Source organism: Bufo gargarizans, chromosome 5, assembly GCF_014858855.1.
Source record: "Bufo gargarizans isolate SCDJY-AF-19 chromosome 5, ASM1485885v1, whole genome shotgun sequence".
Classification (NCBI taxonomy): Eukaryota; Metazoa; Chordata; class Amphibia; order Anura; family Bufonidae; genus Bufo; species Bufo gargarizans.
Genome location: NC_058084.1, coordinates 131,471,089 through 131,615,267, shown reverse-complemented (window position 1 = coordinate 131,615,267; position 144,179 = coordinate 131,471,089). Strand labels below are relative to the sequence as shown.

At 43.5% G+C, this 144,179-nt stretch overlaps 1 protein-coding gene across 3 annotated transcripts; it reads right to left on the bottom strand.

Annotated features, from left to right (window-relative positions):
• Nucleotides 1-78,563: 78,563 nt before the first annotated feature.
• SS18 (SS18 subunit of BAF chromatin remodeling complex) lies at nucleotides 78,564-131,318 on the bottom strand. Of its 3 annotated transcripts, XM_044293059.1 has the most exons (11): nucleotides 130,952-131,318; nucleotides 128,065-128,141; nucleotides 125,812-125,896; nucleotides 121,596-121,749; nucleotides 118,427-118,648; nucleotides 111,374-111,541; nucleotides 104,964-105,068; nucleotides 87,280-87,372; nucleotides 86,441-86,563; nucleotides 81,655-81,788; nucleotides 78,564-79,065 (listed from the first exon to the last, which is right to left on the bottom strand). In XM_044293059.1, the coding sequence occupies exons 1-11, from the start codon at nucleotides 131,018-131,020 to the stop codon at nucleotides 79,039-79,041; spliced, it is 1,257 nt and encodes a 418-aa protein (XP_044148994.1). In that variant the 5' UTR covers nucleotides 131,021-131,318; the 3' UTR covers nucleotides 78,564-79,038. The 3 variants fall into 3 exon arrangements, with proteins under 3 accessions (XP_044148994.1, XP_044148995.1, XP_044148996.1); XM_044293060.1 differs by lacking the exon at nucleotides 87,280-87,372 and having other exon boundaries at nucleotides 130,952-131,315; XM_044293061.1 differs by lacking the exons at nucleotides 87,280-87,372; nucleotides 104,964-105,068 and having other exon boundaries at nucleotides 130,952-131,317.
• Between the last annotated feature and the right edge of the window lie 12,861 nt (nucleotides 131,319-144,179).

The window sequence follows — 144,179 nt, the reverse complement described above, 5'->3', positions numbered from 1 at the left end:
CTAGGCTGTAACAAAGTCCAGTCCCTTTGGGGGATTGTGGCCCAGAAGTCCGCCTGTCTCTAGCCTTGCGACAGTCACTTCCCAGACCTCGCGGAGTCCCCCAACGTTCCGGCTAACATCTAGCCCCGTGGACCCTCAGCCAGCCCGGCTGAGACCACTCTCCCAGAGACACCAGCAGACCTCTGTTGCACAATAATTCTCTGATAATACACACTCTCCTGGCTGACACACTGGGAGGTGCTTTATCGCAGCCTGATTAGAGCAGGCCTCACCTGCGATCACCTCAGGTGAAAGGGAATACCCGTTCCGGAAGAGTGTGAACTGGCAGCTCCCTCTACCAAGCCTAACTGCCAGTCCAAGTAAATCCAGCCCAGAAAATGTATACAGAACTGTCTCAGCAAACTATGCTTTTGCTGAGACCACTGCCAATCTCTGGATTTTATCTGTCTCACCCATCTGAGGTACCCGAGTGGGAGAACACGCCTGCCAGCACTGTACAGCTTACCACAATATGTATAGCTTGAGAAAGGTCCTGTGAGAAGACTGAAATGTTGCATGGACATGGGCTAATGAACCCTTTTTTTTGCACGTTAAACCTTAAAGGAGTGGTGCAGATTTTTTTCGGATCGATAAGTGATCCATCCCCTGTAAATTAGTTTGGGATGGTGCTGCAGCTGTTTGCTTCACACACCCGGTTGAACTTCCTATCCCATATTCATTTGCCTACCTTTGTTGTGCTATGAACTACTCTGAGCTTGTGTAGTTCCAAAAAAGATCAGTCAAGTGTTTGATTAGAACCTATAACTCACTTTTTTTATCTTCAATTAATCAAAAACTTTCAAATGTTGGAACGAAACATAAAAAAATACATGATTACTTTTTTGTTCAATCCAGCATTGTGTCTCTTTTACTTCAAAAGGAAATCTCACTGCAAAACATATCCCAGGCCCCGAGAGATCACATTGTATACTACAGTCATTTAATGTGATGCCAGGAGACCTATTCCTTGTGCTTGTTCCTGTCACCTTACCAACCACAGGGAGATTCAGTACTTGGCAAAGTCATATTTCCAAATAACAACAAATGTTCTGCTGGGATTCTTATTTTCATTCGGTTTTACGAAATAGAAGGTTTTTACAGCTTTTTTTTTTTTTCAGAATGATGTTTATCACCAGTTAAAGAATGTCCCACATTAAAACAGATAGTGAGACATTAGAAAGAAAACAGTTTTGGATAGATCTAAATGGACATTCACAGTTCCACTGGTTATGAGGCTAAGGGCTAATTCACACATCTCTCCTGAACTAAGGCCTCTTTCACACGAGCGTGACGGATTGGCTCCGGATGCGTTCAGGGAGCGTTCAGTGAAACTCGCACCATTTTACAGGCAAGCACAGTCAGTTTTGTCTGCAATTGCGTTCAGTTGTTCAGTTTTTTTCCGTGTTTTGATGCGTTTTTCACACGCGTGATAAAAAAAACTGAAGGTTTACAAACAATATCTCTTAGCAACCATCAGTGAAAAACGCATTGCATCCGCACTTGCTTGCAGACGCAATGCGTTTTTCACTGAAGCCCCATTCACTTCTATGAGGCCAGAGCTGCGTGAAAAATGCAGAATATAGAACATGCAGCGTTTTTTACGCAATGCAGAACTGATGCGTGAAAAAAGCGCTCATCTACACAGACACATTAAAATGAAAGAGTCAAGATTCCGTGCGGGTGCTATGTGTTCACGTCACGCATTGCCCCCGCGTTGAAAACTCGCTGGTGTGAAAGGGGCCTAAGGCTACTTGCACATCTGCGCCTTTGCTGTCTGGTTTTGAGATCCAGTATGTGATCTCAAAACCACTGCAAAACACTTCAGTTATTATAATACAACCAGCTGCATCTATCAGAATGGCTCTGGTTCTACAACACTGACCAAATATATAAATGCAACACTTTCGGTTTTTCTCCCATTTTGCATGAGCTGAACTCAAAGATCTGAAACATTTTCTACATACACAAAAGACCCATTACTCTCAAATATTGTTCACAAATCTGTCTAAGGCCTCATGCACATGACCATTGTTTTGGTCCGCATCCGAGCCACAGTTTTTGCGGCTTAGATGCAGACCCATTCACTTCAATGTGGCCGCAAAAGATGCAGACAGCACTCCGTGTGCTGTCCGCATCCGTTGCTCTGTTCCGTGGTCCGCAAAAAAAATATGACCTGTCCTTTTCTTGTCCATTTTGCGGACAACAATAGGCAGTTATATCAATGGCGGACTGAAAAAAAAACACAACGGTCATGTGCATAAGGCCTAAATCTGTGTTAGTGAGCACTTCTCCTTTGCCAAGATAATCCATCCCACCTCACAGGTGTGGCATATAAAGGTGCTGATTAGACAGCATGAATATTGCACAGGTGTGCCTTAGACTGCCCACAATAAAAGACCACTCTGAAATGTGCAGTTTGATCACACAGCACAATGCCACAGATGTCGCAACGTTTGAGGGAGCGTGCAACTGGCATGGAATGTCTACCAGAGCTGTTGCCCGTGCAATGAATGTTCATTTCTCTACCATAAGCCGTCTCCAAAGGCGTTTCAGAGAATTTGGCAGTACATCCAACCGGCCTCACAACCGCAGACCATATGTAACCACACCAGCTCCACATTTAGCATGTTCACCTCCATTATCGTCTGAGACCAGCCACCCGGACAGCTGCAGCAACAATCGGTTTGCATAACCAAATAATTTCTGCACAAACTGTCAGAAACCATCTCAGGGAAGCTCATCTGCATGCTCGTCATCCTCTTCGGGGTCTGGATCTGACTGCAGTTCATCGCCGTAACCAACTTGAGTTGGCAAATGTTCACATTCGATGGCATCTGGCACGGTGGAGAGGCGTTCTGTTCACGGATGAGTCCGAGTTGTCACTGTTCAGGGCAGATGGCAGACAGCGTGTGGCGTTGTGTGGGTGAGCGGTTTGCTGACGTCAAAGTTGTGGATCGAGTGGCCCATGGTGGCGGTGGGGTTATGGTATGGGCAGGCATATGTTATGGACAACGAACACAGGTACATTTTATTGATGGCAGTTTGAATGCACAGAGATACCGTGACGATATCCTGAGGCCCATTGTTGTGCCATTCATCCACGACCATCACCTCGTCTTGCAGCATGATAATGCACGGCCCCATATTGCAAGGATCTGTACACAATTCTTGGAAGCTGAAAACATCCCAGTTCTTGCATGACCAGCATACTCACCGGACATGTCACCCATTGAGCATGTTTGGGATGCTCTGGATCTGCGTATACGACAGCATGTTCCAGTTCCTGCCAATATTCTGCAACTTCACACAGCTATTGAAGAGGAGTGGACCAACATTCCACAGGCCACAATCAACAACCTGATCAACTCTATGCGACGGAGATGTGTTGCACTGCGTGAGGCAAATGGTGGCCACATCAGATACTGACTGGTTTTCTGTCCCCCCTCCCCCTCCAATAAGGCAAAACTGTGTACATTTCAGAGTGGACTTTTATTGTGGGCAGTCTAAGGCGCACCTGTGCAATATTCATGCTGTCTAATCAGCACCTTGATATGCCACACCTGTGAGGTGGGATGGATTATCTCGGCAAAGGAGAAGTGCTCACTAACACAGATTTAGACAGATTTGTGAACAATATTTGAGAGTAATGGGTCTTTTGTGTATGTAAAAAATGTTTTAGATCTTTGAGTTCAGCTCATGCAAAATGGAAGCAAAACTGAAAGTGTTGCGTTTATATTTTTGGTCAGCGTATATCGAAAATGAAGAAATCCGGTTTTATCCGGTACCATTGACTTAAATGGTTTTTGGTGCCGGATCCGGCTTCTTCAGATTCCCATGCTGCACACAAAAACGCTGTTTGCATTCTGGTGCACTCCATTCCGGTTTGTTCAGTTTTGTCCCCATTGACAATGAAGCTTTGTGCTGCAGTTTTGAGAGCCTGTATCGGATCTTAAAACCGGACAGCACAACACAGATGTAAAAGTAGACTAACTACATCATATGGCCTGTTTTATTATAGACTGGCGTTTTACGTGGGTTTATGATAACCCTGTGCACCCCCAGATGCTGAACTCAATTTATAAAGAGGAGTATGTAACACCCCAGAGTTGTGTTACCACATGCCTCTACCCCGCTACTATCTCCAAAGAGCCTTTATACTGTCATCTGATATAATTTACATTATGTCCTCCACAAATGTGCATACAAAACCATCTTAAAAGTAATGGTTCATGTAATTAGTCTGGATACAAGCAGGTGGCAGAAACTCATTGGCAGGTACAAGTTACAGTTTAGTGTATCTGAGCTGGAATGGTCTATTCCAGCTTTGCTCCCCCTCTGTGGAGAAGTGGGCTGGACCCACATCCTGCAGCATGGGTGGAGAAGGAAGTTAGAGGCAGAGTGCCAGCCACCCCTGCTAGGGGAATGCTGTGTGATAGTGTTCAGGAGAACCCCTTCTTAGGGAAGACAGCAAGGACATTGTCTTGGCTGAGGCATGTCCACATATATATACCCAGTCTGAGTACCTTCAGCTCTGCTGGATGAAGAGAGCAGAAACTACAGCCAAACTCCAGAGTTCCAGGAAGAAAGCATCCCCTGAGAATCCATCTGTGAGATAAGTCCAGAGTCCTAGGAGAAGCCTATTCCTCCTCAGCTAGTTTGTCCCCACACAGCAGAAGCTATAGATGGAAGTGTGTATAGATGGATTGCATCATATTGTTGGACTTGCTGTATACTGTTTGGGTGCAAGTTACGTGGCTGTGGGGTGCATTCCAAAAGCCGGAAGTAAGAACATGAGGAACGCACTGTCAAGGCGGGAGTGCGTTCCAAAGACTGGAAGTAGGGCACAGAGATGATTAAGTAGGGCTTATTCATCTCTGTGCCCTACTTCCATTCTTTGGAACGCACTGGCTCCTTGACAGTGCGTTCCACAAGCAATCAACTTTCGCAAATTCTCTTGCTGTGATTTGTACTACATACGGTATACTTGCAGTGGCCAGGTACGGGTGGATAATATTCTGTATTTGTCGAGACGGCAATTGCAGCGTGCGCAGGGTACTATCCCAGGGCCCTTCCAAGGTGTTATAACGCACGTCCCAGATTAGTAATGCCAGAGTGGTGTAATGGCCTATAATGTCTATAGTTTTGTGGTAGTCGTGTCACAGTGTCTCCTTCCTGGGTACGGTTGGGCTCCTGGCTCACTTGCAATACATTTTAGTGTAGTGATAGTAGGAGTAATAGAGGAACTTTGCAGAATAAATGATGTCCAGACCTTTAGATGAAGTTCAAATGTTGCTTTGAAAGTAGGGCTTAATCATCTCTGTGCCCTACTTCCGGTCTTTGGAACGCACTGCCGCCTTGACAGTGTGTGTTCCACATGTTCTTCCTTCCGGCTTTTGGAACACACGCCACAGCGTGAGCTCCACTCACTCAACGCTGCATGCTGGCCCCGCAATCTTTTTTTAAAGGGCGGGAACGCGGCAGCTGTCTCACACCATCTACTCCAGGCGGCCTTTATGCCCCCTCCTCCCACAACTGGTGCACTCCTTCTGAACTTCTACCCTCCAGCAGCACAGGTAAGTTAGAGATACCAACCATAGCATATCATTTTTGGATTATTGAAAATAGGGGTTCCCTTAAAACAGTTTGAAGGTTATATGAGAACTACTGTAACACCTCTTGGAATGTAATTAATGGCATTATTATATCCTTATATATCAAGCAATAACATCTTATCACAAGGGGCATTTGGTTACTGAGGATATCTCATGCATTTTATTACCTTAATAACTGCACACAGATGACATGTCCAGGTCCTCCATCTAGCCCGCCCCGCTCCTCTTGAGTGACGTCTGAGTTCGCAGCATCGCTGACAGAATCCCGTGCCTGCGCCTTCCACTTCTGTATTTCGACGCAGACGCAGTGAGTGAAGGACGTGCTCCTGGTGCCGGCTTCCCCACTGCGCCTGCGCCGACTACGTCACAGTGAGGAAGCCGGCACCAGGAGCGTTTCATTCAATCACTGCGCCCAGGGCCGTCTTTAATATTGATTGGACCCTGGGCAAAAATTTACTTGGGCCCTCTGGATCCTGCCTTCCCACACCCTAGCAGGCAATCACGCCCTCCACCACAACACACACACAAAAAATCCACACACCTGGTAGAGTACAGTGAATGACTGTAAATACTTCCAGTTCTGAAGACTCCAGAGGCTAAGGATCAGTGCTCTGGGCTCAGGCTGGAAGTGGGCACCGCTCTGCAGGAAGGAGACCAGGGCTCGGCTCACCCTAGTGTTACAGTGCACCCCAGCACCCCACAGTATGCGGTATAGCACCCTATAGTATACAGCAACCCACAGTATGCAGTATAGCACCCCACACTATACAGTACCCCACAGTATATAGTAGAGCAGTATAGCAGCCCACAGTATACAGCACCCCACAGTATAGCACCTCACCGTATACAGCACCCCAAACTATACACGATACAGCCCCCCACACTATACAGTACAGCAGTATAGCACCCCACACTATACAGCACCCACAGTATACAGTATACAGACCCCCACAGTTTACAGTACAGCAGTATAGCACTCCACAATATACAGCCCTCCACACTATACAGTCCCCCCACACTATACAGGCCCCCCACAGTATACAGGCCCCCCACAGTATACAGACCCCCACAATATACAGTCCCCCACGGTATACAGCCCCCCACAGTATACAGACCCCCACACAGTATACAGCCCCACACACAGTATACAGCCCCCCAAACTATACAGCCCCCCCACAGTATACAGCCCCCCACACAGTATACAGCCCCCCACAGTATACAGGCCCCCCCACAGTATACAGCCCCCCACACAGTATACAGCCCCCCCCCCACAGTATACAGGCTCCTCACAGTATACAGGCTCTCACAGTATACAGTCCCACACAGTATACATCCCCCCACAGTATACAGCCCCCCACAGTATACAGGCCCCCACACAGTATACAGCACCCCACTATACAGCAGTTTACAGTATATTAACATAACAGCCACCTTTTTCTGATGTAATCTTCACACAAAAAAGCTCCACAGTTAACTTCTGCAACACTCATGCTAGGACCTATGATGACCTCATAGCCATGTGACCAGTAATATTGCTAGGTTACTGGTTACATGGTGATGATGTCATCTAAGGTCCTAGATCACATTTACAGCTCTAACACAGTACAATGCCTGGACTCAGTGCCGGCAGGCATGGCAACACCCCCTGTGTAGCTGACAGCCTGACACCCGGGGCAGTGGCTAGCAGGGCTCAAGAGGCAGCTGCCTTGGGCCCCCCAGGAGCAACTGGGCCCGGTGCAGCTGCCCCTTTTGCCCCTTGGTAAAGACGGCCCTGACTGCACCTGCGCCGAACACAGAAGTGGACGGCGCAGGCGCGGAATTTCGGCACCGATGCTGCGAACTGAGACGTCACTCAAGAGGAGCGGGGAGGGCTAGACGGAGGACCTGGGCGGGATAAATGGTTAGTAGACCGAGCCTCTAGGTGCTGAATCAACACCCTCATAGCACCTAAAGGCTCAATAGCATATTGTAAAAGTGTGTTTTTTAGGAGAACGGAGGCAGGGTCAACAGTATAAAGTATACTGTTATATAGTGCTGACATTAGCACATCGCTAATGTCAGTCAGCTACATAACAGAAATTCTGATGGTAGAAACCCTTTAAGATTTCACTTTTGTTCATTCACTTTGCATTTTGTTACTTGAAAAAATAAATAAACTATTAACACCTCTGAAAGCATTCTTAGGCCTATTGCACACGACCGTATGGCTTTTTCAGTGTTTTGCGGTCCGTTTTTCATGGATCCGTTGTTCCGTTTTTTGTTTCCGTTGTGTTTCCGTTTCTGTTCCGTTTTTCCGTTCCGTTTTTCCGTATGGCATATACAGTATACAGTAATTACATAGATAAAATTGGGCTGGGCATAACATTTTCAATAGATGGTTCAGGAAAAAACGGAACGGAAACGGAAGACATACGGATGCATTTCCGTATGTGTTCCGGTTTTTTTGCGGATCCATTGACTTGAATGGAGCCACGGACTGTGATTTGCGGGCAATAATAGGACATGTTCTATGTTAAAACGGAACGGAAAAACGGAAATACGGAAACGGAATGCATACGGAGTACATTCCGTTTTTTTTGCGGAACCATTGAAATGAATGGTTCCGTATACGGACCGTATACGGAACGCAAAGAACGGCCAGTAAACGGGAAAAAAAAACGGCCGTGTGCAATAGGCCTTACTTTGCAGCATTTTTCCACACCTGAACCTAAAACTTTTGCACAATACTGTATATATATATATATATATATATATATATACACACACACACCGTATATATATATATATATATATATATATATATATTTTTTTTTTTTTTTTTTTTTTTTTTTCCTTGTTTCTTCTACCATGACCTAAAATTTGATTAAAAATTGTTCTCAAGCACTTGATCCCTAGGGAGAAACAAGGACATTTCAATAGTTGTATTAAAATATATTTCTTTGCCTACAAATCTTACTGTGGAGTTGCTTTCATGTTGCTCTGCCTGTGACCTGTTTTTCATTTGCAATCCTCCTGATTCTGCTCATCTACCTGAATAATAACCACTACCATTCTTTTGTTGGTTTAATATATGATCTTGACTTACCTTCATTCTTTCATGGGTAATACTGTACACCTCCAAATAATAATACCAGTTCTGCATAATTGCGATTCATACTATATATCAAAAAATGTACTTGTGTGTATGCAGTTTAACCCTCCCAGCTAAATGACTACCAAGTTCACCAAGAGTACATTAACAGTTCACAGATTTTTTGCAGAAACATCTTGAGTCTGAAAATCTGTTCCATACATGTGAATGGGGTAGAATGCACATGCACATTTCAGGAGATTATTATTTAAAGAGGTATTCCCATCTGAGACAATGTGGTCATCATGCTAGGATATGCCCCCATTGTCTGATAGGTCCCACCTCTGGGACCCGCATCAACAACGAGTTATGCTGAATCGTTTCTCATAATACTATCAATCTGCTTAGCTCCTCCTGCTCTATGACATGCTGCCTCCAGATTTCATGGTAATGTTTTCCTTTTAAGTTCTGGTGAGCTATGATGATGGAGGCCAATGACAAGACAAGCAAGGAACAGCTGGAAACCAGTGCTCCAGGGTCCATTTACAGAGGTATCTCCTCCATGTGTCATCTTAGATGAGGTTTCTGAGCCAAAAAAAGATTAGCATTGGATCATTTAGTGAACCTCCAGTAGTCATGGGATTTTTGGAATCAGATTGTGCTCTCTGCAGGGAGCCATCCTATTGCATCATAACTTGAAGGCCCAAAAAAGTAGCAGAGGACCTCCAGCCACTTTTCAGCACCAGCCTTCAGGTTTGGACAGTGCATAGCCTTCTTTGATCATCAATGAAGCAGTCTTGTGATGTAGCCTATTGTGAATAGAGGCAGTTTTATGACATAAAAAAAAAAAAATAGGTCAGTTAACAGAAGCAGGTAGAGAACACATGTTAGAAGATGTATTTTGTAGTGTTTCAAGAGCAGTGACATCAATAATCTTCAGAATCAAAGGGTCCGTAGAAGAGCACTGTGACCCCACAGTGATGATATCAATATCTTAATGATGTATCAGCACCATTATCGCCAATAAATATTATCACCATGTCATTTTTTTATTTATTTTTTAACATTTCTTTATATTTCAATTTATATAAAAAACATATACAGAATAAAAAAACGCAGAAAATCCACATTACATGAAACAAGAATACAACAACGTTTTACCCCCCATGCCCACCCTTTGGAGAGAAAAAAAAACAACAACACATATCCTGGAGCCAAATGGCTACTGGTAGGCGCTATAAAAGCTGGTTTTAAAGTCAGTATAAAACTGAGTCTGCTTTTACAGCGCCTACCAGTAGCCATTTGGCTCCAGGAGAAGTATATAGTGGGCTCAGCATGCATGTTGGTACTTGCATCCCTGGATCCGATGGAAGCTGTTATGGCACCGGACGGGGTTAATAGCAGAGTGTGCTTGGCGTGCATGGTGTACCTGCGCTCCCTGGACTTTGTGTGGCTGTCATGGCCCATAACAGGTAGGAACTAGTGTTAGGGACCACTCATAGAGGCGACCTTGACGTGGTGAGTGGCTTATTACGCTTTGGCCAAAATGTACACTAATGCCTCATTCAACATCCAGCATAAAGGCAGGGCAGAGTGCTGGTTGCAGTGTGCGATTGCATTTGTGTTTTTGCGTTTGTATGTGTATTTCGCCATAACAATGTGCACCTGCATACAGGGTTGTGCGGGCTGAACCCCCCCACATTATTTTCAATGTATAAGATCCGCCTTCTCTCCCCTACATTTTGGGCACCTATCAGAAGTTCTCACACCCATTCTTTTTAACACACAAGGAGATCGATGCAGCCTATGAACTATAAAAAACTGAGATATTTTATGTGAACCCCTTTCCGACACCGTAGTATAATTTCTAAGAGCATCATTCTATTTTTCTTCCGTAAAAAGCGGAAGCTCTTTTTCCCATTTTTCTCTAGCAAGTATTGTAATCCGTTTTTTTTTTTCCTTCCATCAAAATCCCATATCTTTTTGCCATTGTTGCTCTTTTTTCTCCTCCATTGGTAAATTTATGTATTCTATCTGATTGTTCCTTTCTATATTTATCTAAGTTTACCGATGCCCTCATAACACTTTTAAGCTGAAAATATTTATAAATATCTTTTTGGGGGATCCCAAACTCCCTTATCAAGGTGTCAAAATCCTTCAGTTTATCTTCCTCAAGTACTTGACCTAAATATTTCATCCCCTTTTTTTCCCAGTCTATATAGGACCTAATCTTTTGCAATTCCTTGAAGTTAGTATTTTCCCAAATAGGAGTGTAATACAAATAACCTTTAACCCCTTAGTGACCACCCATACATGGTCACTAAGGGGCCTTAGGCTGGGCCGCCGCGTTTTTACGGCGGCCCAGTCTAAGCGCTGCACGACTCCCCCGTGCAGCGGGGACCTGGCTCTCACATGAGAGCCGGGGCCCTGCTCTAACAGCCCTGACCGGCAGAAGTGCCGATCCGGGCTGTTTAACCCTTTACATGTGGGCGCAATGGCGCCCGCTGCATGTAAAGTGGTGACAGAGGGAGCGGACTCCCTCTGTCTCCCATCAGCACCCCGAAAATGTGATTGCGGGATGCTGATGTGTTGTGAAGCTTACCTCGCTTCAGATCAGGGCCCCGAGCCTGTCTTCCGTTATCTCCAGCAGGCTGTGCCTCTCTGGTGCAGCCTGCTGGTCAATCTTTGAATAGCATTGCTATTGAAATGTAATGCATTATAGAGATAATGCATTACATTTTAAAAGCAATCAAAATACTGTATATTATAGTCCCCTTGTGGGACTTTTAAGTAGCAAAAAAAATAGAAAAAAAAACGTAATAACAAGTAATCAAAAAGCGGCATTTACTCCAAAATGATACCAATGAAAAATACAAGTTGTCCCTCAAAAATCAAGCCCTCACACAACTCCATAGAAAAAGAAAAAAAATACTAAAGTATTTAGTATCACTGTAATCATACTGACCCAGAGAATAAAGATATTATGTTATTTGTACTGAAAAATTAACGCCGTAAAATTTATAATGTAAAAACGCAGTGGCAGTATTGCTATTTTTCCCCATCTCCCTCCCAGAAAGAGTTAATAAAAGTTAATCAGAAAGTTATGTGTACCCCAAAATGGTGCCATTAAAAACTACAACTTGTCCCATAAAAAACAATCCCTCATAAAGCTATATAGACGAAAAAATAAAAAAGTTATAGCTCTTGGAACGAGACCATGAAAAAAGGAAGAAAAACGCTTGGTCATAAAGGCCCAAACGCTTGGTCACTAAGGGGTTAATATCTAATATATATTTTTTAACTTCTACCCATATATATTCCATTAAATTCAGTATATGATTTTCTGTGGTATTTTTCCCCAGTGTTCCTGACTCCAAAACCTCTAAGTGATTTGTTTCCCCTCTCCAACCTATATAATTCTTCCCTACCCACTAAACCATTTAAACTTCCCTTTATCTGACTATATTGTGTTATTAAATAATAAAAAAAAAAAAAATTAGGAACTGCTAATCCACCTTCTCTTACTGGGAGCTGAAGCACTTCTCTCTTTATCCCCTTTATCCCCTTAGCACCTTTCCAAATAAAATCCCCCATTAATTTAATAGCCTAAAAGTTTTTTTCGGCAAGATCATTGGGGCATTCTGTAAAACATACAGTATTTTTGGGGAAAAAAATCATTTTTATTAAATTCACCATGTCATTTTAAAGACTAACATTTTACAAAATGCCAAATTCCGTGGATTAGTAAAATAATACATTTCCTACTGCCTGCCATTGCCACTAGGGGGAGCTTAAAAGGGTTATAAAATTTCAGTAAATGGCATTTATCATGTAGACAAAGTTAATACAAGGAACTTACTAATGTATTGGGATTGTCCATGTTGCCTCCTTTGCTGGCTTGATTCATTTTACCATCGGATTATACACTGCTCATTTTCAGGGATTAAGGCAGGGACGGACTGGGAACTTCAAGTGGCCCTGGAAAAAATACTAAAAGTAGCCCCATTTTGTATCCGGGTCCAAATTGATGGAAGGCGGAACCAACACAAGTAGGCAGGGCCAGCAATACAATATTGTGGCACATTATACCACCCCAACAGAGCCAAATACCACAGTCCATCACAAAATACTGCCGCCAGCAGCACAAAATACCTCCCCAAAAACTTCCACTGGACGGCCCACTGGGCATCGGCCTACCGGGAAATTTCCATGTAAGGTCTATGGCCAATATGGTCAATCTCAATACATTGCTAAGTGCCTCGTATTAACTTTCTCTACATGATAAATGCCATTTGCTGAAGTGAGACAACTCTGGGTCTTTAAAGATTTTTTATACAGCAGACACCCATGGCTAATGTCCGTGACCGGCGGTAATGTCGGTCGCAGACATTTTACATTTAAAAAATAAATAATGCTTTAAAAAATAAAATAAAAAAAACATAAAAATTCAAATTACCCTCCTTTCCTCAAAAAAAGAACAAAAAAAGAAATAAAAAATACAGATCATGGGTATTGCCAAATGTGAAATTGAGCATAGTATAAAAATATAAAAATATCTTCCCCATACGGCAAACGGCGAAATGTATAAAAGCGTCAAAATGACTGATTTGTCGTTTTTAATCGCTTCATTTTCTACAAATTTAAAAAAAAAAGTCAATCACACTTCAGAATGGTATCTATGAACAGTACAGATCGCCCTGTAAAATGAGCCCCCTCACAGCTCTGTACGCGTAATTACAAAAAAGTTATAGGGATCAAAATATGGCGACGAAAAAATAAAATCGATAATACTATCAAAATGCAAGAAAAACTATACTATAAGATATTTCCGGATTTGTACTGACCTGTAGAATCAAAGTAACTAGACAGTTTTATTGCACATCGAATGTCGTATATAAAATAAATAAAAAAAACGTAAAACTGTGGCGGAATAGCTTTTTTTTCCAATTTAACCCCATTTATTTCCTGCTTCTCACTACATCATATTCATTATTAAATGGTAGCGTTGGAAAGTACAACTCGTCCCACAAAAACAAGCCCTCATACGACTATGTGAACGGAAAAATAAAAAAGTTATGGTTCTGGGAAGGCAAGGAGCGCAAAACGAAAATGGGGTAGAAGGAGTTAAAAGCTTACTTTATTATGTAACTCTATGCAGGGGATCTGGAATGCACTATGAAAAAAATAGATATTTTTTATAAGTGCGTATTACTGCTGCATGATGCATTAAAAGTAACTCATTAGGTGAATACGTTTTGCATTAAATGGTTAGTGAAATATATTTCCTGTGAATAACTGTTGCAGACGTTTAATAATACCGTGTATAGCACAGAAAGCAACATAAAAGAGTTAAATCACCTGAAAAGAAAAAATGAAATACTCGTACACAACTTACACAGCAACATGCTATTTTCCGGTGTTTGGGCTTCAAGCTTCACATATTTGTGGGAGGACAATGGTGATGACCATTAATTTGCTGTGTCCGAGAATCTATACTCGAGAAAATGACAAAATAGAAAACAATTTTTATATTGCGAGACATAACCATAGAAAAAAAATCAGTGACAGCTACAGGGTGTAAGTTAACAACGGGTTTGAAATGCTATTAACATACCAGAAGGAAAAATAGATGAAATGAACTGTGGAATGAAGCAAAAGATATCATCCTGAAAACAGCATGATGCATCTGGGACTGGGAAATGGCACAAAAAGCAGGAATTATGACAAATAAGCTGTTGGACTTTATGAAAAAGGGTTGGGAAGCTGTACAACTGCTGCTGCAATACAATAACCTTGATTGAGGTGCATAACAGTTGGTGAGATAAGACAAACCATTATGCAGATTTTCAGTTTTATGGACAAGAACGGAATGAAAAATACAAGTTTTAGTTATGTATGCTAATGCCTTGATTTTTTTTCAAATAACAGGACTTTAACTTCATTCCATATATGCAAAGCATTTCCATGCACTGCGGTTTTATCATAGACGACCCGAACGTCTCCGCTACTTTTGCAGCGGCTTATTTACATTTTAGATCCACTGAGTAGCTGGTGCCTCTATAATGTTTCCCATCCAAGCAAGACCAAAGCACCAGCAATACGCAAAGTGCCTGTGTTGTAATTAAAAGGAATCTGTCTCACCTAGGGGTGGACTGGTCATAGACCCTACATGGAAATTTCCCGGTGGACCGATGCCTATAGGGCCGTCTGAGCCATCCTCATGGCCAGAGGCCAGATATATAACGATCTGATGCTCTCATCATGAATTAATTGAATACTAGAGCCAGGTGCCCTCCTAAATTCAACTGTATCACTGTCTTCTGTATGGTCATAGGGCAGAATTTTATGGTGCACTGTGGTATTTGCTTTTTGCCTGGGTGGTATTTTGTGCAGCACTATGGTATTGCTGGCCTCGCCTACTTCTGTTGTCCCTGCCTACTTGTGGCTTGTGTTGGCCCCACCTACTTCTGTTGTCCCTGCCTACTTGTGGCTTCTGTTGGCCCCGCCTACTTCTGTTGTCCCTGCCTACTTGTGGCTTCTGTTGGCCCCGTCTACTTCTGTTGTCCCTGCCTACTTGTGGCTTGTGTTGGCCCCGCCTACTTCTGTTGTCCCTGCCTACTTGTGGCTTCTGTTGGCCCCGCCTACTTCTGTTGTCCCTGTCTACTTGTGGCTTCTGTTGGCCCGCCTACTTCTGTTGTCCCTGCCTACTTGTGGCTTGTGTTGTCCCTGCCTACTTGTGGCTTCTGTTGGCCCCGCCTACTTCTGTTGTCCCTGCCTACTTGTGGCTTGTGTTGGCCCTGGCTACTTGTGTTTCCCAGCCTTCTGTCAGTTTGGACTCACCTACAACATGGGGCCACGTTTAGGTTTTTTTCCGGGCTACCTTAATTTTCCAGTCTGCCCCTGGTCGCGTCCAACAAGTTGTCTGATCTGCAGACAAAATGTTATAGAGCAGGAGGAGCTGAGCAGATTGATAAATAGTTTTATGAGAAAAGATTCAGTAAAACTTGTTATTTATTCATTAAAATCCCTGATCTTACTTTGCTTAGGAGTCCATGTATGACTGTGCATAGATACATATCAATCACTGATAAAAATCTAAAGAGTGGGGATTTTAATGACTAACAAGTTCTACTGAATATTTCCCACAAACTCTAAATCACACTGCTCAACTTGTTGAGGGGAACAATAAGTTGAGGGGAAATAGCATTGTGTCTGTCGTACTTTTATTCTGGCCGCCTCTCGGCATGTTTGCCGTGCTGCTGCCAGAACTCCGGCCCGCCCCTATTATAGTCAATGGGGCCGGAGCGGTAGTCCGGGGGCACGCGTGCACTAGCGGCAGCAAGGATCTGACAGGCTATTCACCCGCCGGAACAGCCTGCCGGAGTTCCTTGCCGCTAGTGTGAAAATATCCCTTATAAAGCAAATACTAGTGAGTGTTTCCATTATGGATGTGCTCACTAGTATGCAGGAGTTGCAGGCAGTGGGGAGTGAAGTGCTTCTAGTGCTGCCTATACTAACCTCTCCCTGATCTTCTCCGGGCGCCATGCTGCACTGTCCTGCCTACTGATATGGGGGTCTGATCTGAGGTCTGACATGGGGTGGCTGATTTGATATAGGGGTCTGATCTGAGGTCTGACATGGTGGTCTGGCATGACATGGGGGGTCTAATCTGATATAGGGGTCTGATCTGAGGTCTGACATGGGGTGTCTGATTTGATATAGGGGTCTGATCTGAGGTCTGACATGGTGGTATGGTATGACATGGGGGTCTAATCTGATATAGGGGTCTGAACTGAGGTCTGACATGGGGAGTTGGATCTGATACAGGGGTCTGATCTGAGGTCTGACATGAGGGGTCTAATCTGAGGTCTGACAAGGGAGTCTGATCAGATATAGGGGTCTGATCTGAGTTCTGACATGGGGGTCTGATCTGAGGTATAATGAAGATTGAGGATCTAGTTTGGAGGCCTGATGTAGATTGGGGACCTGTTCTGAGGTTTGATGAAAAATACATTTTTTTCTTATTTTCCTCCTCTAAAGCCTAGGTTCGTCTTATCATCATGTGCGTCTTATAAAGCGAAAAATACAGTATACTGAATCTTTTCCCATAAAACTATATATCAATCTGCTCAGCGTCTCCTGCTCTATAACATGTTGTCTTCAGCTCAGACACCATGTTCAACCTGACAGGTTCCCTTTAATAAATATAACAAAAGTTCAAAAGTTATATTAAATATTTGTCAAAGGTACATCATTTTTTTATTTTATTTTTTATACAAACAGACAGAAACCATACATTGTAATGAATTGGTAATCTGGAAGGGGGTAACTATTACTATACTATTACTTTGATACATTTTTGTAATTTCTCCATCATAGGCTGTATAGAAGACATGTGCTTATAATAAAAATCACAAAAGCTATGGGTTAAAATGTAACGAAATTAGCTCTACATGGAAGCCATCATAATTCTGTTGGTGTTACCTGATAAAGTACAGTGTGTTCCCACATCCGTTTAAGATTGTGTCAATAATGCAATGATTCTGAATCTCAATGGTGTCAGGATTCTTCAGCTTAATTAGCAGGTAATTTATCTTCATCATTAAGACGGAATATCTGCACAATTATAAACATTAAGTATATCAGTCATTTTCATTTCTCCCTAAACAAACTGATAACAACCTGACCTAATGTTATTTTATTAAATGCTGGGAAGATTCTGGTTTATAGCCAAGTATATACAGCAATTACCATTCATCTTGTAAAGCCATTGTAGCCAAGAATGTGAAAAAAGCAGCACAGTATATATAATTGTTGGTGCACACCTCTGGGAGACCTGAACCGATGTCCCAAATTCAAACTAATTCAAATTAAAAATGTCAAATTACAAAAAAGTTATTTTAGAAGAACTAATATACAGTATATAAGGGTGTAAAATACAGTGTTTAAAATATTTAAAAAGGATACACCTGTATTACAGGGTGAAGATGAAAAGTTATCCCCAGTCCACATGGCAAGCATCTGATCAATGGGGGTCTGACTCCTGGGATCCCTAGAAGGGTGGGGGAGTCCCGATTCCTCCAAATAAACCACCACTCTATTCATTCTCTATGGGAATGCCAGAAATAACAGAGGTCACACTAAATTTTTTCCAGCAATTATACTCCTTGTAGCATTTTTGAGGAGTATTTTCAGCCAATGAGATGAAATGTGGGTGGCTGTTTTTATTCTGGCTGCAAATTGTATTTTTTTGCAGTGCAAATTGTATTTTTTAGTGACACATAAAGAACACTAATTTTTATTACCTATATTCGTGGTGGTAATAGGAAAAAAAACAGTTCAGACATTGTTTTTTGCACTTTATTTACGAGTTTCACTGTGCTTTTACAGCTATAACAAATACACTTGAAAAAGTATTCATACCCCTAGATTTTTTTGACAATTTTTCACATTACACCTACAAACCTAAATGCATTTTATTTGGATTTTATGTGATAGAACACAGCAAAGTAGCAAACATGCATGAAAGGAAAGTGATATGTATTTTTTAAAATTGTCAATAAACAAAAATCTGAAAAGGGTCGCGTGCATTTGTATTCAGCCCCCTGTACTCTGATACCGCTAAATAAAATCCAGTGGGAATAATTGTCTTTAGATATCACCTAATTAGTAAATAGAGTCCACCTGTGTGTAATTTATTCTCAGTATAACTACAGCTCTTCTGTGAAGGCCTCAGAGGTTTGTTAGTGAACATTAGTGAGAAAACAGCATCATGAAAACCAGGGAACACACCAGACGGGTCAGGAATAAAGTTGTGGAGAAGTGTAACACAGGGTTAGGTTATAATAAATATCCCAAGCGCTGAATATCTCACTGTTCAATTCATCATCCGAAAATGGAAGGAGTATGGCACAACTGCAAACCTAGCAAGACATGGTCATCCACCTAAACTGACAGCCCAGGCAAGGAGAGCAAGAGGTCCATAGTCACTCTATAGGAGCTGCAGAGACCCACAGCACAGGTGGGAGAATCTGTCGACATGACAACTATTAGTTGGGTTCTTCACAAATCTGGCCTTTATGGAAGAGTTGCAAGAAGAAGGCCATTTTTGAAAGCAAGCCATAAGAGGTGCCATTTGCAGTTTGTCACAAGCCATGTAGGGGACACAACAAATATGTAGAAGAAGCTGCTCTGGTCAGATGAGACCAAAGTTGAGCTTTTTGGCCCAAACGCAAAACGCTGTGTGGGACGGAAAACGAACACTGCACATCAATTTGAACACACCATGCCCAGTATGAAACATGGTGGTGGCAGCTTCATGCTGTGGGGACGCTTTTCTTTAAGCAGAAGCAAGGAAGCTGGTTAGAGTTAATGGGAAGATGGATGGAGATAAATACAGGGCAATCCTGAAGAAAAACCTAGTAGAGGCTCCAAAAGATTTGAGATTGGGGTGGAGGTTCACCTTCCAGGAGGACAACGACCCTTAACATGCAGCCAGAGCTACAATGGAATGATTTAGATCAAAGCATATTCGTGTGTTAGAATGGCCCAGCCAAAGTCCAGACCTAAATCCCATTGAGAATCTGTAAGAAGACTTGAAAATTGCTGTTCACAGATGCTCGCCATCCAATCTGATTGAGCTTGAACTATTTTGCAAAGAAGAATGTGCAAAAATGTCAGCCTCTAGATGTGCAAAGCTGGTAGAGATATACTGCCAAAGACTTACAGCTGTAATTGCAGCCAAAGATGATCCTTCTTCAGTAGGAGCTGAATACAAATGCAAGCCCACTTTCCAGATTTTTATTTATTAAAAATGTTTAAAACCATGTATTATTTTCTTTTCACTTCACACATGCTTGCTATTTTGTGTGGGTCTATCCCATTTTGGAAAGAAGACACCCCAAGGTATTCCGTGAGGGGCATGGCTAGTTCCTAAAGTTTTTTTTTTTTGTCGCAAGTTAGTGGAATATGAGACTTTGTAAGGAAAAAAGGAAAAAAAAGAAAAATCATCATTTTCCTGCTAACTTGTGACAAAAAATAAAAAATTCTAGGAACTCGCCATGCCCCTCACGGAATACCTTGGGGTGTCTTCTTTCCAAAATGGGGTCACTTGTGGCATAGTTATACTGCCCTGGCAATTTAGGGGCCCAAATGTGTGAGAAGTACCTTGCAATCAAAATGTGTAAAAAATGGCCTGCGAAATCCGAAAGGTGCACTTTGGAATGTGTGCCCCTTTGCCCACCTTGGCTGCAAAAAAGTGTCACACATCTGGTATCGCCGTACTCAGGAGAAGTTGGGGAATGTGTTTTGGGGTGTCATTTTACATATACCCATGCTGGGTGAGAGAAATATCTTGGCAAATGACAACTTTTCCCATTTTTTTATACAAAGTTGGCATTTGACCAAGATATTTTTCTCACCCAGCATGGGTATATGTAAAATGACACCCCAAAACACATTCCCCAACTTCTCCTGAGTACGGCGATACCAGATGTGTGACACTTTTTTGCAGCCTAGATGCGCAAAGGTGCCCAAATTCCTTTTAGGAGGGCATTTTTAGACATTTGGATCCCAGACTTCTTCTCACACTTTCGGGCCCCTAAAAAGCCAGGGCAGTATAAATACCCCACATGTGACCCCACTTTGGAAAGAAGACACCCCAAGGTATTCAATGAGGGGCCTGGCGAGTTCATAGAATTATTTTTTTTTTTGCATAAGTTAGCGGAAATTGATTTTTTTGTTGTTTTTTTCTCACAAAGTCTCACTTTCCGCTAACTTAGGACAAAAATTTCAATCTTTCATGGACTCAATATGCCCCTCACGGAATACCTTGGGGTGTCTTCTTTCCGAAATGGGGTCACATGTGGGGTATTTATACTGCCCTGGCTTTTTAGGGGCCCTAAAGCGTGAGAAGAAGTCTGGAATATAAATGTCTAAAAATGTTTACGCATTTGGATTCCGTGAGGGGTATGGTGAGTTCATGTGAGATTTTATTTTTTGACACAAGTTAGTGGAATATGAGACTTTGTAAGAAAAAACAAACAAAAAAAATATATATTTCCGCTAACTTGGGCCAAAAAAATGTCTGAATGGAGCCTTACAGGGGGGGTGATCAATGACAGGGGGGTGATCACCCATATAGACTCCCTGATCACCTCCATCATTGATCACCCCCCTGTAAGGCTCCATTCAGACGTTCGCATGTGTTTTGCGGATCCGATCCATGTATCCATGGATCCGTAAAAATCATACGGACGTCTGAATGGAGCCTTACCAGGGGGGTGATCAATGACAGGGGGGTGATCACCCATATACACTCCCTGATCACCCCCCTGTCATTGATCACCCCCCTGTAAGGCTCCATTCAGACGTCTGTATGATTTTTACGGATCCATGGATCGGATCCGCTAAAAAACACATGCGGACGTCTGAATGGAGCCTTACAGGGGGGTGATCAATGACAGGGGGGGTGATCAGGGAGTGTATATGGGTGATCACCCGCCTGTCATTGATCACCCCCCTGTAAGGCTCCATTCAGACGTCTGCATGTGTTTTGCGGATCCGATCCATGTATCCGTAAAAATCATACGGACGTCTGAATGGAGCCTTACAGGGGGGTGATCAATGACAGGGGGGTGATCAATGACGGGGGGTGATCAGGGAATCTATATGGGTGATCACCCGCCTGTCATTGATCACCCCCTGTAAGGCTCCATTCAGACGTCCGCATGTGTTTTGCGGATCCGATCCATGTATCCATGGATCCGTAAAAATCATACGGACGTCTGAATGGAGCCTTACAGGGGGGTGATCAATGACAGGGGGGTGATCAAGGAATCTATATGGGTGATCACCCGCCTGTCATTGATCACCCCCCTGTAAGGCTCCATTCAGATGTCCGTATGTGTTTTGCGGATCCGATCCATGTATCTGTGGATCCGTAAAAATCATACGGACGTCTGAACGGAGACTGACAGGGGGGTGATCAATGACAGGGGGGTGATCAATGACAGGGGGGGTGATCAGGGAGTTTATATGGGGTGATCATAGGTGATCAGGGGTTTATAAGGGGTTAATAAGTGACGGGGGGGGGGTGTAGTGTAGTGTGGTGTTTGGTGCGACTTTACTGAGCTACCTGTGTCCTCTGGTGGTCGATCCAAACAAAAGGGACCACCAGAGGAGCAGGTAGCAGGTATATTAGACGCTGTTATCAAAACAGCGTCTAATATACCTTTAGGGGTTAAAAAAAAAATCACATCTCCAGCCTGCCAGCGAGCGATCGCCGCTGGCAAGCTGGAGATCCACTCGCTTACCTTCTGTTCCTGTGAGGCGCGCGTTCACAGGAAATCTCGGGTATCGCGAGATGACGCGCAGATGCGTCCAGAAGGAGTAAATCAACCACCTCCCGGACGCATCGGCGCGTTAGGCGGTCGGGAGGTGGTTAAATATGTTAACTTTAACATATGGATTCCAGCAAGCACAGTGTGATATGCATGTGTGTATGTTTTTACCACTTTTACAAAATAAAACCACGTTTTATGAAAATGTTTTTTTAATAAACAATAATCTATAACTTAAAAAATGCATCAGAACCATGCTTATATCACAGGCAGGGTTTTCAAGACTCAAATGATTCGCTTATCACTGGAATAGAGCTCTCTGATGCCTTTCTTTTCTCCGAGAACTCCACTACAAGCACTCTCAGCCAACGGGTAGCCTGAATCTCCATATTAATGTCCACACGAGTCAGAGGAGAGGTCACAAACACTCTTGTCTGGATAGCAAGTACTCTGTACACAGCTTTCCTGGAGACAGACGGATCAGTATGAATGCAGGTATTGCAAGTATTTTCTCATTTGTTGGCAGAATGCCATTACATTTACACATTTGGCCCAATCATCTGTCCGTGTAAATTGGGCCCCGATTCTGCTGGCACTGGGTCATATATGAGTTCCTAAGAAGGTTATGTGTATACCTTTCACATGGGAAAGCAGTGGCTTCTCCAGGTGCTTGTAAGCACTTGTTACCACATCAGCTGTAACTTAAAAGTTATGTCATAACTAGAAATTAGCGAATTTCTCAGAAATTCAATTCGGTCAGTTCGCAGAATTTTCCGAAAAGATTTGATTCGATCTGAATTAATTTGTGGCGATTCACGTTATAACTGCACCGCACAAGGGCTAATAAGACCCCAGAAACAAGAATGGTTTGCTGCAATTACAGACGTATCATCTATTGCAAACCTGAAATGAGCAGCAGTATAATGGCAATTTGGATCCCCAGTCAGTGCAGCAAGGTGTAATAGGATTGTTCCTGTTACCCAGGCTGTAACCTCCCCTACTGAATCGTGTTCTGCTTCAAAACTGTGGAATGATACCTCCCTATCCTTTTCCTTCACTTCCTACTGTTCCTTCCATGAACTTGTATTGAGCAAAATATAAGTTTTCAAATCATTCCTAGCACTGTCCCTAGCGCCTGCTGACGTCTCTCCCTGCACTAAGTACACTAGAAAATGGCTGAGTCCAAGATGGCTGAGGCTATTTATAGGGCTGTGACATCACAGAGGCTGGCTGGCTGCTGATTGGCTGCATGCATGGCATTGTGGGTGATCCCTCGTTACCAGAGTTCCTTGTTCCATGTCCTAACACGTGCAGCAGCCATTTTAGGAAAAAATTTGATTCGTTACCATGAAGTGTGAGGAAATTCGGATTCGGTGCGAATCGACTAATTCATGAAATTTGGATTGAATTCCACTTTGTCAGCTTCGAATCGCTCATCTCTTGTCATAACTGATGTAACAAATTAGTGTTGAGCAAATCGAGCTTCGGATCATAGATCCAAAATCGATTCAGTCAAAACTACAGTTTACTGCAGTACGGAGATCCATCTCTGTACAGCAATTAAATGTATGGTCGCCGATGAGGCAAAGTCAGTTTTTCCCAAATTCATGCAAGACTCCAGTAAATAACTTCGGTATTTGATTATTAAACTGAAAAACCATTTTAAAACAGGTATCTTAAATTGGCTTCCAAGTTTTAAAATGTTTTTTTCAGTTGAAAAATCAAATCCCAAAGTTATTCACCAAAGTCTTGCGAGACTTTGGTAATAACTCACTTTCCCTCATCAGAGGCCATACATTTTAAATCTGTTCGAAGATGGATTTACGTACAGCATTAAACTGAAGTTTTGAGCAAAGCGACTTCGGATCTAGAATCCAACGCTCTCTTCGCTCATCCCTATAACCAGGGGCGTACTGACCGGTTGGGCACTTCGGACATGCTCCGAGGGCCCGGCCGGGATGGGGGCCCGTCTCAGAATAACATAACACCGGGCCCCGCTCACTGTAATACTAATATTCATATGTGAACAACTTGAAATCCTCTGCGATCCCCTCCCTCTGAGCTCTGTGTACTCATAAACTCAGTAGCAGGCCGGGCGGCAGCGCAACTCACTGACGTCACGCGCCTGCTCCTCCCACTTCATTCATAAAGTGGGAGGAGCAGGCGCGTGACGTCAGTGAGTTGCGCTGCCGCCCGGCCTGCTACTGAGTTTGTGAGTACAGAGAGCTCAGAGGGAGAGGATCGCAGAGGATTTATTTCAAGTTGTTCACATATGAATATTAGTATTACAGTGAGCGGGGCCCGGTGTAATAGAATACAGTGACTGCACTGGGCCCCGCTGCCAATACAACACCAGATGCCGGCCCCTAGTCCCTGTATTGGGGATCATTCACTCACAGGGACACTGTTATGGGGGGATCTGTGGATGACACATATATAGCATAAGGTGCTATATATGTGTCACCCACAGATCCCCCCCCCCCACAACAGTGTCATCCACAGAGCCCCCATAACAGTGCCATCCACAGAGCCCCAATAACAGTGCCATCCACAGATCCCCCCATAACAGTGCCATCCACAGATCCCCACAACAGTGCCATCCACAGATCCCCACAACAGTGCCGCCCACAGATCCCCCCACAACAGTGTCATCTACAGATCCCCACAACAGTGTCATCCACAGAGCCCCCATAACAGTGCCATCCACAGAGCCCCCATAACACCTTTTGGTTCAAAAATATTTTTTAATTTGGCTATTCCTCACCCCTCTTGTAATTGTTCCGCTACTTGTGGGCTGCGCAGGAATGAGTTCAGTCACTTCGGTGGGCAATCCCGTCCTGCAGCTCGTGATCCCACAAGACCTGGCGCTGTAGGTCACGGGTCTCGCGGGATCACGTGCCACAGGATGGGATTGCGCACCGAAGTGACTGAACTCATGCCCATGTAGCCCGCAAGTAGCGGATCAGTGGAACAAGTACAAGGTGGGTGGGGGGATGATCTGTGGGGTTGCCCAGATGGCTAGGCCCTTCACAGTAGTTATTAACCCCTTTCAGCAGGGATTAATAACTACTGTGAAGGGCCTCCCCCCCTTTCACAGTAGGTATGCCCAGATATGTGCCCCCTTCACAGTAGTTATGCCCAGATATGTGCCCCCTTCACAGTAGTTATGGCCAGATATGTGCCCCCTTCACAGTAGTTATGCCCACACTGAGATTAGATCACCCTATGGGGAAAAATTTGACCCTGGAGGTCACCATGCAGGGTGTGAGGACGTCCAGCGTCAGATACCAGACCAAAGGTCTGTTTTACTCCAGGAAGCCCTCTGGCGGCTGCCGGCCACTAGAGGCCGACTTATTGCTGGAACGTAAACAATGCAGTTTCTCTAGAACATTGCAGCTCGATTTGCAAAAGGGACACTGTACCCAGACCACGTCAATGAGCTGAAGTGCTCTGCATGCCTTTTGTGTCACTTTAACTTTGAAATCTTATTAAAGATTGTGTAGGGTGTGGCTGGAGGCGGGGCATGGAGGCGGGACGTGGGGCTTGCAGCAGAACATGGGTGGGGCTTGTAAGGGGGTCCTTGATTTATTTTGCCTGGGGGCCCTGAGGGTTCTCAGTCCGCCCCTGCCTATAACAAATGAAAATCAGACATCATGTAGTCCATAACAATCTATTTCTAACAAACCTAGAAATGGCTTTGTACCTCAAATAGATCCAGAGTTTTCCCTATTCATTGCTCCAATTGCTCTGCTAGATTGTCTTCAGACTGGCAGCTCAGGGGGCGTGTCCTTTCTGCTGCAGCTCTCTGTCACAGCTCTGGGGGGCGAGCTCTTTGTCAGGGTGGATATCCCTCATGCTGCAGCGCTCTCCCTGTAACTATAACAGACTCTAACAGTAGATATGGCTGGAGGCAGTTCAAGGATGGATCTGAGCATGTGCGACCATGTTCATTCGGCTCAGTAGGTGAATGTGTACATTTTTTATACAGATTAAAAAAACAGGGGTATCATTATAATGATAATCACCATTGCTAGCATACTTGAATGTCATCAGGGTGAAAAGTCATTGACCAGAAAAATAACTTTTATGGATATGCAGATCTGGCTGGATTTCCTTTTTAAAGTGTCCAAACCTGCCTCTTATACCCGATTCTAGCTTCTTCCCCATCAAGCCATCTTCCCCTCTCTCTTGACACTACTGCGCAGCACTTCCAAATCACCTGCAGGTGCCCTCTCCGTGTCTTTCGGCATCTGCCCACATTCCCTTCTGTGGGCAAGTGTGAGCCATAAGAGCAAAGGCCACAGTGCATGCACAGAAGTTCAGAACATATGCTGAGGAACTAGCCCACAGAAAAGAATCTAGTGCTCAGGCGCCAGGAGACAGGGAGAGGGCACCTGCATGAGATTTGGAAGTACTGTATGGTGACGTCAAGGGAGAGCAGAGTAGCTTAAATCGGGTAGAAGAGGCGGGCTTGGGCACTTTGTGAAGGAAAGCCTGCCCAGCTGAGCACTTTGAGCCAGATTTGCATATTAAAAAAATTAATTTTCTGGGCAATGACGTCACACTCTGGTGATACAGAAGTATGTTGGCTATGGTGGCCAGGTGACCTATGGTTGTGGCGTTAATGGCCTACCGGAAGTAGCAAGAGAGCTAGGACTGCTGCCTTCTCAAACGGCTAATCGGCGGGGGGCCCAGGAATTGGACCCCACCAATCAGATGCTTATGACCTATCCCAAGGATAGATCATCACTCAGAAAAAGGCCAAAATGGCAAATAACCCTTTTATTTTTAAAAACTTGTTTTAACTACACTTGAAATAAATTGTGGAATAAAAGAAGTCCACTCAAAGCGTAAGCATTTCATTATTACAAGCAAATGCAATATATAACAGAATAACAAGGCCTACCGCAAAGCCATACGGGATATTATAGCCCATTCCAGGGTCCAAAGCACAAACATTTACATAAAACATCAATCTAACTGCAGATTTTCACCAAAGAGACGATCATGCGATTACACTTCATCTCTTAATTATCCAAATTTTAATTCTACTTGTCATCTTAATGATCAGCCCAAATTTGGCATCTACCCCCTCCAATTTATGCAATTCACCGTTCCTTGAGGTCTTCCCCACCCATGCGGGGTTAAGTTATTTTTCTAACTATTCACCACATGAATAAGGTAATTTTTTTGTCACCACCAATTAAAAACTTTTATGAATTAGAAGTGTTATAAAACAATTAAGCTTCAGAAATGCAAGTGTCTCAGGGGGGGAAATCCTAGAGGAAATTCTTCTTATTAAAACTGTAATTTTAATTTCCATTAAATGTAGAGTAAGACTTTAACAGACGATAGGTTGACAAATTATTCCTTAATGCCAGGTGAGCTTATTTGAAATGAGATAATATATCTGCATCGTTCGAGAATCAGTACATCCACATCTCTTCCCACTAATTAATCTAATTCAGTCATTGTGATTACCGCCTCATAGTATTCATTTTTCAAGCAAAAGTCTTTTCTAGCAGCCTACACTTTATGCTTATTACTGTGCAGCAAAGGCTAATTAGATGGTATATTAAACGAACAAAGAAGCAAATACAAATGACTGTTTTGTACAGTTTGTAAATTATAGATGGAAAGATGTTGGAGGAAGATGTGTCCCATTAATTTGTTCTGATGATCGTCTATTTGTTAAAATGAACTCATTATCAGTGGAGTCTGGCCATGAACGCTTCTATTTGTCCATGGACATGCTCGTTTGTTGTCTATGGTTATGCTCATTTATTCTATGTGCTAAAAATGTGCTTAAGCTAAATATTGTGAAATGACTATGAAGCCTGTGTTAGCCGTCGGTATTAAAAAAGAGGTTCAAATAATCACTCTGTATAGTTAACTTATAGTCTTAGGGTTAGCCATTCCGCTGAATATTATATCCCTGTGTATTAATATATATTAATCTGTATTTCAAATTAAACATGCATAATGCGCTGTGTTTTGTAGTCCGCAAATTGCGGATCTGCAAAACATGGATGCCACCTATGTGCGTTCTGCAATTGGCAGAAAGGAATGGGTGGTCCATCACAGAAATGCATATTCTTGTCTATATATGCTCTATATTTTTTGCGGGGCCGCGGAACGGAACAACGGATGAGGACAGCACACCGGTGTGCTGTCTGCTTGTTTTGCGGCCTGCCTCAAAAAATCTGGACTATTGACCCCTGCATTGCCTGACTACGAATCTGCCTGCCGTCTTCTGTAAGTTTGTCTGGATTTCTGACCCTGCACTGCCTGACCACGAGCTCGCCTGACTCAGTTTACCGTATTACTCAGAACTTTGTTTTGCCTTTATTTCAAGTGACTTTTGTATGCCGCCCGCCAGTAAAGATCATCTGTTCCTTTACTCTGCCTTTGTTGGACTCTGTACACAATGCTGCAGTTAGCTGCATTCTGGGTGACTGGTGCAAACACCAGGGTCCTGACTATGAGAGTCAGCAATATTGGGCTAATTCTTAGTCCTCTATCAGCTGATCCCGAGGATCCACATCTTCTGGTCGTAACACAAATTTTGAGAAAAACATGCATATGTGTCTTTTTGTATAGTGTATGTAAACTTCTGGTTTCAACTGTATATACACGTAAGGCAGTTGGGAACGGGTTTATGCTTTCTCACACATTAAAGGTGCCCTTTTAGTGCCTCCTCCCAATAGTGATGCTCCTTAGTGTTCACCATACATGAAAAACTGTGTAATTCATAATGTTAGTACTGGGTTGTATTACTAATATATTGATTTTAATCAAGGCTTACACATAGAATGTTGTGTGTACCCAATCAATACTATATTTTGGTTCAATGTTTAAAAAGATAACTAGATGGAGGGTGGGGTTTGTCCACTATGACTTACTAGAACAAAGTGGAAGAGGCTCCACGAAGCCATTTCTTATAATGGGCCAACCACGTAACCTCACTGATTGGACAATGAAAGCATTTTTCAAGCAACATGTAACCAATATATAAAGGGATGCAATCCATTTTAGGTCACTTTTACACAGGCTGGGGATCGGAACAATTATTGGGGACAACGTCACCTATAAACTCTCATCCCAGATCAGTGTCTCATGTAGAGGTGCTGCCACCATGAATATGCAAATGCTTGATTGCTCGATAGTTGGGGAATCACATCTTTTATGCAACTCCAAAAGTCATCATTTGTGGGCAATACATTTCACTAGTGTAAGCAGGGATGTCCTGTCAATATACAATAAATATGCATATGGGGATGAACAATCACAGTAGCGATCATTCTACCTCATACAGAGGGGATGATTGCTGCATGTAAATGTCCCTAAACGAGCAGGCTATAGTCGGGAACAAATGGTCTGAACCAAGTAACTGGCTGGAGTACTGAGACATATAAATGGGCCCAAACTTTTCTTGCAGCTTGTTCTCACAATGCATCTACAATATAATAAAAATAAGTGATATCCTGATAAAAGTACTGTTCCCAGGAAATGAATAAAGTTCTGTTTGGAAACTATGAAAAGATTAGGAACAGCAGTGAAAAATGAAAACCGTTGACAGCCTGATCAAATAAAATAAACGTGACAGTATTTAACATTGTTTTAGCATAGATTTGACAGCGACTGATTGGAGAGTCCTGCCTCCTGTACAATCACATGCCACATTTGGTTAAAATGTGTCTTTATGTAATTTTGGCACCATTTAGTACAGTGACTATGACAACCCATGCTGTGTGTAACATTAACATTTTCAAACAGTGTCTAAAGTCACATAAAAGAAATTCTGTGGTTATAGACAAGTATGAAAAAGCATATAACATACAGAGGATACAGGAGGAGCTTTACAAGGAACGTCGGAGTATTCCAACTTATCCCCTATGGCAGATGTCAGAGGAAGCAACGATTTGGAAACTGAATTGGTTGCTGCCAACTGGATCACACTTTACATGTTATAATCTCTGAAAATGTGTTCACTAGTTTTTATACATAATATTTTTATTATATATATAATATTATATATAGTGGTAATGTGTACAGTTTAAGTGCTTACAGGTGTGTATATCCCCCCAGATATCTCAGCTGGATGAGATAACTGAAATCCAGAAAGCTGCAGTGGGTTCAACAAAGTGTAGTTTGCTGAGACAGTTTTGTCTAGATGTTGTTCTGGGCTGGATTTCATGTGGACTGGAAGATAGGTTTGGTAGTGGGATCTGCCAGTCCACACCCTTCCACTACATGTATTGTCTTTTGCCGAAGCTGATCGCAGGTGAGGCCTGCTGCTGTAATTAAGGAGGGATAAAATAACCCTCTGTGTATGACTTGGAGGGAGAAAGGCTGAGAAAGCCTGAGAGGCTTTGTGTGGATCTCTGGCCGGTCCCCATTATAGTGAATGGGGCTGAGAGGACTTCCGGCTGCTCACATGTGCACACTGGAGTACGAATCCGGCAGGCTGTTCCCCTGCCGGAACAGCCTGCTGGAAAAAATAAACCCCAGTGTGAAACTGGCCTTAGCATAGAATAAGCCCACAATACACCAGCAATTCTAGCCTGCCCTATAAGCCTCGTTCCATACATTGTGCCTGTATCTTATGAATGTAACTATTAATTTGCTACAAGTGAATTTCCATAAAATGAATAAATACAACAGTAGTACACAGTATGGTCTAGAGCAGGAGTTACAGAGCAGAATGATATGTAGTTTTGTGGAAAAAGATTCAGTAAAATGTGTAGTTACTTCAATTATCAAGTGGGTGGTTCTACCAGTGATTGACAGTTGTCTTTGTATAAGTTTACATAGCTGTCAATCACTGATATGTCCGCCCACTGGACTCCTAAGCATTAACAATTAACAGGAAAGGGATTTAAATGAATAAACGTTTGACTGAATCTTTTCACACAAAATTATCTATCAGTCTTCTCAGCCTCTCCAGCTATGTCATGGTACCTGCAGATCAGACGCTACATGACAGGTTCCCTTTTAATGCCTTCATTTAGTAACAAAACACTATTACAGCCATTATCTGTGATGCCCCTTTCTATTTTAAATTGGGTCTTCCTGCATCTGTCAAACAAATGACATCACTTTTTGACTTATTTTTTGTGGCACCAGTGGCGTGCATAGAGAAGTAAGGGCTCGATAGCAAGGATCAAACCAGGCCCCCCACACAGGACAGAAGGATTTCTGCCTAAACCATTTTTTCACTGCTTCATTTTCTAAAAGTTGTTCCTTTATCGAGTAGAGTCCTGACTCCAGTAGAAGAGGAGATAATCCCAAGACTGGGCCCCCTCTTGCCCTGGGCCCCCTCTTGCCCTGGGCCCCATAGCAGTCACATGGTCTGCCACTATGGTAGATACACCCCTGTGTGGCACAGACATTCATTCACATGGGGATGTTCTACCCATGATGCCAGAAGTCATTATAGATGATGCCTCACAGTGCTGTGTTAAATTGGGAGAATTTGTGTTTGAAGTAGGCAACAGAAATCTGATAAGTAGGTGTCCTGTGCTTAGAGCATAGGCTTAATTTGTATCTTAATTAACCCAATTACAGCTCAAATTTTTTTAACTTTATATATGCCAAAAAAATCTCATACTCTCAGTCTACACAATGTTCCTTGTCATAGTCACATCTAGCCAATTTTTGGTGAGAGCTTGAAATGGCTCAGTAAACTCCCCAATGAGCCAGAGACAAGCAGCCGCACTAACTCAGGTGTCCTCAAGCCCTCCATGCATTACATGAATGAAAGACTACATTTCTCCTTTAGCAACTACTGCAGTGGAAATCAATAGGTAGTTGAACCATTTCCCAGCAAAACAATCTGTTTAAGGCCCCATGCACACGGCCGTGTTTCACGGCCGTGTGCGGGCCGTGGAACCGCGGCCTGGATCCCTCCTGAGAGCAGGAGCGCACGGCGTCACTGGTTGCTATGACGCCGTGCGCTCCCTGCTGCCGCCGCAATACAGTAATACACTGATATGATCTATACCAGTGTATTACTGTACTGTGCCGGCAGCAGGGAGCGCACGGCGTCATAGCAACCAGTGACGCCGTGCGCTCCTGCTCTCAGGAGGGATCCAGGCCGCGGTTCCACGGCCGTGTGCATGGGGCCTAATGAGAACCTTGTGAGGTGGACCTTCATCAATACAATTAATCCTTTGGTGGACCTCATAATAAAGGGATTCTCTGGGCTTTTCTGAAAATCCTGGAGTCTAAAGACCCTGTGGAAGAAATATCATTTCCTCTGTATTGGCCCCAAAGCCGCCATCTCTGATGCTCTCAAATGGCTGAGGGCTCTTCCAATTGGGCCCCAGCCAGATGTGTTCCTGAGTCTTCCTGTTAAGCTACATTTACTGTACTATATGTAGCTGAACAGGAGTAACACACTGTACTAACTAACTGATTTGGCTTTGGGCTAATGACTTAGGCATCATGCACACGTCTGTTGTGTGTTTTGCGGTCCGCAAATTGCGGATCCGCAAAACACAAAAGGCTTCCGTGTGCCATCCCCAATTTGTGGAACGGCACAGACAGCCATTGATATAACTGCATATTGTTGTCCGCAAAATGGACAAGAATAGGACAGGTTTTATTTTTTTTGCGGACCACAGAGTGCTGTCCGCATCTTTTCCGGCCCCATTGAAGAGAATAGGTCCGCATCCAAGCCGCAAAAACTGCGGCTCGGATGCGGACCAAAACAACGGTCGTGTGCATGAGGCCTTATTCAGACAGTCAGTGTTCGGTCAGTGATTGTGAGCCAAAACCAGGACTGGAGTCTACACAGAAATAAGGTATGATGGAAATATTTTGCCCCTGTTCTGTGCTTAGATCCATACCTGGTTTTAACTGAAAATCACTTATGGAAATTACTGACCAAACACTGACATGTAAATAAGGCATAACTCTAAAAGTGTCATCCTGGCAGCCCCCCTAGTTTTCATCCTTTAACTCCTATAGTGGGATCTGCAGTGCAGCCACCAGGCCGCTACCTCTTGAAATAGTTCTGGTGTAGGTGACAGATGACCCACGAGGGTCAGAGATACTGGTGCAGAGTGTCAAGTAGACAGGCAATATTTATAGCCAGGTGACAGGCCAAGGTCAGAGCTCAAAGGTATCCGAGAAACAAGTCCAAGCTCAGGGCAGGCGGCAATGAAGCTATAAAGGAAACAGGTTAAATTGGTTGTTAGGAAGATGTCGGTACACAGGCAGTCAGACAGAATATCACAACTTCACTGGTTAACTAGAGACTAGGAACCTAAAGATTAGACACCCCTTCTACTAGGGAAGGCGCCTTACATACTCAGGGACTGCCAGCCATAGGCTGGGGAAGACTTTGGATGTGCTCTCAGCCTCTTAAAGGGCCAGTATGCACAACTAACTTGGAAGAAGAGGGCAGGCCTTGGCCTGCACCAGAGTAAAGGGACAGCAGCAGGCACATGGACTTCCGCTACAGGAAGTAGGGTCAAGTAAGAGACGGGCTGCCACTGAAACAACAGCAAGACTGAGGAACACCCAACCTTAACCTCTTAAGGACACAGGGCGTACCTGTATGCATTGTGTATTTCCGATCAACGCCGAGCGGCGGGCGGTGATCGGAACAAGGTGCCTGCTCAAATCATTGAGCAGGCACCTTGGTACAATGCCCAGGGGGGTCCTGTGATGTCGGTACAACATTTCTGAATTTCTATTTTTGGTAGCCTTCCCTCACAAAAATGTAATATTGAACAACCAAAAATCATATGTATCCTAAAAATAGTCCCACTAAAACTGCCAACTTATCCCGTAGTTTCCAAAATGTGGTCACTTTTGTGGAGTTTCTACTCTAGTAGTGCATCAGGGGGGCTTCAAATGGGATATGGTATAAATAAACCAGTCCAGCAAAATCTGCCTTCCAAAAACCACACTGCGCTCCTTTCCCTCTACGCCCTACCGTGTGCCTGGACAGTAGTTTACGACCACATATGGGGTGTTTCTGCAAACAAAATAATCAGGGCAATAAATATGGAGTTTTGTTTGTCTGTTAACCCTTGCTTTGTTACTGGAAAAAATTGATTAAAATTGAAAATTTGCCCAAAAATTTAAATTATGAAATTTCATCTCCATTTGCCAATAACTCTTGTGGAACACCTAAAGGGTTAACAAAGTTTGTAAAAATCAGTTTTAAATACCTTGAGGGGTGTAGTTTCTAGAATGGGGTCATTTTTGGGTGGTTTCTATTATGTAAGCCTCACAAAGTGACTTCAGACCTGAACTGGTCCTTAAAAAATGGGTTTTTGAAAATTTAAGAAAAATTTCAAGATTTGCTTCAAAACTTCCAAGCCTTGTAACGTCCCCAAAAAATAAAATGTCATTCCCAAAATGATCCAAACATGAAGTAGACATATGGTGAATGTAAAGTAATAACTATTTTTGTTGTATTACTATTATTTTGGTATTACTATGTATTATAGAAGTAGAGCTATTGAAACTTGGAAATTTGCTAATTTTTCCCAATTTTTGGTAAATTTGGTATTTTTTTTAAATAAAAATGCATTTTTTGGACTCCATTTTACCAGTGTCATGAAGTACAATATGTGCCGAAACAACAATCTCAGAATGGCCTGGATAAAACAAAGCGTTTTAAAGTTATCACCACATAAAGTGACACTGGTCAGATTTGCAAAAAATGGCCTGGTCCTTAACCCCTTAAGGACACAGCCCTATTTCACCTTAAGGACCAGGCCATTTTTTGCAAATCTGACCACTGTCACTTTAAGTGCTGATAACTTTAAAACGCTTTGACTTACCCAGGCCGTTCTGAGATTGTTTTTTCGTCGCATATTGTACTTCATGACACTGCTAAAATTGGGTCAAAAAAGTTAATTTTTTTGCATAAAAAAATACCATATTTACCAAAAATTTTGAAAAATTTGCAAATTTCAAAGTTTCAGTTTCTCTACTTCTGTAATACATAGTAATACCCCCAAAAAGTGTGATGACTTTACATTCCCCATATGTCTACTTCATGTTTGTAGCATTTTGGGAATGATATTTTATTTTTTGGGGATGTTACAAGGCTTAGAAGTTTAGAAGCAAATTTTAAAATTTTCAGAAATCTTCAAAATCCCACTTTTTATGGACCAGTTCAGGTTTGAAGTCACTTTGTGAGGCTTACATAATAGAAACCACCCAAAAATGACCCCATTCTAGAAACTACACCCCTCAAGGTATTCAAAACTGTTTTTACAAACTTTGTTAACCCTTTCTGGTCTTCCACAACACTTCATGGCAAATGGACATACATTTTTAGAATTTAGATTTTTTGGAAAATTTTCCAATATAATAAATTTTTTCCAGGAAAAAAACAAGGGTTAACTGCCAAACAAAACTCAAAATGGGTTGCCCTGATTCTGTAGTTTGCAGAAACACCCCATATGTGGTCGTAAACTACTGTTTGGCCAAACGGGAGCACGTAGAAAGAGGGGAACGCCATATGGGTTTTGGAAGGCAGATTTTGCAGGACTGGTTTTGTTTATACCATGTCCCATTTGAAGCCCCCTGTTGCACCCCTAGAATAGAAATTTCAAAAAAGTGACTCCATCTAAGAAAGTACACCCCTCAAGGTATTCAAAACTGGGTTTACAAACTTTGTTAACCCTTTAGGTGTTCCACAAGAGTTATTGGCAGATGGAGAAACAATTTAGAAATTTCTATTTTTTGGAAAATTTTCCAATATAATCAATTTTTTCCAGGAGTAAAACAAGGGTTAACTGCCAAACAAAACTCAAAATGGGTTGCCCTGATTCTGTAGTTTGCAAAAACACCCCATATCTGGTCGTAAACTACTGTTTGGCCGAACGGGAGGACATAGAAGGAGGGGAACACCATATGGGTTTTGGAAGGCAGATTTGGCACGACTGGTTTTGTTTATACCATGTCCCATTTGAAGCCCCCTGTTGTACCCCTAGAATAAAAATTTCAAAAAAGTGACTCCATCTAAGAAAGTACACCCCTCAAGGTATTCAAAACTGGGTTTACAAACTTTGTTAACCCTTTAGGTGTTCCACAAGAGTTAATGGCAGATGGAGAAACAATTTAGAAATTTCTATTTTTTGGAAAATTTTCCATTTTAACCCATTTTTTCCAGCAATAAAATAAGGGTTAACAGCCAAACAAAACTCAATATGGGTTGCCCTGATTCTGTAGTTTGCAAAAACACCCCATATGTGGTCGTAAACTACTGTTTGGCCAAACGGGAGCACGTAGAAAGAGGGGAACGCCATATGGGTTTTGGAAGGCAGATTTTGCAGGACTGGTTTTGTTTATACCATGTCCCATTTGAAGCCCCCTGTTGCACCCCATGAATAGAAATTTCAAAAAAGTGACTCCATCTAAGAAAGTACACCCCTCAAGGTATTCAAAACTGGGTTTACAAACTTTGTTAGCCCTTTAGGTGTTCCACAAGAGTTATTGGCAGATGGAGAAACAATTTAGAAATTTCTATTTTTTGGAAAATTTTCCAATATAATACATTTTTTCCAGGAGTAAAACAAGGGTTAACTGCCAAACAAAACTCAAAATGGGTTGCCCTGATTCTGTAGTTTGCAAAAACACCCCATATCTGGTCGTAAACTACTGTTTGGCCGAACGGGAGGACATAGAAGGAGGGGAACACCATATGGGTTTTGGAAGGCAGATTTGGCACGACTGGTTTTGTTTATACCATGTCCCATTTGAAGCCCCCTGTTGTACCCCTAGAATAAAAATTTCAAAAAAGTGACTCCATCTAAGAAAGTACACCCCTCAAGGTATTCAAAACTGGGTTTACAAACTTTGTTAACCCTTTAGGTGTTCCACAAGAGTTAATGGCAGATGGAGAAACAATTTAGAAATTTCTATTTTTTGGAAAATTTTCCATTTTAACCCATTTTTTCCAGCAATAAAATAAGGGTTAACAGCCAAACAAAACTCAATATGGGTTGCCCTGATTCTGTAGTTTGCAAAAACACCCCATATGTGGTCGTAAACTACTGTTTGGCCAAACGGGAGCACGTAGAAAGAGGGGAACGCCATATGGGTTTTGGAAGGCAGATTTTGCAGGACTGGTTTTGTTTATACCATGTCCCATTTGAAGCCCCCTGTTGCACCCCATGAATAGAAATTTCAAAAAAGTGACTCCATCTAAGAAAGTACACCCCTCAAGGTATTCAAAACTGGGTTTACAAACTTTGTTAACCCTTTAGGTGTTCCACAAGAGTTATTGGCAGATGGAGAAACAATTTAGACATTTCTATTTTTTGGAAAATTTTCCAATATAATAAATTTTTTCCAGGAGTAAAACAAGGGTTAACAGCCAAACAAAACTCAAAATGGGTTGCCCTGATTCTGTAGTTTGCAGAAACACCCCAAATGTGGTCGTAAACTACTATTTGGCTAAACGGCAGGACATAGAAGAAGGGGAACGCCATACGGTTTTTGGAAGGCAGATTTTGCTGGACTGGTTTATTTACACCATGTACCCTTTTCAAGCCCCCTGATGCTCCCCTAGAGTAGAAACTCCATAAAAGTGACCCCATCTAGGAAACTATGGGATAAGGTGGTTGTTGTTTTGGTACTATTTTAGGGGTAAATATGATTTTTGGTTGCTCTATATTACACTTTTTTGAGTCAAGGTAACAAAAAAATAAAATTCTAAAATTTTTCTACATTTGCTATTTAGTTTTGTGGAACACCTAAAGGGTTAACAAAGTTTATAAAGTAACTTTTGAATACCTTGAGGGGTGTAGTTTCTTAGATGGGGTCACTTTTTTGGAGTTTCTAGTCTAGGCTACATCAGGGGGGGCTTCTAATGGGACATGGTGTCAAAAAAAAAAACTGTCCATCAAAATCTGCCTTCCAGAAACCATATGGAGTTCCCTTCGTTCTATGCCCTGCCGCGCGGCTATATAGCCATTTACGACCACATATGGGGTGTTTCTGCAAACTACAGAATCAGGGCCATAAATATTGAGTTTTTTTTGGCTGTTAACCCTTGCTTTATTACTGGAAAAAAAGGATTCAAATGGAAATTTTGCCCAAAAATGGGTGTTTTGGCACCGTTTTTATTTTATATTTTTAACACCGTTCATCCGAGGGGTTTGGTCAAATGTTATTTTTATAGCGACGACTTTTACGCACGCGACGATGCCCAATATGTATGGCTCTCAGACTTTGGAGACACTAAGCAGGCATCCTAAAACTGCGGCCCTCCAGATGTTGTAAAACTACAATTCCCACCATGCCCTGCTGATGGCTGTAGGTTGTCTGGGCATGCTGGGAGTTATAGTTTTACAACATCTGGAGGGCCGCAGTTTGAGGAAGCCTGCACTAAAACTAATATTTTTTTGGGGAAAAAAAATTGTTTCTGTGTCTCCAAAGTCTGAGAGACATAGTGTTTTATGTTCTCTAGGGGACTGTTGGAGATTATAAAAATTTAGTACTCCATGGAAGTGTGATACTCCCTGAAGCAATCGATAACGCAGAGGCCCGGATGATCGGGGCAAGTGTCACACTGAGTAGTGGTGTCCTTCCGTATCCCCCTCTTGTGACACACTCTGCATCTTTTTTGGGTTCGTCCCTTCTTTCCAGTATGGGGGACCACACCTGGAAAGTGTTGGCCAGGGACGATCCGGGCGCCTCCAGTTCCCGAGGTACTCCGGCCTGCTCTTTCCCGGTCCGAAAAGATCAGGTCTTTGAGGACTGCCTCATAGAATTGGAGGAATGTCCCTGTGCTGCCAGCGCTTCGGGATAGTACAAAAGAGTTGTACATGGCAACCTGCACCATGTAGACCGCAACTTTTTTGTACCATGCCCGGGTTTTGCGCATGGCATTATATGGCTTGAGGACTTGATCAGAGAGATCAACTCCTCCCATATACCGATTGTAGTCGACGATACAATCGGGCTTGAGGACCGTTGCCGTGGTACCTCGCACAGAGACTGGGGTGGTGCTGTTACCGTGGATTGTGGACAGCATAAGGACATCCCTCTTGTCCTTATACCTGACCAGCAACAGGCTTCCACTGGTAAGGGCACGGGTCTCACCCCTGGGGATAGGTACCTGGAGGGGGTGGGCAGGGAGGCCGCGTTGATTTTTCCGCACGGTCCCACAAGCGAACGTGGATCTGGCGGCAAGGGACCTGAACAAGGGAATGCTGGTATAAAAGTTGTCCACGTACAAGTGGTAACCCTTATCCAGCAGTGGGTACATAAGGTCCCACACGAGTTTCCCGGTAACACCCAGAGTGGGGGGACATTCTGGTGGTTGAATCCGGGAATCTCGCCCCTCGTACACACGAAATTTGTAAGTGTACCCTGAGGTACTCTCACAAATTTTGTATAGCTTCACGCCATACCTCGCCCGCTTTGTGGGAATGTATTGGCGGAAACTGAGTCTCCCCTTGAACGCAACGAGAGACTCATCAACCGCGACCTCCCTTCCAGGTACGTAGGCCTGCTGAAATGTGGCCCCAAAGTGATCGATGACCGGCCGTATCTTGTACAGCCGGTCATAGGCAGGATCACTTCGGGGGGGACATGCTGCATTATCGGAATAATGCAGACATTTCCGGATGGCCTCAAACCGGGAGCGTGTCATGACCATACTGTACAGTGGGGTCTGGTATAGGATGTCCCCACTCCAGTATTGCCTGACACTGGGTTTTTGCACTAGACCCATATGCAGCACGAGGCCCCAAAATGTCCTCATCTCGGCTGCACTGACCGGCGTCCAGCCACCGGGTCTAGCCAAAAATGAGCCCGGGTTTTGAGCGACGAACTGTTGGGCGTACAGATTCGTCTGCTCCACCATCAGATTCACCAGTGGGTTACTGAAAAAAAAACTAAAAAAGTCTATTTCAGTAAACCCCACTGTGGGAATCTGGATTCCAGGATTGCCAGCGAAATCCGGAATCTCAGGCTCAAAGTCCACTGGGGGACACCAGCTAAGTTCATCGGCAGGGGGCTCCGGTGAACTTATTTGGTGGGCCGGGAAACCAGTACGAACCCCAGGGCGGCTCGTACTAGGGTGGGCCACAGGATCCCTAGCATGTGTGGCCCCTGGCTCCGCCTGGCGGCGTCTCCGCTGCCTTGGTGGCTCATCGTCATCCGATGATGATGAGGAGGATGCGGATGACAAAAGGAACGTGGGGTCATCCTCATCCTCACTGGGGCTCTCAGAGTCGGAGGCAATCTGGGCATATGCCTCCTCGGCCGAGAACACCCGGTGGGCCATGGGTGTGTGTGTGTGCGTGTGTATGTGCGTGCGTGTAAACCTTTATTCTATGTGCGTGTGTGTGGGGGCACGGGTGTTCACGTACTAAAAAGTCCAGGCAAAAAAAATGGGCAAGTGTTAGAAAAAAAAAAAAAAAAAGGTTCAAACTTGCTGATCAGCGGTTCAACGCTGATCAGCGGTCGGTGGGGTGGTGGGGCGGGCGATGCGCTAACAGTGGACGGACGCTAAAAAGTGCCGGCCAGTCAGCGCACGCAGAAAAAAAAAAGTGGTGGTGGGGGAAGGGTCTGGTGGGGGGGGGGCAAGTGGCAGGGGGGGTCTGGGGTCTGGTAGCTGAAACAAAAAAGTTTGGAATAAATGTGCTTTTTTTTTTTTTTTTTTCTAACTTTTCCCTTCTATCCCTGCCTAAAGGTGCCTCTCCCTCACTGACCCTAACCTACCTGGGTGGCGATGGGTGCAGGAGGGTGATGGATGCCGATTAGGGGGACACAGGAGCTGGTGCTGGACGATGCTGCACGGTCAGGGTGCTGGACAGGAAGAGGAGGGGAGAGAGGAGCGCAGGAAGTTTGAATCTCGAGCCTCTCTCCCCTGCACCAATCAGCACCCTGGACAGCGGCATTCAGCACCAGGGCCAGCTCCGCCTCTGCAAATCCTCGGACTGCGATTGGTGGTGTAAAATTACGCCACCGATCGCAGTCTTTTTCCGGTTCATCGGGTCACAGGACACCCGAATGGACCGGAAACGCAGAAAACCGCAGGTCTGAATTGACCTGCGGTTTTCTGCGATCGTCGATGCGGGGGGGTCAAATGACCCCCCCCTGCATTGTTACAGGATGCCGGCTGAATGATTTCAGCCGGCATCCCGTTCCGATTAACCCCCGCGGCGCCGGCATCGCTATTTAAAGCCATGACGTACCGGTACGTCATGTGTCCTTAAGGACTCGGGAAACATGCCGTACCGGTACGTCATGTGTCCTTAAGGGGTTAAGTTGAAAATGAGCCCGGTCCTTAAGGGGTTAAGAACCCACAGTCAGTCTGAGTGCAGCAGAGATGGAGGCATCAGTACAGAGAAAACAGTCTTTTCTCCACAGGGTTTGAAAACGCTAGGATTTTCAGAAAAGGTTGGAGACCCCCTTTAAGGCAGTCTGCGATGAGACAACTCCTCTAAGTTCACTGTGATCTGCATGCTTATATCCATACATTAAACCTACAAACTTGAGTTCTCCCAGTTGTGTATATAACATGGTTTATTAAGTGGTCCATCCCCTTTAATTCTTTGTAATGTAGTTGGTTAGTGATGTCTGATATCTGGCAGTGTTCCTGAAGAATGAAGTAACTGTACTGACCTTTAAGTGGGGCTATGAGGGGCCAGGAGACCTAAAAACTTCTAGCTATGTAACAAAGAGCTAAGCTCCATTGAAGACATCATCAGGGTAAGGCCTCTTGCACACGACCGTATGGCTTTTTCAGTATTTTGCGGTCCGCAAAAAAGGGATCCGCAAAAAATACGGACAACCGTGTGCATTCCATTTTTGTGGAACGGAACAGCTGGCCCCTGATAGAACAGTACTATACTTGTCTATTATGCGGACAATAATAGGACATGTTCTATCTTTGAACGGAATGGAAAAACAGAAATACAGAAACGGAAGGCATATGGAGTACCTTCCATTTTTTTTGTGGATCCATTGAAATGAATACTTTTGTATACGGTCCTTATACGGAACTCAAAAAACGGAACGTAAAAAAAAAAGTTTGTATGCAAGTGGCCTTTTTACGTTTCTACTCCGTTTTTTTTTTTGCGGACCGTATGCGGAACCATTCATTTCAATGGGTCCGCAAAAAAAAAAAAACAGAAGGTACTCCGTGTGAATTCCGTTTCCGTATTTCAGTATTTCCGTTCTGCAACAGCATATCATGTTCCGTGGCTCCATTCAAGTCTATTGGTCTGCAAAAAAATACGGAATGCATACGGAACACATCCGTATTTTGTGGATCCATGCCCACTTTGCCCATATGTTTACTGTTTACAAATTTTCTGTTTCCGCGGATATACAAAATATTTTTGGTGGCGACTTTTTTTTGGGATGGGCAGTGTATGTATGTGTATATATATATATATATATATTTTTTTTAGTACACTCTTTAGTTACCTAAATTGAGTTAAGTCTGTTTTCTTCCCAAATCTCAGATCTCGCGATAATACAATATGCATTCTGTATAAATATAAATGATGTTACCTATCAAAACTCCACCATAACTCACACACAAAGTTGTACCTCATGAATCAGAAATATCTTCATTAATTACAGTGAACACTTGGCTATCTCGACCTAAAATCACAAGCATAATATTAAAATTCTACACATATTAATCGCATTATATTACAAAGTTGCACATTTAAAAAATCCCAAGTGGGAATGCTTTTTCAGAATATTAAACAAACTGAGACATGAGGAGAAGTAACAGCGAGCCACCACCAACCTGCTCAGACCTCTATATCCAGTCATGGAGGAGATTCCAAGGAGATCTTTTGACATTACATGGTCAGTTTTATGAAAAAGGAAAAAGTCTGGTACCGTATTAGGCTACTTTCACACTGGCGTTTCTGGGTCCGCTTGTGAGATCCGTTTCAGGGCTCTCACAAGCGGCCCAAAACAGATCAGTTCAGCCCCATAATGATCCGTTCAGAATGCATCAGTTTGCCTCCGTTAAGCCTCCATTCCGCGTTGGAAGGCGGACACCAAAACGCTGCTTGCAGCGTTTTGATGTCCGCCTGACAATGCGGAGCCAAACGGATCCGTCCTGACTTACAATGTAAGTCAGGACGGATCCGTTTTCACTGACACAATATGGTGCAATTGAAAACGGATCCGCCTCCCATTGACTTTCAGTGTAAGTCAAAACAGATTTGTTTGCATTATCATGGTAATGCAAACGGATCCGTTCTGAACGGATACAAGCGTTTGCATTATAGGTGCATCCGTCTGTGCAGATACCAGACGGATCCGCACCTAACGCAGGTATGAAAGTAGCCTTAGGCTAGGTCTACACGACGACATTTGTCGCGCAACAAAAAGTCGCGCGACAGATAGGGCGCAACAGTTGTCGCACGACATTTTGTTGCACCAATGTCGCGCGACAATTTTTATAATGGCAGTCTATGGTGTCGCACTGCAACATGCGACATGTTGCGACTGCGACGCGACAGTCGCAGAAAAATCCATCTTGAATGGATTTTCTACGACTGTCGCGTCGCAGCATGTTGCATGTTGCAGTGCGACACCATAGACTGCCATTATAAAAATTGTCGCGCGACATTGGTGCAACAAAATGTCGCGCGACAAATGTCGTCGTGTAGACCTAGCCTTAGCCAATAGAAAACTAGTTGAGTGCTCTCATTAAGAGAAACAAATTAAGAGTGCTGCAGGTTTGATACCTATTAATGGCTAACAAAAATAGAAGTAATGATGTTACATAGCGAGCTTTCGAGACATCACCAGTCCCTTCGTCAGGCGTACTACAAGAATATATGAAGAAACAGCAATTTATATACAATAAGAACAGAGACATTGGGGAATGAATGGACATTTGAAAAATAACAGAACAACATATCAAAGATCTTGAGAATGAGTCCTTAATTACCTTACAGATAAGGGGTGTGAAAGTTTTATGGTCTCTAAATTGATGTTATCTCAGAGACCTGGTGCCCCCGACTATGTCCATTCATTCCCCAATGCCTCTGTTCTTATTGTATATAAATTGCTGTTTCTTCATATATTCCTGTAGTACGCCTGACGAAGGGACTGGTGATGTCTCGAAAGCTCCCTATGTAACATCATTACTTCTAGTTTTGTTAGCCATTAATAGGTATCAAACCTGCAATACTCTTATTTTGTTTCTCTTAGGCTACATGCACACGACCGTATGTGTTTTGCGGTCCGCAAATTGCGGATCCGCAAAAAAAAACGGATGATGTTCCGTATGGCATCTGTTTTTTTTTATGGATCAGTTTTTTTTTGCGGATCCATTGTTATAATGCCTATCCTTGTCCGCAAACAAGAAAAAAATAGGACATGCACTATTTTTTGGGGGGAGGAACGGACATACTGATGCGGAGAGCACACGGTGTGCTGTTCGCGTTTTTTGCGGACCCATTGAAATGAATGGGACGGCATCCTATCCGCAAAAAAAAAAAAAGAACGGACACAGAAAAAAAATACGGTCGTGTGCATGAGGCCTTAATGAGAGGACTCAACAAATGGTCAGTTATAGTGTTGCTAGAGACCGGTTACCATTCTGAACACATAAACTACTTTCTCTTGGTTATCCTATAACAAAACTGGACATCATATCCTAGCACTAATGATATATAAAGTTTATACAGAATTAAAGAAAAAAAAACAATTTAATCAAAGCAAGTGGCAAATTATGTCTCATAAATCTGCACTGACTGCAGTAACCTAGAATGGCAAACAGCTGTGGAGAATCTCATCTTCTACCTGTATCAGCAGACCATCTGCACTCAACATCTCCCGTCTAATCAGCCTCTCGACCACATGCTTTATTCACATCACATCTGTTCACTTCCTCCTCTCTCTGTATAGGGCTGTCTATCTCTGTACCTTACAATTACTATCAATGTTCTGTGACTATTACTCACTGTTCTCATTTTTACAATTGTCGTATTCATAGATCGGCTTTGTTTTCACCCCAGTTCCAGTATGCCAACTGAAAAGATACGGTGCTGAGATAGTCACTCCACAACCAACCTGACCATATTAGAAAAGATGATTGCCATCCTTTACTTTAAGTTTTCCTTTGCATTTAATGGCAGGCAGCATTTCCATTATCTGTTTTGTCTATGAAATACATATGTTGCATCTACAGTATATGAGTCCTAGCTAAAAGGCCAGTATACATAATGGTGTAAAGCAAAACTGACTTAGTTTCCCATAGAAACCAATCACATTCCACCTTTCATTTTCCAAAGGAGCTCTAAAAAAAAAAAAAAAAAAAGTGGAATCTGATTGGTTGCTATGGGCAACTAAGCCATTTTTCCTTTACACCAGTTTTGATACATCTCTCCCACAGTGTTGTATCAAGTGTTTATGCTGAGGGGATTTTCAGCGTACAGCAAATCTGGAAGAGGCTTGTCATCCTCATAGTCTACGCTACACAGACACACATCCAGAGGAAATGGTCAGTAAGTGGCTGAGGCTAACAGGTCAACATTATTAACTCATCCCCTGCTCTTCAGATCTCCCTTTCATCAGTCTCCATTTGCTCAAATTCGTGTCAAAAACTATTTCTCTTGACAATGAGGTCAATGGGTCACAAAAATATAGTGAAACTGTATGCACTTTTAAAAGGATATTAAATAAGGGGTGCACGGGTGTGGGGTATCGTGCAGTTAAACATGGCAGTTAGGCAGGTCTGGAGACAGATGTCATGAGATTACACATTTTCACACTCTTCCTCAACTATGTGCCTTGTCTCTATGTCCATCTTCTCATGTGCTTTTTAACTCCACACTCACTGCCCTGTTCCTGCTCCATTACCTTCTATCTACACCAACGCTATGTCCATCACTACCCCATGTACAGCTCACATGCTTTATTCACCCTACTGAATCATCTCATCCCATCATGTCCCAAGGTGCAGCCCAATAAACTCACTCACAAATCCTACAATCATTTACTCTTTCTCTCTTTACTCTTACGTCTTATTTCAGGAGATATCTCTCCTAACCTCGGCCCACCCTCTTCTAATGTCAACCCCTGTCCCATCTCACATAGAAACCCTGCTAACCTCATTAACATTTGTTGTCAACCTTCTCTTCCCTCTTTTAATTGTGGGCTCTGGAATCCACAGTCTGTATGTAACAAGCTCCCCTACATTCATAACTTTATTCTTACTAACTCTCTTAACCTGCTGGCCCTCACTGAAACCTGAATTCAGGAATCTGATACGGTTCCCCCTGCTGCTCTTTCCTAAGGTGGCCTACGCTTCTCCCATATCCCCAGACCTGAGAACAGACAGCAGAGTTGCCATACTCCTGTTCCCACAATGCACTTTCCAGGTCAGCCCCCCCCCCCAGTTCCCTTTTTTTTTAGGTCCAACCCCTCAGGCTCTTCCATCCCCTCTCCCTCAGAGTAGTGGTTGTAAACCTCCACCCTGGCTCACCCACCCAGTACCTGGATCACTTTGCTGCCTGGCTGCCACACTTTCTGTCCTCAGAATTAGCAACCCTTACCTTGGGAGACTTCAATATCCCCATAAACAGCCTCATCTCCCCATCTGCCTCCCAGCTTATATCTCTAACCTCCTCTCTTGGCCTTTCGCAACTTTCTAACTCTCAGATACATAAAGAGCATAACACACTTCACTTGGTCTTCTTCCGGCTTTGTCCATCTCTGACCACAACATCCTCTCCTTCACTCTTACAAATCTTCACCCAGCATACTATAACTTTTTACACATTCAGAAATCTACAGGCCACTGACCCCTTATACACTTACAGACACTACATTCATCATTGCCCCCAATCTCTTCCCTCTCCTGTCCTGATCTGGGTGTAAATCACAAAAAATGACACCTTTAAAAGCAACCTGGATGAATTAGCGCCCCCTACCCTCAGAACCTCAAAACACAGACTAAAGCAGCCCTGGATTACACCGCAAACTCGCTTTCTCCAGCGTTGCTCCAGGAGTGCCGAACTCCTATGGAGAAAAACTCCCACACCAGAAAATTTCCTCCATTACATATTCATGCTAAAAACCTATAACTCTGCCCTTCATCTCGCCAAACAGACTTATTTCACCACCTTAACCTCCTTATTGTCCAACAACCCCAAAAAACTGACACTTTTCACTCCCTCCTCAGTCCTAAAGTGTAGGCACTATCAGAGACATCTGTGCTGAAGATCTGGCCTCCTACTTCACATAGAAAATAGAAAACACCCGGCACAAAAATCTTCAACCTCTCTCTCTCTCACTCTCTCTCTCTTTTGGCATCTTCCCCTTCTCTTTCAAACACTGTATCATTACTCAATAAAAAAAGATTTAAAAAAATTCCCTCGACTCATCCTGCACAACTAACTACAGACCAGTCTCCAATCTTCCCTTAATCTCTAAACTCCTGGAGAGTCTGATCTACTCTTCCCTTATCCACTATCTCTCTGCTCAATCTCTCCTTGACCCATTACAATCTGGTTTCTGCACCCAACAGATGTAGCTGAGCTAAAGTTGACTCGGAAAACACGTCACAGTGTTATCTCGTGCAATCTTTTTACAAAAGCCATTGAAATACATTGAAAGAGTTAACCTTTTTGTGTCACTTTTTATTTAACCATCAAGTTTAGCTTAGTTGCATCTGTATATTCTACAGAAACTCCCTTTACAGTGACAAATGACCTCCTGACAGCGCTCTGCTCATTCTCACTAACCTCTCTGCAGCTTTTGACACTATAGACCACCATCCCCTACTCACTATGCTCCAATCTATTGGCCTGAAGAACACTGCCCTCTCCTGGTTTTCCTCATATCTCTCTGACCGCTCTTTCAGTGTATCATTTGCTGGCTCCACTTCTCCTCTCCCTCTTGCTGTTGGGGTTCCTCAGAGTTCAGTCCTAGGCCCTCTCCTCTTCTCTCTCTACACAGCCCCAATTGGACAGACCGTCAGATTTGGTTTCTAATACCTTCTCTATGCTGACACACAACTATACACTTTATCCCTGCTGTATGACAGAACACTAGTGACCGTCTGTCTGCTGTCTCTAACATAATGTCCTCCCTCTATCTGAAACTGAATCATTAAAAAAAAACTTCTTGTGTTCTCTCCATCTACTAACCTACCTAAACCTGTTATTTCTTTCTCAGTTTGTGGCACTACCAAAAAGCCTATGCAGCACACCTGCTGTTTTGGTGTTATGTTTGACACTGATCTTTCCTTCACCCCTTATATTCAATCTCTTGCCCACATATGGCGCCTGCACCTCAAAAATATCTCTAGAATCTGCCCTTCCCACTATGGAATCAACATAAAACTCTCATTCCCTTACGTCCTACCAGCCCCCCGTGGACTGGTAGGACCGGCGGAATTTTTAATGAGCCCAAAGAATAGCCAATGAAAGAACTCCAGCTCCCCTAAAGGGAGGGGTTCGCCCCCCAGCCCATCGTGTTTTTTTCTGTCCTTTGGACAGGTGGACTGGCGAGTCTCTCCCTCTCTGGGAATTGGAGACCGTTTTTACTCTGACTTTGGTCTCTTGTTCTTTTTAGGATTAAGCGCTTATTCACGCGCATATTTTTTTTATTCCCCCTATTTAGCTGACCTTGGTTAGCGATACCTGGGGGTAATGTGTTGCTTCACTGGCTCTCCCCTCCTGGATATGTTGGCTGCGCTTTGATTCCGGCGTGGCATGGGCGCCGCCATGACCGGAAGTGACGCGCAGCCAGCTGCGGCGTCACTTCTGGTCTCTCGGCTCATGGTGTTTTTTTGTTAGATAAAACAAACTAGGTTGCCAGCTGGGGTTTTTTGTCCCACGGGGGGGGGGGGAGTGAAAGGGAAAGTGCATTTCTTTGTTGCACAGTAATGGTTTTCAAAACATAATAACTGTGGCAGTGACTTCTGGGGGAGGGCCTGTTTCTGGCTCCCTCCCCTGGGTGGAGCTTTCCCTTTTTAAGCTCCCTGTTAGCTTCAGTCTGTCTCTGGCTGCGCTGCTTTAACAAGCTAGAGTCTCCTGTCTTCAGTTGAGAGTTTTTGCTATCTTCTGAATTGCTTCTAACTTTTCAAAGTGCTTGACTTTTTTTCCTCTGTTTCGTGCCGATAAACTATTATGTTAAACTAATAGCAAAAATATATGAATCAGCGGCTCACCCTATGTACTGAATGGACAGGGTGCTCACCTCTCGGTCCACCCAGACCGCACGAAAGATAAAAAGTATATAGTAGCAAATGAGGGGCACTCCGTATAAGGGAACAGGAGACGATAATTAGCAGTACAAATTTAATATCGCATCAGATCATCATACATAAAACCATACAATAAAATATAATATCACAATAAAGGCAGGATCCTGAACAATTGATAATATTTCAAGGGTCCATGAGACACTAACCACCTTGTAATCAGTCTCAACAGATAAAAATGGCCTGAATGCCGTTCCCAGGATGTGTACTTCAAATGTATCAAAAGGAGGTGCAAAATCTCAACACTGTCCAATTTGCAACATCCAGAGTCAAGCGATACTTCTGTCAAGTCCTGAACAGAGTTGCTCTTCAGATATAATCACACAGAAGCAGCCGAAATCTCTTACCCTCTGTATCCACTCCGCTCACATGGAGACTCGAGGTAGCGGCCAAGTGTAGCTGACGCGGCGTCCCACGTGGTGTAGAGTCTGACGTGACGTCTCACGTGACTCACCAGCTAGAGTTATAGTAGCGTATTCCTATAGCGCTCACCACCTCTGTGCCCGACTGGCTGTGCAGATCACCCCGACCGACGTAATCACTTTGCGGTCACTCGTAGTACTTGGGGGAAAAAGGCTCACTGTCTCAGCTTTCCCAAACGCGTTTCGGGGTATACACCCCTTCCTCAGTGGTGGAGACAGTGAGCTCTGAACGACTTTTTGTATCCTCCCAGGAGGCCAACTCAGGTGGACCTGCTATAATTGGAACATTCGGAAAACCTGGTATAGGGACCTAGTTATATTCCATATCAAGTCCTGCAACATTCATATTATTAGTAATATAAACATTAAAATATATATGGACATGGTGGTATCCGTACGAGGATAGCAACTCACAAAGTAATATAATCCCACAGATTTTCTATATTCGACATCTTCAATATCCAGTCATGTGTCAAGTAGCATACAACAAGATATATATGGGATAATCTCTCAGACCCAACAGCTTTGCATTCTTGCATAACATATCCAATTCTAATAAAATCAATAATATATAAAAATGACAATACCAATGACACTATCATACCACTTTCAAATAAAACGCACAGAAAACGCACACGTGTCTTCAATGCGTTTCTGATGCGTTTTTTATAAAAAAACATAAATTATTATAAAATCCACCTTATATAAGGTATATGAAGCAAACTGAATCATAAATTTCCTCAAATAGAGACCTAAAGAAAATCTCTTCAAAGAGACATAATGTCCATTTCAAACGGAAGATGGAAATATCTATTTGTGTGTAGATGAGGGAGGGGAGCTGGGCAGGGAGGAAGGAACAGAGTGCTGAATGAACAGCCAAACTCTGAATCTACATCACCACCCAGCTCACCTCTCAACCCTCAGAGAAATCCGAACAGTTCCCATTCTGCATTCAGGCCCCTGTCGAATCACAGGTCAGACATTCTTTAATGTCGAACCTGAAAGAGTTTTGAGTCGAGGTGACACTTGTGGTTTTCCTTGCAAAATTCGTCATCTTGCAGTTCCCACATCGCCCGCATCTATGGAAACCACCTATTTTCAACCAATTATGCCCTTCATTTGAACCTTTTTTGCTCCTTTTCAATGTGGGTGCTATCTTTGCTGCTAATGTAATAGCTCTTGTATATGATACAGGCGTCATCATCTTGCATGGGCCAGGGAGCATCTACGCTGAATGAGGGACCAGTGGGCCTCAGTGCTGTTCACAGATGAAAGTCGATTCACGCTGAGCAGAAATGATGGCCGACAAATATGTTGGAGATGTCAAGAAGAGCGTTATGCATCAGCCACTGAGCGTTTGGTGGTGTTAGTGTGGGCAGGTGTGTCTATATAATACAGAACTGCCCTACACTTTGTGAATGGTCCCATAGTACTTGAATAACATCATTTATCCAGTCATTGCGCCTCTGCATGAACAACACAGGCCAAATTTCATCTTCATGGATGACAATGCACCAGCGCATCATTAGGAAACGGCTGCTGGAGACTGGGGTACCTCAAATGGAGTGGCTTGCACTTTCTCCAGACCTAAATCCTATTGAAAACCTATGGGATCAGCTGAGTCGCCATATAGAGGCTCGTAACTCTGTACCCCAGAACCTCAATGACCTGAGGGACGCCCTTCAAGAAGAGTAGGTTGTCATGCCTCAGCAGACAATAAGTTAACTAGCGAACAGCATGAGACGTCGTTGTCAAGCTGTAATTGATGCCCAAAGCCACATGACAAGTTATTGAGACGTTGGCTTTTGTTTCAATAAATTGTTTGAGATAAGGAAATCACCATTGCAGGCTTCTACTTAAATGCCCTACTTTCATGATATAATATCGCTGTAGTGTAAACTTTTTACGTTTTCAATAAATTTCACCCGAAAGTCAGAAATCTCTAACTTTGTGAGCAGTGCATATATTTATAGCACACTGAAGAAACAGTCATGTTCATGAGCCCTTGCCTTGTAGCTCTAGCTACAAAGCTCTATCCATTATGTAATGAACAGAGCTGGTTATTGCAGTGCTGATCCCATTCACTTCAGTGGGAGCATGAGAGGGTCGATATAGTGTTGCTCCCATTCACTTCAGTGGGAGGGCTGATTATTGTTCCCCTGCCGAAACAGCATGCCGAACAAGCCTAACGCCAGTGTGAAAGAAGCCTAAGCCACCAGAGAGAAAATGATTATCAGGTAATTGGCACACATTTACTGAGGGAGCCTGGAAGGTCCCTTTAATAATAAAATAGTACGCAGTAAGATCCATAGCTTCCCCAAGTAGTAACTGCAGGCAGCCAGAACATTCTCATCTACGGCTGTGTGAAGGGAAACAGCACTTGGACCTTTGTTTTAAAACAGAGCTTAACGTGAAGCAGTATATTTCAACTGCTTGAAAAAAAAATTCAGTGTCTATATTTGATGCACTATTGACCATTGAATTTTTCTACATATGTTTTTCAAACGCAATTTCCTACAAGATTTAATGTTATTTATTGCATACTGCAATAAATTTGAGTAAAAATGTACCCAAATATTTGTAACCAATTTTGGGAGAAGGAAGAGGGTTGTAAGGGCATAAGAGTAGTCTGGTTTTGTTTGTAAAATTGTTTTCAGTAAGGCCCCTTGTCCGGATTAGGTCCGGATGCGTTGCAGATGCTCAGTGAAAACTGTGCGATTTCGCAAACAAGGTCAGTCAGTTTTTCTCGCGATCATGTTCAGTTTTTTTTTTGCATGGGTGCAATGCGATTTAATGCGTTTAGCACACGTGTGAAAAAAAAAACAGAATGTTTACAAACAACATCTCTTAGCAACCATCCGTGAAAAACGCATTGCATCCACACTTGCTTGCGGATGCAATTTTCACGCCGCTCCATTCACTTCTATGGAGCAAGCATTGCGTGAAAATAGCAGAATATAGAACATGCTGTGCTTTTCACACAATGCAAAAGTGATGCATGAAAAACATTGCTCATGTACACAGCCCTATTTAAATGAATGGGTCCAGATTCCGTGCGGGCGCAGTGCGTTTGCATCATGCATTGCAACCGCGCAGAATACTCGCTCATGTGAAAGGGGCCCAACACTTAAAAGGTAATCTGTCAGCAGTTGTGATCATGCTAAACTGTTGACAGCACTAGGCAGGGGCTGGAAAGGGTGGCACAACCATACCTTCATTGAGCTTTTATCAACAGGAGGAGTGAGAATATGAACTTTTATTATGGCAGGTTCTGCTCCTGCAAGTGCATTGAGCTTCACTCTGCTTTCTACATTCAAATACTTTACAGCCCTTCCGCTCTGCTCTGACTGCCAGATGTAATGGTCCCCTGGTTGGATGCTTTAGCTGTCAGAGCAGAAAGAAGTGGCTGTGAAGCACTTCACAGTGAATCTCTGACTTCAGTCCACTTACAGGAGCAGAAAATCGTCAGAATAAGAGTTCATATTTACACTAATCTTGTTAATAAAAGCGTCACAAAAGTATTGCTCTCCCCAGCCCCTATCTAGTGCTGTCAGCAGTTTAGCAGGGCCGAAACTGCTGACAGACTCCTGTAATTCGTAAATATAAACAAAGCTGACTCCTATAATGAAATATTACAAAATGAATTAAAATAAAGTGTCCAAATTTTAAGCCTGCACCATTTTTATTAGAACGCCAATTTTGGACTTCAGGACCACTGGAATGTTTCTTCAGTTGACAAAGTTTTGTATCGACTTGGGCTGCATTCACATCGGCATCAGATGCTACATTACAGGCCCCAGTTACAGACTCAAACACACAAGGTGAAATAGCACAGCATGGGGCTCTATTTTTGTCCGGTACAATGCCAGTTCACATGACTAAAACCTGATTAGCTTTATTATAGCCAATAGGGTTCCTTTTAGCTTCTTTAGTGTCTGTCATGTAATGGAACTGACGCTTCCGTTATTTTCAGTGTTCTGCTACTATATCAAAGCAGGCCTAAACTGCATAAAACCTTATTTTCTACAGCACGAGTTGGACTTTCTTTAGAATATATATATATATATATATATATATATATATATATATATTATATATATATATATATATATATATATATATAGATATATAGATAGAGAGAGAGAGAGAGAGAGAGAGAGAGAGAGAGAGAGAGAGAGAGTGAACAAAAAAATAATAATAATCGGACTGCACTCCAAAGCGAATCCTTAATGAAATAGTGTGTTTTTATTCACCCATATGGTGGCAAAGAGATTCGCTTTGGAGTGCAGTCCGATTTATTTGCTCTTTTTAAGTGGGTAAGCACCTGTTACCATACTTGCCCCTGTTTTTTCCCCTATACCTTTTTAGGGTGGTGCTGCCAGTGGTTTTCTTTACTATATATATATATATATATAATACAGAAAAATCCGCGGCACTCCTTAAAGTAGAAAAATGTGCAATTTATTCACACATGTCAGCAAAGACAACGTTTCGGTTCTCTCACAGAACCTTTTTCAAGTCAAGTAATATATATATATACACACATACACATACATACATACATACATACATACACATTGTAGGATTTCTAATTTCTAATGAATTATTTGGTAAATTCCTCAGTAAGTATTTGGTCACCTACAAACAAGCAAGATCTCTGGCTCTCACAGACCTGTAACTTCTTCTTTAAGAGGCTTCTCTGTCCTCCACTCGTTACCTGTATTAATGGCACCTGTTTGAACTTGTTATCAGTATAAAAGACACCTGTCCACAACCTCAAACAGTCACACTCCAAACTCCACTATGGTCAAGACCAAAGACCTGTCAAAGGACACCTCAAACAAAGTTTTAGACCTGCACCAGGCTGGGAAGACTGAATCTGCAATAGGCAAGCAGCTTGGCATGAAGAAATAAACTGTAGGAGCAATTATTAGAAAATGGAAGACATACAAGACCACTGATAATCTCCCTCAATCTGGGGCTCCACGCAAGATCTCACCCTGTGGGGTCAAAATTATCACAAGAAAGGCGAGCAAAAATCCCAGAACCACATGGGGGGACCTAGTGAATGACCTGCAGAGACCTGGGACCAAAGTAACAAAAGCTACCATCAGACTACGCCACCAGGTACTCAAATCCTGCAGTGCCAGATGTGTCCCCCCTGCTTAACCCCTTAAGGACACGGCCATATTTCACCTTAAGGACCAGGCCATTTTTTGCAAATCTGACCAGTGTCACTTTATGTGTGAATAACTTTAAAACGCTTTTACTTATCCAGGCCATTCTGAGATAGTTTTTTCATCACATATTGTACTTCATGACACTGGTAAAATGGAGTAAAAAAAAATTCATTTTTATTTATAAAAAAAATACCAAATTTACCAAAAATTTGGAAATATTTGCAAATTTCCAAGTTTCAATTTCTCTACTTCTATAATACTTAGTAATACCTCCAAAAATAGTTATTACTTTACATTCACCATATGTCTACTTCATGTTTGGATCATTTTGGGAATGACATTTAATTTTTTGGGGACATTACAAGGCTTAGAAGTTTAGAAGCAAAACTTGAAATTTTTCAAAAACCCACTTTTTCAGGACCAGTTCAGGTCTGAAGTCACTTTGTGAGGCTTACATAATAGAAACCACCCACAAATTACCCCATTCTAGAAACTATACCCCTCAAGGTATTCAAAACTGATTTTACAAACTTTGTTAACCCTTTTAGGTGTTCCACAAGAGTTAATGGCAAATGGAGATAAAATTTCAGAATTTCGATTTTTTGCCAAATTTTCTATTTTAATCCATTTTTTCCAGAAACAAAGCAAGGGTTAACAGCCAAACAAAACTCAATATTAGTAGTATAGTGGGACATGTCTCGTCAAATTCAGTGACAGGTTCCCCGCCCCTTTTTCACACATAACCCCTCCCAGAAATGCCCTAATCCCACCCAGATCCGCCCATTTCTCTCCCCTCGCCGTCCCAAACCACGCCTAAATGCCTCCCACTTTGATATGATTTTCATATCATTTTATATGGTTTAATATAAATTTTATATCAAATAATAAGCTTTTATTAACATAACATTTAAAACCCATTTATAAAATTTTTATACGGTTTTATACCACTTTTATATCATTTTGTGATTTGATATCACTTTGATATCATTTTGATATTACTTTTTTATATTGGCATGCCCGAGCATGTCCAAAAGACGTATACTATACGGCGGACATCTTTTAATTATAATAGAAACGATAAAAAAAATCAACGATGCCAAAATTTAAATTGTTTTAAAAAGTTTTATTAATTTAATTATGATGCTAAACCGTGTAATTTAAAAGCGCGCTTATAACTGCAGCCTTTCATGTACAGCTTACAGTGTATGTATGTCTATGAAAAGTAGGTTCAATTTACCTCCATTGTGAGTGCATGAGTGTAATTTAACTCCCACCACACTGGACAACTGAGTCAACACACTGAATTTGAATTAAAAACCTGAAATGCCACATTCCTGCTATACTACTTGGTAGTTCATTTTAACTCAAGAAGTGCAGCTGTCATGAGTACATCCTGTCAACTATACAACCATTTCTCATGCACTGTACATCCTGCAGGAAGCATAACAACACCTCAATACATTTTCCAACAGGACCACAAGCGTACATTAGATTGTAACTTGAAGTGGTTCATGATCATAGCAAAGGACGACAGCTGTTACCTGAAACTCATGGTCCAAACATTCTAACATCAAACTTTTCATTTCTTACAAGACCCCACACATGAGTTTCAGGTCGCAGCTGTGACGACCTGAGATGTTTTAATTTTCTCAGGATCTGTCTATAGCAGAGTTAGCACAAAACTATTGGTATTGCTGCAGCAAACACTACGCAGAATCTATCCATATTTTTATAGAATCTCTTTTCAGGAAACAAAATGATTATGATTGGCTGTATCACCACCAACACCTATTGTATATGCTAATGGTAAGAAAAATGGCTTAATATAAATTTCATATCAAACGATAAGCTTTACATATCACTTTATAAGTCCTTATCAAATGATAAGCTTTTATTAACACTTTATATCCCATTTACAACATTTTGATATGGTTTTATACCACTTTTATATCATTTTGTGATTTGATATCACCTCAATATGACTTTTATATATTGGCATGTCCGGGTATGTCCAAAAGACTTATTCTATACGGCAGGGCGTCTTTTAATTATAATAGCAATGATAAAAAATCATGGATGACAAAATTTAAGTCATTTAAATTTTGATTTATCTACAACACGTCAACTTACATTTTTAGCAACCACTTAGGGACCGACAAGTTTGTGTGTAATTACAACAGCGTATACATAATTGTTTCATGCGCTTCACTACAAAGGAGCGCACAACACTATAATTTTTTCTAAAATCACTCGTAAGCATTTTTAATACACTTTCAAAAGGTATTCCTTTAGCTATACAATGTAAGATATACAGGGTGGGCCATTTATATGGATACACCTTAATAAAATGGGAATGGTTGGGGATATTAACTTCCTGTTTGTGGCACATTAGTATATGTAAGGGGGGAAACTTTTCAAGATGGGTAGTGACCATGGTGGCCATTTTGAAGTCGGACATTTTTAATCCAACTTTTGTTTTTTAAATAGGAATAGAGTCATGTGACATCAAACTTATTGGGAATTTCACAGGCAAAAACAATGGTGTGCTTGGTTTTAACATAACTTTATTATTTCATGAGTTATTTACAAGTTTCTGCCCACTTATCAAATGTGTTTAATGTGCTGCCCATTGTGTTGGATTGTCAATACCAAGCACACCATTGTTTTTCTTGTGAAATTCCCAATAGGTTTGATGTGTTACATGGCCCTCTTCCTATTGAAAAAACAAAAGTTGGATTCAAAATGGCCACCTTCAAAATGGCCGCCATGGTCACCACCCATCTTGAAAAGTTTCCCCCCTCAACTATACTAATGTGCCACAAACAGGAAGTTAATATCACCAACCATTCCCATTTTATTAAGGTGTATCCATATAAATGGCCCACCCTGTAGATGCAGTAATGGCCGCAGACCGAACTAGCGACATCCTGTATTTGTCTGTTTTGATACCTTATAGTCTTAGAATTTTGGTATAAAAATTTTATAAATTCAGCAGGAAATGGCTCACGCGACGGCGATAATCCATAACTATCAAAAAATATAGATACATTGTCAGGCTGTATTATATAATTTAAATCTAGTGTCGTCCCCGCTTATACGAATTACCCATATTTACAATGTAGGCCGCAGGGCGGTCGATGATTTTATTTTTTTGGTAATAAATCACACGGAAATATACCTTTAAATATGAGACGGGCGTGAAAGTCGGTTTTAATAACACGGGTAATTTTATAATTATTCATTTTTATTGAAAATCATATAAAACTTCTCTTCTATTATTTTAATAATGTTTTCATGAACTGAATACACAATCGTGTTAATAGTGTTTACAACCGGCTCAGCAAATCAAATTTCAGCTTTGAGATTTCCGCTTTTTACTAGCAAGAAATGACCGCCGGGTTCTTGATCCGGCGATAAATCAAAAGCGAACAATGTGTAGCCATTCAAAAATTCGGACCGGTCCACGGATAAAGCGTTGTCAGCCTTATGCTTTCCCGAAATATGCACGAGCAACATATATTCTCGAACCGCTGATTCGTCTTGGAAATTAGGTTGAAATAGTTTTGCGGGTATGTGTTGCCCTGTCCAAATATAAGGGTTCCTTCACACGACCGTATGTGTTTTGCGGTCTGCAAATTGCGGATCCGCAAAACACGGATACCGGCCATGTGAATGTAGCCGGCCCCATTTAGAAATGCCTATTATTGTCTGCGAGTGCAGATATGAATAGGACAGGCTCTAGCTTTTTTGCGGGGCCGCGGAACGGATCTACGGATACGGAAAGCACATTGTGTGCTGTCCGCATCTTTTTCAGCCCCATTGAATTGAATGGGTCCGCACCTGTTCCGCAAAATTGCGGAACGGATGCGGAGCCAAAAATACGGTCGTGTTAGATAATTCACATTATAGTGGTGGAAGCACAAAGGATTTCTTTGGTAATGACCTGAAAATGACTCGTTGTCCACAAACCTTAGTATTACTGTTCCCAGTATGTTCCCCAGAAAAAGATCCTCGTGGTTAGATATGCAAACAAATTTTCGTACTTCTCTGAATAAGGGCTCTATGCCACCATAAGAGCCGACAGTTTTCGGCGTGTAGTACTGTTTTCTCAATATCTCGACAATACCCATTATTTTCGGGTACTTTCACACTATCGTTTTATCCTAATGCATTCTGAATGGAGAGTCAGTCCTTCAGGATGCATCAGGATGTCTTCAGTTCAGTCTTTTTGACTGATCAGGCTTTTCAGAAAAACGTAGCATGCAGTATTTTTACCTCCGGCCAAAAAGCCTGAACACTTTGACTGAACGCCTGATCAGGCTTTTTTCCCATTGACTTGCATTAAGGGTACTTTCACACTAGCGGTTTTCTTTTCCGGCATAGAGTTCCGTCACAGGGGCTCTATACCGGAAAATAACTGATCAGGCATATCCCCATGCATTCTGAATGGAGAGTAATCCGTTCAGTTTGCATCAGGATGTCTTCAGTTCAGTCGTTTTGACTGATCAGGCAAAAGAGAAAACCGCAGCATGCTACGGTTTTCTCTCCGGCCAAAAAACTGAAGACATGCCTGAACGCCGGATCCGGCATTTTTCCCCATAGGAATGTATTAGCGCCGGATCCGGCATTCAGAATACCGGAATGCCAGATCCGTCGTTCCGGCATGCGCATGCGCAGATCAGTAAAAATGAGAAAAATGTACAAGACGGATCCGTCGGTCCGCATGACAAGCGGAGAGACGGATCCGTCCTTGCAATGCATTTGTGAGACGGATCCGCATCCGGATCCGTCTCACAAATGCTTTCAGGCAGCAGCAGATCGGCGGATCCGGCGGCCAGTTCCGACGACGGAACTGCCCGCCGGATCACACTGCCGCAAGTGTGAAAGTAGCCTAACCCCGGATCCGGCCCCGTGTGTTCAGTCAAAACGGATCCGGCTTTTGCATGTTAAACCCGAAAAATGTGAAAAAAAAAAGTTAAAGTCCATAAATGGCGGATCCGTTTTTTCCAATGCATTTTTCCATTGTGATCGAAAGCCTGATCAGGATTCAAATGTAATCCGTTTTCACACGTTTTTCCGGATCCGGCGGGCAGTTCCGGTGTCGGAATTGAACGCCGGATTAAAACAACGCTAGTGTGAAAGTAGCCTAAGCAACATTTTTAAGCAGCGTCTATCAAACAATGCAACCCAACTGTTTATGCAATTTTAACTAATCAAGATAGTGGAATTATTGTAAAAAGAAAAAAGCAGACTACATTTTATTTAAAAAAAAGTTTATGCAAAACTAATAAAAACATTACAAGACGTTGCATACAAACACATTTTATATACATTCAAAGTAAAAAAATTGATGTAAAACAAATAAAAACATTATAATGTGTTCCATACAAATACATTTTATATAATCATTTAAAACTGTAGCATCTTCAAAAGCTTCTAAAAAGAAACGTGTTTTACCGGGGTACATTTGCCGCGCCAACGTAATAATCTGTAATTTATCACGAGGGTTCTTAAAAAGGACCATGTATTTAGTGTTTAAATTTATGGTTCGGCTTTTCTTACCCTGACAAAAAATAAATTTTTGAACAAGATACATAATGCTCAAGTTTCTGTGGTGAACGTATTTGGTGAATGCGTTTTGCATTTCAAGATTTTCACAAGCCACCTCCATTAAATCATTAATGACTGCCAAATTTACCTTGTCCGGCGGGAATAGATCAGTGTCTGTAAAATTTTGCGGTATTCCCTCGATAAACCTGATATTTGTAAACAAACGGGTTAGTTCATCGTACAATTTCTGCCAACAAGCGTAAAACCAAATTACATTATCAGGTTTATGCAACATTAACAGATCCACTTGTATTAACAAACGTTTAACAAAAAAACCCTACAGAATTTGAGGGGCCTGCCAAAATACATGAAAAAGGGTGTTGAAATTGAGCCGCCATGTTTATTAGCCGAAAGGTAGCGTTGTAAATTCGTCAGTCAGACGTCTCTTTGTGTAGACGCACTTTTGCGTTTTTCATAGCGATAATAACGCCACTGGCCCCCTATTGTGATACAAAACTTTAATTGTTATGTTTAAATATTTTTCAAACTCAAACAATTTTGCTAAAAGATACCATACGCCCTTCAGGTATTTGTAAATTGCAATGCAATTGTTGGGCTTTCGCTAACAACACGGCGTCGCTCAAAGCGCCTCCCTCCAAAATAGCGTAAACACTAACGGCCAGACAAATGTTATTATCATAATTGTTAAAGTCATTGAATGCAAAAAACAACATTTATACAATACGGCTATACTCTACGCTGCCCAAACGACTTTGGGCACCACCTGACAATGACGACGACTAGGTTAAGTGAATTACCGGCTATGCACTACGCGTTGCTCTGTAAAGCGTTAGCGATATTGTTAAAAAATGTTTCGGGGCTAAATTCATCTCTAGAATATCTATTTGAAAAAACTGAGTCAAACGTCTCACCACCGTCTAAGCGCAGTTGGATATAATCATCCAGCTCAGCAGCCTGTAAAACTCTATCTAACAAAGATTGTATAGCTGCGTGTATAGCATCAAGAGCGTCGACAAATGACCTTATGGCTTTGAGGTTAGCAAATCTAAAATGTTCTGTGTACATGGTACTGTTAAAATCCACTAAGTTGCGCTGTTGATGGAATACACGTTCTAGATAAACGGCTCTAACGTTGACGTACGGACACAAACTCAACGGTAAAACTGTATTAAAGGTTAAGGGTATAACGCCCAACTTGTTAATTTTGACAGTTTAAAAGACCTTGTACTGGACTACTCATGCAACTCCGATCCCGAGACGCAGAAAACAATAGGTATCGAGCAAAACTGAATTTTTAAAAACAGAAAACATTTAACCGTAGAGACAAGACAGTTACGTGAAACACAAAAGTGCGTCTACACAAAAAGACGTCTGACTGACGACTTTACAACGCTACCTTTCGCCTATTAAACATGGCTGTTCAATTTCAACACCCTTTTTCATGTATTTTAGCAGGTCCCTCAAATTCTGTAAAGAGTTTTTTTTGTTAAACGTTTGTTAATACAAGCGGATAAGTTAATGTCATATAAACTTGATAACGTCATTTGGTTTTACGCTTGTTGGCAGAAATTGTACGATGAACTAACCCGTTTGTTTACAAATATCCGGTTTACCGAGGGAATACCGCAAAATTTTACAGACGCTGATCTATTCCCGCCGGACAAGGTAAATTTGGCAGTCATTGATGATTTAATGGAGGCCGGCTTGTGAAAATCTTAAAATGCTAAACGCATTCACCAAATACGTACACCAAAGAAACTTGAGCATTATGTATCTCATTTAAAAATTTATTTTTTGTCAGGGTAAGAAAAGCCAAACCATAAATTTAAATACTAAATACATGGTCCTTTGTAAAGGGGTTGTCCGAGTTATGAAAAAAATAATAATATAGCATTGAAAATCTGATATACTGTATAACTGAGCTAAGCAAGTTTTATGCAAAAAAAAATAATATATTTTTTTCTCATTTCCCTGGCCCTTTGTTTACATGCAATAAAAACAATCTCTGCCCCTCCCCCTGCACTGCTAAGGGAGTGAATACAAGAGCTGCCCTGAGTGACATCTCTGCCTGCTGGGGGACTCTGCAGCATGTTGTATGTGTAGGACTACAAGTCCCAGCTGTATAATGACACTGCTAAGGGAGTGGATACAAGAGCTGCCCTGAGTGCTGGGAGAATCAACAGCAACTTGTAAGTGTAGAACTACATGTCCCACCTGTATAAGGACACTGCTAATACACACAGGATCTTCCCCCTACCTTCTTGTGCAATGCTCTCTCTAGTCCTTCAGCTCCAGTGCCCAACATTGTCTCCTCACTGCCTGCAGAGCTGTGCAGCTGAAGGGGTTAAGAATCTCGGCTTTACAATCTTTCTCAACCTGAAAAAGAGGTCACGCGGAAGTATATTGCAGAGAGTTTGGCAAAAGGTCATATTAGGCCATCTAAGTCTCCGGTGGCAGTGGGTTTATTCTTTGTAAAGAAAAAGGATGGATCACTGAGACCTTGTTTGGATTTCCGGGAATTGAACCGTATTACGGTCTGTGATCCGTAACTCCTTTCTTTAATCTCCGATCTTTTTAAACAGATTGTTGGAGCCAAGGTGTTCTCTAAGTTGGATTTAAGAGGGGCCTACAATCTGATCAGAATCAAGGAAGGGGATGAGTGGAAAACGGCCTTCAACACGCACGAGGGTCATTTCGAGAATCTGGTTATGCCTTTTGGGTTAACTAACGCGCCAGCGGTATTTCAGCGATTCGTCAATGACATTTTCCATCATTTTGTGGGGAGGTTTGTGGTAGTTTACTTGGATGACATTCTAATTTACTCTCCTGACCTGAAAACCTATCAGGATCATGTGAGACAGGTTTTGACAATCCTTCGGGGGAATACATTTTATGCCAAATTGGAGAAATGTGTGTTTTCTGTGCTGGAGCTTCCGTTTCTGGGATATCTGCTTTCTGACTCTGGTTTTCATATGGATCCCGAAAAGGTCCGGGCGGTTCTGGAATGGGACCGACCGGAGAATCAGAAAGCTTTGATGCGGTTTTTGGAGTTTACTAATTATTATAGAAAATTTATCTTTAACTATTCTACCATTGGGAAACCTCTGACCGATATGACTAAGAAGGGCACCGATGTCTGTCTGGTCGGATGAGGCATTGCAGGCCTTTTCGGCTATTAAGGAATGTTTTGCATGTGCTCCCATTCTGGTGCAGCCCGATGTGTCTCAGCCATTCGTGGTTGAGGTTGATGCATCAGAGGTGGGGGTTGGAGCAGTGCTGTCGCAGGGTTCATCCCCTGGCAAATGGGTTCCATGTGTTTTTTTTTCCCCAAGAAGCTCTCGGTCGCCGAGAGGAATTATGATGTAGGAGATAGGGAATTGCTGGCCATCAAATTGGCCTTTGAGGAATGGTGTCACTGGTTGGAGGGGGCGTCTGATCCCGTTACAGCATATACGTATCATAAGAATTTGGCTTACCTGCAATCTGCCAAGCGTCTGAATCTTTACCAGGTTCAATTTTGTTGTTACAATTCGCCTGGGTGTTAAAAACTTCAAGACTGATGCGTTGTCTCACAGTTTTCCTGGGGGATGTGATTCACAGGATCCTGCTCTGATTTTGGCTGATGGGGTGGTGGTCTCCGCTCTGTATCCCAAATTGGAGATGGAGGTGTTGGCAGCCCAGGAGGGGGCTCCTGGTTCTTGTCCCCCAGGGAGGTTGTTTGTTCCTGATGGACTGCAATACAAGGTATTCAAGAAACATCACGATACTGTCCTTGCTGAACATCCTGGTGGTAAGTCCACCTTTGATCTTGTGTCCCGGAGGTTCTGGTGGCCCGGGTTACGCAAGAGTGTTGAGGATTACGTAGCAGCTTGTAAAACCTGTGCACGGTCAAAGGTTGCTTATACTCGATCTGCTGGTTCACTTCTTCCTTTATCTATTCCGTCTCGTCCTTGGACACACTTGTCTATTGACTTTATTACGGATCTGCCGGGTTCCTCCGGGAAAACAGTAATTTTGGTGGTTGTTGACCGTTTTTGTAAAATGGCTCACTTTGTATCATTAGTCAGTCTGCCCAATGCCAAGACTCTTGCTCGGATTTTTGTTGATAATATCGTGAAATTGCATGGCATTCCCTCGGATGTGGTTTCTGATAGGGGCACGCAGTTTGTCTCCAGGTTTTGGAGGGCGTTTTGCTCTCGGCTTGGCATTCAACTTTCGTTCTCTTCGGCTTTTCATCCGCAGTCGAATGGGCAGACAGAGCGTACTAATCAAAACCTGGAGACCTACTTGAGGTGCTTTGTGGCTGAGAACCAGGAGGACTGGTCCTCATTCTTGTCCCTAGCAGAGTTTGCTTTGAATAACCGTAGGCAGGAGTCCACGGGTAAGTCGCCATTTTTTTGCGCATACTGTTTTCATCCTCAGTTTGGTACCTTTTCTGGGAATAGTTCCTCTGGGATGCCGGAGGAGAGATTTTCTTCTGCCTTGTCTTCTATCTGGCGGAGGATCCAGGTGAATTTGGAGAAGATGGGTGAGAGGTATAAGTGAATGGCTGACAAGAGATGTATGACTGGTCCAGACCTGTGTGTGGGTGATCTTGTGTGGTTATCTACTAAATATTAAACTGAGAGTACCATCTTGGAAACTGGGTCCAAGATTTATTGGACCTTACAAAATATCTGCGGTGGTCAATCCAGTAGCGTTTCATCTGGATCTTCCGCAGACTTGGAGGATCAATGGATGTGTTCCACAAGTCTTTACTAAAGAAATATGTAAAACCGGTGGAACCATCGCCATTGCCTCCTCCCCCTGTTCTGGTTGATGGAAATTTAGAGTTTGAGATCTCCAGGGTTCTCGACTCAAGAGTTCCTCGGTTCCCTTTAGTATCTGGTACACTGGAGGGGATACGTCCCTGAGGAGAGGATGTGGATGTTAGTGCCAGCCGACTGGTGAGGGCTTTTCACAGATCCCACCTGGATAAAGTTAGGCCGGAGTGTCCGCAGGTCACCCGTAGAAGGGGGGGGGGGGGGTACGGTCATGCCCTGCTCAGGCTATGTGCGTCTGTTAGGTTAGCAGCACGTGTGTAGCCTTTTTGTTTTGGAATTTAGCTATATCCGCCTCCCTTCAGGTGCACTGGGTGGGGTTGTTGGTTTCAGTTTAAATTACGCCCACTCCCAGTGTCCTGTGTGGGTTATAGCTTCTGTCTGGCTCAGAGGAAGGAAGGAAAGAAGGATTTGCTGTTCCTGCTCAGTAAAGATAAGTTGGTTTTGTTTTCTTGTGGTTGTCTGTCTAGGCTGTTAGAGAGACGCCTGCCCCCTCCAGGTCCTGAGGGAGCAGGCTGCCTCTTTCCCCCTTTCACCTTCTTAGGGATTCTAGGGAATCTTCAGCCTAGGCACAAGGACACGTTTTTCCCCACCTTCAGGGTCTGAACATGAGCATAGAAGTCTAGGGAGAGCTGGTAGGGATTTGTCAGGCGGTGACCTCTATCCCCAGCTTCTTGCCTAGACACTTGTTTGTTTATATCCTGTGTATCTTGTATCCTGTCTGCCGTGACAGTTAGATATGCGAACAAATTTTGGTATTTCTCTGAATAAGGGCTAAGTCCTAGGTTGATAACTGGAGAGGTAAGAGGGAGGGGGCCCTTTATTGGCTGATCTCGCTATTATTTTCTGTCCTTGAGAAGGCAGGCCAACCTCCAGGTAGTGCTGTTGTGGAGGCTAAAGGAAAATCCAATTACCGGTAAGTGTCATTTATGTCTATGTTGGCATGCCCGGGCATGTTCAAATCGTGGTGAAGCTTCGATCTTGTGATCATGGATTATTATCAGTAGCCAGCCGTTAATAAAAATCGACCACCAGTCGGTTTGCTTACATTCGTTTCAGAGGATAATCTCCTAGGTCTCTTTCAGTATTGCATGGCCATGCTTCAAATTTCGGAGGAAGAAATAGGGATCTATTTCGAAACGCATCTGGGATCGATGGGATATTCATAAAGAGTCCGAATTTATTTTATCGTTGCTATTATAATTAAAAGACGCCCGGCCGTGTAGTATAAGTCTTTTGGACATACCCAGGAATGCCAATATATAAAAGTCATATAAAAATGATATCAAAAGTGATATCAAATCACAAAATGATATAAAACTGTATCAAAATGTTCTAAATTGGATAAAAAGTGCTAATAATAATAGGTGTTGGTGGTGATACAGCCAATCACAATCATTTTGTTTCCTGAAAAGAGATGCTATAAAATTATGGCTAGATTCTGTGTAGCGTTTGCCACAGCTGTTGCAGCGATACCAATAGTTTTGTGTTAACTCTGCTATAGACAGATCCCGAGAAAATTAACACATCTCAGGTTGTCACAGCTGCGACCTGAAACTCATGTGTGGGGTCTTGTAAGAAATGAAAAGTTTGATGTTAGAATGTTTGGACCATGAGTTTCAGGTAACAGCTGTCACCCTGTGCTATGATAATAACCCACTTCAAGTTTCAATCTAATGTACGCTTGTGGTCCTGTTGTAAAATGTATTGGTGTCGTTATGCTTCCTGCAGGATGTACAGTGCATGAGAAATGGTTGTATAGTTGACAGGATGTACTCATGACAGCTGCACTTCTTGAGTTAAAATGAACTACCAAGTAGTATAGCAGGAATGTGGCATTTCAGGTTTTTAATTCAAATTCAGTGTGTTGACTCAGTTGTCCAGTGTGGTGGGAGTTAAATTACACTCATGCACTCACAATGCAGGTAAATTGAACTTAATTTTCATAGATATACATACACTGTAAGCTGTATATGAAAGGCTGCAGTTATAAGTGCACTTTTAATTTACATGGTATAGCATTATAATTAAATTAATAAAACGTTTTAAAATGATTTAAATTTTGGCATCGTTGATTTTTTTATTGTTGCTATTATAATTAAAAGACGCCCGGCCGTGTAGTATACGTCTTTTGGACATGCCCGGGCATGCCAATATAGACATAAATGACTCTTACCAATAATTGGATTTTCCTTTAGCCTCCACAACGGCACTACCTGGAGGTTGGCCCGCCTTCTCAGGGACAGGAAATAGTAGCGAGATCAGGCCCCCCCCCCTTACCTCTCCAGTTATTAACCTAGGACTCAGAATAGGCATGAAACAAAGACATTTTAATAATAAGGTATAAACATAAAAACAGGGGTAATAAGGTTCTTCAAACTCAATAGTGTGCCGCAAAAAGAGAAACGGCTCATAATACATAACAAAAAGGTATTTGAAAGTAAATACATGTGAAATATATATATATATATATATATATATATATATATATAGCGCAAAAAGAAGGCAGCACTCCAAATGATTGTGAAAAAGTGGACGGTTTATTCCCTCATCAGCGACGTTTCAGCTCTCACTATGGAGCCTTTTTCCAGCTGGAAAAAGGCTCCATAGTGAGAGCTGAAACGTCGCTGAGGAGTGAATAAACCGTCCACTTTTTCACAATCATTTGGAGTGCTGCCTTCTTTTTGCTATATTATCCATACTTGGGACCTTGGTCACAGGTCCCGCAGGAGGATTTTTTTGCACCCACATCTTTGTGTGCTGCTTCTCTTTTTTATAATATATATATTTTTTTTTTCTCTCTATCTATCTATATATATATTAATATAATATAATATATCTCTATATATCTATATCTTTATACTCCCCTTTTTTTTTTTTTTTTTTTATTAAAGGGTGGAAATCCTGTGCCATTGTGGAGGCTAAAGGAAAATCCAATTACCGGTAAGAGTAATTTATGTCTTTTCCCCAGGCCTCCACAACGGCACTAACTGGAGGAATAACATAGGAGACATGACTAGGGTGGGACCACCGCAGATAGTACTCTGCGGCCAAAGTCTCTATTGGTAGAAACGTCCAGCTTGTAATGCTTAAAAAAAAGTACAAGGGTTGGACCATGTGGCTGCTCGACATATCTTCCAATAAGGCTGAGGCGCCCTCAGCCCAGGATGATGACAATGCTCTGGTGGAATGAGCTTTCAATGAAGGAGGCGGAGCAATCCCCTCAGTCTCATAGGCTATAGTAATGCATGTTTTTATCCATCTGGAGATGGAAGTCTTGTTGGCGGCTTTGCCTCGGTGAAGACCCAGATATTGTATTAGTAACTGGTTTGAATTTCTCATATTCTTAGTTGCTTCCAAGTACTGTAGAACGCACCTTTTCTAACATCTAGGTTATGGAACAATTTTTCCTTATCTGATGACACCTGGGAACAAAAGGAGGGAAGAGTGATTTCCTGCTGACAGTGGAACCTGGACACCACCTTGGCAAGGAATTTAGGAGCCTGTTTTAATAATTCTATCCTCTAAAACAGGCATGCTCAACCTGCGGCCCTCCAGCTGTTGCAAAACTACAACTCCCAGCATGCCCAAACAGCCTATAGCTATCAGCCTACAGCAGGGCATTGTGGGAGTTGTAGTTTTACAACAGCTGGAGGGCCGCAGGTTGAGCATGCCTGCTCTAAAACCATAAGATAGGGAGGTAAAATAGAGAAAGCCTGGATTTCTCCTATTCTTCTTGCAGTAGTGATAGCTAATAAGAATACTGTTTTGAGTGTTGATGTTCTCAAGGAGATCTCTTCAATGGGTTCAAAAGGCGGATGCATTAGCCTGGATAGGACCAGATTTAAGTCCCAAGGAGGGACAGAAGATCTAAGCCTAGGGCAAATTCTACTTGCCCCCTTAAGGAATCTCTTGATAACATTCAAATCTAAAAGCTTGCTATTCAGAAAAGTGCTTAGAGCCGCTACTTGGACTCTGAGGGTACTTACAGATAGCCCTTTATCAAGTCCTGCCTGAAGGAAGTCCAGGATTAGGGTCACCTCTGGTTTCTTAGAGGGATCCCATCTGCCGTCCCCAAAATGTAAAAAGGACTCCCAGGCTCTCAAGTAGATCTTTGATATGACCGGTTTTCTACTCTGCATTAGAGTGGAGATTATCGCCTCTGAGAATCCTCTCTCTCTCTCTCTCTCTCTCTCAAGATGCGCCTCTCAGTTTCCAAGCTGTCAAGCGAAGCTGGTTGACTCTGGGATGCATCACTGGTCTTTGGAAAAGTAGATCTGGTCGGGGTGGGAGAATCCAGAATTCTTCTCCTGCTAGGTTTTTCAGTGTTGTAAACCATGTTCTCCTGGGCCAGAAGGGAGCGATTAGGAGAATTTGGGCTTTCCTCTTCCAGGATCTTGGAAATGACCCTTGGTATTAGAGGAAATGGCGGGAATGCATAAAGAAGTGCCTGAGGCCAGTGCGATGACAGGGCGTCCACTCCTAGGGGCCGGTCTAGAGAGGATTGGGAAAAGAAGTCCGCGACTTGCCTGTTTTTCCTTGTGGCAAATAGGTCGATCTTTGAAGTGCCCCATCTGGTACAAATTTGAGCAAAGATCTGACGATTCAGGCTCCATTCTCCCGGCTTTAGCCGATCTCTGCTCAGGAAATCCGCCACTTCATTTTCTTTTCCTCTTACTTGGGCTGCTAATAGAGAGCATAGCTTTTTCTCTGCCCAATTTAGGATCTTCCTCGAGACTAAAGACAGAGAGCGGCTTCTATTTCCTCCTTGTTTGTTTAGGTAGACTACTGTGGTAGAATTGTCCAAGAGGATTTTTACATTTTTCAGATAGATGGAGGGTGAAAACATTTTTATGGCTTCCCAGAGCGCACTTAGTTCCCTCATTTGATGAAGCTTGTTGTAGCTGTATTTTCCATAAGACCTGTGTCATCTTCCCCTCCATGTGAGCTCCCCAGACCTGCTGACTGGCATCAGTTGTGATGGCCAACTGGTCCAGCTGTCTCCATTACACCCCCCAGGATAAATTTGACTGGTTTGTCCACCAGGATAGGGTCATCTCCAGATACGAGGGGATTCTTATCCTCTTGTTTAGGGATGTCTGATTTTTGACCCAGTTTTCTAGAAGAAAGGCTTGAAGCGTCCTTCAGTGGTGCTGAGCCCACTTTACACACGGAATTGTTGACTTCATGAGTCCCAAGATTATCATCATTTCCCTGAAGGAGGCGACCCTTTGTTGTTGGAAGTTACTGATACTGGAAATTAAATTTTGTTCTTTCTGCTCCGGCAGAAAAGAAGTCATACGGCATGAGTCCAGTAGAACTCCTAAAAAGATTTTTTTCCTGTGAGGGGAGAAGACAAGACTTCTGTTGGTTTATTATCCAACCCAGGTCGGCTAGGGTTAAAAGGATTGTCTGAAGGTGACACAGAAGAAGGTTTTCTGACGGGGCTGCGATTAGAAAATCGTCTAGGTACGGTACAAAGGAAATTCCTGCTAGATGAAAAATTTTTGCTACTTCCATTATGACCTTGGTGAATAATCTCGGGGCTGAGCCGAGACCGAATGGTAGAACTTGAAACTGATAGTGGCATAGAGATCCCTGGAACCAAACCGCTGTCCTTGTCTGGTCTCTCTTCTGGATTGGAATGTGATAGTAGGCATCTGCCAGGTCTAATGTTATCATATAGCAATTTTTTGATAGAAGATTGACCACGGATGTTACGGTCTCCATTTAGAATTTTTTGTAAACAATGTATTTGTTTAGGGTCTTTAAATTTATTATCGCCCTGAAAGTACAGTTTGGTTTGCTCACCAGAAATATAGGAGAATAGATTCCCTTCTTCTGTTCCCCTACCGGTACTGGAATGATGGCTCTCTTCTCTAACAGGAGCGATATTTGTTGGTCCATCGCTTCCCGATTTTTTTTTCCTCTTAGTCTGGAGTATTCCATGCAACGGTCTGGGGGGGACAAGTGAATTCCAGAGTGTAGCCTTCCTTTATCACCCACAGCACCCAAGGGGAGGCATGAATATTTACCCAAGATGCGTAAAAATGCATGAGCCTTCCCCCTACTACTCCTCTGGCGTCATTGGGTAGTGGGAAGGGAAGACTTTTCGGGATTAAACAGGAACCCCTTCCCTTTTTCTCTGGGTGTTTGCCAAGACGCTCCAGATTCTTTTTTCTTCTGGTCAGGTCTACCACGTCTTTGGGGCTGAAAGGATAGGCCTGTTTTAACATAGGGATTAAGGCTAGTATGTCTTCTCTTGGAGTGCCAGACTCGATGTGTTCCTCCAATTGACCTAACCACAAGGACAGGGTTCTTGCTGTATAGGTTGCCGAGATTCCAGGTCTTAGACCTGCGGTGGAGGATTCCCATGTTTTTTTTAAGCAGACTCTCGCATTTTTTATCCATTGGATCTTTGAGCAAACAGATCCTCAAAGGGTAGTGCAGTTTTTTTATTTTTTATTCTTGCCACTGGTCCATCCACTCTAGGGGTCTTGTCCCATGTGGCTGAATCGTCCTCTGAAAAAGGATATTTTCTCTTAAATATTTTTGATGCTGACTGTCTTTTGTCAAGTTCTTTCCACTCATTAAGAATTAAGGTTTTAATACTGCTGTGGACTGGAAAAACTTGTTTTTTCTTGTCTCCCAAACCTGGAAACATTTGATCTTGCACTGAGAGTGGTTATTTGGGTTCCTCTAAGTTAATTGTGGCTCTGATTGTTTTCAGTAAGGAATCTGTCTCTTCGATTGAGCAAAGAGGCTTCCTATAGACGTCCTTAGCAATAGACGAGTCTGAATCGGATGTGATTTCCCCCTAGTCTACGTCCGAGTCTTGTTCGATAACAAAGGCACTTGACGTAGAGGGTTTGGACGGGACAGTTGACAATTTTGCTTCTACAGCAGCCCCGACTTCCTCTTTAATAATGGTTCTTAGGCTTTAAATCAGTGTAGGGGATTCATCCGAGGCCACCATGTCACAACACTTCTGACAGTCTTTTTATAGGAGCTAGAAAGCGCCTTTTTGCAGATGGCACATTTCTTTTTGAGGGATGGTTCCCTTTTTGAGACGTCTCTCCCCTAGGAGACACAATTTAGGATGACACTGGCAAGTATCTTATTTATTTTTTTGGAACCGCCACCAAAGAGAAGTGTAAGGGAACACAAAACACCCAAAGTGTCCTCTAAAGTTACCCCAATAACATATAGGGAGGAGGCTTACCGGGCTTGAGGGCCTGGGAGCATCTGTAGACTTTCTAGGGGACTCGGATCCAGCTTGCAGGGACATGCTGCTCAGAAACAGAAACCAATAGCTTAGTTGTCTGGAACGTCGGCAGTCCGCGCTGTTTTTACTTCCTGGTCCGGTGATGTCATAGCCCCTCCCCCCGTGCCATCTGATTTCTACGTCAGCACAGCGCACGGAGGAGTCACGTCTGAGCATTCCCAGGCCCAGAAACACCCCTTTCTGTCCACAGATCCGCCGGTCCATGCTTCACAGGACGCGGGAGGCAAAGCCCGGGGTTACCGGCGTCCGCCGGATTTACACCAAGAGGAGGGAGGGACAGTCTAACTGAGTTATGTCAAAATTATGTGGGGGGTTCAGTCAGCACAACCCTGTATGCAGGTGCACATTGCTATGGCGAAATATAGATACAAATGCAAAGACACAAATGCAATAGCACTCTGCACTGCCTCTATGCTGGATGTTGAATGAGGCATTAGTGTACATTTTGGCCAAAGCGTAATAAGCCACTCACCACGTCAAGGTCACCTCTATGAGTGGTCCCCAACACTAGTTCCTACCTGTTATGGGCCACGACAGCCACAGAAAGTCCAGGGAGCGCAGGTACAGCATGCACGCCAGGCACACTCTGCTTTTAACCCCATCCAGTGCCATCACAGCTTCCATCGGATCCAGGGATGCAAGTACCAACATGCATGCTGAGCCCACTATATACTTCTCCTGGAGCCAAATGGCTACTGGTAGGCGCTATATAAGCTGACTCCGTTTTATACCGACTTTAAAACCAGCCTCCAGGGCAGACTAACTGGTCAGGTGTGCATGACTGCATGGAGATCACCACGCCTCCAAAATATATAAATATTAAGTTTTGTTTGGCTGTTAACCCTTCATTTGTTACTGGGGAAAAAAAAAAAAAAAAGATTAAAAAGGAAAATTCGCCCAAAAAAAAATAGCTGTAAAGCACCGTTTTTTTTTGACAGTTTTTTTTGACAGTCTCCAGCTCTCAACCCCATAGAAAACCTTTGAAGGGAGTTGAAAGTCAGTGTTGCCCAGTGACAGCCCCAAAACATCACTGCTCTAGAGGAGATCTGCATAGAGGAATGGGCCAAAATACCAGCAACAGTGTGTGAAAACCTAGTGAGGACTTACAGAAAATGTTTGACCTGTCTCATTGCCAACAAACGGTATATTACAAAGCATTGAGATTAACTTTTGTTATTGACCAAATATATAAATCAGACAATGATTTTCTGGATTATTTTTTTTTCTCTCATTAGGTTTCTCATAGTTGAGGTATACCTATAATGAAAATGACAGGCCTCATCTTTTTAAGTGGGAGAACTTGCACAATTGGTGGCTGACCAAATACTGGTGTGGGCCATGTGTATATGTACATACATACATATATATACATATACACACACACACACACACACACACACGATTTGTATGCACAGTAATCACTTTTATAATTGTGATGTAACAATATATTTTTTACATGTCACAGTTTATTTTTTACGATGATTTTTATGATTGGTTATAATTGATTGTAAATTGTCACAGTGATTGAGTTCGCTATATATATATATATATATATTGAGCACTTGGTCTGAACACATTGCTTGAGGAAGGCTCCAACATTGAGCCGAAACATCGCATTGCCTGTATGGGTGAAAATTCTTTTTTCATTTTAACTTTTTGGAGTGGTGCCTGTTTTTTTTCAATTTTATACACTAGGTTTGCTGATTCCCAATTGGGCTAGTTGCATCCACTTGTCTCTTTATCAGAATACATACATACTTTATTTTTTTAACCACCTCCCGTCCGCCAATAGACTATAAACATCCGTGAGGTGGTTCTCTATTTCTGAATGGACATTCCAGAACGTCCATTCAGAAACTGCAGCTGCACGCTAATCATGCAGCTGCTGATCGGGTTGCCCACTGTCAGTGACAACAGGGCAACCCAGAGAGAAGGCAGGGTCAATGCCCAGGTGTCCCTGCCTTCTGGATCGCTGCATACACAGTGCTATGCGCTTCCTGTTCCGGCCCGGCGGTCATGTGATCGGAGTGTGCAGGAGCTGTGTGAGGTCTTTTACAGACCTCGATCAGCCCTGCACTGAGGTTGTACAGCCTCTCTGGGGGGTGTATTTCTCCTGTAACTGGGGCTACTATGTCAGCCCCAGTTACAAGAGAAATCAAGTGAAAAAATGTTTTTAAAAAAATAAATAAAAAATAAATGAAGTCACCTCATTAAATGTACCTATCCAAGTAGATATGTCTCATCATTGCTCTGTAGTGTCCTGCCATACTTATTTTGCTAGATTTTATTTAATTTTCTTACTCTATGATAATGGCATTCTACAAAGACACACAGCTCTGCAGTACACATATTATACACGCACAGCCTGCTGTATGCACACCTGACAAACACCACTCTGCTATACACTTGACATATCTATATATAATATATCTATATCTACATACACATACACAGCTCTCACACACTTATCTTTAATAAAAAAATAAAAAAAAATAACATTTCTTTACACTTACAAGCACTGTACCGTCTTCCTGGTTTGGCCCCTCCCACTCATGACATCAAAAGGTCCTTCAGCTCCATCTTGGAGACCTGTGTTTGTAACAGTCCCCTCCATGTACTGAACGATTGTTCAGCCTCTTCTCCTACCTGAACTGATTACAGCGATCAGTGCCGGGCAGGAGAGAGAGAAATACGCAGATGCATGGCTCTCTCATTCATCCAGCAGAACTCTGTATAAGCGTTTTGCCAGATCATTAAAGGCTATGTACACCTTTAGAGGCAATTTTTGTTTAGGATTGCATTTTTACTCATTTCAGGCTAAAATAATATTTACAATTGGCCTTTATTAAAAATACTGAGTCATTCTGTCACAAAAGGTTAACAGTTTTTCTAGCGGTGTGCATCCTACTTTTACTTTGTGCCGGTCATCTAATAACCCTTACCTCTAAATTTCTAAGAGATCAAACACTTATTTAAAGGGCTTCTGTCACCCCACTAAACTTATTTTTTTTTGTGTGTACTTATAATCCCTATCCTGCGATATTGCTATACCTTATGTTAATAATTTTCGTTCAGTAGATTTAGCAAAAAACATACTTTTATGATATGCCAATTACCTTTCTACCAGCAAGTAGGGCGTCTACTTGCTGGTAGCAGCCGCAAAAAAAGCCCCCTCCTCCTGTTGATTGACAGGGTCAGCCGCGATCTCTCCTCCGGCTGGCCCTGTCAGCATTTCAAAAAACCGCGCATCTGTGTTGATTCGGTGCAGGGGCTCCGAGAGAAGGAGGCTTGCCTCCTCAGCACTCCCTCAGTGCGCCTGTGCCAATGACATCACCGAAAGAGAAGACATCATCGGCGCAGGCGCACTGAGGGAGTGCTGAGGAGGCGAGCCTGCTTATCTCAGAGCGCCTGCGCCGAATCAACACAGGCGCTCGATTTTTGAAATGCTGACATGGCCAGCCGGAGGAGGAGATCACGGCTGGCCCTGTCAATCAACAGGAGGAGGGTGCGGTTTTCTGCGGCTGCTACCCGCAAGTAGACGCCCTACTTGCTGGTAGAATGGTAATTAGCATATAATAAAAGTTTTTTGCAAAATCTACTGAACGAAAATTATTAACATAAGGTATAGCAATATCGCAGGATAGGGATTATAAGTACACAAAAAAAAATATATCAGTTTAGTGGGGTGACAGAAGCCCTTTAAGCCAAATTCTTATCAGTAAGATAAGAACTGAGCTATGAGTGTTTATAATGTCAGAGAGCAGAGATAAGGAGTCTGTCTGCTCCCCAGATGACAGAAAATCCGAAGGGTGCTTCTAGAGCATCTTAAAGCTATACTGAAAAAAAAAAAAAAAAAAAAAAAGGGATGTTCTTTTTAATAAAGACCAATTAAAAATAAAATAAAAAAATTTGCTCAAAATAAGTACATTGCAATAATTAAAAAAACTGCCCCCAAAAGGTTACCTTTTTAGAAGCACTGCTGGACCACCCTGGCTGCAGACAAAGAGGCAGGCATTTTTTTTTTTCCCGTGCTAAAGTGTGTCTTAGGGCTCATACACGGCTGTTACCGTGGTCCGCAACACACGGGACACCAGCCGCGTGCACTCCGCATGCGGACCCATTCACTTGAATGGGTCGGCAAACCCGGAGATACGGTGCGGAAGCACGGATCGGTACCTCACAGAAGCACTACAGAGTTCTCTGCACCGCAAAAAAGTAGTGCATGCAGTGCGGACCGTTGGATGCAGATCTTGGACCCCATATAAGTGAATAGGTCTGCGATCCGCATGCAGCTGCCCCACGGTCGGTGCCTGTGCATTGCAGACCGCAATTTGTGGTCTGCAGTAAGGGCCCAGCCAGCATGAGCCCTTATAGTCCAAAAATACAGTATATGAAATATCTGACTTTAGCCACTGCCATTTGCTCTATGAAAGAATCCCATAAATACAGAAATGTCCTCACATTTTGAGATAAAAACGTATCCAAATGTATTCTGTACACATACAACAAAATAAAAATTTAAGTCACAAATAATTTATTCTTGTAAAGTACATTTAAATAGCATGTACACCGTTATACTTTTGGCACAGGACCCCCCCAACTCCCCCCTTTCAAAGAAAAAGATGTAAAAAAATAAAATAAAATACTACCCATACAAAAAAAAAAAATCCATTGTGTTGTGTGTTTTATTAAGTTTTAGAAGAGGAAAATATTGCTCTGTAAAAAACACTATCTTCAGAATTTTTTCCCCCAAAAAAAAAAAAAATGCTCATAACTTTTAACAGATCTTTCGATGTGTATTGCATAGGAGTTGTCTAGTACTCGAACGAGAATATTTTCATTGCAGAGTGTGCTCTTTACTGCTTTAATAGAACTTGTCAGCGACCACAGGGCAGCATAGTATAGCGACAGACCTGCTGATTTCAGCGGTCGGTCACTCCTGTGATAATATTAAGCAATTTTACCGAATTGACTTGCGAAACCGTGCAGTGCTCACTAAGACGGAGTCCAATCAAGTGCTTGTATGCACGCTGACAGTTTTTCTTCCTTTTGCATATAGGAAACAAAAAAAAAAAAACACAACACTCATTGAAGTGGGTGTAGCCTGCACATCAAGCACTTGCTCGGACTCCTCTCTCAGGGCAATCACTCTGCACTTTCAAAGGTCAGTTCTCTAAACTGCTTAATTTTAGTGCAGGGGTGCAACTGAGATCAGTGGGTTCTCTTTAAATACACTTGTGTGCTGGTCAAAATATCAGGCTAGAGCTACACTGGTCGCGCGATACCAGTCGCGGCAAGAATCGCTGAGCAGCGGCGATCTTTCAGAAATGAATGGGATCGCCACAGCAGTCACAAGTAAACCAACAGCGACTGCTGCAGCCATCTCATTCATTTCTATGGGATCACCGCTGCTCAGCGATCCTGGCCGCGACAGGTGTCGCTGTGTAGCCCTGGCCTAAGAGACCCATCATGCTGATGCGATCGCTGCCAGAGTAACATTGTTCTCTTGCAACCCCAATTGCAATATTCTTAAACAACCTAACTTATTTTATTTTGCAACTTAAAGTTGTTGTCTGGGATTGATAAAAAAAAAAAAATTATAATAATGTAGCTAAGATGACCTCCAAATCTATAATACTTACCCTTTCCATCCAGATGGTGCTCTGGTGGTCCCTGCCAGTCCTGCAGTGAATGTCATGTACATCTTTAACATGACCAATGCAGAGAACCACTGGCCTCAGCAGGGACACTCGCATGTAATGGCCAGTGACTGGCTGTAGTGGTCGCCTGAAGGATATGTGACGTCACTGCTGCAGGACTAGTTGCGCTGGAAAGGTGGGGGAGCTGTACAGGTGACTTTTTTTTAAAATTTAAATCAAGTTGCCTACTCTTGGACATTCCCTTTTAAAGGAAAAACATGATGTGTATTATGAATATTTCTATCGGACACAATTTAAAAAAATAAAAAATAAAGATCGTGAGGCATTAACCATTGCTTCTCCACATTTAAAATTCTAATATTAACATTCCTGGCACGACACATTCTTATCTTCATGGGGTATCCAAAAGCTAAAAAAGGTCCCGAAATGTTGTTCCCCTTTTTTAGGATGTATATGTATTCAGCGGTAACTTAAAGGAAAACCGATCACGTCAGTTATTTATAAAATCTCCCATCTGTCACCGATGGCTTCACAGATATGTTGCCTATGCGTTACAAGAATATCCTGGATTGTATGATGCAACATCCCCACCTAGAGTACATTATGTGAAACCGACATCTCAATTACCGCAGTCTTCAATGATTAACCCATTTGGATTGCAAAATGGAGAAGCAGCCATCAATTCACATAATTTTCCCAAATGTAAAAGATAGAGAAGGTTAAATCTTTTCAAAAGGAAAGATGTCCACAGTCCAGAGCAAACACCACAACAGCTACACTGACTGGCTACAGGAATCCACACGTTCTTTACTGCTGATAGTTTGCATACTGCGCCTAAAAAAGACAGAAAATTTATTACACAAAATCTAAAGTGGTTCGTTTTTGATTTAACAAAAAGGAAAGATAATAAGCACATGATTAGAGAGTCTGTGATCAGACAAACACCGATCACCAGGATGGGTGCAGCACTCTCCATTTCAGTCTGGTGAACATTTTGCAAACCAAAACCTGGAGTAAATTCGAAATAACAGAAGAGGTACAGACTGCTTCAGTGGTTGTATTGCGGAGTTTCAGTTTTTTTGGCTTACAAATACTGACCATGCGAAAGGGGCCCATGGCTCATAAGGAAATATTTAAGCCCATGCAGTATGTCGTCTGATCTCAGATTTATCACACTTCTCTTAAGAACAGGGCTGCCTCCTCCCAGTTTGTGAACTGGTGGGGTTCTCAGCGGCTGGAGCACCACCGACCAACCATTTAGAGGGAGATTTATCAAACTGGTGTAAAGTAGAACTGGCTTAGTTGCCCACAGCAACCAATCAGATTCCACCTTTCCTTTTTCACAGCTCCATTGGAAAATGAAAGGTGGAATCTGGTTGCTGGGCAACTAAGCCAGTTCTACTTTACACCAGTTAATGTCCCCCTTAATGCCTGTGCAGTCAGTAGAATATCAACGTCAAAATCCCCACTTGAGCTACTGATATGTTCCTTCTATGCAAATTCTCCCATCCACGCTTACAAATGGCTGAAGCAACTGTGTGCTGTGTGGTACAGTGGACAAGACAACTGTGCTACACCCAGTGAGTAGTGTCCACGGGTCCCATTAATTAGAAAAGGACGCGCTTCCTTCACTCGCTGGGTGTTGTACGGATGCCTCCAACAGGAGTGTACGGCTACATGCACATGACAAGTGAAAACAAACATTCAGTTAAAAACGGATAAACTGACGTTTTTTAACTAACCTTTTTCACAGATGCAGTTTCTGAGAAACGGATGTTAAAAATGCACCGATTCAATTGTATAGGGGCAGTCGGTCAATGAAAAACGGACAAGATTTGACACTAGCTGTCAGAAAACTGCTGTGTGAATAACCCCATAGACTACCATTGGTTTTAAAACACGTGTGATGGCAGTTAAAAAAAAAAATAAAACAAAATAAAAAATGTACATCACATGTCCGTTTTTTCAGGAATGCATGTAGCCCAAGTCTAAAAAGGACACATTAACTGGCCTTCTGTAAAACTAGCCCCAATATGTGATCGCCATTGAGGGTACTGATGACCACATCTATACAGCGCTGCAGAATATGTTCATGCCAAGAAATAAGATTATATAAATTAATCAGGACTAATCTTACGACATGCAGGGATGGGAAGACTTTTACATTTTTAATTGCCATGAGTGCCACCAGCTGAGTACAGGTGAACATAAGTGCACTAGACTTACTGTAGATTTCTTGAAAACCTTTCACTCATTCTTCCAACGAGCTTTCTCAATTCTGAGTGACTGTACAAGAATTCTCTGGGAATAAATATGCAACTGAATCAACATCTAGTAATTATACCCAGCATGGGGTCCAGAGGTCATTATACCCAGCATGGGGCCAAAGGTGTTGATTCCATTATCCTAATTGGAGTCAGTAGGTGATAATGACCTCCCAGAAAAAGGTATCAAGACAGCATTGTATGTGGCAGACAATAGATGTCTAAACCCCCCGCCTCTATTAAAGCTTGGCTTTTCCATTTTTACGTAGATGGCCTCCTTCACAAGTCGTTTGTACCAATCGGCCTCCTTAGGTGTGACCCGTTTCTTTTAGATGCAAGTACACGGCTGAATCTTGACCAGAGGTTTTGGCTCTTCAATGCTGAGCCATACGCTGATGTAGTTGTTGTTTTGTTTCGCCGATATACAGTTCTGAGCATTCCTCATTGCACTGGACTGCGTACACAATGTTGGCCATCTTGTGTTTACATCAGCGTATGGCTCAGCAAAGAAGAGCTAAAACATCTGGTCAAGATTCAGCAGTGTACTTACATCTAAAAGGAACAGGTTACACCTTTGAAGACAGTCAAGTACGTGTTTTGGATAAGGTGCAGATTGGTACAAACGAGGTGTGAAGGAGGCCATCTACGTAAAAATGGAGAAGCCAAGCTTGAATAGAGGCGGGGAGGTTAGACATCTATTGTCTGCCACATACAATGCTGTCTTGACACCTTTTTCTGGGAGGTCATTATCACCTACTGACTCCAATTAGGATAATGGAATCAACACCTTTGACCCCATGCTGGGTATAATTGCCAGATGTTGATTCAGTTACATATGCGTTTCCAGATAATTCTTGTACAGTCACTCAGAATTGAGAAAGCTCTTTCTTCCAACGAGTGAAACGTTTTCAAGAAATCTACAGTAAGTCCAGTTGCATTGATTTATTCTTTACAGATACGGTATACCATGACCTGGATAAATGAGAACCTTCACAGACATTAGTGACAGTGAAATATGGAACTGGGGCCATACATTAAAAAAACTGCTCTAGACGTGCGACAGCGATCAGAGGGGTTGATATTTTCGGGGAATATAATACAAACGGAAGTGAGCCCTACCATAACTTGGAAAAAAAAAAAAAAAAAAAAAAAGTTTTACCTGATCATATCCATAAGGTCTCTGCTGTTGTGGCTGAGGAGGTCCTGGCTGTGAAGGTCTGTATTGCACATACTGTTGTCCTTGTCCCTGAGGGTAGTTTGGATACTGAGGACCAGGAGCACTTTGAGAAGGGCCTAAAAGGAGATACAAGAAAAAAATATAAAGTATAAAAAAATAAAAAATGAAAGCAAAAACTAAGAATAGGCTACTGAACGGTACAATATGCAGTTGATGTAGTCCAATGCTGAAGGACACAATGTTAAAAACGCACTAGCTGCCGTTCTTCACTGCATGTCAGTAGGTTAGTTATTCCGATGGTTCCTAGAAACAATGCCAACACACACCACATGGCCAAGGGGATGATTATAGATCTCTCCAGAACTTTGCTGTTCAAGGTTAACCCTTTCACTACCGAGCCACTTTTTGTCTTAAATCCCAGGCCGATTTTTGCAAATCTGACATGCGTCACTTTATGTGGTAATAACTTTGGAACGCTTTTATTTATCCAAGCCATTCTGAGAATGTTTTCCCGTGACACACTGTACTTCATGATACTGATAAATTTGAGTCGATATACTTCATCTTTATTTATAAAATCACAAAACTTACCAAAAATTTGGAAAAATTCACAATTTTCTACATTTGAATTTCTCTACTTTTAAGACAGATAGGGATACCTCATGAAATAGCCATGAATCAACATTCCCCATATGTCTGCTTTATGTTGGCACCATTTTATAAATGTCATTTTATTTTTTTAGGACGTTAGAGAGCTTTGAATTTTAGAAGCAATATTTCCAAAATGTTCACCAAAATTTCCAAAACCATTTTTTTAAGCACCAATTCAGTTAAAGTGATTGAGGGGCTTACGTAATGGAAACCACCCTTAAATGATCCCATTTTAGAAAACCCTCAAATTATTCAAAACTGTTACAAACTTAACCCTTGAGGTGTTCAAAATTTCATTTTTTTGGTTGATTTTTTTTATGTTAATTAACACAGCAAGGGTTAACAGCAAAATAAACCTAAATATGCATTACTCGATTCTGCAGTTTACAGAAATACCCCATATGGGCATATGCCAGTGGTCAGAATGAAAGCAGAGCCATATGGATTTTGGAGGCAGATTTTGCTAGAATGGTTTTTAGGCACCATTTTGCATTTGAAGAAACCCTGAGGTACCCCTACAGTGGAAACCCTCAAAAAGTGACCCCATTTTGGAAACTACACCCACTAACGTTTTACAGAATTTGGAAACACTTGGCTGTGAAAATGAAAAGTTTTCTTTCATCCAATAAAATGTTGCTTTAGGCCTCGTTCAGCCTTTCCGTTCTCCTGCTCAGTTATAGGAGCAGGAGAACGGAAAGGACGGATTGGGCACATAACTGAGGCGAGCGGAGCCTACGGACGCCATAGACTATAATGGGGTCCGTTAGGTTTACGCTCCAAAATCATCTTCTGAGCGTAAACCTAACAAACCCCATTATAGTCTATAGGGTCCGTAGGCTCCGCTCGCCTCAGTTATGTGCCCAATCCGTCCTTTCCGTTCTCCTGCTCCTATAACGGAGCAGGAGAACGGAAAGTCTGAACGCTGGTGTGAACTCAGCCTAAGCCCCAAATTTTTCATTTTCACAAAGGGTAACAGGAGAAAAAAGCACCCCATAATTTGTTACCCATTTTCTCCTGAATACGTCAACACCCCATATGTAGTGGAAAAAATGCTGTAGGGGCATATGACAGGATTCAGAACAGAAGGAGCGCAATAAGGCTTTTGCAGCGCAGATTTTGATGGATTGGTTTACGGGCGCCATTGGTTTTCATTTTTTGAACGAATGTCTTATATGGGGGGTGGGGGCTAATTTTTAGCGGGGTGAGGTGACATTTTTCATTAGTAACATTTCGGGGTACATGAGACTTTTTGATCAGTTTGTATTACACTTTCTGTGAGGCAAGGTGTCCAGAAAATTGCTTTTTTGGCACTTCTTTTTACGGCGTTCAACTGACGGGGTGGATCATGTGATATTTTTATAGAGCCGGTCGATACGGACGTGGCGATATCTAATGTCTACTTTTCTTTTTCCCCCCTATTTTTTATTTTGGGAAAATAACGCTTTTTATTTTACATGAAAAAAAAAGTGAAACTAAGAATTGTTTTCCCCCACTTTATTTTTTTTGTCCCACTATGGAACTTCAACTTTTGGGGAGCTGATCCCCTTTACAATGCAGAAGCATTGTAATACAGTGTGTAATACAGCTTCCTGCCTGTGAGATCCAGGGGGCTGGATCTCACAGGCTAAAAAGGGTGGGAGCCACGGTGCCTAGGGAAGGCATCAGGTGCTCCCTCCCTGCATTGACATTGCACATGCCGCGGTCAGTGCTGACCACAGCACATCTAGGGTTGATGCTCCGGCATCTGTGTTTTCACCGATGCCAGCGCATACAGCACGTGTCCGGGCATCAGTCACTGCCAGACCCCTGCAGTTAATTTGGCGGACGCAGCTCCTGCACTGCTCTGGGGGAGTATTTAAGCCACATCAGCCAGAGCCGCACATGTAGGGTATGGATCAAACAGCAGAAACTTTCCAATTTTTGTTAACAGGCTGTATAAGGCTTCAGTATAGCCTCCAGAGGTTTAACACAGCAGGCATGGACTTCTATAAGGTTCTTATGAATCCTTTGATTCCTATGGATGTACAGAAGGCATATGGAGGCATTTGAAAAATCAAACAGAATGATTGAGGCTGGCTCTATTGGATGCAGCATGACGGAGCCATTCTCCACTACTGAATTAATATGCTGAATAATAATTGAATCATACTGTAGCAGACTGCAGTATGGAGCCACATGGGCTTTAAATGTTACTGTACAGCTTCCAGAACATGGATCTGACAGATCAGGGAACATATTTCCCAAATTGTATCATGTAGACCCACCTTTAGACAAATAGATGTACCCATGACTTCCCATCACCATCCTGCTATTAGCCTTCACTTTCCTACATGTACGTCATTTCTGGGATTTTTGGAAAAAGGCTGCTGGCAACTAGCGCACTCTTGATATGCTTTCGTTTGTACATGGTATAGGTGTGTAAAGGGATATAGTAACAGAACAGTTGCCTCTAAGAAACCTTAAAGGGTTTTTTCCAAGAAGTTCATATTGATGGCCTATCCTATGGACTGGCCATAAATATCCAATTGGCGAGGGTCTGACTCCTGCCGATCAGCTTTTTGAGGTGGCTGTGGTGCTTTAGTGAGCACTGTGGCCTCTTCCTAGGCCTGCGGCGTCATTCACATGGCCTAAGCGCAATGCAGTCTCATTCAAGTGAATGGGGGTTAGTCGCAATAACAAGCACAGCCGCTATCCAATGGACAGTTTTCTTGGTAAGCTTTGGGGAGGCTGCAACGCTCACTGGAGTGCCAAGGCCTCCTCAAACAGCTGATGAGTGGGGTGCCGGGGAGTCGGACCCCCACAGTCACCTATTGATGGCTTATCCTGAGGATAGGTTAGTAATAAGAAAATTTTGTTAACTTTTTTTTAATTTTCTATTAACCATATCAGATAACGACTACAAAGTGTCTGAATCTGAAAGATCCGCTCAGCATATTTACAATGCTTTTGAGACAATCTGGTACATCTGCATTGAAGGAAAAAAAAAGTCCATGGCCAAGAGGAAGTCTGAGGAGCTGAAGACATAACAAGCATTCGTCCTTCTCTAGTGACTGGCTAAAACCAAAAACAGACCAATACAGACTTTTCCCCCCAACAAGCTGGATTTACTGTCGCATGTACCGTATTTTCCGGCGTATAAGACGATCTTCTCCAGTCGATGGCACTGCTCCGAGGGGAGGATCAGTGGATGGCACTGCTCAATCAGTGGATGGCACTGCTCAATCAGTGGATGGCACTGCTCAATCAGTGGATGGCACTGCTCAATCAGTGGATGGCACTGCTCAATCAGTGGATGGCACTGCTCAATCAGTGGATGGCACTGCTCAATCAGTGGATGGCACTGCTCAATCAGTGGATGGCACTGCTCAATCAGTGGATGGCACTGCTCAATCAGTGGATGGCACTGCTCAATCAGTGGATGGCACTGCTCAATCAGTGGATGGCACTGCTCAATCAGTGGATGGCACTGCTCAATCAGTGGATGGCACTGCTCAATCAGTGGATGGCACTGCTCAATCAGTGGATGGCACTATATAGCATCTTATGCTTTATGTGCCAGCCACAGATCCCCCTCCCCATAACAGTGCCAGCCACAGATCCCCCTCCCCGACGCTCAGAGGAGTAGACCTTTATAAAAACTGTAATCCGTAACTTTAAATCAGCGCTCATCTCTTTACTAGGGTACCTTACTCTCAGCTCCGGTAACAGGCAGTGCGGGCGGAGCTCACTCACTAATGTCATGCGCCTGCGCTGCCTAGTGGGAGGATCAGGCACGTGACGACAATGAGTGAGCGCCGCTTGCACTGCCTGTTACCGGAGCTGAGAGTAAGGTACCCTAGTAAAGAGATGAGCGCTGATTTAAAGTTACGCATTACAGTTTATAAATGTACTCCTGTGAGCGGCAGGGCCCTGTATATTCTAACCCCCAGGCAAGCGTCCACGTCAACATGGGAACGCCTGGGGGCGACTACCTCCGACTTCTGAAAATAATTTTCAGTGTTAGAAAGTCGTTTTATACGCCGAAAAATACAGTAGGATTTCCGGACTAAAATCTCTAGCCCAACATCCACTTCTGTTGCTTGATCCATACTGTCATACACAAATGAAAAGTACTTGCCATAAGCTTGTTGTTGGGCAGGATAACCTTGCTGGCTTGGGTATTGCTGTTGCTGAGGTGGGTAACCTTGCTGCTGTGGTGGTCCTTGATAAGATTCTTGCTGCTGAGCATATTGAGCATTCCCTAAAAAGGGAATTTAAAGAATATATAAAAATAAATAAATCACATGCTGCTTAAGTTAGAAACCCTCACACCATCACAACCAACACCAAACAACAACAACAATACAAAACCAATATAAAATAGTTAAAATGCTAAACACCAAAAAAAAAAAAAAAAAAAAAAAAAAAAAAAAAAAAAAAAAACACACAGACATAGGAAAGTCAGCCCACAAACATAATAAAGCTAGTTTTGCGAGTCTGGACTGCGGCATTTTTATTTCAGCATCCTTGGCAAAAAAGCAATACATTCAAGAAATATCATAGTCTTACGACCGTGATTGGAAGAGCAAAGAAAATAAAATTAGACAGCTGAAAGAGCACAAACTAGCTAGAAGAGATCAGAAAGCTGGATCCTACAGACACAACGTGTGTATGGAAGTAGAGCCGGAGTATCAATGGTTGGCTGGGTTAGGCTCGTTTAGCTGAGAAAATTAACATTTTTAGTTATGTATGGTCAGTAAGGGGAGGGGGGGTGTGAACAATTATCGTGTGGGGTGTGGTTGCCTAGCTTTATTGTACAGAAATAAACATTTAAAAAAGTGTAAAGAAATAAAATAAGCCAGCACCATATCTATTAAAGCTCAATATGGACAATGTGAAAATACTCTCATTCTGGACTTACAGAACGGAAATAAGACTGATATATGTGAGTGTATGCGTGTGAAGGTATATAGATACCTCCTTCGTAGTAATGTTGTGAGGAATCCTCGTAAGGCCTATCGTAGCCTTGTTCAGGATACGACGGTTGCTGATAACCGTAATCATTATGACCTACATCAATTTGACAAGAAACAGGAAGAAACGTTAATGGCCTTATGCTGGAGATGCATATAAGCAAATCTACTTATTATATGTCACATTAAAAAGACTAAGAAAGTATACAGCAGTATGAAGCACAGTCAGTCATATTCGGAAATCTCTCCCTGGCTGTCCAGCTAACAGTTGAGGGGTTTTAGGATTTGTCAATTTGATTTCTATTTAGATGCATTTGGTTTGAAAGCCATCATGAAAATACATACATTACAATACAGAAGAGAACATGCCTGCACGTTAAGGTTCTGAATCGTACATTATTCCAGCAGCTAAAAATTTAGCAACTTACACATACAAAATCTATTAAACCTCGTGTCACATCATTTTACCTCTAGTTGCCAAAGTGATCACACTCATCCTTGCAATGTAAAATTATCTTAGCAAGTTTACAGATTATTTTATATTGTGGATCAATGTGGGCCTTGGCTCCCTTGAGCTAGAAATAAGATCTAAAAAATAAATAAAATATATATTTTTTTTAATGGTATTTTTTGACATGCGTTTAAGGCTACATTCACACAACCATATTGCGAATTGCAGATCCAATTGTAAAAAAGTCTACTTGTTCGCAAAAAAGGGAAAATAGGACAGGTTATGTAATTTGTAGAACGGTTGTACAGATGAGGACAGCAAACGCATGATATCTGTGACAAGGACCCAAAAAATGCATCAAAAGCAAAGAAAAATGCCACCAAAGTGTATATCTTTTTACTGCATTTCATGATTCCCACAGACCTATAACCATCAGGCGGTGGCTTTTTTCCCCCATAATTACGCTGCAAAAAAATGCAAACGGTGGCAAAAACACCACTGTGTGTGAAACCAGCCTTAGGGCTCCTACACACCAATTTGGTCAGACCATATATTTTGCCGACGATCACTCCGATTAGTTAGTCCGTGCAGACTAACCAATCGGAGCGCGGCAGTGTTAAAATGCCGGTTTCAGGCTCTGATCTGCACTCTGCAGATCAGAGCCTGAATGCTGATCTGTGCCCCTAATGCGTCCTCTTGCCTCAATATCTTCTGCCTGCCCAGTCTGTACCCTGTGCGAAATTTGCAGTACCTTTAATTTTGCCGGCCGGGCTCTGCATGCGCTGGCCCACTGTCGTCAAATCTGCCGCCTGTGTCCCTGTCGGTCTGTGCCCCCTGCCCCCATCTGTCCCCCCTGTTGCAGTCCTCCTGAATGAATATGGCAGCTCAGTTCTTGAGCCGCCATCAGCAGCGAGTGTCAGCTGTATGCTGACACTCTGCAATAACCCCTTGGATGCCGCAGCAGCAGCCTCCATGGGGTTAATAGAGGGAGGGGCTCCCTCTCTCAACCATCGGGGTGCCACACTGTGATAGAAGCGGTCTAATGGTTGCCATCTACCAGGAAACCTGATAGTACTATACTTTGCAATGCAAGAGCATTGCAAAATACAGTACAGCTATCAGTCCCACTGAATCTTCAAGAACCAACCATGCCAAAATGACCCAACAGGGTGCATACCCGCAACTGCCACAACTGTGGTCGAACAACAATGTTGGGTGGGTGCTGTGTCCCCCAATGAAGAGCGAGAAAGAGATTTTACTGGTAAGTTATACAAAAAATCTCCTTTTCTCGCCGATATTTATTGGGGGGTAGGGGGGACACCGGAACCGTGGGACATCCAAAAGCAGTCCACAGGGAGGGAAAACCCACAGACCCATGGAAGCAAGCGTCCCTGCAGGCATCTAAGAAACTGCCGCCTGCAAGACCATGCGGCCAAAGGCAGCGTCCGCGATGCACAAGTATGAACAACTGTGCAGCCGAGCGCAATTCCTCCAAGCCCAAGAAGTGCCCACCGCACTGCTGGAGTGCGCCGCGACACCTAAGGGCAGAACCCTCCTCTGGGTGCGGTATGGTTCAGCACTTGAAGACTAATCCATCGTGCAATTGCCAACTTGGAGGAGCCAATCCATTGCGAGGACCCTCGGAGGACAAAAAAGGGGTGCCGTACGCCAGAAGGGACTGGAGGCTGCCAATAATGATCAGAGCCGTGACAACGTCCAATGATGTAACTCCCTTTCCTAGGGTGTGAAGGAGAGGGACAGTGAAGGAAGGACAATTTCTTCATTGATATGGAAGTCAGACTACCTTCGAGAGAAAGAAGGAATGGGCCGGAGAACCACCTTATCCTTGTGAAGACCCGGGAAGGGTTCTCTGCAAGAGACTACCCCTAACTCGGACGCCCGTCTGATAGATGTGATAGTTACCAGAAAAACTACCTACTAGGAGAGGAGTCAGAGTGAGATCTCCCGCTAGGACTCAAGGGTAGAAGACAGGAGCACTGAGAGAACTATTTTCAGATCCCAGGGCGGTAGAGGACGGTACGGAAGAACCGTATGTGCCACTCCCAGAAGGAGGGTTTTCATGGCACCGGGGAGCCATAAAACGCTGAAAAAGCTGTGTCCACCAGGACAGAAGCGACAACACCTGACCCATCAAGAAACTAAGGGCTAAACCAGGGTCCAAGGAGAAGACCGTGGAGAGGGAGAAGAAAAAAAAAAAAACAACAACGGAGAGAGGGAATGTCCTGGCCTTACAGAAGCCCAGGAAGGACCTCCAGGTCCTACAATAGATCCTGGGCGATCATAGTGCAGAGACATCCACCAAAAACCCTCTCCACGTCAGAATGGCAGTTTCAATAGCCACGCCGTCAAACCAAAAGACCCTAATGCTGATGTAAGACCGGACCCTGTGAAGGAAGGTAGTCTGAGGGGCAGTAACCAAGGGACGGCATATAGAGGGAGAACGAGGTTGGCGTACCAAGCGTGACTGCCAATCCGGAGCAACAAGAAGTTGTCAGAATGCCCTCCATCTTGATTTTCTGTGGAACCCTGGGTAGGAGGGGGAAAGGGGAAAACACGTAAAGGAGGGAGGACTCCCGCCAAGGAGATATCAGGGGGTCCACACCGCATGCTTCCGGATCTATTGTCCGGGAGTGAAGGTGGCAGCTGTGGTGTGGATATCGCTAGCACACCCGGGACCATGGAAGTATTCCCCGTAGAAGGAGGGATGTGGTGGGCGCCACAGCCCACTGGTCTGGACCAGAGCGTGTCTGGAAATGGGAGCCACAAAACAAATATACTGTGCAATGCAGATGAGAGAAGGTAGGAACATAGGAGCTACCAAGGCTTGTGGGGTGGCTATGAACCATGAGCCAGAGGGGGAAGACAGGAGAAGAATAGGCTGGGTCTAAGCCCATTTCCCTGTCTGAGACCGGCGATATACAGAAGTAGCCAGGGATTAAGTGACTTTCTTATCAGAACAAACTTCACCTGAGGAGGAAGCCAGGTAAAGGGAGTCATACTGTATTGCTAGCCCCATACCCCAGCAGAGGAGGGGGCCACCCGCAGAGGCCACTGAATTCAGAGCTAGAAGAGGCCATCACTGACGAAAGCTGTGCAGTAAGAACCAAGTATGTAATGGTAACACAATACCGTTACCACAGTAATAGCCAGTGCTTGCCCCATCAGTGCAAAACTGAGGGGGCCTGAGACTATCCGTGGAAGCCACGTACCATACTGCTCCAGATAAGTAGAGCTAACTTTAAAAACTCTACCTGGAAGGGCGATGAACAGGAGCAACTGCTAAGCCAGTGCCAGGGTAGGGTCCCGACCTGAGGGGATGTCCCATTGCAACGACCACGAACTCGAGCATTAGCAAAAAAAACTGCACCTGTGGAGGAGAACAGCCTGCAGTAGCTAAAGCAGAGTGCCAGCATAACCACTTTCCCAGAGAAGGAGGAGTGGTGGATAGAGAATACGGAGCCAGTGAAACACTCGACTTGCTGGAACGTACTCACCATATAATGTGCAATGGTGTACGCCCTACGTATTGATGCAGACAATATCATGACTGACTGGAACAATGGGGGCCCATGGAGATGGAGGGTCTCTAGGGCATATAAGAGATGCTAGGAAAAAACCCTAAGACAGAGGATGTTATAAGCATGCGCAAAACCAGCACCAAAAGGAAAGGAAGGATACAATGAGCAATAGCCACCGTGTTCACTGGTGGCACCCATATAGCACTAGAATAAGAGTACCAGGCACCTGCGAGTACCGACTGTTGTCACGCCCCTTTGTGAAATAAGCGAAGGCACCTGGAGCCGTGGCACTGCAGAATTGCAGCATCTGAAGAGGTTTAGTTATCCCCCCGCTAGTGGAAGGGGGTAATGCAGCAGAAAGCACAGCTATGGAAGGATAGCGTGACAGTCTGAACCATATCCAATGGTAGTGCAATTACCCTACCCAAGGAAGGTGGACGCATACCGCAAGTACTTAAGCCAGTGGTAGGGAGAATACTCCAACTATGAAAGGGGGTTAATGCCCACGGCGAGAAATAGTGCATATGGCGAGTCCTGTACCCCGTGGGAGTGCAAATATTGCACCTAAGTAAGGGGGTAATGCATACAGCACGCAATGTAACCAGTGATCATGTCATCGCGCCATAATAAAAAATAAAAAGAAAGGTTGGGTCATAGATTTTGGTGATGAAAAAAATAAAAATAAAATGATTTAATAAAAATTGATTTTATGACATAAAAGTGGTAGAACATAAATAAAACATAAATTTGATATCGCCTTAATCGTAATACCTACAGAATATATCTTATCAAATTTACCACATGGAGAACCTCAAGAAAAAAATAAACAAGACTACAAGAATTGCAATATTAGCCCACTTAACCTCACAAAAAATTAAATAAAAAAGCGATCAAAAAGTCATATCTCCAAAAAAATGACAGCCCATCCATCAAAAAAAAAAAAAAAAAGCACTCACACAGCTCAAACAAATAAAAATAAATAAAATTCTGCCGTCTGCCCATACAGCAGTTTACGACCACATGTGGGGTGTTGCCGTATTCAGGAGAAAATGGGTAACACATTATGGGGTGCATTTTCCTGTTAACCCTTTTTAAAAAGGGAAACATTTGGGCTTAAGGGACTTTTTCTTGAAAAAAAAAAAAAAAAAAAGAATTTCTCATTTACACAGCCAAGTGTTTCTAAATATTATGAAACGCCTTTGACGTCACAGTGGTCAGTAAACCTCAAATTATTTTAGGGGTGTAGTTTCCAAAATGGAGTCACTTTCAGGGGGTTTCTTCTGTAGGGGTGCCTTAAAATATGAGACAACACCCAAAAGCCATTCCAGCAAAATCTGCTCTCCAAAAACCATATGTTGCTCCTTTCCTTCTGCACCCTGCCGTGTGCCCATACAGTAGTTCACGAACATAAAGGGGCGTTTTGTGTAAACTGCGGAAACAGCGTAATACATATTTAAAGGGTTTCTACCACTTCGTTTGCCCCTATTTAGCTTCCTTGGAGATGTCTAAGCAGGCAGCGGTCAGACATTCACTGCGCCTGCGCCGATTACAGACGCACGCGGCGCAGGCGCGAGATTTCGTACGGCTGGAACAGAGGGAGGATCGGATTCCATCAGAGATGGGCGTGCTGGAGGGACGCGCTGGGCGGCATTATGTGAAGGTAGACGGAGTCTCTAGGCGCTGAAAAGACGCCCGCATAGCACCTAGAGGCTAATTAGCATATCCATAAAAGGTTTTTTTTAGCAAAACGGCTGGACAAAAAACTGTTAGATTAGGATTGTTTGGTACAGCAGACACTAGCGGATCGCTAGTGTCTGAAAGCTAAATAGGGGCAAACGAAGTGGTAGAAACCCTTTAAGTTTGTTTTGCTGTTAACCCTTGCTGTGTTATAGGAAAAAATTTGATTAAAATTAAAAATCTGCAAAAAAAGAAAAACTGAAAATTTTACCTACAATTTCCTTTAATTCTTGTGGAACGCCTAAAGGGTTAACATAGTTTATGAATCCAGTTTTGAGTAATTTGAGGGCTGTAGTTTCTAAAATGGGGTCATTTATGTGTGGGACTGCAACCTTTTTAATGTCACAGGCCTTATTTTAGTAACACCTTAGAAAATCAACTCAATATCCAAAATTGTCAGACACATTCTCTTTTTAACTGGTAGTCATCTTAGAACGGGTAAACTTTCGGTATGGTCACTGTTGAAGTGGCTGGGGTGAAAACGGGCGAGTATGACTTATATTTATTGTTGCTCCCCCAGTTTTTATTTATCTAGGACAACCCCTTTAAAGGCCATGTACACCTTTGAAGTAAAAAAAAAAAAAAAAAAAAAGTATGATTGCATTTAATTTATTTTTGGCTAAATATGATATTTTTAATTGGCCTTTATAAAAAATATTGAGCTGTTCAGTCACAAAGGGTTAACTGTTTTTCTGACTGTGTAACTGGTACTTTCACTTTGTGCCGGTCATCTAATAACCCTTATTTCTAAACTACTGCTAGGTAGCACTTAGACTACTTTCACACTAACATCTTTGCTGGATCTGCCAGGGTTTAGCAAAAACACTTCCGTTACTGATAATACAAACATCTGCATCGGTTATGAACGGATCCGGTTGTATTATCTTTAACATTGCCAAGACGGAAAAGTCATGAACTCCATTGATAGTCAATAGGGGACGGATCAGTTTTCTATTGTGTCAGAGAAAACGGACACGATTGAAAATGGATCCGTCCCCATTGACTTGCATTGTGGGTCAAGACAGTTTTGCTTCGCATCCCAGGGAGGAAAACAAACTGCAGCTCTCTGGTATGAGAACGGAATGCATTTCTGGAGCATTACGTTTTGTCCCCATTGACAATGAATAGGGACAAAAAGGAAGCTTTTTTCGGTATTGAGACCCCATGACGTATCTCAATACTGGAAAATATTAAGGCTAGTGTGAAAGTAGCCTTATTTAAGCCACATTCTTATCAGTAAGAGCGTGAGCTGTAATGAGAATTTATGATGTGAGAGCAGAGATAAGAAGTCCTGGAAAGGACAAAAAAAAAAAAAAAAACACAGGCAGCTAGTAGAGCATCTCAGCTCTGTAGAGAAAAAGGATTCCAAATTGTTAATAAAGACCAATTAAAAAATAAATAAAATAAAAAAGATTTTTAGCTCAAAATAAGTATAATGCAATGAAAAACATTGCCCCCAAAAGGTGTACATAACCTTTAAGGACTCATGTGGCACTGTTTCATTAAACAGGACCGGTCATTGGTCCTAACATTACAAATAGGGATGAGCGAATCGACTTCAGATGCTCCCAAATTACAATATTACCCGACAGGGTAGGGTTTTATTAGGAGATGTCAGGGGGCTTCTTTTTCACATTGGCTGCTCAGTTCCCCTGTTCACTTTTGCCACCTTGTATGCTAATTAGCAGAATCGGTACAGGGAAGAGGAGACGGACGGGTTTCTCAATGGGCGTCTTCCTCCTGGCTATGAGCTGCCCAATCGCAGTGGAGAGCATCATAGGAAGGTGAGCTTTTTTTTTTTTTTTTTCCTCTCTGGCTGTGGCACTTTCCGCTGCGGAAGTGAATGGATCTGCATCCGTGATACAGTGCGCACACGGCTGATGCCCATATATTGCGGACCCATTGCTTGCAGGCCGCAATACGGGCACAGACAGCTACGGCGTGTGCATGAGGCCTAAATCTCCTCTATATAACTACTTGTCCTTTTAGGTCATAAGCAGCTGCTATAATATTTTTCTTGTAAAGCTGAAAAAACCATTAAACCCCCTCACTCACTGCAATAGTGCTGCATGTGAGGCACATAGCACCCACACCAAATTGCACTATTATGGCATCCATTCCAATGGCACTAGCTGTCAGCCATAAACATACAGTTGACACCACACCAATAGCCAAGGCTGTAGTCAACTCAAAAACCTGCTGGTTAACCCCTTTGACCACAGCACCCAAGTAGTTTTACAGTGGGTACGGGAGCCCTCTAAGCCCTTCATCATTCCTGTTATGCGATAGCAGCCAGGAAACCATCAATGACTTCCAGGAGAACCTCTATATATGCCCCATGTAAGAGTTCTCCGGCATATTATTGAAAAGATCTAAGGATCACAGGGTAAAGCACCCTAGTAGCACAAAAAAAAAAAAGTTTATAAAACATGGGCATCTGTTTCACACCCCCACTGATGAGGCTTATCCCCCATCCTGTGGTTTAGGCCTCATGCACACGAACGTATTTTTTAACGTCCCGCAAAACGTGGTTCCGTTGTACCGTGATCCGTGCCCGTTTTTTCGTCCGTGGGTCTGCCGTGATTTTTGGAGGATCCACGGACATGAAAGATGAAAAAAAAAATCTAAGTCAAGTTTGCCATTGAAATGATAGGAAAAAACGGACACGGATCACGGACACGGGTGACAATCTTGTGTGCATCCGTGATTTTCACGGACCCATTGACTTGAATGGGCCCGTGAACCGTTGGCCGTGAAAAAAATAGGACAGGTTATATTTTTTTCACGGCCTCGAAACACGGGTCACGGGCGCGGTGTAAAAACGGTGCACAAGCCGAGTTTTCTACGGCCCCATTGAAAGTCAATGGAGCCGCAGAAAAAAACTGAAAACGGCACAACGGCCACGGGTGCACACAACGGTCGTGTGCATGAGGCCTTAGGGACAGGTTAATAATTTGGCTCAACTAATTTACCTGAAAAACACAGGGGGGGGGGGGGGGGGGGGGAGAAAAAAAGGGGGCGCTTAATGCTTATTCTAGAAGCAGTGCTCCCCAACTCCAGCCTTCAGGGCCCACCTGCCGGTCAGGATTAGAGCACATTTCACAGAATGAATACCTGGGACACGTCCAGATACAATAACCCTAAGGCTCCATTCACACGTCCGCAATGTGTTTTGCGGATACACGGAGACACGGATCCGCAAAACACGGAAAGAGGCAATGTGCGTTCCGCATTTTGCGGACCGCACATTGCCAACATAATAGAATATGCCTGTTCTTGTCCGCAATTGCGGACAGGAATAGGACATGTTCTATTTTTTTGCGGAAACGGAAGCACGGATGCGGAAGTGCGGATCCGCAAATGTGGATGCGGACAGCACATTCCGTCCCCATAGAGAATGAATGGGTCCGCACCCTTTCCGCAAAATTGCGGAAAGGATGCGGACCCATTTTGCGGACGTGTGAATGGAGCCTAATAATATCACCTGCTAAATACTAAGGAAATCCTGAAAACATGACCAGCAGGTGGGCCCTGAGAAATGGATTTGAGGAACACTGATCTAAGGCTGGGTTCACACCTGAGCGTTTTACAGCGCGTTCCTACGCGCTGTAAAACGCTCAACAAGGAGAAACCAATGCTTCCCTATCGGCATGGTTGTCACCTGGGCGTTTTACAGCGCGTACGATCGCGCTGTAAAACGCCCGACGCCCCAAGAAGTACATGAGCTTCTTTGGGGCGTCTTGTCGCGCGTTCCCGTACATAGACTTTCGGGAACGCGTGACAACGGGCGTTCGCGTGTCTCTGTATGCGCGATTGCAAACGCCTGTACAATCGCGCATACAGAGCGCTCCTTCGCGAACGCTCAGGACTGAACCCAGCGTAAAGGATCCATGCAACAGAAGTACACAGGTATGGACTGATCTGAATGAGTTGTGAATGCTGGAGATGACACAGTATATTCGCTCACATTGGATTTTATGTAAACTTATGTAACACTTAACAGATAATGCTGTACATGTACAGCATTGTGCACCCACAACTGTATGGAGCGGGCTGCTGGCTGTACAATACAGCAGGCGTCTGGCTGCAATGACGGGCACCTGTCAATTAACCCTTCTGATCCAGCAGGCAACAGTGGGTCTCCGATCGGTTACCATGAGAGCCTGGGGTCTGCTGAGGCTTTCATACTAACCTCCCTGCTAAACTGTACACGCGGCACAGCTCAGTAGGTAGTGTGCCAAAATGCTATTCACCCTAGTAGACTGAATAGGACAAGGGATCAACAAATCCCAGGTTGTAGCCTCCTAAGGGGGCTAATAGTTCAATAGTTAATAAAAAGTATAAAAAAAAAAAAAAAAAAAAAAAAAAAAAAATAAGAAGAGGTTATGGCTATCAAAAGGGAAAATAGGCCCAATCTTTAACCACTTAAGGACATTGCCATTTTTAACCTTAAGGACTAGACCAAGTTGTGGAAAATCTGACTTGTCACTTTATGAACTTTGGAATGCTTTTAATTATTCAAGCAATTCTGAGATTCTGTCTTCTTGTGCCACATTGTACTTCATGATGGTGGTAAATTTGAGTGAATATAAATCTATCTATCTATATAAAAAACACATCTTAAATTTACCCAAAATTTGAATTTCTCTGCTTTTAACCCCTTGAAGGGAACCTGTCACCTGGATTTTGGGTATAGAGCTAAGGACATGGGTTGCTAGATGGCCGCTAGCACATCCGCAATACCCAGTCCCCATAGCTCTGTGTGCTTTTATTGTGTAAACAATTTGATACATATGCAAATTAACCTGAGAGGAGTCAGTGCGTGAAAAATATGACTCTTCTCTGGTCACACAAGTAAGATATGACTCTTGTGTTAATTTGCATAAAAGGAGGGAAGTACAAAAATGCATAATACTTATTGAATTCGTCTGCAAATTAAATTAAAAGTGTAATTTATATGTTTAGGGTAACACAATGAACATTTAGAAACGCTTAGTGAGGGTAGCAAAGTAGAGGTGACAGGTTCCCTTTAACCACTTCAACCCCGCTAGCTGAAACCCCCTTAATGACCAGGCCACTTTTTACACTTCTGCACACTACTTTCACCATTTATTGCTCGGTCGTGCAACTTACCACCCAAAATAATTTTACCTCCTTTTCTTCTCACGAATAGAGCTTTCATTTGGTGGTATTTCATTGCTGCTGACATTTTTACTTATTTTGTTATTAATCCAAATTTAACGATTTTTTTGCAAAAAATGACATTTTTCACTTTCAGCTGTAAAATTTAGCAAAAAAAAAAAAAACGACATCCATATATACATTTTTTGCTAAATTTATTGTTCTACAGGTCTGATAAAAAAAAATGTTTGGGCAAAAAAAAAATGGTTTGGGTAAAAGTTATAGCGTTTACAAACTATGGTACAAAAATGTGAATTTCCGCTTTTTGAAGCAGCTCTGACTTTCTGAGCACCTGTCATGTTTCCTGAGGTTCTACAATGCCCAGACAGTAGAAAACCCCTACAAATGACCCCATTTTGGAAAGTAGACACCCTAAGGTATTCGCTGATGGGCATAGTGAGTTCATAGAACTTTTTATTTTTTGTCACAAGTTTTGTCAGTAATTTTTTTTCCTTACAAAGTCTCATATTCCACTAACTTGCGACAAAAAATTCTAGGAACTCGCCATGCCCCTCACGGAATACCTTGGGGAGTCTTCTTTCCAAAATGGGGTCACTTGTGGGGTAGTTATACTGCCCTGGCATTCTAGGGGCCCTAATGTGTGGTAAGTAGTTTGAAATCAAAATGTGTAAAAAATGCCCTGTGAAATCCGAAAGGTGCTCTTTGGAATATGTGCCCCTTTGCCCACCTAGGCTGCAGAAAAGTGTCACACATCTGGTATCGCCATACTCAGGAGAAGTTGGGGAATGTGTTTTGGGGTGTCATTTTACATATACCCATGCTGGGTGAGAGAAATATCTTGCAAAAGACAACTTTTCCCATTTTTTTATACAAAGTTGGCATTTGACCAAGATATTTATCTCACCCAGCATGGGTATATGTAAAATGACACCCCAAAACACATTCCCCAGCTTCTCCTGAGTACGGCGATACCAGATATGTGACACTTTTGCAGCCTAGATGCGCAAAGCGGCCCAAATTCCTTTTAGGAGGGCATTTTTAGACATTTGGATCCCAGACTTCTCACGCTTTTGGGCCCCTAAAAAGCCAGGGCAGTAAAAATACCCCACATGTGACCCCATTTTGGAAAGAAGACACCCCAAGGTATTCAATGAGGGGCATGGTGAGTTCAAATTTTTTTTTGGGCACAAGTTAGCGGAAATGTATTTATTTTTGGTATTTTCTCACAAAGTCTCCCTTTCCGCTAACTTGGGACAAAAATTTCAATCTTTTATGGACTCAATATGCCCCTCACGGAATACCTTGGGGTGTCTTCTTTCCGAAATGGGGTCACATGTGGGGTATTTATACTGCCCTGGCATTTTAGGGGCCCTGAGCGTGAGAAGAAGTCTGGAATATAAATGTCTAAAAAATGTTACGCATTTGGATTCCGTGAGGGGTATGGTGAGTTCATGTGAGATTTTATTTTTTGACACAAGTTAGTGGAATATGAGACTTAGTAAGAAAAAATAAATAAATAAATAAAAAAATTTCCGCTAACTTGGGCCAAAAAAAAATAAATGTCTGAATGGAGCCTTACAGGGGGGTGATCAGGGAGTCTATATGGGGTGATCACCCCCCTGTAAGGCTCCATTCAGACGTCCGTATGATTTTTACGGATCCACGGATACATGGATCGGATCCGCAAAACACATACGGACGTCTGAATGGAGCCTTACAGGGGGGGTGATCAATGACAGGGGGTGATCAGGGAATCTATATGGGTGATCACCCACCTGTCATTGATCACCCCCCTGTAAGGCTCCATTCAGACGTCCGTATGTGTTTTGCTGATCCGATCCATGTATCCGTAAAAATCATACGGACGTCTGAACGGAGCCTGACAGGGGGGTGATCAATGACAGGGGGGTGATCAGGGAGTCTATATGGGGTGATCAAGGGTTCATAAGTGACAAGGGGGGGGGGGGGGGTGTAGTGTAGTGTTTTGTGGTACTTTACACAGCTACCTGTGTCCTCTGGTGGTCGATCCAAACAAAAGGGACCACCAGAGGACCAGGTAGCAGGTATATTAGACGCGGTTATCAAAACAGCGTCTAATATACCTGTTAGGGGTTAAAAAATCACATCTCCAGCCTGCCAGCGAGCGATCGCCACTGGCAGGCTGGAAATCCACTCGCTAACCTTCAGTTCCTGTGTGCACGCGTTCACAGGAAATCTCGGCCCTTGCGAGATGACGCGTATATGCGTCACTCTGCGCAGGGTTGCCGCCTCCGGACTGCACATCTGCGTTAGGCGGTCCGGAGGCGGTTAAGGACCCTATTTCACCTTAAAGACCCGGGCATTTTTTGCAAATCTGACCAGTGTCACTTTAAGTGGTGATAACTTTAAAACGCTTTTGCGGAGTTCACACGGGCGTTGCGGGAAAATGCGCGATTTTTCCGTGCGAGTGCAAAACATTGTAATGCATTTTCACTCGCGTGAGAAAAATCGTGCATGTTTGGTACCCAAACCCGAACTTCTTCACAGAAGTTTGGGCTTGGGATCGGTGTTCTGTAGATTGTATTATTTTCCCTTATAACATGGTTATAAGGGAAAATAGCATTCTGAATACAGGATGCATAGTAAAATAGCGCTGGGGGGGGTTAAAATATTTTTTTTTAAACTCACCTTAGTCCACTTGATCGCGAAGACGGCATCTCCTGTCTTCATCTTAGCTGTGTGGAGGAACAGGACCTGTGGGGACGTCACTCCAGTCATCACATGATCCATCACAATGGTAAAAGATCAGGTGACGGACCATGTGATGACTGGAGTGACGTCTCCACAGATCCTTTGACTGCAATCAGCAAAGAAAGACAGGATAGATGCCGGCTATGCGAGCAAGTGGATTAAGGGGAGTTAAAAAAAAAATTTAACCCCTCCAGCACTATTGTACTATGCATTCTGAATGCTATTATTTTCCCTTATAACCAAGTTATAAGGGAAAATAATAATGAGCGGGTCTCCATCCTGATAGTCTCCTAGCAACCGTGTGTAAAAAAATAAAAATAAAAAAAATTCGCACTTGCTTGCGATTTTCACGCAACCCCATTCATTTCTATGGGGCCTGAGTTACGTGAAAAATGCACAAAATAGAGCATGCTGCGATTTTCACGCAACGCATAAGTGATGCGTGAAAATCACCGCTCATGTGAACAGCCCCATAGAAATGAATGGGTCAGGATTCAGTGCGGGTGCAATGCGTTCAACTCACGCATCGCATCCGCGCGGAATACTCACCCGTGTGAAAGGGGCCTTTGACTTATCCAGGCCATTCCGAGAGGTTTTTTTTTTCGTCACATATTGTACTTATAAAAAAATAAAATAATAAATACCAAATTTACCAAAAACTTAAAAAAAAAATGCAACTTTCCAAGTTTCAATTTCTCTACTTCTATAATACATAGTAATACCTCCAAAATAGTTATTACTTTACATTCCCCATATGTCTACTTCATGTTTGGATCATTTTGGGAATGATATTTTATTTTTTGGGGATGTTACAAGGCTTAGAAGTCCTAATTCAAACCAAACTCAAAATTTTTGGCCCAGATTCTGTAGTTTACAGAAACACTCCATATGTGGTCGTAAACCGCTGTACGGGCACATGGCAGGGTGCAGAAGGAAAGGAATGCCATACGTTTTTTGGAAGGCAGATTTTGCTGGATTTTTTTTTTTTTTTTTTTTTTTTTTTTTTTTAACACCAGGTCCCATTTGAAGCCTCCCTGATGCACCCCTAGAGTAGAAACTCCAAAAAAGTGGCCATTATTTTAGAAACTACGGGACAGGGTGGCAGTATTGTTGGTACTAGTTTAGGGTACATATTTTTGGTTGCTCTATATTACACTTTTTGTGAGGCAAGATAACAAGAAATAGCTGTTTTGGTAGTTTTTATTATTTAAAACATTCATCTGACAGGTTAGATCATGTGATATTTTTTTAGACCAGGTTGTCACGGATGCGGCGATACCTAATATGTATACTTTTTATTTTATTTATGTAAGTTTTACACAATGATTTATTTTTTGAAGCCAAAAATAATAATGTTTTAGCGTTTCAATAGTCAGAGCCATAATTTTCAGTTTTTGGGCGATTACCTTGGGTAGGGTATGATTTTTGCGGGGTGAGATGACGGTTTTATTAGCACTGTTTTGGGGTGCGATCGCCGACACGGGGGGGGGGGGGGGGGGGGGTTTCACGGGACAGGAGTGGCTTATGGTTTTGGGAAGGCAGATTTTGCTGGACTGGTTTTTAGACACCATGTTACAGTTGAAGACCCCCTGATGTACCCTACATGAGAAACTGCCAAAAAGGTAACCCCAATTTGGAAACATGGGATAAAGTGACAGTTTTATTGGTACTATTTTAGGGTACATATGATTTTTGATCACTCGATATTACGCTTTTTGCGAGTCAAGGTAAACAAACAAAAAAAAAAATAAACTCAGCTCTGCCAGTTTTTTACGATGTTCACCTGATCATGTGCTATTTTTATAGAGCATGTTATGGAAGCGATGATACCACATATGTCTTTTTTGTTTCAGTTTACATAATAAAGCATTTTTGAAAAACAAACGTTTGTGTGTCTTCATTTTCTGAAAGCCATATTTTTGGGCAATTGTTTCATGTAGGGGCTCATTTTTTGCGGGATGAGACGGTTTGATTGGTATTATTTAGGGGTACATATGACCTTTTTGATCACTTTCTATACCATTTTTGGGAAGCGAGGTTGGCAAAATTGCAATTCCACCATAGGTTCTTCTTTTTAAGGGTACTTTCACACTAGTGTTTTTCCTTTTCCGGCATAGAGTTCCGTCCTAGGGGCTCTATACCAGAAAATAACTGATCAGGCATATCCCCATGCATTCGGAATGGAGAGTAATCCGTTCAGTTTGCATCAGGATGTCTTCAGTCCAGTTGTTTTGACTGATCAGGCAAAAGAGAAAACCGCAGCATGCTACGGTTTTATCTCCAGCGAAAAAAAACTAAAGACTTGCCTGAATGCTGGATCCTGCATTTTCCACCTAGCAATGCATTAGTGCCGGATCCGGCATTCAAAATACCGCAATCCAGGATATGTCCTTCCGGCCTGCGCAGACCGGTAAAAATGTGAGGGAAAAAAAATGAAAAATACAAGATGGATCTGTCTGTCCGCATGACAAGCGGAGAGACAGATCTGTTCTTGCAATGCATTTGTGAGACGGATCAGTCTCACAAATGCTTTCAGTCACATCAAAAATCGGCGGAACCGGCAGGCAGTTCCGTTGACGGAACTGCCCGCTGGATCACACTTCCGCAAGTGTGAAAGTAGCCTAAGGAGTTCACCATGCAGGAAAATTAACGTGATCCTTTTATAGATCAGGTCATTACAGACACGGCGATAATACACATGTGAAGTGTATTTTCTTTTTTAACCAATTATAAATATGCAGATATAGGAAAAAAAAAAAATTGTATTTAAATTTTTTTAACACTTTTTGTAACCAGACCCACTTGGTTCTTGAACATCCAGTGGGTCTGATGGCTGTACAATACACTGCAATAGTGTATTGCAGTGCATTGTCACTTACACTAAGCCCGATCAGGCACCTGCCTCTGGCAGGACCTGTCCGGCTTAGATATCATGGCAAGCCTGGATGCCTGTGTAAGATATCCGGTTGCCATGGTAACAATGAGGAGGCTGCCGCAGCAGCCTGATTGGAGCCCTGTCTCCCTCTGTTAACCCTTCAACCATCGGGACGCAGCAGCCCAACGTGAGGAGGGAGCTCCCTCCTGCCGTTAACCCCTCCCATACAGTGGTCCCTACAGACTGCGGCATATGAGGGGTTAAATGGCTGTCCTCGCACCGATGTCGGCCATACTAGCGGTGTGGCAGCTGTATATTACAAGGATGGGGGGGGGGGGGATCATTTATACATTGTACAAAGTTCTGATCCACACAGTCACAACTGTGGGCATCAGAACCTGAAAACGGCATAACTATGTTCTGATTGATTGGCTAGTCTGTACAGACTAGCCAATCAAAGATCACCAGCCCGGGACCACCCTCATTGGTCCCAGGCCATTTAGCCGGGATCATACATACATATATATATATATATATATATATATATATATATGCATATATACACACACATGTTAAGAGGTTAATATTTTAACTCTGGAACCTTACTTTTCTCACCTCTACAGGAATAAACCTAGTGACAGATGGCAGAATGATGTTGAACCGTGTAGCTTTTACTTTTATCTACAATAAAATCTCCATGGACCCATTACTCTCTCCATGGAAGTTTTGTAAATCTGAACAGCTACAGACTGCCCGAGCCCAGGTACAGGCATCTCTTCCTAGCATTTGGCATTCTTATAAAATATATAAATATAATATATATATATATATATATATATATATATATATATATATATATATATATATATATATATATATATATATATATATATATATAGTAGAAGCCAATAAAGTGAACTTGGGTTTTATGTTCACTCCAGTTTTTCCTGAATCGCAGACAGGGCAGTGCATTTGTAGCAGCCACTGCAATTCAAGCTCAGGCTGTCCTCATACTGGCCCTAATACGGTTTCTACTGTCAAGAGATTCTTCTAGTTCTCAATGCCATAATTATCTTTTTAAAACAAGCTCCTCAATTCGCTCTTTTGAGATATAATTATATAGCGTTTAAAACGAGAACCAGTTTTCAGTGGAGGTTTATATAAAACTTGGAAGCTGTGTATAAATGCTGGCGGAATTGATAAATGGCTCTCACCGTCAGGGTAGTATTGCTGATTCATGCCTTCAGGAGGTCCTTGACTGCCATGACTGTACTGGTCGCCATAATATTCTTCTTGGCCTGAGTATTGTTGTGGTGGACCTACAACACACAGATCAATGGCAATATGACAAGAGTCAGCGGCAGGAATTCTGCTTATGCCAAAACCTTGTGAGGCAGACCTAAGGTGATAAAGAACGTTACCTCAACTATGGAAGATAGAAGTAAAAGTAAATTTACTACAACTTCAAGTCTGTTCCACAGGCAGTAAATGAATGCCAACTAAAAAAGGCATAACTGCTTTGGGAAAAGAACACAACTATTTTGCTATATCAACTGTAATACGGACATGTCTGCACAGGAGCCCCCTCTAAAAAGAGGTTGTGCTATAAAACACATTCTGCATTTTTCAAACCAGAACCTGGATCTGAACACTTTAGTAAATGCATGTAATTAAAAGTTTGGTACAGCCACTGAGCCATTCAATAAAATGTATCTGTATAGCGCCACCTGCCGTTTGTTCTTTTCCTTATTTCTTGTCCACCTCACTGAGGTGGTGGCACATGCTCAGTTTAAAATTTTCAACTGTCACCAGCCATATCTTCTGTTAGAAGCTGTGGCAGTTACAGCAAAAGCTCTACAGCAGAAAGGATACACCTCCTGAGGAGAATCTAGCAGAACAATTAGAGCAATGAATGGGGAGATCTCTGGTCCCATGTGAGGTACAGGGCTGGTCGTAGCTTTGTTATGCCTTATTCTCAGTCAGTGTTTGTCAGTGGTTTCCATCTGAGCCAAAACCAGGTGCGGCTCTAAACGCAGAACAGGTGCAGATCTTTCCCTCATCTCTGGAGGATCCAATCCTGGTTTTGGCTCACAAATTACTGATGGAAATCATTGACCAAATGGTGACAGTACTGGACCCTGTAGAAGTGCCAAAAAGGAGACAAAATAGAAGTGACACGTAGGTTTTATTGCTGATGGTGGGAGGCCACAACACAGCTGTCTTTGGGGGTTGTAGAGCTGTTCCCAAGTGATGGCCTATCCTCAGGTTAGGCCATCACTAGCAGATTGATGATGGTCCGAAATCTTACTGATTGGGGGGGGATCCTAATTTGGACAGAGAGGATTCCTCCTATTTTTCCTGGACAACAATCCAGGTTACCCGTTGTGTAGCCCCATTAATGTAAATGAGGCTGTGCTGTCATTCTCTGCACAATGGCAAGTAGCACCATTGTGTAGGGGAAATGCCTAAGATACATGGTCTCTTCATTTTCACAATTGGTGGGGTCCCAATGGTTTGTCCTGCATTGATCAGAATGCTACAGCACAGTGCTAAGGGTACTTTCACACTAGCGTTATTCTTTGCCGCTACTGAAATCCGGTAAAGGGTCTCAATACCGGAAAATATTGGATTACACTTACCGCCTCCTCCTCTGGACAGGAAACCGGAACGCCTTTTTAAAAGAGGGGTCCTCCCTCCACCTCCAGTCCTTTCTCAAGAACTAACAAACATAGCATCTTAACTTTTATATATTTTTTTTTATTATTATTTTTCCCCCATAAATACTTCCGCCCTTTTTTTTTTGGTCATAGGTGCTGTCATAGGCTCAAAGAAAAACGATTACCGGTAAGTGTAATCCAATATTTCTCTTTCGCCTATGACAGCACCCCTGGAGAATAGGCAAGAATTCTATCTAGGGCGGGACTATAGCCTGCAGCACCTTACGGCCAAAGGAAAGACCCTCATTAGAGGGTAGCTGTAGCCTATAATGCCTAAAACAAGGTAGCTGCTCTACAAATCTGCTCAATTGAAGCTGAAGTTCTCTCTGCCCATAATGTGGAGACTGATCTTGTAGAGTGAGCCCCAAACCCAGAGGGCAGAACTAGTCCCTTAGAAGAGTAAGCGAAGGCAATGGCCTGTCTGAATCACCTAGCAATGATCTGAGAAGAGGCAGCAGAACCCTTCTTAGCTCCCTGAAACAAAAGCAGCAGATGAGAGGAGGCCATCCAAAGCGGAGTAACCTTCAGATATTGTGAAATACACCTTCTAACGTCTAGGCAATGGAACTCTGATTCTCTCTCATTCTTAGGGGAGGCACAGAAAGAAGTTAGTGCTATCTTCTGAGAGCGGTGAAAATGAGAAGAGACTTTTGGAAAAAAAAAAAAATCATGAGAAATCACTACCTGATCCTCCAAGATTATTGTGGGGGGGAAATCAGCAAAGAGCACACAGATCTCACTAACCCTTCTAGCCGAAGTAATGGCAAGCAGGAAAGCAAGCTTTAGGGAGAGCATCTTCGGGTTCAAAGGGGTCAGAAGAGGGCACAGAGAGGACCAAGTTTAAATCCCAAGGAGGGGTTTTGACCTTAGAGACTAGTGATAACTTGGACACAGCTGTAACAAACCTCTTGATCCAGGGATGAACTGCTAGTCTAAACTCAAACAAGGCCGATATCTGGACTTTTAAAGTACTAGGCCCGGGGTTTTTTTCCCCCCCAACCTTCCTGCAAGAATTCTAGCACTAGCGGAATGTCAGGAACTTAGGAACTTCTAGCACATCCACTGGTCTATTGGCGAACCTAAAAAAGGCCCTTCAAACTCTAAGGTAGATCTCAGAAGTAACCTTCTTCCGACTGGCCAACAGAGAGTGTTAACTATCGCTTCAGAAAGAACTCTTCTTTTTGAAATCTTACTCTCAAGAGCCAAGCAGTCAGATGTAGATTTTTTTTAGACTTCTGGCTAAAAGACTGGACCTTAAGACAGAAGCTCCTAAGACTCTGAAAGCACCCACAGGGTTGCTATTGACATCCTGCAGAGCCAGGAGAACCAAACTCTCCTTGGTCAAAAGGGGGCTATAACTATTACAGTGGCCTCTTCCTCTGAGCTTTTTGAGAACGCTCGGTAACATTTTTTTTGGGGAAGGGGGGGGGGGGGGGAGGCATAGAGAAGGCCCTGTCCCCAAGATTGAGACAATGTGTCCACCGTTTTCGGATGTTCCCCCGGAGATAGGGAATAGAAAATGTCTACCTTTGTTTGATCTAGTGGCAAAAAGATCTATCCCTGGAATCCCCCATAATGCTGTGACCTGGTTGAAAACCCTCTGATCTAGGGACCACTCCCCCCTGGTTTAGGTAGCGACGACTGAGGAAGTCCGCTTTCACATTGTCTGAGCCCTTGAGATGCACCGCAGAAAGAAGATAGAGAAGCCTCTTCCAGACTGAATATCTGATGGGTGGTAAGGGACATGAGGCCCTGACCTCTTGTACCTCCCTGCCGACTGATATAGGCTACGGCTGTTGTGGTCCGAGTAAATCTTTACATTTCTGCCCCTGATAACTGGAAGACTCTGTTCCAGGGCTAGCTTGATTACATTTAATTCCCTGGAATTGTGAGACTGGGATAATGCTCTGCTGTCCCAGCCCCCCTGCAACAGAAGGGACTCCACATGGGCTCCCCAACCAGATGTACTTGCATCTGTAGTCAAAGGAAGAACCGCTTCTCTGATCCACAGAACCCCTTTTTAAAGATTCTCTAAATTCAACCACCACCTCAAGTAGCTCAGAGTCCGAGGAGATAGAGATATTTTAGAGTCAAGAGAGTGTATACATCTGTCCCATTCCTGTAGAATCTGAAGTTTTAGAATTCTTAAAATGATCTTGGGTCGATTCTACTCACAGACATGGCCTCTCTTAGGGTGACAGATGGATGCGAGTGAATGTGTTTGACCCTGGACTTGATTTGTAATGCCTTCTGAAGGGGCAACAGACTTCTGGGCTCTGGAGTCTATAATCATCCCTAGGAAGTTGCACCTCTGGCTTGGACATAAACTAGATTTATCTCCCCATCCTAGCTTTTCTAGAACTTCCTTCAACCAGGCAATCGGCCTCTGAAGGGCCCGATACGATTGGGACAAGAGAAGAAAGTCGTCCAGGTAAGGTATGACGACTCTCTTTCTCCCTCACATGGGCCATAATTTCTGAAACTATTTTCATGAACACCCTCGGAGCCTGCGAAAGCCCAGAAGGTAAAGGCCTGCTCTGATGGGACTGCTACCCTCAAACTTTTGATGGCTGGGATGGATAGGGACATGGTAATATGAATCCCTCAGGTCCACAGTGCCCATAAAGCAGTTCGGGAAAAAGATTGCTTACTGCTGACCTGATGGACTCCATATGAAACCTCGCATACACCAGATACTGATTTAAGCAGTTTAGGTTTATTACGGTCCAAAATGAACCATTTGGTTTGTTGACAAGAAACAGGGGATACTAAAACCCTTTTGTCACTTCCTGCTCTGGGATTTTTCTCAATACTTTTTTCATTATTAGAGAGAGTACCTCAGTAATGATAGTTAATTGTTTTGCCGGACCTGACCGGTAATCTCCCTTCTGGAATGCTCTGAAAATTTTACCTTAGGCCTTCCCTTACCACCGAGTTTATCCAAGCACTGTCGGAAATCTCCTGCCACCGATGTGCAAACAGAGACAGACGACCTCCAACAGGGGGCCTGGCGTCATTGGGACTATTTCTTAGAGGCATCAGACCCGTAAAAAAGAATCCCCTTATTCTTTCTAGTGACCCCAGAAAACCGCTTTGCTCTTTCCTTTCCATTGAACCCTTCTTTATTAAATCTAGGATGGAAAGATCTCCTAGGGGGTTGACTAGCGGAGGGAAAACCTTTTTTCTGGTCGGAAGCCTTTTCCAAAAGGTAGTCAAGGACTGGGCCAAACAAAAACTCACCCCGACATGGCATAACGCAAAGCTTAGCCTTAGAGAAAGTGGCCCCATTCCAGTCCTTAAGGAATCCACAGAGGCATCAGCCCCCCCCAAAAAAAAAAAATCTAGGGCATTGTTTAAAATGGGGAAGGAGGTAAGCAACTGCTCCCTAGGGGTACCCTCTTTAATGTGGGCCTCTAACTCTCCCATCCACACCTCAGAAGAATTGTCCGATGACAAACACACTCCTTCCTCCAACCAAGATAGAATATAGCTGTCACTGGAGCGGGAATCTTTAGATACAGCAGAAGTACCGGGCGACATTTAAACAATCCGCTAACCGACTCTGACCTCATCCCTGATCGTCTGCTTAATACTGCTCATCAAGGATGGAGCTTCCTCCTTTATTAACTTGCTGACACATCCTTGACAAAGTGGTTTAGCCTATGCAGAGGGTAGCTTCTTTTTACAAACCGCACACCCCCTCTTTAGCTCTGAAGGTCTTACTGGAAGACTCCTTAAACACCTAGGCACAAACAAACATGACCCCATAAGCAATACCAAATTAGAATCTGCTGGGGAATGACCCCTTATCCCACCGTGGTATCGATGTATCATTGGTGGTCTCAGCAAGCTGAACCTGCTCCATTACTTACACAGCAAACTCAGCCTGAATGGAAAATAGTCAGCTCTTCAGTGGCAGTGAGCTGGATGGGCATTTATCCTCAGCGCGCGCTGCCGGTTTCCCTCCCTTCCGGTCCGCAGCGTCTGCTTCATCCCACTGCGGCACCCGGAAGTGCAGACACACGTGGGCCGGCGGCCGAACATAGCAGCAGAGCTACGCAGAAGACCCAGAAGGTACAACCCCTCCCAGGTCCAGAGAAGGGAACGGAAGGTGAGGACAGACTCTGGAGCCCAGACTTAGCAGGAGCTCCCCATGGACACTTACGCCGTTCGGGGTAATCCTCCTCACTAGCATATATTGCCAGGGCCCCCGCAGCTCTAATAGTGCATCAGCGATCCAATTCCTTCCTGCCTCTTAGGACAGGAAACAGAACTGTAGGTGGAGAGGGGGACCCCTCTTCTAAAAAGGCGTTATGGTTCCCGTTCCCTGTCCAGAGGAGGAGGCGGTCTCTCCAGAGGTGCTGTCATAGGCGAAAGAAAAAAAAAAAAAAAAGTTTTGGCCCAATGCATTATGAATGGAAAGCAATCCGTTCAGTATCAAAACAGGATGTCAGGATTTTTTCCTGACACAATTCCGGAACACTACCACACTTGCCGCATACGGCATTCATTTCCATTGAAATGTATTAATGCCAGATCAGGTACCAAGTGTTCCGGAAATTGCAGCATCGCCGGTCTTCCGGTCTGCGCATGCGCAGTTCTTTCTAGCTTTGAAAAAATTTAATACCGGATCCGTTATTCCGGATGATACCAGAAAGACTGATCCGGTATTTCAATGATTAAGTCTACCGAATACGGGGGAGGGAAAAAAAATAAAAAATCAGTTTGCATACGGCTTTCCGGATCCGGCAGGCCGTTCCGGCAACGGAACTGCCTGCCGGTATCTTTTAACACTAGTGTGAAAGTACCCCAAGTTTGTTAAAACTTGAATACAGTTACAGTGACTCAATATAAAAATAAAAAAAGAAGACACTATATACTAGCAGTGTGTCCATTTGCAGTTGTACCTTGCTGAGGTGGTCTGTAAGGTGGAATTTGCCTTTGTGCCATCATGTGATTCCCCTGATTAACCTGGCCCATCAGTCCCATCGGTGGCTGCTGTCCCTGATAATGCTGTCCACTGCCCTGAGGCATGTTATATTGCTGTGAGGGGGGCTGCTGATGCATCATTGGACCTGAAAAATAATATCAGATGAGTTATGTGCCATGACAGACGTGCTCTCGAGAAACCCACCCTACAAGATTTTCCTACATGACAACACTAGTTTACCAAAGTTCTGTGGGTCATTGTGAACCTATAAGTATGGGTTCCCATCACATCTCTATTGCTCGCTTAGCTGTTCTATAAAAACAGATGAGTCAAAAAAACAGATGCACCAGGACGCAAACTGAAGGACATCTGTTTTATATAGACTACAACGTTCAGAAATTAAAAAAACATGCTAAGGGCTCTTTCACACTTGCGTTCTTTTGTTCCGGCATAGAGTTCCGTCGTCAGTGCTCTGGAAGAATCCTGATCAGGATTATCCCCATGCATTCTTAATGGAGAGAAATCCGTTCAGGATGCATCAGGATGTCTTCAGTTCCGGACCGGAACGTTTTTTGGCCGGAGAAAATACCGCAGCATGCTGCGCTTTTTGCTCCGGCCAAAAATCCTGAACACTTGCCGCAAGGCCGGATCCGGAATTAATGCCCATTGAAAGGCATTAATCCAGATCCGGCCTTAAGCTAAACGTCGTTTCGGCGCATTACCGGATCCGACGTTTAGCTTTTTCTGAATGGTTACCGTGGCTGCCAGGACGCTAAAGTCCTGTTTGCCATGGTAAAGTGTAGTGGGGAGCAGTATACTTACCGTCCGTGCGGCTCCCAGAGTGACGTTAGGGCGCCCCTCTGACGTCATTCTGGAGCGCCCCGGGAGCCGCATGGACGGTAAGTATACTGCTCCCCCGCTCCCCACTACTACTATGGCAACCAGGACTTTAATAGCGTCCTGGCTGCCATAGTAACACTGAACGCATTTTGAAGACTGACCAGTCTTCAAATGCTTTCAGTTCACTTGCGTTTTTCTGGATCCGGCGTGTAATTCCGGCAAATGGAGTACACAACGGATCCGGACAACGCAAGTGTGAAAGAGCTCTTAAAGTGCTGTGTGACGAAACAGTCTACATTTTTCAAACCAGCACCTGGATCTGAATACTGTTGAATATGTAATTAAAATGTATAGACCGTGAGCTATTCAATAAAGATGTATCTGTATAGCGCCACCTGCCGTTTGTTCTTTTTCTTGTTTTTTTGTCCGTCTCACTGAGCTGGTCAAATGTGCTATGTTTAAATCTTCAACTGCCACTAGCCATATGTTCTGTTAGAAGCTGTGGCAGTTACACAGAGAGGTGCAGCAGAAAGGACACGCCCCCTGAGCTGCCAGGCTGAAGATAATCTAGCAGAGCAATGGGAGCAGTGAATGGAGAGGTACAGGGCTGGTTCTAGGTTTGTTAGAGTATGGTCATGTACTATATGAGGTCTGACTTTTTTTTACATCATGGCATAACCCACTTAAATGGAACTAAACCAGGGGTGCACAACCTTTTTTGGTCTGGGGGCCGCATTGTCACATCGCTCTATTTCAAGTTAATCAGCGCTTGTTTGCATCAGCCTATTACAGCGGCTAATGCAAAGTGAATGGGGAGGAATGATCGCTACCACAGTCATTCCTCCCTCATTCAGTTCTGTTGCTTATCGGCAGCACATTCCTGATTACACAGGGAGATGTGCTGACAATAATTGTACATCTTTCATCCTGATGAGATATACAAATCAGCCGACAAACAAGTGAATCCTTATCATCTGATTGGCAGCACATTTATACTGCCAGATATTGGGAATGAGCGCTGCTATGAAGACTTGTTCCCAGTAATTGTCCCGAATATTGTGCCGTGAAATCGGAACTTAAAGATTTACTGGTAAAAAAAAAATTTTAAACACATTCCTGCAGCATGGGGCCGAAACAGGAGATTCATACTTTCCTGCTCCCTGCCGCTGTCTCCATCTTCCGGTCCGTGCTTTTCACATCCGGTTGTATATGGGAATAGTCACTTGTACCTCTGCAGCCAAGGACTGGCTTCAGTGGTCGTGTGGCCACAAGCAGCGTTTCACCGCTCAAGTCAGTCATTTACTGTAGAGGTGCTCCGGGACAGGAGGATGGAGACAGCGAGAGCAGGAAAGTAGGAATCTTCTGTGTCAGGGACTGTGCTGCAGGAACTTGTTAAAAATTTTAAAAAACTCCTTTAAGTGGCGACGTTTCCTTGCTGCCTCCTACTCACAAATGAGCGTCTAACACTGTAGAGGACGGCGCTCACTGGTTATTACCGCCTCCTGCACCCCCAGATATACTTTAAGAGACTTCTGTGGGACACTGACTTTTTTTGAACTTTTATTTATTTTTATTGTGTTTTCAAATTTTAAACTATATATTTTGGGGACACACTTTTGTTTTTGCACTATTTCCACTGTAACAGGAGCATACAGGGAAAACCAGCCACCTGGCAAGGCTTTTTAAAAAAAAGGAGCTGGTGAGGCTCTGCACTCCTCTGCCCCTGATACCCGGCGATCACATGATTGCCATGTCCAAGCTGCATAGTGCGCTGCGCACCCGTGTGAGAATGCAGAAGCGCTGATACACTGCTTCTGCCTTCTCCTCGGCTCCCCGCTCTGACAGCCGGGGGCCCGTCCTGCTCCAATGCAGAAGCAGCATCTGTAATCCTGCAATTGTGCGGCTCCGGGCAGACACACAGCTGATCGCACGATCAGCTGTGTTTTCTGCCCAGCAGGATGGGGGCCACAAACCATGGCCACAGGTTGCGCACCCCTGAACTAAACGGACAATAGATACATGATATGAACCCAGCCTAGGAACGGAACCAACTCTGATAAGGGTGCATTCACACTACCATATGTATTTTGCTGTCCACAAAAAATACGGATGGCGACCGTGTTGGATATGTTTCTTTTGCAGACCCGTTGTAAGTAATAGTGCAGGACTGCAGAACGGACATACGGATGCGGACAGCACACTGTTTTTTTTGCAGACCCATAGAATGAATGGGTCCGTGTGCAATAAGCAAAAAAAAAATAACCATATTTTTGGTCCGCATTTATTGTTATGTGGATGGGGCCTTAAGGTCAGTCATTTAATGCGTTCCAACTGCCTTACGTGTGTGTAATATATCAGCCCATGTGTAACAGGAGGCTCCTGCACATTAGTTCCTATGGAGACCCTGCCTGATTGCTTGTTTTAACCCCTTAAGAACCCTGCCATATTTCACCTTAAAGGGGTTCTGCACTTTCATTTAACTGATGATCTATCCTCTGGATAGATCAGCTTCTGATCACACCCGGGACCCCGATCAACTAGAGTGGGCGCGGCTAAGCTCCATTCAAGTGAACAGAGCTTAGCCGCGCCCACTCTAGTTGATGCAAGTCGTGACGTCAGTGGGCGGGCGGCCCGGCGGTAAACAGTGAGAAGGCAGTGGTGCTGCTGGAGCGCCGCTGCCTTCTCAAACAGCTGATCGGCGGAGGTCCCGGGTGTCGGACCCCCGCCGATCAGAAGCTGATGATCTATCCAGAGGATAGATCATCAGTTAAATGAAAGTGCAGAACCCCTTTAAGGACATGTGTCACTTTATGGGGTGATAACTTTAAAACGCTTTTACTTATCCAAGCCAAACGGAGACCGTTTTCTCGTCACATATTGTACTTCATCACAGTGGTAAAATTTAGTGAAATAAAGTTTTTTTTATTTATTTAAAAAAAAATAAAAAATTACCCAAAATTTGGGAAAATTTGCAAATTTCAATTTCTTTACTTTTATAATAGATACAAATAGTTATTACTTTACATCTCCCCATATGTCTACTACATGTTTGGATCATTTTGTGAATGCCATTTTATTTTTGGGGATGTTAGAAGGCTTAGCAGCAAAGCTTGAAAATTTACAAAACCCACTTTTTGTAAGGACCAGTTAAGGTCTGAAGTCACTTTTTGAGCCTTACATAATAGAAACCACCCACAAATGACCCCATACCCCATCCCTCAAGGTATTTAAAACTGATTTTACAGTATTTGTTAACCTTTTAGGTGTTCCACAAGAATTAATGGAAAATGGAGTTAAAATTTTTGAATTTAAACTTTGATAGATTTTTTCAACTAACAAAGCAAGGGTTAACAGCCAAACAAAACTCAATATTTATGGCACTGATTCTGTAGTTTACAGAAACACCCCATATGTGGTCGTAAACTGCTGAACGGACACGCAACATTGCGCAGAAGGAAAGGAACGCCATGTGGTTTTTGGAAGGCAGTTTTTTTTAAACTATGTCCCCTTTGAAGCCCCCCCCCCCCCCCGATGCAGCCCTAGAGTAGAAACTCCCAAAAAAGTGACCCCATTTTGGAAACTACAGGATAAGGTAGCAGTTTTGTTGGTACTATTTTAGGGTACATATGATTTTTGGTTGCTCTATATAAGGCAAGGTAACCAAAAGAAAGAAAAAAAATTGCCGTTTTGGCACTTTTTTTTACAACGATAATCTAACAGGTTAGATCAGGGCTGGCCAACCTGCTGCCCTCAAGCTGTTGCAAAACTACAACTCCCAGCATGCCCAGACAGCCTACAGCCATCAGCCTACAGCAGTGCATGGTGGGAATTGTAGTTTTACAACAGCTGGAGAGCCGCAGGTTGGCCAGCCCTGGGTTAGATCATGTGGTATATTTTATAGAGCAGGTTGTTATGGACGCGACAATACCAAATATGACAACTTTTTATTTTATTTAAGTTTTACACAGTATCATTTATGGGGGGGAAGAAAAAATAAAATAAAAAATCATGCTTTAGTGTCTCCATAGTCAGAGCCATAGTTTTTTCAGTTTTTAGGCGACTGTCTTAGGGGTAAGGGGCTCATTTTTTGCAGGATGAGGTGACTGTTAGATTGGTACTATTTCGTGTGTGTGGTGGTGGGGGGGGGGGGGGGGGTTATACCTTTTTTGATTGCTTGGTGTTGCACTTTTAGTGACGTAAGGGGACAAAAAAAAAAAATAAAAAAATGGTTTATTTAGCACAGTTTTATTTTATTTTTTACAGTGTTCACCTGAGGGGCTGGGTAATGTGATATTTTTATAGAGCCGGTCGATACGGACGTGGCAATACCTAATATGCCTTCTTTTTACAATTTTTTTTTTTGGGGGGGGGGGGGGGAAATATTTATTTATTCTTTCACTTTCTTTTTTTTGTCCCACTCTGACTTACCCTGGGTTCACACCTGAGCGTTCCTCAAACGCGCGTTTTACGCGCGTTTTTATGTGCGTTTTTTGTAATAGTAAACGCGCGTTTGTGTCATTGACTGCAGTGTCCTATGGCCACAAACGCGCGTCAAAACGCCCCAAAGAAGCTCAAGTACTTGTTTGAGCGTCAGGCGTTTTACAGCGCGTTGGTACGCGCTGTAAAACGCCCAGGTGTGAACCCTTCCCATAGGGAAGCATTGGTTTTCATGTCTTAAGCGTTTTACAGCGCATTTGAACGCGCTGTAAAACGCTCAGGTGTGAACCCAGGGTAAGTGTATTACTGAATGTAATACACTTACAGCTTCCTGCCTGTGAGATCCGTGAGGCTGGATCTCACAGGCTCTCCCGGAAGGCAGCCACAACGCCTAAGGAAGGCATCGGGCTGCTTCCCTGCCATCGGGTTCCCGTCACATCAGCGCGGGGACCCGATGGCCACCCGCACATGTCTGAAGTGCGCACGTGCCGCGTTCAGCTTAAGGGGTTAAACAGCCCTCCTGACATGCCCATTTTAATAGCTTCATGCATTCCCCATGTAATAATTCTGGAGCATTTATTCTTATGGCTTTATGTTGTACCATTCCTTTATTATTTCTACTAGAAGTTATAATTGAATTCCTATTAGCCTTCAGTAAGGGTACAGAGGGGAGGTAACACATTGGGGGCGTGTACCTGCACAGTCTGACGATAGCAGCACTGATTGGATAGAGGGAGTCTGGGCAGGAAGTCTTCGCCCCCCCCACCCACCCCAACTGGTTACCTCCCCTCTGTACCCTTACTGAAGGCTAATAGTAATTCATATATAACTTCTAGTAGAAATCATAAAGGAATGGTACATCTTAGAGCCATAAGAATAGATGCTCCAGAATTGTTACATGGGGAATGCATGAAGTTATTAAAACTGACATGTAAGGAGAGGTGACAGGTTCTCTTTAAAAGGAAACCAGGATTTTGTGTATAGAGCTCTGTGCTTTTTATTGTGTTAAAAAAAAAAAATATATATATATATATATATATATATATATATATATATATATATATATATATATATAAGAAAAAATACCAATTTATGAAAATTCTAATGACGCTCTTTCCCCAAAATTAAAATAAGAGTACAGAAACAAAAATAATTGAATTGGCTTCACGACATGCAAGAACTCCCATAATATTAAAATATTTATCCCATACAGAAAACTGAAAAAAAAATCAGAATGGCCGATTTGCAGATTTTTGGTTGCTTTAGCTCCCACAAAAAAAAAACAAAAAAAAAACAACACACTCTAAAATGGTATCAGTAAAAAGTATAGATCACCTGCATAACAAAACGCATAAAAATAAAGTTATGGGGATAAGAATATGGTGATGGAATAAAAAAATAAAATATAAAAGTTTTCCAAAATTTGTTTTTTTTTTGTATTAAAAAAACACAAGAAAAACTATAAATGTGGGGTATTATTGTAACCGTACCAGAGAATGAACAATCAGTTTTACTGCATAGGAAATGCTGAAATAACAAAACCCGTAAGTTTATTTCACAATTCCACCCCATTAGGATTTTTTCCCCCATTTCCCAATACATTGTATGCAACCATAAATGGTGCCATTAGAATGTACAACCTGTCCCACAAAAAACTAGCCCTGAAACGTTATGGCTTTGGGAAGGCTGGGAGAAAAAAAATTCCCGCCGCTTTTATAACTTGACATGAATATACCGACATCATTCCAGTTACCTTGGTTTGGCTGCATGTTCATGCTTGGCCTGGGACCGTAGTTGGCCATTGACTGGCCTTGATTCATACCCATCTGATTTTGGACTGGTATACTTTGTGAAGATGGCACAGAGTGATTATAGCCTCCCATGGAACCGTGATTAGTAGAAGGCATAGGCATTGAGCTATTTGCCATGGTATGCTGACTAGGTCCCGGTCCTTGCATAGGCATATGGTTTGGTCCTTCAAAAAAAAAAAAATGTACATGAATATTAATAAAAACTTGTTAGCAAAATGTAGAATTAGCATAGACATTGAGACATTCATATTTTGAAGGGGTTATCCAACTTAGTGGTTCTGCAGATTTTTAAACTGATGATCTATCCTCTGGATAGATCATCAGCATCTGATCGGCGGAGGTCCGACACCCGGGACCCCTGCCAATTAGCTGTTTGAGAAGGCAGCGAAGCTGGCAGTAGCGCCACAGCCTTCTCGCCTTTCCCTCAGGCCCAGTGACGTCATGACTAGTATCAATGGCCTGGGCGGGGCCAAGCTCTGTTCACTTGAATGGAGCTTAGCTCCACCCAGGCCATCGGATACTAGTTGTGACGTCACTGGGCCTGCGGCAAACAGCGAGAAGACTGCAGCGCTACTGCCAGTGCTGTCTCAACAAGCTGATCGGTAGGGGTCCCGGGTGTTGGACCCCGCCGATCAGATGCTGATGATCTATCCAGAAGATAGATCAGCAGTTTAAAAATCTGCAGAACCACTTTAAGTTGGATAACCCTTTTTAATTGAAAAAAAAAAAATTAAAAATAAAAAAAAAGTTTAAAATTAAAAGATCAGATACCTACCACTTAAAGGGAACCTGTCACCAGGATTTTGTGTATAGAGCTGAGGATACGAGTTGCTAGATGGCCACTAGCACATCCGCAATATCCAATCCCCATAGCAATGTGTGCTTTTATGGTGTAAAAAACCCGATTTGATACATATGCAAATTAACCTGAGATGAGTCCTGTACGTGAGACGAGTCAGGGACAGGACTCCTCTCAGGTTAATTTGCATATGTATCAAATAGTTGTTTTTTTTTACCCAATAAAAGCACACAGAGCTATGGGGATTGGGGATGTGCTAGCGGCCATCTAGCAACCCATGTCCTCAGCTCTGTACACAAAATCCCCGTGACAGGTTCCCTTTAATCCCCAGCCTTTTCCAGCAGTGCTGATCAGGTCCTTACCTCGAGTCTGCGTTTACAAGCTACAGCTGTTTATGCCACATGCCGGCTGCAACCAACCAATTACTGGCAGTCTGCTTCCATACACTGCTACTGATTGGCTGCAGCCATACATGGCTACGTTACATACTTAAAGAAATCCCACATTTATTTTATGGCCTGCTAGAAAAGGTACATGAAGTAATCTGTACTGAATGTAATCTTCTCATCAGTGACTGTAGTTGCGAGTTATAACCTCCCTTCTGATCCTCAGCTGTTTCAGGTGACACAACTGATCTCCAACCGACACAGGACAGGAAGTCAGTTACCTCTCTATTCATTCCTACGAAACAGACATTGAGGCTTCCATAGGAATACATAGAGAAACTGACTTCCTCTCCACATGATGCAGTGTTATTTGGAAAGTCTGATTGCTGGTCACATGACACAACTGAGAAGCAGAAGGGAGGTTATAAGTCACAGCTACAGTCACTGATGAGAAGATTACATCACGTACCTTTCTAACGGGTCAGAGAATAACTTTTTTTGCCAGAGCTCTTCTATAATTAAGAACCGATTGGTTCTGTCCCCTTAGATATCTTCTATATGCTTTGTAATGTAGTGAGTTGTCTAACTAGGTGTATGTCTAACTATCCCCAACGCCCCTTGTGCGGAGAAGGCCACATTCCTGAGTGATTAGAGACATGCGTGTTGCACAATGGACATCCTTGTCAGGAGGGGCTGAGTGGTATAAACCTGGTGGACACATACAATTAATTGGAACTCTATTGAGGAACATCATCCAGGTACGATGTGATTCAATCATTATCCCCATCTCTTGTATCACCATAGGGTGCCGGCCATGTGCTACAACATTGTGACAGGAGCCACTATTGTATTGTGCAGGCCAAGTGATTTTGATTATGTATGTGATTTCTCAATTTTACCTTAGACTACAATCACAGTTACAGAATTTTTATCTGCCAAACACGGATGGCGTCCGTGTGCGTTCCGGAATTTGCGGAACGGCACGGACAGCCATTAATTTAACTGCCTATTCTGGTCTGCCAAACGCGGACAAGAATAAGACAGGTTATATTTTTTTTTGCGGACACCGAACAGAGCAACGGATGCTGACAGCACACGGGGAACTGTCCGCATCTTGTACAGCCCCATTGAAGTGAATAGGTCCGCATCCAAGCCGCCAAAACTGCAGCTCGGATGCGGACCAAAACAACGCCTGTGTGCATGAGGCCTTAGCCTGTTAAGCCTATTTAGTCTCAAATCGTTGGATGCAGCCTGTAAAACACAGACCAGAGGTGCGGAAGTGCTGAAAATGGCAGGAAAATAAGTGGCGAGTATATGATCTTTTATTATTTTATCACATTTAGAGGCCCTGGGGAGATTTTCAAATTAGTCAGACACCCCCCCCCCCTTTTAAGGGCCATCATTTTGTCACATATTATTCCATCGCCATCTGTAATATATAAACTCAGTGTATATAGGTGTATATAAGTGTATATATTACAAATATCAGAGCAAACAAACTAAAAACACCTAGGCTTCTACAGACACACATCACATCTCTTCCTTTATTACAAAGACCCAATTGCCACCTGGCAATGAAAGGGTGACAGAAGCAATATAGCCCCCCTACCTTTGCTCCCGTAAAGGAATTTGTATTTGTGGAGCCAATGGGCAAACAAGCTTTGGAGCGCCAGCTGTACCGAGTGGCTTCACACTGACTAAATTTAGACAGTTCTGCTCATCACGGCGAAGCTGTGTGTCAGCCACGTCAAAGCCCGAGGGCAGGAAGATAAGCAGTGAATACAGGTCACGTAGCTCTGTAAGAGAGCACGCACTCCGGGGGACTCCAGGCAGCTTTGTCATCAACAATCTAGTGTCCCCCGAGCCTCCCCGGCCATGGGTTGCTAAGCAACATTGGTGTTAATACCTTAGAGAAGGGATGCTTACCAGGCATCTGGCCGTTCATCTGGTTTTGCATGTGTGGTGCAGTCGGACCCCCTCCTACCATTCCGTCTGAAGGCATGTTGTGTGAGCGGGGTGGCTGTGGTGGGCCACTCTGAGTCATCCCTGCAGGACCCATAGGCATATTCTGTGTGGGGAGCTAAAGCAGATTTACAAGAGCTTTAAGGCATGGTATTAAAAATAAAAGCATTATTAAAATCCCCTGCACCAGAAATGTGGTCACAATCTTACTCCAGTACAGGACTGGCTTAAAGAAACCAGGGTCACATCTCTAGACAAATGTGCTGAATTTGTCATATAATGGATGGATTTGGCTCATAATTACACCCAAGCAGACTCAAGCAACACAGACTTTAAATGCTCTCCTGGCGAGAAAGTGACCCCACGCACACCCCGGCAAGTTTACTACGTACAACTGTTCAGTGCAAAAAGCAACTGGTGAGAAAATAAATATCACCAGAAAGAGCCGATGACATTCTGCAGCAGGAATCTGTCTTAGCTTATTAATCCATGTTTGGGGCAGGGGTCTCAGAACTAGGACAAGTCCAATTACAAGGGAACACCATGCAACTGAACTCCCTGCCCCTCATCTCCTGAACTAGTCTCCTTCCTGAGGGGAGGACCAGGTTTAACCTCACATAAAGGGGAAAACGTAGTAACTACAACCGATTTTTATTTTCATTGCATTCTACTCACTTTGGCCAGCAAAAAAAAATAAAAATTTCGCCTAAACTTTAAAAAGGTTTATCTGCAAATTAATACCGATAACCAATCCCGAGGATAGGCCATCAACATCAGATTGACGGGGTCCAACACCCGCCGATCAGCTGTTGGAACAGGCTGGGCGTTCGGTGAGCCTCTCGAGGCCATGTGGCATCACCATACGATGTACGATGCTGTGCTTGGCAAGTGCCCTGGAAGCCACTGCCCTCACTAGAGCTCTGTTTGGTGGGGGTGCCGGGACTCGGACCCTGGCAAATGTGATATTGGTGACCTATCCATATATTTTTTCCTGGATAACCCATTTAAACAAACTTTCAGCAGATTTCCTCAACGACTTACTTTATTTGCAGACTGTTGCTTTGCAGCTGGACATCTGTAGCATCTCTAAAAGCTAATTTATGAGCAGTTTGATAATGTAAACTAAAGGGGTTCTCCAAGAGTATAAAATGCCCCCTCATGTGCCAGGCACCCCTAAATGGAATATATTTACCTGCACCGCCGCTTCTCCCTAGATGCTAGGGAGTCCCGTCCACGCCTGCCATTTCCAGACACTGGGGGAACCGGAGTAAGTAGGGGTGCCCGGCACATGAGGGGACATTTTATACTCTTTGTGAATCCCTTTAAATGGGTGTTTATGAGCCGTCAGGTGTTCAGAGATAAGGGCTACATAAATGAGCAGAATGCAATGATAAATGCCAAGGACAGGCAACTGTTTTAAGACAGCATTCTGGTGCACATGCTGTATATCACATATGCCAAGTGTCTTTGCAGGGAAGGGGCATGCACGGCTTTATCTGAAACTCAAAATAAACTGGTAATTGGAAGAAATAATTATCCTAATTGGAGAGAAGCAGGTAGCAGGGAAGGCAAACTTATGTGCAAGGTGGCATTAGACAATAGCTTTTAGTAGGACACCCATCGCCTACAGCTCAGGGTTTTGACAATTCCACCAGTGCTTCTTCCTCCAACCTACCACCAAGGTTTATTTAAATAAACTCTTGTATCCACCATGAAACTGCTGCAGCCAGATGTTACTTTACAATCTTTAATGAAATACTGAGACGAGTATATAAAAGGTACTTTCCATAAGGCAGCCTTCTCTGGGCACAGCGTTTTATCCCATAGGCTTCTCTACAAAACTTCATAAAACTTTTCTTTAAAGGGAACCTGTCACCGGGATTTTGGGTATAGAGCTGAGGACATGGGCTGCTAGATGGCCGCTAGCACATCCGCAATACCCAGTCCCCATAGCTCTGTGTGCTTTTATTGTGTAAAAAAAACAATTTGATACATATGCAAATTAAAGTGAAATGAGTCCTGTCCCTGACTCATCTCATGTACAGGACTCATCTCAGGTTAATTTGCATATGTATCAAATTGTTATTTTTACACAATAAAAGCACACACAGCTATAGGGACTGGGTATTGCGGATGTGCTAGCGGCCATCTAGCAGCCCATGGCCTCAGCTCTATGCACAAAATCCTGGTGACAGGTTCCCTTTAAGGCTTCTTTCACACTGGCCTTAGTACGGATCCGGCAGGCTGTTACCACGCCAGAACAGCCTGCCGGACAATCCTAACATTTGCACAAGTGTGATTTACGATAATGGGGACAGGTGGGAGATATGGCTGCAGCAGGGCAAACATGGCGAGAGGTGGCCAGACAAAAAACCATCTTCCGAGTACAAATACGGTTACATTTTGAGTGCCAAGAACACTGTAGGACCTGCATTTTTTTATTTATTTTTTTGCAGATTGCGCTTGAAACCAATTAATTTCTATGGGGCCAGAAAAAAAAAAAAAAAAAAAAAAAAAAAACACCTTGTCGGTTTCGCAGACATGAATAGGCATTTTGACAACCAGGCCGGCAAAAAGTGCGGGATGCACACAGCTGGTAGCAGCATTATGCAGATCACCGGATGTAGCCTATGGGGCATTACACGCAGATTTATGGCAGCACTACAATATTGCTACATAAAAGATCCCTTAGGATCTATGGCCCCACAAACACTAGCAGAGATTCTGGTAGAAAAATGACCTCCGGAGAACAGCGTAACTGAAGGCAGATATAAGAACATAACTGATAAACATTACTCCTTCACTACAAGGCCAAGAAGCACAGTCTTGCTGTTAACTATCTCCTGGCCAGACATCGGCCGACAGGATTTACACCTGCCACCTTAGGAAAGGCCATGAGAACTGGGTAAAGAAAGGCTATGTGACTACACATGTTACGATTCACTTTGTGAAGGCTGCCTAACTTCTAGTGCAGGCTGGACCCTGGTGGAGTGCAGGAACTAGAGCTTGGGGGGAAGGGGGGGTTTATCTTGAGACTAGGGCTGCAGCTAACGATTATTTTAGCAATCGAGAATTCTACCGATTAATTGAGTAATCTAATAAGAAAAAAAATGAATTAGACTGTTTTCCTTTATAAAAACTCATCAGACCCTAACACCCTTTGCTCCCCCCTGTGCGATCAGCCCAAGTGCATCAGCTCCACCATCCCCCTTGTGGCATCTCTCCCCTGCTGGAAAGGCAAGTATCCCGAGCGCATTGCGGGCCAGCGGGAGACCACGGAGCGGGAGTAATAGCAAGCGCTTCACTCCTGCTTTGTGGTCACGTGACACAAACGATTACTCGATGCAAAAAATTTGCATGGAGGATTTTTTGTGTGTCGAATTACTCGATTTAATCAAGTACTCGTTGCAGCCTTATTTGAGACATTATGAGATGCAATATCTGCACCAGGGTTTTGAAACACCTCAATAGGGCAAAAATTAACTATTTAGTATTCCTGGTACTTTCCCCATTATTAACTCACTGTCTAGTCACAAACAAGGAATCTAAGGCCAACTTCACACTAGTGTTCAGAGATCCAGCATTGAGGCAAAATATGCTGAGCAGCAGTTTGTCCGGCCGATTCTTACAATATTTGCCAGTTTTTGGCCAGATCTCCGCCAGTTCCTATTATAGTTAATGGTGCCGACAGGCATTCGGGCAGTGTCCGGCAATGACGGATCCAGAGAGCTTCAGAAGGCTGTTCCCTGCCAGATCTCTAAACGCTAGTGTGAAACTAGCCTAACAAGTTGCTGAGCAGTTTTCTCCCATGAACCTCCAAACCAATGATTTTCCTCAAACCGCTCTACAGAAGAGGTGACATCACAACAACATAGACTACAAAAATGCTAGTCAAGTCGTCTATTTCTTGACACTTTTTTTTTACATTAACAAGGTAAAACAAAAGGTGCCAAACTGAAACATTCCTCGGGGTATGTCCAAAAGCGTGGCAAAAATCTGGAGAGCAAAAGACGGGCTCTAGGTCTCTAATTCTGAGTCAAGCAATATCACAACACCACTACGGGGGCTCCAACCCCCACTATCCATGAATGACGCCGAAAACTCTTCCAAGAAGCATTAGACTCAACACAGTGAAAGAAGTAGTACAGATTAGGGGATCCAAAAAATATTCTCTACTTACTGCTGGTAATAAAGGTTGCATATTCTGATTGGAGTCTGCTATGGTGGCCAAGTAAACCAGATTTGTGTGCAACATTTGCTGATACCTGAAAAAGCAAAGAATGCTTAGATTAAAAAAATCACATATTATATAATGCTAATTAAGAAAAAAATATATAAAAATAATAAAGAAATACACATCCTTAATTTTTTCCATATATTCCAGAAACATTGAAATGGAAGTAGATAAAAGCTATGTGCACCTTTGGGGGGCATTTTCTTTTTATTAAAATTGCATTGTACTCCTTTTGAGATAATCATTTTTTCATTTGGTCTTTATAAAAAAAAAATATGGAACCTTTTTTTCTGTACAGAGCTGAGATGCTCTAGTAGCAGCCTGTGGATTTTCTCTCAGTTGGGGAGCTGATGGCTCCTAATCTCTGCCCTTATAAACTCATTATAGCGCAGTCATTAGCTTATTGATAAGTATGTGGTTTAAATAAGTGACCTCTTAGAAAATTAGAGATAAGGGTAATTAGATGACCGGCACAAAGTGAAGGTACCAGTTACACAGTCAGAAAAACAGTTCACCCTTTGTGACAGAATGGCTCAATATTTTTAATAAAAGCCAAATAAAGTATGATTTTTAGACAAAAATGAGTAAGATACAATCATATAAACAAAAATTGTCTCTGAAGGCGAGCATAGCCGTTAACCCTTTCAGGCCTCGAGTTTTTTTTTATTTATTTGTCTGTTCACATAGACATATGAGGGCTTGTTTTTTGCAGGACAAGTTGTACTTTCCAACGCTACCATTTAATATTGCATATGATGTAGTGGGAAGCGGGAAAAGAATTCCAATGTGGTGAAATTGCAAAAAAAAAAAAAAAAAAAAAAAAAAAAAAAAGCAATTCTACCAAAGTTTTAGATTTTTTTTTTTTTTACGACATTCGGTGTACGATACAACTGACTGGTTACTTTTATTCTACAGGTCAGTACAAATCCGGCAATACCTTATATGTATAGTTTTTCTTGCGTTTTGATAGTGAAAAAAAAAATGTGTTTTATTTTTTTGTCGCCATATTTTGACCCCTATAACTTTTTTGTAATTATGTGTATAGAGCTGTATGGGGGGGCTCATTTTTTTGTGGGGCAATCTGAACGTTTCATTAATACCATTCTGGGGTGTGTATAACTTTTTAATCACTTTTTTTTTTTAAAACACTTTTCTATAGTTTCCATAGGGAACTATAACAATCAATCATCTGATTGCTATTATCATAAACTCTAATGCACTTGCATTGGAATCTATGATGATCTCACTACTTTCCTATTACAGGCAAGGGCTCCATAGGAAATACTATGCAGCAGCCTCCTGTCATTCACAAAGACAGGGGCTGTTGCATACAAGCTCCGGCTCCTCCGATCACCACACGATCAGCGTGCTCAGATGCCATGGTCAGGAGTGACCACTGCATCTAAGGGGTTAAATGTCCGCGATCGGCATTACTGCCGGTTGTGGACATTAGCTGCGGGTGTCTGCTATAGGAAATAAGCAGCCACCCGCGGCTATAGTGCCTGCAGCGGGCGCCATCATTAAACACATGCCCGATGACGTACATGTACGTCATCGGGCGTGAAGGGGTGAAAGAGGACCCGTCACCTCTCCTGACGTGCGTTTTAGTAACCATTTGCATTTCTTATGTAATAACAAGTCCGCAGAATCAATTCTTATGACTATATTGTACCCTGCTTTTATTCCTGCTAGAAGTTACGAATGAATTACTATCAGTTTGCAGTGAATGTCCAGCTGGGCGGGTGTCCCTGCAGTCTGACTCTGGCAGAACTGATTGGATAACCTCAGACTGTGCAGGACATATCCCCAACTGGTAACATCCAGCTGGAACTGCTTTCATAACTTCTGTCAGGAATACTAAAGGACAGGCACAAGTTACAGTCAGAAGGATAGATTATTACAGGATTACTGCAGGATTGTTTATTACACAGAGAATGCAAGTACTTTCTAAACTAAGCATGTCCGGAGAGGTTACTTCTTTAAAGATGACATGTCTGTTTTAGTAAATACTTATATTCTCCATTAAAGGGCAATAAAGGAGCATCTTTTCTTATGCCTGTACATTGTGTCATTCCTCTGTTACTCCTCCTGGAACTAGGTGTTACAATTCCCCTGTCAATGGAGTGTGTCCCTAGGCAATCAGTGCCAGACTGTATAAGGAGAAGACCTATTGACAAGGGGATTGGTAAGGCTACTTACTGTGAACATTCAGAGGTCTTTCCTTTGTTTTGATAATCCATAATACACTGAATTAGATGATTATTCTCGTCCAACATCTGTGGGAAAAAACGGGAATATATAAAATCAGTGGGAAATCAGTAAAATAACCACAAGGGTGGAAGAGGGGAAAAACGCATTTTTAAGGGGTTGTCTGCTTTTTGTGTTTAATATTGGTCATCAATATCAGATTGGTGGAGCCCGACTGCCATCACCCCCGCTGATCAGCTGTTTGAAGAGAAAGCAGCACTCATACGAGCTCTGTGTTCTCCTCCGTTTCCCTGCTCACCAGTGAGCAGTGTAATTACAGCTCCGCCGTCCCATACACTGAAAAGGAAGGAGCCGTCCCACTGAACGCCCGGGGACGGCGGAGCTGTAATTACACTGCTCGCTGCCGCAATGTCACTGGCGAGTAGGGAAACAGAGAGGAGAACACAGAGCTCGTATGAACGCTGCTTTCTCTTCAAACAGCTGATCGTGGGGGTCAGGCCCCCACAATCTGATACTGAGGATAGGTCATCAATATTACAAAAGCAGACAATCCCTTTAAGACTATAGACACATTTGAAATAGAAAAAAAATTAGTAACTATACCGCTTTATAGCATAAAAGTCATCATTAGCATTTTATGAAGATTGGGTGAGGTGTAAATAATGAGCTTCTAGGAGCAACAGGGGCATCGATGTTAGGGTCCATTCACACGTCCGCAATTTCGTTCCGCATTTTGCGGAACGGAATTGCGGACCCATTCATTTCTATGGGGCAGCACAGCCAGATCCGGAATTGCGGATCCGCACTTCCGGGTCTGCAATTCCGATCCCGAAAAATATAGAACATGTCCTATTCTTGTCCGCAATTGCGGACAAGAATAGGCATTTACTATTCTGTGCCGGCGATGTCAGTGTTTTGCGGATCCACACACACGGATGTGTGAATGGACCATTACTCCTAGAGGCTCCTCTCTCTGATGACATTTTCACAGCATGGCCCTGTCAATCAAAGTGCAGAGGGCACAGCAGTTGCAGAGAGAGCAGAGCCTCTAAGTGTAACGGTAACGCCCCCATTGCTCCTAGATGCTCATTTGCATATAATAAAACATCATTTTCCTCAACAATGCGGGCACATACGAACATGGGACTAACACAGATGCCTTCAGCTGCCAAGCGCACATGTAAGGCTACTTTTACACTTGCGGCAGTATGATCCTGCGGGCAGTTCCGTCGTCAGAACTGTCCGCCGGATCCGCTGACTGAAAGCATTTGTGAGATGGATCGGGATGCGGATCCATCTCAAAAATACATTGCAAGGACGGATCCGTCACTCCGCTTGTCATGCGGACAGACGGATCCGTCTTAGAAATGTTTTCACATTTTTACCGTTCTGCGCATGCGCAGGCCGGATCCGGTATTCTGAATGCCGGATCCAGCGCTAATACATTCCTATTGGAAAAAATGACGGATCCGGCATTCAGGCAAGTCTTCAGTTTTTTTCGCCGGAGAGAAAACAGTAGCATGCTGCGGTTTTCTCTTTTGCCTGATCAGTCAAAAAGACTGAACTGAAGACATCCTGATGCATCCTGAACAGATTACTCTCCATTCAGAATGCACGGGGATAAAACTGACCAGTTCTTTTCCGGTATTGAACCCCTGTGACGGAACTCTACGCCAGAAAAGATGAACCGCTAGTGTGAAAGTACCCTAGGGGTCCATTCACACGTACCACAAAATGGATCCGCATCCGTTCCGCAATTTTGCGGAACTGGTGCAGACCCATTTATTTTCAATGGGGCCGGAATGTGCTGTCCGCATCTATATTTGCGGATCCGCACTTCCGCATCCGTGCTTCCGTAAAAAAATAGAACATGTCCTATTCTTTTCCGCAATTGCGGACAAGAACAGGCATATTCTATTAGTGCCGGCAATGTGCGGTCCGCAAAATGCGGAACGCACATTGCCGCTTTCCGTGTTTTGCGGATCCGTGTATCCGCAAAACACATTACAGACATGTGAATGGAGCCTTACAGGTCAGTGTCATAAGTACAAATCTACTGAGATGACCTTTAAAGGGGTTCTCTCATTTCAGCAAGTGGCATTTATCTTGTAGAGAAAGTTAATACAAGGCTCTTACTAATGAATTGTCATTGTCCATATTGGCGCCTTTGCTGGCTGGATTCATTATTCCACCACATTATACAATTCTCGTTTCCATGGTTATGACCACCCTGTAATCCAGCATTGGTGGCTGTGCTTGCACACTATAGGAAAAGGCACCAGGCTGTGTGCAGTCCTATGATCCTGGCCACCGGGGAGGCGGCCGCCTTTTCCTATAGCGTACAAGCACGGCCACCGATCCTGGATTGCAGGGTGGTTATAGCCATGGAAACAAGCAGTGTATAATGCGACTGAAAAAATGAATCCAGCCAGCAAAGGAAGCAACATGTATAATAAGACATTAGTAAGTGCCTGGTATTGGCTTTCTCTACATGATAAATGATTTGCTGAAGTGACACAACCCCTTTAAGCACATTAGACCCAGCGGCTGTGCGAAGTCTGCCTGTGGCATTATACGGGCATATGTATGGGAGGGTATGGCCAGCACAATGCTCATCACCAGTGTATAGGCTCAGGCGGGTGAAATACCCCTTTACATCCCTTATAAACCCACACACATCCTCATTGGGCTGAACAGGACATCTAAAAATGAGCACAATACAGAGTCCTTTTCAGAGGGATGCCAGGCGATCAGGTCCGTCTCACAGCCCACTGGTTTAACCCTTTCTAAGCATCTTATCCCAGAAGTAACACCCCAGAAAGCTGCTCACGGACTAATGGCTATCTCCCCTGCTAGCAGCCGGTCCCTTTTGTGTTACCTTCTGGATGGCGGCGGGAGTGATCTCGCCCTTCCCCCGCTGCCTGGGAGCTGCAAAGGCCACGGACATCTCGCTGAGGGTTCAGACACGGCGCGGGCTGTGAGAGGAACAAGGAAGTACCGAGACCGGAAACCGGGCGGAAAGTACAACGGCTGGACAGAACCCCCTCACCGCGCGTAGACACTACCACGCTCCTGGGCTGAACCAACGGGCGATGACGTCAGAGGGGGTGGGAAACACTGCCAGAGCTAACCTGCAAACAGAAACCGCATACACGCCTTTTCAATCCGGCATAATGTGTTTTATAATATGTAAATGTTCTGTGTTTGTATATCACGTTCACAATGAAGTCGGCCAACTACCAAATACTGACACTGCAAATAATCCCCCCCCCCCCATAACGAGCAGTGAGAAGCTCCGGTCTGCTGAGCTCCCACAATGCTCTGGGCAGCGAACAACGCTGAGAGACATGGTATGTCCCAGCAGAGGGGCGTGTAAATGTGCAAACCAACGAGGTGGCTCCTAAGACGGCATTATAGGTGGCCATTCGTCGGATCATTGGCTTTCCCAGTACAATAGGAATGCACCGATTGGCTCAGAAGACGACTGGTCTACAGTAGGAGGATCACTGAGCGCCCCCTCAGATAGGGTTGATATAGACTAGCTCAGGCCTAGGGGGAACAAGTGTCAAATCTTTCAATGAACTAATGTGATTGTCTTCGTGTGAGACTCACGGAAAATGGCGGTCGCTACGTGCGCTTGTAATGGACTGGGGGGGGGGGGGTCACGTGACACTGGGCACCACGTGTCTGTGATATGTATGGCCTGTGATTGGCTGCTGTTACTGTCCTGTGACCTTGACTCCTCAGAGACCTGTCAGTCATAAGGGGGCATGTGGTGGAGCCGTCATTAGGAACGATACAATAGGGCAGAGGTGAGAAACGGGCCACTGCTGGGGGTGCTGAGGAGCAGTGACTAGAGCTGGCCACCACAAGACTATGTGCAGCATGGGGTCTCTGCTGCTAGGTTACTATGGTCCAGCTTGTGCACCGTCTGTATATTGTACACGGCAGGGCAAGCATGCCATTACTTGTGGCCAGGGAAACCCATGCTCATGTGTTTAGTGGCTCACTGCCCGTGCTGCGGACCGCAAATAGTGGTCAGCAACGCATGGGCACGGGCTGTGTGCACTCCATGGTGCAAATGCCGACCCATTGACTTGAATGGTATTGCAACATACTGCCAAAGATAGGACATGTTCTATCTCTTTGCAGTGCAGAGGCACGGACCTGAAAGCCCACGGAAGCAAAAGATAAGCGGTCTAGTGTTGAGCGAATCCAGCTTCGGATCATAGATCTTAAGTCAGTTTGTTCAAATATTTTGTTTTAATGGTGTACGGAGACCTGGACATTAAAATGTATTGTCTCCGTGGAGTCAAAATTAGGCCTCTTGCACACAAATGTTTTTTATCTTCCGTTTCCGTACCGTTTTTTGCGTTCCGTATATGGAACGATTCATTTCAATGGGTCTATAAAAAAAACTGAAGGTGCTCCATTTCTGTATTATCACTCCGTTCAAAGATAGAACATGTCCTATTATTGTCCGCATAACGGACAAAGATAGTACTGTTCTATCAGGGGCCAGCTGTTCTGTTTTTTGCGGATTTGTTTTTTGCGGTGCTGGCATGAGATGCAACTGCTTTGTTGTGCGCCAGAAACTGAAGTCTACATCAGCTACAGACTGGTGTAGACTTCAGCTATAACTTCCGCTACTTTCTGGCAAAAGTTAAAGTAAATGCGGCGGTGGCGCAAAGCCAAGTCCCCTTCCGCGTGCCGAGAAGCAGAAAAAGTCGCAAATTATAGTGTACAGATGCTGTGCGCCATAATGGCCGTTTACAGTCCACAATACGGGCACTGAACCATTACGCTCGTGGGCATGAGCCCTAAAGGAGTTGTCCACACTGTTTTTTGTCCCCTCAACCCAATGGAACCGTAAAGGTAAACTTTGTTACCTGCTCCTCGATGCTTACTTCCGGCTCCTTCAGTTCACCACTGGCTCCAGTCCTCGTACACTTTTCACACAGATGGGGCTCACGTAGACCACCACCGCTCTGGCCAGTCATTGGTGAACTGGCACACTTGAGCTCCGTCCACCACCCAGAGTACCTAAGCATTCTGTTTCTCATGTTCCTGATGGTTTATCAGAAAAAAAGAGCTTGCCATGGCCAAATCCTGCCCCATCATTTGATTGACGTCCCTGAGGAGATCTTGGGAGGTCATCTGATTACACCATTCCACTCATTTCAGAGGGCTCTGCAGGATACGGGGGCCCAGTGCTTGTGATCCTGGAGGTCCCAGCAGTCAGATCCACACTGAACCAATAGTTATCCCCTATTCAAAGGATAGAGGGTAAGCCTCATGCACACGTCCTTGGAAAACGGACCTTAAGATACCGGCCTGGATTCTTGCTGTCCAGGAGCGCATGGCGTCGTTGGTTGCTATGACGCCGTGCGCTTTGTGCCGGCACTGCTGTACAGTACAGCAGCAACCAATCAGATTCCACCTTTCATTTTTGAAAGCTTGTTTGTGTAATAAAAGGTGGAATCTGGTTGCTATGGGCAACTAAGCCAATTTTCCAGTTTGCATAAATCTCCCCCATAATCTCCATTACCCAGATCTTTCTCGGTGTCTTGAGATCTACAGTCGGGTCCATAAATATTGGGACATAGACACAATTCTAACATTTTTGGCTCTATACACCACTACAATGGATTTGAAATAAAACTAACAAGATGTGTTTTAACTGCAGACTGTCAGCTTTAATTTGAGGGTATTTACATCCAAATCAGGTGAACGGTGCAGGAATTACAACAGTTTGCATATGTGCCTCCCACTTGTTAAGGAACCAAAAGTAATGGGACATTTGGCTTCTCAGCTGTTCCATGGCCAGGTGTGTGTTATTCCCTCATTATCCCAATTACAATGAGCAGATAAAAGGTCCAATGTTCGTTTCAAGTGTGCTATTTGTATTTGGAACCTGTTGCTGTCAACTCTCAAGATGAGATCCAAAGAGCTGTCACTATCAGTGAAGCAAGCCATCATTAGGCTGATAAAACAAAACAAACCCATCAGAGAGATAGCAAAAACATTAGGCACGGCTAAAACAACTGCTTGGAACATCCTTAAAAAGAAGGAACACATCGGTGAGCTCAGTAACACCAAAAGACCCGGAAGACCATGGAAAACAACTGTGGTGGATGACTGAAGAATTCTTTCCCTGGTGAAGAAAACGCCCTTCACAACAGTTGGCCAGATCAAGAACACTCTCCAGGAGGTAGGTGTATGTGTGTCAAAGTCAACAATCAAGAGAAGACTTCACCAGAGTGAATACAGAGGGTTCACCACAAGATGTAAACCATTGGTGAGCCTCAAAAACAGGAAGGCCAGATTAGAGTTTGCCAAGTGACATTTAAAAAAAGCCTTCACAGTTCTGGAACAATATCCTATGGACAGATGAGACCAAGATCAACTTGTACCAGAGTGATGGGAAGAGAAGGTTATGGAGAAGGAAATGAACTGCTCATGATCCTAAGCATACCACCTCATCAGTGAAGCATGGTGGTGGTACATGTATGGCTGCCAATGGAACTGGTTCTCTTGTATTTATTGATGATGTGACTGCTGACAAAAGCAGCAGGATGAATTCTGAAGTGTTTCGGGCAATATTATCTGCTCATATTCAGCCAAATGCTTCAGAACTCATTGGACGGTGCGTCACAGTGCAGATGGACAATGACCCAAAGCATACTGGAAAAGCAACCAAATACTTTTTTAAGGGAAAGAAGTGGAATGTTATGCAATGGCCAAGTCAATCACCTGACCTGAATCCGATTGAACATGCATTTCACTTGCTGAAGACAAAACTGAAGGGAAAATGCCCCAAGAACAAGCAGGAATTCAAGACCGTTGCAGTAGAGGCCTGGCAGAGCATCACCAGGGATGAAACCCAGCGTCTGGTGATGTCTATGCGCTCCAGACTTCAGGCTGTAATTGACTGCAAAGGATTTGCAACCAAGTATTAAAAAGTGAAAGTTTGATTTATGATTATTATTCTGTCCCATTACTTTTGGTCCCTTAACAAGTGGGAGGCACATATGCAAACTGTTGTAATTCCTACACCGTTCACCTGATTTGGATGTAAATACCCTCAAATTAAAGATGACAGTCTGCAGGTAAAGCACATCTTGTTTGTTTCATTTCAAATCCATTGTGGTGGTGTATAGAGCCAAAAATGTTAGAATTGTGTCAATGTCCCAATATTTATGGACCTGACTGTATTTAGCCTGGAGTAAGGTTGAGAATTTATTAATTTACAGAAGGGACAATGTGCTTAAAGGGGTTCTCCAGGAATTAAGAAAATTAAAATATGTAAATATTACTGTATTATAAATAAATTCCCAAATACCGTTAGTTATAATGGCTTGTTTTCTTTGGGGAGCAATCATTAAGAGAAATTAAATGGCCGCTGTCCTATTAGTACACACAAATCCTGTCCTAATCACACAGGAGGACAAGTTACTTCAGAGCACTGAGGTAAAGAGCTGCCTCATCCTCCTCTCTGCTCTACTTGTCAGGGGTTATGGTCCTGAATACTGTTTAATATGATCTTCAGCTGAATCTCTGTAGGAATGGAGTTCTTGAGGCGACACGAAGTACAGAGAGGAGGTGGGGATGTGGTTTTGTGTGAACTAATATGACGGAGGCCATTTTATTTCTACTAATGATTGCTCCCCATACAAAATGAGCCATTATAACTAATGAAAGTTATTTGGGAATATATTTATAATAAAGTAATATTTAGGTATTTTCATTTTCTTAATTCCCAGAGAACCCCTTTAAAGGGAACCTGTCACATTGAACATGGAGCTGAAGGCGGCGCATTAAAGAGCAAGAGGAGCTGAGCAGATTGATATATAGTTTTATGAGAAAAGATTCTGGAAAACTTGTATTTCATTCATTTAAATTCCTGCTCAATCTGATAGTCGAGGCGGTCCTATCAGTGATTGACAGATATCCATGTATACATAGTTGTTAAAGGAAAATATTAATTATTCTGTTCCCTTAACTATCCTGATGTGCGTACCGTGATTAACCCTGAAACTGCACACTGTATAATAAAAATGATTTTACTAAACACTACAAAGGTTTATAGTCTATTTATTTTACTATGTATATATACACTGACGAGAAAAACGGTAACAATGTTTTGAACTTTTGACTTTCAGGCTCCATATCAGAGCTCCAGACTAAAAAAAATTCCTGGTAGCCATTGGCTCCTGAACTGAAAAATTTAGGAGCCAAATCAAATTTTTAGTCGCCAAATCGAAACCGAATCAAAATTTTGGTATCGTGACAACGCTACTCCAATCAGATCGGCATAGGGTTGTTTTGATACCAAAATTTTGATTCGCTTTCATCACCATAAAAAAGTATTGCGATACTCAATACCGCGCAAAAAAAAACACCAAAAAAAACTGCGTGCATTTTATGAAACATTCGGCCCTATCCTATTTTTTGGGGTGACAAGGTGACTAAAAAAATGGTGAATGCTCACCGCATAGGAGATATTTTTTCATAATTTAATAGTTTGGACAGCGCTGTGTAATATGTTTATTTATTCTTTATATATTTTATATGTAAAATTGGGAAAGGGGGGATTTAAACTTAATATTTTAGGGTACTTTTACACTAGTGTTTTTCTTTTCCGGCACAGAGTTCCGTCCTAGGGGCTCAATACCGGAAAGGAACTGATCAGTTTCATCCCCATGCATTCTGAATGGAGAGCGATCCATTCAGGATGCATCAGGAGGTCTTCAGTTCAGTCATTTTGACTGATCAGGCAAAAGATAAAACCGCAGTATGCTACGGTTTTATCTCCGGTGAAAAATACTGAAGATTTGCCTGAATGCCGGTTCGGGCATTTTTTCCCATAGGAATGTATTAGTGCCGGATCTGGCATTCAAAATACCGGAATGCACCCGCACTAAATCCGGACCCATTCACTTCTATGGGGCTGTGCACATGAGGGGTGATTTCTCGCCCAATTTCCTTGGGGGACACAGAAGACCTTGGGTATAGCTCATCTCCATAGGAGGCGTGACACTAAGTGAAAGCTGTTAAGCCCCTCCTCCATCAGCTATACCCTCAGCCTGGAGAGAGAGACTGCCAGTTTTTGCTTAGTGTCCAAGGAGGCAAGACACTCCCTGCTCTGCAGGGCTGTTTTCTCCTTGTTTAAATTTTGATTTTTACTTTTTTCTTTTCTTTTTGTTCCAGATCATCAGGGACAACAGAGACGCACTAGACCTCTCTGTTTCTCCCGGGGTTGAGCTGCGCCAGTGCCGGTCACCCGCACTGCTGCCTCCCCCACAGAAGACAAGGTGGATCAGGGCAGCCCAGCTCCCCTACATCCCGCCAGCGCAAGGGTCGCCCACACGCCAAGTCCCTCTTCCAGCGTCCTGCCACTACGGTGTCAGTAGCTGAAGGGGCGACCCTGCTGGAATGGACCGAGGGTGAAGACGACTATGGTGAGAGAGTGGCTTCTCCAGCCCTACGTCCCCCACCCCCACCCCCCACCCTGGTCTCCTGCGTGCCTGACCCCCATACTGGGCCTCTGGACCCTTCTGTCACTGCTGGACCTAGGCTGGCCCCTGGGGTGCTGCGGGGCGACAATCTACTCCCTGCTCCCTCTCCTCCCTTCCTGAGAATACTGCACTCTCATGCTGGCCTCTAAGATGGGTGGAATACTTGCACTCCCATTGGATACGGTGCTGGCCTTGTGCGTGACCACCCCTCATTCCATGGGTGGACTTTTGTACGCTCACAGGACTCACAACTGTCCTTGTATATGCTGTGCTGGACTTGTACTTGTCCCCATTCATTGGCGGAGTAGTTGTACTCTCACAAAATTCGGTGTTTGGTGGATTATTGCACACTCACTTAATGCTAGGATAACCCTGTGCATGTCCCCTTTTCACTGGACGTCCTGCTGGATGCTGTGTGGCCATGTGCATGGCCCTCTTCTGGGCGGAATATGGTATGTCCTACTTCTCTGAAGTAGGTACTGGTCTTGGGCATCACCCCCTTGTGGGGCGGGCTTTGCACGCTTGCTGTCGGCAATGTTTGCCAAGTACATTTCCCTCTCTTCTGGGCGGACTGCTTGCGTTCCATCGCATGCCATACTAGTCTTGTGTATGTCCCCCCTTCCGGTTGCACTTTGCACTTCCGTGGATTCTGTGGGACTCTGTGGCTGGCCCTCTTCGATGAATGACTATTTTGCAGTGGGCGGACGCTCTTGTGCACTCTGTGCGTTGTTGGGCCGTGTATGCCTTCTCCTTCCGTAGGTGGGTTGGCTTTCTCACTGCTTATGGGGCTGCTTGTAGTATGCCTCCATTCTTCCTGCGACTTGCCGTTTTTTTCTCTTGGGATACAGTGATTGCCGCCGGCCTGGCACTCTTCTCTGAAGAGATCTTTCTGTTCACCTGACCTGGACGGGCTCTATTGCTCTCTACTGCAGCGAGCTGGGTGGTATCCATTCTCTGTTCGGAGGGTATATTGTGTTTCCGTTGTGACGGTATCCACCATATTCGTTGGCCCTTCCGCCTGGGGAGTGTTCGTGGTTCCTAGATGCGTACCCATTGGTTCCCCTGTGGCATTGCTTCCCAGCGCAAGCGGTCACATGGTCGAGAGTGCTGTCTCCAGCGTCCCTCGCAGTCTACGCTGGCTCTGGCGGGATTACGGTTCTCTCGCCTGTTGCCATTCCTCCTCTTGGATGCGTTTTGGTTTGAGTCCTTCCTGTTGGCACCCTCCGTGCTTCAGTTTGTTTTGCTACCAGGTTCTATCCGCTCTTTTCGAGCAGGTCGCCCGACTTCTCTTGGGTGCTCGATTACCCAGGTCCCAGGGACCTCCACTTTCGGTTCATTAGGGTATTCGCCTTCTGCGAATTGGTGAGCCGGACATCTCGGAGTAGCGGAGTTCTGCTTTTGGGCGGTCCTGTGGCTTCCCTGTTGCCCACTCCTCCTTTCGGTTGGAGGGTGTCATCCGTTTTCTCGACGGCTCTGTTTTGGCTTCTCCTGGGACAGTTTTACTCCGATGTGGCTTCTGCCCCGACCAGGCTTCAGGGGCTGTTCCTTCACTGCCCTCCCCTCTGGGGAGAACATGGTTGTTCATATGGATGGTCCCGGTGTTCCTTATGACCTCATACTGTCCCCATTGTTCACACTGGCTGTGCTAGCTGTGTGCCTATTTACCGGGTTTGCCGCATTCTGTCCTCCCACTGGGTGCAGATTACTTTTTCCATTCTGGGCGATGGTCCTGCTTGGACTTTACCTTCTCGGTAACCTGGCGGGACTACTTTCTTCTGTCACGTTTACCCTTCAAGCCCCCACACCGGGACTGTAGAACACCTTCCTGTGGGGGCTACAACGACAAGGACTTTAGCCTGACTTGTCCTGGCGTCTGTTGGATGCTGGCCGGGTCCCTTTCGGTTCCTTCCGTTTGTCCTTCTTTTTTTTTTATAATTGTATATTTATTAAAGAATGAAGAAATGACAAAGCATATTCACAACAGATCTATGCACATTAGTACAAGACATGAGGCACAACATACGAAGCACCAAATTCACAGTAACCTAGGCAGTAATAACATTCAGTAATATTCCACAAGTTAAAGAGGAATGTCAATCATTAATATATCAATAAAGCGCACAGATGAAAAAAAATAAAAATAAATACTGCGTCTATCTTTAATTAGTCCATTATAGGACCACTGAATAATAACAGGACAAGGGTAACGACAAGAACAAAGACACAAAAGGGGGGGGGGGGAAGATACCCTAATCTCAGTAGCTCTCTAAGGATGTCTCGTAGCCCAGTAAACGTCCCAGGGATCCCATATGGCATTGAAGAGAGCAATTTTGTCCTGAAACATAGCCGTAGAGTATTCCAGGGTTCGGACTTCCGTCACCCTAGCGTACAAATCAGAAACCCTGGGCGGTTCGGAGCTTTTCCAACATCGAGAGATTAGACAACGGGCTGCTGTAAGTATCATTAGTAGCAACTTAAGTGTGTGTTTTTTAATTTGACGAGGTACCACATTGAGCAGGAAGGACATAGGGTCAGGCTGGATCTCCACCGCCAAAATATCACTTAGAAGGGTGCCCACTCCAATCCAGTAGGGGCGTATCTTGGGACAGTCCCAATAGATATGAGGCAGTGTACCCCTATGTAACCCACACCTCCAGCATACACTCGGAACTACCGGATTCATTCTATGAAGGAGGTCAGGAGTGTGGTACCAATGCATCAAAATTTTATACTGGTTTTCCTGGTGTAGAACCGCCAGTGAGGATTTCGCTGCCCTCCTCCATACAAGGCGCCACAGTGCGTCCGGCAGAGTCATCCCCAGGTATTCCTCCCACCGAACCATGTAGGAGTGCCGTTGGACCCGATCAGGAAAGGGGCACAGTAACATGGAATAGATTCCAGAAATCAAACCCTTCGCGTGTACCCCTTCCCTACAAAGGCGTTCAAAGGCAGTCGGAAGGGAGACGGTAACCCCCGAGAAAATGGACCGGGCAAAATGACTGATTTGGATATAAAAGTAATTGGAGGAGGGGGGGAGATCATATTTATTCTGGAGGATCGAAAACGACAAAAGCTCCCTAGTGAAGGGATCTACAATATCTGCAAATCTAAACACCCCTCGTTGGAACCATGGTCTCGTCGTGGATGTGGTAAGACTAGTGGGGAGGTTAGGGTGATATAGAAAGGAGGTCATGGCGGAGTGGGTAGACACTAGAGGGAACCGACTACTACACAGGTGCCATATGGATCTAGTGCAGGCCATGGGTCCTAAAAGATCCCTATTGGGCAGGGTGCCATGAGATCCCGACCATAGCATAGAGTTGGGATGAATCGGGGCTAGCCAGAGTCTTTCTATCTGGGCCCAGACAGAGTACGGGTGCAGAGAAGCCCAGGCCGTGACATATCGTAGCTGGGCTGCCCAATAATATTTGGACAAATCAGGCACCCCTAACCCACCCTGTTGCTTACTTGATAGGAGGACTGACCTTGGGATTCTATGACGCTTCCCCGCCCATATGAATCTAAGGAGCTGAGATTGGGTGGATCTCAGGTCCTTAAGGGGAACTGCAATCGGAAGAGTTTCAAAGAGGTATAGCAGCTTGGGCAAAATCGTCATTTTAGTTGCGGCAATGCGTCCCAGGAGAGATAGCGGGAGAGAATGCCACTTATCCAATAGACCCCTAATTTCTGCGTACATGCGTGGGAAGTTGGCTTTATAAAGATCCCCATATCGGGGTGTAAGATCAACACCCAGGTATCGCAAGGAATCCCTCTTCCATTGGAATGGGAAGTTCACCTTAAGAGAATTCAGGACCACCTGAGGAACATTGAGGGGGAGAGCCTCAGTTTTATGGGTGTTGACCCTATACCCCGAGAGCCGACCGAATTCCTGTAGAATGGAGTGGAGATTTGGTAAGGAAACATGAAGTTTGGTGAGTGTAAGGAGGATGTCGTCTGCATAAAGGGACAGTTTGAATTCCTTGTCTCTAACCTGAACCCCTCTAACATCAGGGCAGGATCTGATTTTGGCCGCCAGGGGCTCAATACACATAGCAAATAATAGAGGGGACAAGGGGCACCCTTGTCTCGTCCCGTTGGCAATGCGTATAGGGCGAGAGTGGGCATGAGAAAGTTTGATTGTCGCTGTGGGGGAGGAGTATAAGCCACGTATGGCGTGAATGAAGGGGCCAGAGAGACTGTATGCTTGCAGCGTAGCAAAGAGGAATGGCCAGCTCAAACGGTCAAACGCTTTTTCAGCATCCAAACTAAGAAGGAGCGCCTCCTCCCCCGAGCGAGATACAACATCTATCAGGTCAATGCTTCTGCGGGTGTTATCAGCTCCCTGGCGGCCTGGGACAAACCCTACCTGGTCCTTATGGATCAGGGCGGGGAGGAGAACATTTAGTCGGGAAGCCAAGACTTTGGTATAGATCTTAAGGTCTGAGTTAAGCAGGGCAATAGGCCTGTAATTTTGGCATTCGTGGGGATCTTTCCCAGGTTTCGGGATCATCGTGAGATAAGAGTGGGACATCTGTGCAGGAACCGCATTGCCAGCTAGGAAATGGTTAAAAAGGGTCACTAAGTGAGGGGTTAGTTCGGTCTTGAAAGTCTTATAATATTTATATGAAAAGCCGTCAGGTCCTGGGGATTTACCTTCAGGCAATTGGTCTACTATATCCCCTATCTCTTCAGGAGTGACCGGACCATTAAGGGTGGAGAGATCGGAGGCTGTCAAGGTAGGAAGGTGACAGGAGGCTAGGTACGACTGGAGTGTACTGTCTCTGATTCCCTCATCTGAGGGGAGGTCGGAGGGTAAATTGTATAGGGCGGTGTAGTAGGACGAGAACCTCTCCGCTATCACCCTAGGGTCATAGTGAATCGTTCCGTCTGCCCCCTTAATAGCACTCGGGCTCACTTGAGGAGTGCGGTTCCTAAGTTGTCTGGCCAGCAGCGTGTGTGGTTTGTTCCCCCAGGCATAGTAGCGCTGCCGTGTGTAAAGCAATAGCTTGTTGACACGACCTAAGGCTAGGCTCTTCAGTTGGGCTCTAGTGTCTACAATTCGTCTGAGCGTGGAGCGTAAGGGAGAAGCAGCCATCTTGCCCTCTAGAACTCGCAGGCGGGAGGTAAGAGTCCTGACCAATGCAACCGAATCCCTCTTTAGTCTAGAGCTTATCCCAATACAATGACCCCTCATGACCGCCTTATGGGCCTCCCACAGAGGACGAACATCACTCACTGACCCCTCGTTCAAAGCAAAGTAAGACTTCAAATGCTCGCGAAGTTCCTCCCTAGTAATGGGCTGCTTCAAAAGGGAGTCATTAAGCCTCCAGTGACACTGGCGGACATGACCCGATCCACTACTAATGTCAATCATTACTGGAGCGTGATCGGACCAGGTGATTTGGCCCATATCTGCCCCTTCCAGTAACCGGAGGGTCGAGATTGTACCAAAAAAATAGTCAATACGGGTGTGGGATCCATGTGGGGCAGAGTAGAAGGAGAAGGATCTGTCAGTTGGGTTGGAGACACGCCAGAGGTCATACAGGGAATACTTCCGCACTAATTTACGAAAGTCCCTAGCCAAACGCTGTTGTGTAGCGGACACCGACCTACCCGGTAAAGCTAGGCGATCCGTTGAGTCAGAGAAAACGGCATTAAAGTCCCCGCCCAGAAGTACCGGAGAGTCCGCCCCTTCAACAAAAACCTTGCGGAGAATTCCGCCAAGAAAGCGGATCTGCGAAATATTTGGAGCATAAATGTTACACAAAGTGATGGGTTTATCTGCCAAGTGACCACGGAGAATAATATAACGCCCTTGGGGGTCAAGCGTTGAGGATTCAACTCTAAGGGGACACTGCGCGGATACCAAGATGGCGACCCCCCGCCTTCCTACGGCAATGAGTAGCCGAGTAAGTAGTAGGGTACAAGTGAGAGGCAAAACGGAAGGAGGAGCCGCCATCAAAGTGTGTCTCCTGTAGGAACACAACATCCGCTTTAAGGGATTTCAGTTCCAGAAGCAAGAGCTTCCTCTTGGCATTGGAATTGAGCCCCTTGACATTGAGAGTCACGCACTTCACCATGAGGATATGTGATGGTAGATATTATATGCAAGATACAGCTCACCAGACTATTCTGCGTGCGTCAGTGGTGTCACACTAGTGGAGCAACAGGTCAGGGTTTAATTGAGGTGTACGATCCCAACAGGCAAGGGAGTTCAGGCACCTATAATAGGAGAAAAATGGGAGAGACAAGAAGGAGGGGGAGGGAGACAGGACAAGACAACACAAAATCAGACAAATAAGTAACAGTAAATAACTATTCCCAGGGAAGGAGTCCCTGCCAGGGGAAAACAACAAACCCCTCAGGGGGTAAGAGTGTCAGAGACCAACAGTTCAAGGCTGGTCAGAGAGCAAATCTCAAAAAACTGGTATATAAAAAAAAACTAAGAGCAATAAAGGGCCCTACGGAGAGCCCGCACCGTAGTGGAGCAGGAAAAAGTAGTCAGCAACTGGCCAAACAATACAGATAGGCGACCCAAATACTGATTCATCAGAGTCCTATGTCCCTGTGAACCTAGAGGGGGTAAAA

Bases quoted from the DNA above. Each gene is read 5' to 3' on its own strand.
- SS18 (XM_044293059.1), bottom strand. From the start codon at position 131,020: ATGTCCGTGGCCTTTGCAGCTCCCAGGCAGCGGGGGAAGGGCGAGATC. The intron at 81,789-86,440 runs GCAAGTACTTTT...ATCTCCTTTTAG, and splicing joins TGCCCAACAACAAGCTTATG to GCCCTTCTCAAAGTGCTCCT. The intron at 79,066-81,654 runs GTAAAACTTTTT...TGTCTTTTTTAG, and splicing joins GACCTTATGGATATGATCAG to GCGCAGTATGCAAACTATCA.